We start from the raw sequence: 118,505 nt of genomic DNA, 5'->3' as shown, positions 1-118,505 counted from the left end.
AAGAAATGGTAATTGGGAAAATATCTGGGACCAAGCTGAGGCACTGTTCCTTTTTTTCAGGCTAAAGCGGGCCTGAACCAATTGCTTTTAAATAAAAATTTTAAATGATGCTGTCTTATATAGGAAAAAAAACGTGTTTAAAATCCTGTAATTTAGAACAGTGAAAAGTGTCTTTTGAGATTTAACTGACTTTTTACATTCCCGGAGAAACAAGATTACTCTGTGTTTACAGATTCAGTCCCATGGAAAGGCCATTTTTAAGAGAAAGTGAAAAAAGTGAAGTCGCTCAGTCGTGTCCGACCCTTAGCGATCCCACGGACTGCAGCCTACCAGGCTCCTCCATCCATGGGATTTTCTAGGCAAGAGTACTGGAGTGGCTTGCCAGTGCCTTTTTAAGAGAAGAGTTATTTAATTCAGTGCTCTCTTAGTCCCTGATTTTTAAGTTGTGCTTGATGTCCAGGCCCTTTCCAAAAAAAAAGGGGGGGCACATTTTGTTTCAGGTGGTCTCTTTTCTTAAAATTGACAGTGCTCTCGTTCATGTTGCCTGTTTCTCTTCCGATGGCATTGTTAACACAGGTTAAAAACATTTCATCTATCATTTCTGCCTCATTTCTGGGGGTTCTGAATCAGAGTTCTTTAACACTGGTTCCTGGGAACTAAAGGTCTTTTGAATCTGTCTTCTTATTGTCTTTCTATTCCCAGGGCATTTATTTCCTTTGTCATTAACACTTGGTGTCCCAAGTGGTGAGTTAGATTTTTTTTTTTTTAATAAAATGTTCATTGTATTTTGGGTTTTCTTGTATTTCGTGGGATAACGTGGCAAGGCCTGGTAGACTTCTACTTCAAGGGGGAAATGTTGTGGTTATTTATACACCGAACTTCAAACCATGTGAATAAAAACATAAAACTACAAGGTGGGATCCTAGCAGGAGACTTTAAGCCTCCTTACATCGAGTAGCAGAGGTAAGGCTGGAAGATTTTAGTATTATAATTAAGACATGGGAAACATCTTTAGAAGCTGATCATATATAAAAATGACTGAAAATCAATGCTTTTAAACACACTCCTAGATAATTCTTAAGGGAGTAAAAATCATACCAATACTTGAAATGTTGCCTTAGTAGTAATAATTAAAAATGGCCTAACCAAATTTCTGACTCATTAAAAAGACAGCCTACAGCAATATTAAATGGCTGAAATGAAAAAAGAGGCCTTAAGTACTGATACTGACAGTCCTTTTGAATTATAAGAAAATACTATGAATATAGCAGCTTGAAAGTTTGAGGACTATATATTAATATTTTTCATTTTAGAAAGTTAGCACAGCTCTGATACCAAAATTCCAACACATAAAAGAAAAACATGCCAATATATTATAAAAGACAATCTCATTTTTGAACATAGATTGAAAAAAAAAACTTTAAAATATTGGCGAATGAAATTCAGCAGTGTTTAAAGAACCAGACATTGCAACCAGATAGTATTTATCCAAGAAATCAAAGGTGGTTCAACAACTGAAAATACAAATAGGCAGTTTATCATATTAACCAATCAAATGTGAAAAAACATCTCAAAGGGAGCAGAAAAGCAAACCACAAATCTCAACACTCCTAATAAACACTCTGTAATCCAGGAATAGAAGCAAGCATTCCTTATCAAGTAATGCACAGAGAGTAACTGATAAAAACGTCCTTTCAAGTCAAGAACCAGCTACATTCCACTGCTTGTTAAAACATCATTCTGGAGGTCCTACGCAATGCAAAATGACAAGAAAAAGTAGTATAAAATTCCAAAAAGGAGAGACAAAAGTGTCATTACTTGTAAATGCTATCTTTCTAGAAAAGCGAGAGAATCAATCAACTATTCAAACTAGAGCAGCTGGCGGAAATAAGGATCATTTGGAGAAAATAAAAGATTTATGACCTATTGGCAATGTTTAAGTTTTTACAAGGAGAACATATTTGTATATTATGTAATTAAAATAAAAGCCAGTTTCTTTAAAAAGAAAAACGGTTAGCTGGGAAAAGATCACTTAAGGTTATCTTGTCAGGAATTCCCTCTTCCGCTACTAGAACCCAGAAAGGGTTAAACTCTTCAGTGTCACCTTCACTAGAAAAGGTTAAACATTTCTTTCCCCCCAAGGGCTGAAACCTAAAAATAGCAACAGTAAGGTCTTTAATATGTAGGCTAGGCCCAGGGCCCAGTTTTGTGCAGTGTTTAAGTCCAGTTCAAATGGGACATCCAAATAGCAACCCTGAGCCAGACAAAAAGCCTACATTATGAAATGATTAAACTGCTGTTAATGTAAAGACAATGGAATTCTCTGACATCAGCTATCAGCACCTACCTGGTGGGCACGTGACACTGCTCTGATATTGCTTTTGCCTTGGCAGAAGGCGACGACTGGAATGGAAATAGCACTTGAATAGAAATGACTGTCATGCACAGTGCTTGGCACACTGGACTTGTTTTTAACATCTAATAAAACCTTGATGATGACCTTCCAAGTACTTTTGTTTGCACCAGAAATCCTGAAGTTTTTAAAGCTAAGCAGTATTTAAATCAAAGTAGCCTTGAATGTTTGCCCATAAAACATCACATTAAGGTATTTACATTAAAAATAAAAACTATGATAAAGTGACTGGATTTAAATCAGAGCTCTGCAAAGGCTTCTACTGAAAACCAACTCCCAATTCAACAGCCTGGGCAGAGAATTGATTTGTTACGGACTGTGGGATAAGCAAATATCCAGTTCGCCAGAGAATATGCCATCTAAGCCTTTTTGCCATTTCTGTTCAAATGCTCCTGTTAAATAAACACAACCAACATCACTTCTTGAAATATTCCTTTTAAAACCAGGTATGAAAAACAAAACTAAAACCAAGGCAGCATAAGATCTATATCTAAAAAAACCAACCCCTTCAAATCTCTTTGTTCTACATTGATTAAGAATTCTGCTCCTTTTTGACCCCCAAAGGGACAGTAAGACAGGCACTCAAGAAACACCCCACAATGAACCCTCCTAAGTAAACACTAAGAAGCCTCTCGAAGGGAGTGCTGGTCGGCTTAGGTGGCCCCTCAAGTCCAGGGCTGTTTGCACACTTATCCCCTCCCCCTCAGGCAAAGATCTGGTCAATCAGTCTCCTTCCAGTCTGAGGCCTTTCCAAGTCCCACACAGGGATCCCGTCACCATAACAGGTCACAAATGCCGCTCAAGCCCCTCTTCAAACTAAAGAATGAATCCATCTGGAGCATCTTCGGGGAAAGATGTGTTTAAAACTCCACCCTTCATCCATCTTGAAATGCCATCATTGAGTCAGGGGTCTGTCATCACTGCTTTCTTGTACATAACTGTCCCAGCAATGTCCTGTTTAGCCATCATCATGGCAACATGAGCTTCAAAGAGGCCATCAGAAGTCTCCAGGTTCCTCTGCTGCTCCTCGGGGCAGACGACACCAGCTTCACAGTGCCCAATTAGGTCAGCAAAACTTGTGAAGAGTTCTCAGCGGGGTCGTGAGGGGGGTAACCAGCTGCTACCATGTCCCTGGGCAGCTCTGTCTGCAGCTGAGCCCTCTCTTCTCCCTGGGACAGGACAGTGGGCAGGAGGGTTCAGACAGGGCTGGAGGCAGAGCCCACAAGACAGGGTGCTCTGCTGAGGGTAGGCTCCCTTTCAGGGCCCAGAGGGCCCAGGTCTTCTCGGTAGGCCCAGCCGGGAGGGGCGCAGTGGCTGCCTTCCTGCAGGCTCTCGGCTGGAGCTACGTGCCTTGAGGGCATCTCCTCTCAAGGTCCCTAGAAAAGAAGTGAACTTTGAGGATGTGAGGGTCTGAGTCCTCTTCTTAACCAAACTAGCAACCTTATGGGCCCCGTTGTGCCTTGAGCTTAGGCTAGGCCAAGCAGAAAGTGCCCCTCACAGCCCTCCCTGTATTAGGAAAAACACCTCTGCCAGGGCCTGCAAACGCAGGGCTCCAATGGGAATTGTCCACTGGCTGCTGCTGGCTTTTCTACCTTTAAATTCATGAGCAGCAGCCACAGGGGGCCTAGAAGGCTGCGCAACAATTGTTTTTCTATGTCTGTACTCTAGTCTCCTCCTCTCCTAGATGGTTACTAATTCTCTTCTCTCCTCAAACCTCCAGCACCTCCTCCGTGTCCCCACTCTCTGGTCAACAAATAGAGACACTCAAAAACAACTCCCACCACTCCATCCACCCACCCACTCGAACCTGTGTCCACGTCCCCTGCCTGCGTTCCAGTTACTCTGTGTCCACTGTGCTCCTCCCCAGCGGTCTCCTCGGATTTTCATCAGAGTGTGTGCAGTTCAGTCGCTCAGTCGTGTCTGACTCTCTGCGACCCCATGGACTGCAGCACACGAGGCTTCCCTGTCCATCACCAACTCACTGAGCTTACTCAAAGTCATGTCCATCGAGTCAGCGATGCCATTCGACCATCTCATCCTCTGTCGCCCCCTTCTCCTCCTGTCTTCAATCTTTCCCAGCATCAGGGTCTTTTCCAAGGAGTCAGTTCTTCAAGTTAGGTGGCCAAAGGATTGAAGCTTCAGCTTCAGCCTCAGTCCTTCCAATGAATATCCAGGACTGAGCTCCTTTAGGATGGACTGGTTGGATCTCCTTGCAGTCCAAGGGAGTCTCAAAAGCCTTCTCCAATGCCAAGTTCAAAAGCATCAATTCTTTGGTGCTCAGCACCGTCTCATACACTACATACTGTACTTACTGGTTGTGTCTCCCTCACTAGACTAGAACCCTCAGGAGGGCAGAGATTCTCAATGTCTTGTTTGCTGCTCTGTTCCTCTCACCCAGCATGGCACCTGGGATGGAGGGGGCCCCACTAAATGTTCCGTGTGTGGAAGAACAAATTACGGGCTCCTTCCGTCGATGCCCTCGAACCTGCTTTGGCTACAGTCCTGGGGACCAGGAGGACTGAGGACACCACCCCAGCCCCTCCGTGGGGGCTGGTGCCACACTCACGGTTCTCGCAGTGGGGGCCCTCCCAGCCACCCTGGCACTCGCAGCGGTAGCTCCCACTGTGCAGGACACAGGTGCCCTCATTCACGCATGGGCTGGGTTTGCAGAGGTTAACTGGCCGCTTGGCTTCTGCAAGGGAGGACGTGTCAGCAGACCTAGCCTGGCTCAGCCCTGCAGGCCCTACCCTCACCCAGGACAAAGGTGAGGCCACCAGAGCAGGGTCTTACACGTCACAGTGGCTCTGTGTGCCCTTGAGCCACAGGTGCGCACACGGGTGGGCCCCATACTACATGGCCAATCAAAGACCTAGCCTCCATTCAGCTTGCCTGCAGGCAAACAGCCGCTTTCTTTAAGATGGGCTGAGCACACCGCAGTGCTTACTATTATTATTATTATTACGGCCACAGGCTTTTTAAAAGGTGCAGAGAACGTTCCTGGTAAAAGGAGGCTTGGAGTCAGGCTAGCCTGGCTCTGTTTGTTCCTACCGTCAGTGCCATCCTGGGGTCTTGGTGGATATCCTAACAAATCTCTTCTTTTTAAGTGGGGTGCATACATTAAGTCTGGGGAGAGATGCTTGTCTAAAATTCTCTGCACCTTAAATGGGGACAGTTGTGTGTGCCTCCCGCAGGGTTCCACGTGACTATGGGATTTAGCACAGAGCCCCGCACATGGAAAGTCCCTGGTAGCTGGGAGGAGCTGCTGTCCCCGTAAGGACGTCCATGAAGGCTCTGGCTGAGGCCTGCCCTTCGGAGGCGACCCCGAAGTTGCGGATTCCCCCACTCACCTCTGCATATCCACTCGATGAGTGCATCCTGGTGGTGGCTCAGGTCTGCGTAGGCTGCCACATGGATCAGGGCATCGTGGGGACCCGCAAGCCTCCACAGTGCCTCCCTCAGGACGGGCCCCACAGCCACCACCAAGACCGAGACACCGTTGTCCCTCAGCTTCTGGGCCGGGACAGCCGCGTCCTCCACTCCGCTCCCACCCGTGACCACCACCACCGCCTTGGGGACGCCAGGCCGGGCGCCGCCCTGGGCCGTCATCACCTTGTCATAGATATGCAGCAAGGCCGTGCCTGCCGAGCCCACCCCCCCCAGGTAGGGGGCCTGGCTCAGGGCCCGCAGCACTGCAGCACGGCTGAGGTGGGTGTCCAGCCTGAAGGCTGTCTGGACACGGCCGCCATACACCACCAGGCCGATCTGCGTCACGTCGGGGTTCACGTCAAACCGGAGGGCACAGCTTCTCATGAAGCTCTGCATCTGGGCGAAGTTCTCGGGCCCCACTGAGACCGAGGCGTCCAGCATGAAAACCAGGTCCAGGGACTGGGCCTGGCAGCCTGTAGAACAAGCAAAGCGGCCTTCAGGGGGTAGCCGGCGGGGGGAGGGAGGAGTGCTGCTCTAGGGTGATCAGAGCCCAGGTCGGCCGATCTCCACCGCAGCATCTGGCCTCCACCCTCTCCTGGAAGAAAAGCAGGACACACAAAGGCTCAGCTGGACCATACTCCTAGCCTCACCCCTGGTGGCTGGGTGCGGCCACGTGATAGTTCTATCCGATGGGATGTAATGGAAAGTAACTGCAATTTCCAAGTTATATCCCCGAAAGGAAGCTGCTTGCCTTCCACTTCCCCTCTGCCTTCTTCCTGCTGTCTGAGAAACAGCAGCCCTGGAGTTAGCAGACAGCTGAACCATCCTGCCGGCCCAGGCCGCTCACCTCTGAACTGTGATGGGAAAGGAATAAACCACTACTGTATGTAAGCCATGGCACTCTGGGGCTCAATCTATACCTCCAGGTGCCATGCACTGTATGGTAGTGGTGGTTTAGTCGCTAAGTTGTGTCCAGTTCTTGCGACCCCGTGGACTGTAGCCCACCAAGAGTAAAGTATGTAGTAAGAGGGGTTGACATTGGTTTTTAAAAACCACTCTAGCATAAGAAGAGTCCGAGAAACCGTCATAGCCAAGAGGAGTCTAAAGACAGGAAGACTAAATGTAAAATGTTTCCTGGATGGGATCCTTGGAACAGAAAAAAGACATTAGGTAACAACTAAGGAAGTTGGAATAAAGTGCAGACTGTAATAAATAATGACCAACTATGGACAGAGGTTTGTATCGCTGTACAGGAGGCAGTGACCAAAACCATCCCTAAGAAAAAGAAATGCAAGAAGCCAAAATGGTTGTCTGAGGAGGCTTTACAAATAGCTGAGAAAAGAAAAGAAGCAAAAAGCGAAGGAGAAAGAGAAAGATATACCCAACTGAATGCAGAGTTCCAGAGAATAGCAAAGAGAGATTAAAAGGCCTTCTTAAGTGAACAATGTAAAGAAATAAACAATAGACTGGGAAAGACTAAGAGACCTTTTCAAGAACATTAGAGATACCAAGGGAACATTTCATGCAAAAATGGACACAATAAAGGACAGAAATGGCAAGGAGCTAACAGAAGCAAAGAGATTAAGAAGAGGTGGCAAGAATACACAGAAAAACTATACAAAAAAAGGTCTTAATGACCTGTATAACCACGATGGTGTGGGCACTCACCTAGAGCCATACATCTTGGTGTGTGAAGTAAAATGGGCCTTAGGAAGCATTACTACCAATAAAGCTAGTGGAAGTGATGAAATTCCAGCTGAGCTATTTCAAATCCTAAAAGATGATGCTGTTAAAGTGCTGCACTCAATATAGCAGCAAATTTGGAAAACTCAGTGGCCACAGGACTGGAAAAAGTCAGTTTTCATTCCAATCCCAAAAAAAGGCAATGCAAAGAATGTTCAAACTACTGTACAACTGCACTCATTCTGCATGCCAGCAAGGTAATATTCAAAATCCTTCAGGCTAGTTTTCAGCAGTACATGAACTGAGAACTTCCAGATGTACAAGATGGGTTTAGAAAAGGCAGAGGAACCAGAGATCAAATTGCCAACATTCACTGGATCATAGGGAAAGCTAGGGAATTCCAGAAAAACATCTGTTTCATTGACTACACTAAAGCCTTTGACTATCTGGATCACAACAAACTGTGGAAAATTCTTAGAGATGGGAATACCAGACCACTCTACCTGCCTGCTGAGAAACCTGTATGCAGGTCAAGAAGCAACAGTTAGAATCAGACATGTAACGACTGACTGGTCCCAAATTGGGAAAGGAGTACGTCAAAGCTGTATATTGTCACCCTGCTTATTTAATCTATATGCTCCTAGAGTACATCATGGGAAATGCCAGGCTGGATGAATCTCAAACCGAAATTGCTGGAGAAACAGCAACAACCTCATATATTCTGATACCACTCTAATGGCAGAAAGCAAAGAGAAACTAAAGAGCCTCTTGATGAGGGTGAAAGAGAAAAGTGAAAAAGCTGCCTTAAACTCAACAATCAAAAAACTAAGATCATGGCACTCAGCTCCATCACTTCATGGCAAATAGAAGGGGAAAAGTGGAAACAGTGACAGATTTTATTTTCTTGGGCTCCAGCAGACAAGTGATTGCTGCCATGAAATTAAAAGATGCTCCTTGGAAGGAAAGCTTTGACAAACACAGACATCATATTAAAAAGCAGAGATATCACTTTGCCAACGAAGGTCCAGATAGTCAAAGCTACAGCTTTTCCAGTAGTCATGTACAGATGTGTGAGTTGAACCATAAAGAAGGCTGAGCACCAAAGAATTGATGCTTTTCAATTGTAGTGCTGGAGAAGACTCGAGAGTCCCTTGGACAGCAAGGTGATGAAACTGATCAATCCTAAAGAAAATCAGTCCTGAATAGTCATTGGAAGGACTGATACTGAAGTTGAAGTTCCAATATTTTGGCCACCTGATGGCAGGAGCCAACTCATTAGAAAAGACATGGATGCTGGGAAAGATCGAAGGCAGGAGGAGAAGGGGGCGACAGAGGATGAGATGGTGGATGGTATCACCGACTCAATGGACATGAGACTGAGCAAACTCCAGGAGATGGTGAAGGACAGGGAAGCCTGGCGTGCTGCAGTCCATGAGGTTGCAAAGGGTTGGACACAACTGAGCAACTGAACAACATCAATGTTGGCTCATTAATTGTTATAACAGTACCTGGTTAACATCTTACAAGAGGGACACTGGGTATGGAACACAGGTGAACTCTACCATTGTCACAGTTTTTCTGTGAATCTAAAACTATTTCTAAAAAAATCCTTTGGTTGCCAAGGGAAGATAAGACTGGAGGGGCACAGTGGAGGTGGGCAGGCAGAGCCCTGTCCTTCCCCCAGCAAGAAGGAATGTCTCACCATTGGTGAGAGTGACACCTGGGGCCGAGAAGCTGAAATCCACACGCAGCTTCTTTAGAGAAGTCCGGAGCCCTGTGGAGGGTGTGCTTCACCTACTCCTGTCTCTGACCATGGGCCAGGCCCCCACCCGTGATGGGGATATCGACTCCCAAGTTTTGTTTTCCAGGGCACCCTCTAGTGGCGGGTGATGGAAATCAACATGGTTCATAGAAGAGAATGACGTCAGAACGCATCTCAGGTAGAAATGACAGGTAGCATTTCACAAAAGGCTTGGCTTGTTCTAGACGTTTGTGCTTGTACAGGCACATGTGTGTACTGGGAATGCATTTCTTTCTTGCCAAAAAGAAACTGGGACGCTGCCATTCTAGAGTTACACTTAGTAGATTCAGAGCTCCTTATTAACTATAACAATAAAAGTTAATAAACAGCAATACCTGCAATTCTGAGTGCACACTCTGAGCTTACTCTGTACTAGTGTGCATCTTGCTTGCCCTATGTAATCCTCATAAAAGTCCCTCAGGAGGTGCTACTATTTGTCAGATTGTAGCCACTCCAGTACTCTCGCCTAGAAAATCCCATGGATAGAGGAGCCTGGTAGGCTGCAGTCCGTGGGGTCGCTAAGGGTCGGACACGACTGAGCGACTTCACTTTCACTTTTCACTTTCATACATTGGAGAAGGAAATGGCAACCCACTCCAGTGTTCTTGCCTGGAGAATCCCAGGGACGGGGGAGCCTGGTGGGCTTCCGTCTGTGGGGTCACAGAGTCGGACACGACAGAAGTGACTTAGCAGCAGCAGCAGCAGTGACCAGTAAAATGAGATGGTTAGACAGCATCACAACTCAGGGGACATGAATTTGAGCAAACTCTGGGAGACGGTGGAGGACAGAGGATCCATGGGGTTGCAAAGAGTCAGACATGACTTAGCGACTGAACAAGAACAAAACTGAGAAGTTACTCATCACAAGGCTAGTATATTAAAAAAGAGGGGCTGTGGCTCCAGCCCACATCAGAGGTCCTGGTTCAGTCCCTACCAAAAGGTGGAAGGTTCTACCACTGGCCGGCTGGCCCCCGGGTCAGGTGAGGCCGGCCTGCAGCTGGCACAGGTGCGGGGATGTTCCCTACCTGGGCGCGGCCAGCTGCACAGCTTGCCCTGCAGCTTTGGGATTTGGTCGAATATGTCCTGCGGGCTGGTGTAGGTCAGCACGCGCTCCGGGCGGCCAGTGATCACCTCCAGTTCCGCCCGCACGTCCTCTCTGCCCACGCCCAGCAGGAGCAGCTCCCGGGCCCTCGCGAAGCCCGCTGGGCCGGCCACCTCATCCTGGGAGCGCGCCTCGGTCATCAGGACCACCGCCCGTCGGGGCCGGTCCAGGCCTGCCCCAGGGGCACTCCCGAAGCCGCGCTCCGCCACCTGCCGCAGGGCCCGGCCCGTCAGGGTAGCGCCACCGTCGAAAGGCAGGCCGTCGAGGCTCCGGACCAGGTCCCGCACGTCCTGGTACTCTCCCACGGGCACGGCCACGGTCAGCTCTGCACCGTAGCGGGCCACACCCACGCGTGCCCGGGAGTCTCCCGTCAGCGCCGCCTGCACAAACCGCTTCACGAAGGCCTTGGCCCGCTGGAAGCCCTCCGGGGTGGCGGCCGCTGAGCTGGCCAGCACGAATAGGACATCCACTCTGCACTCCAGGCTCAGATTCAGAGCTGCCGGGGACACAGCCGCCGTCACCCTGGGGAGCACGCAGACCACCGCCCCACCTGGGATGCCCAACCACACGTGGGGCCGAGCCACCCCCTCCTAGGAGAGGGATGGGGCCGTGACACTGAGGCTCCAAAGGCTAGTGGCCAGAGCCCATCACCGAGTTAGACAGGGCTCCCCGGCTCCCACCCAGGGTCTCCCTCTTTCACCTCGTTTTCAAAAGAAAAATAGAATCTATGCTCTTCCCCCACCATGGTTCCTGGGTCCTGTTGGAGAAATCTTTGTCTACCCCCAAATCATGACAATAGGCGCCTATGTTTTCTTCCAGAAGCTTCACAGCTTTGCTCTCTACACTTAAATCGACAATCCATCTGGAACTGATTTTTGTATAACTTGTGAGGTATGGGAATCAAGATATACTTTTTCCCAGATAAGTCTCCGATTGACCTAGCAGGACAGTTTTTAAAAATTTATTTAACAAGTCCCATCCTCTGTGTCAAACATTGTGCTGAGCACTTTACGTACAAAATCTTACTGCAAACTCCCATAACCACAGGGCAGTAAAGTCAATTATAATCTTCAGTTTTAAAATCAAGACAGGTCACGGCTTCTTATTCCTCTTCTGGAAGAGGGGAGATGGGACACTGCCCAGAACCATGAACCTGATGGGCTGGCTCCAGGCTACAGCTGGGCTCCCTGATGCCCACAGGTCAAGCACTGGCCATTCTAAAGCTAAGAAGCTAGGGGCCATGTCCTACTCACCTCCCCCATCCGAGTAATACCCCGGAGCCCTCAGGGTATCATCTGAGACATCAGCTCAGTGGTGTCCTTGAAATGCAAGTGGCACTAACTCCTGGGCCAGTTCCTACCTAGTGGCTAACAGGGTTGCAGATGAAAAGCAGGAGCCCGGACTCCACTGCTCCCCAATAACTGGAGCCTGGGAAGTCCCGGGCACACGTACCGCAGTTGGCTTCCCCTCCAAAGGCCGGCGGGCAGAGGCAGTGGTACCTGTCTGGTCCTTCTGGAACACACATGCCTCCATTCTGGCAGGGCTGTGAGTCACAGGGGCCTACCAGAGAGATGCCTGTTAACAGCCTGAGATGGAAGGGCTTCGGCCACCCTGCCCCTCCAGGGCCTGGCCCCTTCCTTTCCTGGGATACGCTAGGAAATTGGTCTCAACACCTGTAGCAAAGACGGGAAGGACAGCCAATGAGGGGTTAGGGTGTGGGAAGTAACAGATACTCAGTGGTGGGCTCAATTAATGCTCTGTGTGAAGTACAGGCTCACTGTGGATCTGCCAGTGCGATCTGGCTCTGATACTGGGAGCACATGGTACAGACTGAATTATGTCCCCCCCACCACCCATTCATATGTTGTTGCTGTTCGGTTGCTAAGTCGTGTCTGACTGTTGCGAGCCCATGAGCTGCAGCACGCCAGGCTTCCCTGTCCCTCACTATCTCCTAGAGTTTGTTCAAACTCATGTCCATTGAGTCAGTGATGCCATCCAGCCATCTCATCCTCTGTCACCTCCTGCCCTCAATCTTTTCCAGCATCAGGGTCTTTTCCAATGAGTCCACTCTTAGTATCACGTGGCCAAATTATTGGAACTTCAGCTGAAGATGGTGAAGGATGGTGAAGATGGGATGGTAAAGTTGAAGATTTTTTAAAACTATTAAGTTTTAAAACTTTAAAACTATGAAGATTTATTCATTCAGTCCTTCCAATGAATATTCATATGTAGGATTCGACATCCCCCATACGTTAAAAATGTTACTATATTACTTAGTGGTCATATGATTGTAATTAAAGTGTATATTTCTGAAAGGTAGGAATTGAGAGTAACTTTGGGCGCCCAGGCCTGCAGTTCTGTCAGCTGGAGTTTCATGGAAACAAGTGGGGGTTCATTAACAGTGCCAACAGTGGCCTTTAAATGAGCGGCTATTATGGCTCAGGTACTGTGAAATTAAAAGATGCTTGCTCCTTGGAAAAAAAGTTATGACCAACCTAGACAGCATATTAAAAAGCAGAGACATTACTAACAAAGGTCAGTCTAGTCAAAGCTATGGTTTTTCCAGTAGTCATGTATGGATGTGAGAGCTGGACTATAAAGAAAGCTGAGCACTGAAGAATTGATGCTTTTGAACTGTGGTGTTGGAGAATACTCTTCAGAGTCCTTTGGACTGCAAGGAAATCCAACCAGTCCATCCTAAAGGAAATCAGTCCTGATTAGTCATTGGAAGGACTGATGTTGAAGCTGAAACTCCAGTACTTTGGCCACCTGATGTGTAGAACTGACTCACTGGAAAAGACCCTGATGCTGGGAAAGACTGAAGGCGGGAGGAGAAGGGGACGACAGAGGATGAGATGGTTGGATGGCACCACCAATGCAATGGACATGAGTAGGCTCCAGGAGTTGGTGATGGATAGGGGAGCCTGGCGTACTGAAGTCCATGGGGTCGCAAAGAGTCTGACAAGACCGAGTGACTGAACTGAACTAAGCTGAGGGTTACACATGCCTGATCTCATTTCACTGATACAACCAAATGAAGCAAGAACTGTGAACCCCCATATCACAGACAGGAAGCTGAAACTCAACAAACAGAAGTCACATGCTGAAGGTTAGCTACTTGGAAAGCAGAGCTGGGACTCAAACCCAAGTTATTCTCGTTTCAAAACCATAAGTCCCTGACCTTTTATTTCTGAGTGGAAACAACCAGGCTTTCAGTTCCTGCCAACTGTCAGAGGCCAGCCACCTTGGAACTTTAAAGCAAGATGCCTAACGGATCACGTAACCCCAGGTAGGAAGTACCAGCCTGCACACAAGCCTCTGGCTCTTCAGGGGCCGGGCACCTGACCTCATTCAGTTCAGTTCAGTTCAGTTGTTCAGTCGTGTCCGACTCTTTGCGACCCCATGAACCACAGCACACCAGGCCTCCCTGTCCATCACCAACTCCCGGAGTTCACTCAAACTCATGTCCATTGAGTCGGTGATGCCATCCAACCATCTCATTCTCTGTCGTCCCCTTCTCTTCCTACTCCCAATCCCTCCTAGCATCAGACTCTTTTCCAGTGAGTCAACTCGTCGCATGAGGTGGCCAAAGTATTGCAGTTTCAGCTTTAGCATCAGTCCTTCCAATGAACACCCAGGATTGATCTCCTCTAGAATGGACTGGTTGGATCTCCTTGCAGTCCAAGGGGCTCTCAAGAGCCTTCTCCAGCACCACAGTTCAAAAGCATCAATTCTTCGGCGCTCAGCTTTCTTCACAGTCCAACTCTCACATCCATACATGACCACAGGAAAAACCATAGCCTTGACTAGACGGACCTTGGTTGGCAAAGTAATGTCTCTGCTTTTTAATATGCTATCTAGGCTGGTCATAACTTTCCTTCCAAGGAGTAAGCGTCTTTTAATTTCATGGCTGCAATCAGCATCCGTAGTGATTTTGGACCTCATTAGGAGCAGCAAATCCACACAAGCACTGATGCCAAGACAACCAACTGCCATGCTCCTGCATCCGTGAGATGTTTAGACCCCGGAGTGATGAGTAGGGAGGGCCCACTGGGGAGCCAGGCCTGATGATCTTAATGGGCTCGATAAGTCCTCCTGTTTGCTGGGGACTTTGTAACTGATGAAGCACTTGGGTGGACATCATCTACTGAATCTTGTATGGTACCCTATACCATCCGGAGTAGGGAGATGGGGAGTCCAGACATGGGGCAAACACTGCCCTCATTTTACAGAGGAAGAAAGTAAGGCTCAGGTATCTTGCTCTGGGCTTGGTGCTAGATATGAGGTTTTCTGTTTGCAAAGCTAGGGGTCAGTGCATGCCCTGCTCTGCCTCATGTCAATACAGAGTCCCAGTTAAGGAAGTAATTCCAAAGCTTCACTCCATTCTCAGTGAAAAGATACCACTGAATGAGGGAAGCATTGAGTATCACACAACCATGTTGCTCTGCCTCTGAAATCCCCGTGCTTCAGCCCTGGAGCTGGGTCCAACCCTACTCACTGCCCCAGGAGTACAAATGCCCCTTTGGGAGCCAGTCTCGTCCCAGGGCCAGAAAGAACAGCAGAAGCAAAGAGGCAGACTGTACCTGGGCAGGTGGTCCTGTAGCAGGTGGTGGGGTGGGTGAAGAACACTCTCTTCCAGCTACGACCCAAGAAATCAAACAGTACAAATCAGAGGTTTAACAAGAAAGGTTATTTAAAATACTAAAAGCTGACATAAGATGTCAAGGCAGAAGTGACTCAAGAAACCTGTCTTTTTTCCCTGATTCCACCCCAACTTTTGTCTGCACATGGAGTAGGAAATGTTTCAAACTACTCAAAGACAATCAAAAAAATGTTTAAAAAAGATAATTTAAGCTGGCTATCCTGTCAGAAGTTAGAGATGTCTGTGTTCAATACTCTGAGCTACATGAACAGCTTTCTTGGGGATAGCAGAATGAGTCAGGGGGCAAGAAATACTGGGATTAGGCAACTGGATTCTGGCTGTGTGACTTCAGGCAAGTGACTTTCCTTCTCTGGTCCTCAGTCCTCTCTTCTGTATAGTAACTCTACTGGGTAGTTTTCAACTGTGTTCCTTGGAGCCTTGGTGGAGAGGGAATGGGACTGTTCATGGCTCTCCTAGTGCCACAGCCCTGCCCCCAACCCAAATGTACTTTTTCTGGTCTGCAGGACAAGTGTCCATGCAAGCCTCTACTGCAGTTCAGGAGGATGTGCAAACCACTGACTGGTCTCAATGACCCCTGAGGCCTGTTTGGTTGCCAACCTTCTGTGACAACACAAGGGCCACCATTCCTGCGCTGGCTTCCATGCTCCATCCATCCCCATCATTACATCAAGTCCTCAGCTATTTGAAGAGACAATAGCCTCTTTCAGGTGGAGAAGAGGGCTCAGAGGGCTGAATCAAGGGGCCCAAAGTCACACAGTTACCAAAACAGCAGAACCGGGATCTGAACTCTGTCTCGGACTCCAAAGCCCATGATTCTTGCCCTCTGGGCCACCGTGCCCCAGTTCTCCTGGGTCTGCGGGGTCACACGCCAGCCAAGGCAAGAAGTGGTCCTTGTCCCTTGGGCAGGAAGCCCTCCCCTTGCCTGGCAGTAGCTCCACAATGGCCTCATCTCTAAGGAGATTCTCTCGGGGCCTTGGCAATACAGTTCTCTAAAACTTTCCCAAGAAGGCTTCTCCCAGTGGGATCCCACCCCAGTGTTGCCCAGCTGAGGGGCGGCTAATGGGGCTCATTGCTAGGGCAGGAGTTTACCCAAGGCAAAACATCCACTTGGGAGAAAAGCCAAGTTAATTCTGAACTCAAGGGGTTGCTGAAGTCAAAACTCTGCCAAGTCACCAGCTCATTAAAGAGAACTCTTCTTCCCTTCCATGTGACAACCTCATAAAACCACACATCCAAGCCCAGAAAGTTCCATGGGCCCTGCCCTCCCTACCCAGCCCAGCATTGGGAACCCGTGCTACTGAGCAGACACTGTCTACAGGCCTTTGCCTGGACCTGTCCTCAGCTTGCTGCCCCACCCCACCACCTGCCACCTCCCTCAGCTCCAGACTCCACATTCTCTGCCTTCCCTGCCTACTGTAATTAAAAGTGCTACCCTACCCCAACCATCTATTAACCCCACTCTGTCTCTCCCCACCCCTGCATTCTTTCCCCAGTAGGCACTTGGCATCACCTAAGAGTTCCTCCAGATATTTACTTTGTTCTCTGCTGCCTCTTGCTCACGGGGGCAGATATGTATCTGAGATGCTCATGCAGCTTCCCCAGGACATGGGGCAGTGCTGAGAGCTCAGGAGAGCCTCTGTGAAGATTTCTTGAATGAAGGGATTGATGAAAAGCCTACTCTATGCATTATTCTAGAAGCCTTGATGTATTAACTCCTGCATGCTCCAGACAAATCCTCTGGGGCAGGTCCTATCCTCACTCCCTTCCTGAACGTGGGAACAGACAGCGGAGGTTCCCAGCTCATTAATAGTGGTGTCCCCAGAGTCCGAGCACAGAAAGTGTACTCTAGCCACCAGCCTCTCCTGGGCCTCCCAACCTCCGGAAGCCTCAGCCCCACTGCGACCTGGTTCTGACACCATTCAAGATTGTTGAGGGACTTCCCTGGTGGTGCAGCAGTTGAGAATCTGCCTGCCAATGCAGGGGACACAGGTTCGATCCCCGGTCCGGGAAGATTCCACATGCCGCAGGGCAACTAAGCCCGGGCGCCACAGCTACCGAGCCCATGAGCGGCAACCACTGACGCTCATGCACCCTAGAGCCCGTGCTCTGCAACAAGAGAAGCCACCGCAATGAGAAATCCACACAAGCACCCTAGAGCCTGTGCTCTGCAACAAGAGAAGCCACCGCAATGAGAAGTCCACACAAGCTCCAACTAGAGAGGAGCTCCCACTTGCCACACACAGCAACAAAGACCCAGTGCAGCCATAAATAAATAAAATAAAACTATATATAAAGACTTTATAATTATATATATATGAAGACTGTTCAAGCAGTCCCTTCTCCATGATGTGCCAGAAGGAAACAGGCCCCACTCCAGCACTTGGGAAGCTCTCTCTGGACCAAGAGCCACTGGGGGCAGTGACTGTGTCCGCCTCCTTGTCACACACCGTCCGGCTCAGAGGGGCACTTAAACATGTTCACCAGAGAACAAAGAACTACCTCCATTCACTTGAAAGCTCAGGTTCAGAAGAGAGCCTCTAATGGCCTCTGACAGGGCTCCAGGCCCCACTTCCTCTGATCCACGTGGGGGGCATGGCCCTTCCCTGCCAGGGTGGCGTTTGGACTTGGCATCGGCCCAGCATGGCCCTTGCAGCTTCTCGGCTGTTCCATCTCATTGCCGTGTACACGCTCTGATATCATCGCAGAGGCCAGGCCAAGGGGCAAGATGCAGCTGGTTCAAACACTACCCTGGCTCTCTAGAAAGGACGGTGGGTTAGATCACGAATTGCTAACCAGGGGCCATACTGGAGGTGATCCAGATAAAGAGCCGAGGGATGGTCTGGGGAGCCTGCAGGGCAGTGGCCAGCAGCTGGGCAGTGAGAGCTCTCGAATGCCTGAACTCCGGTCCTGAAGAATCCAGCCTCCCACACGACATCTACAGCTGGAGTTCATCCAAGGATCTTATTTAAGCCTCTGGCTTTGCTCAGCCCCCATAAAGGTGGAAACTGGTATTCAGAGGAACCAAGTTACCAGACCACTATCCCATGTCCAAACCGCTGCCCTATCTGACCAGTTTTTGGCTGACCCACCAGCCTTCCAGAATGGCTGTGACCTGCCCCGCTCACCCACCCTGGGTGCCTGGCTGGTGGGTCTACAAGACTCTGACACTGAGTACCTGAGCCCCAGCCTGTGTCCCTGAAACTCTGTCCCTGGCTCCCTCTCCAGTCTCCTCTGATCCCCATCACAGGCTCCACGGGCAAGGCCCCAGAGAGCCGTTCTCCCTGCAGCCTGTGAGCCCCTGGCCAACCCTGCCCAGGCCGAACCCTCGTGCTCTGACCCCAGACCTTGAGGACAAACCTGGAGAAGGGACAGAAGGCAGCCAGCACAGCATCAGTGCCCCGAGATCCTCTCCAGCACGGGGCGAGGCCAGCAAGCTCCCTGATCGTCTCCAGCGTCTTGCGCTCACAGGGGTGAGGCTGGACTTTGCAGTCTGTGTCCACCATGCATGCCCAAGACAGGGAAGACAGAGTTAAGCCTCATCCCCGTGGTCCCACTAACCCCTGCCCTCACTCCCTCTTGGCAGAGCATACAGCGGAGGGCCGGCCAGTCTCCGAGCATCTCCTCTGCACAGGCCCCGCCCTCACAGCTCTTCCGTCCTGTGCACACGTGTACCTTTCATACTACATAGGTCACTCCAGCTCCCGGAGACCCTGACAAAGCTGACTATGCATACAGGGATCTCACCTCCAGAGGAAGCCTCCCTGTGCTGACAGTGTGGGGAGCTGCTCCTTCCTCCTCCCAAGCAGTGGACAGGCACAGGGCCCCCCCGCCACATCTGGGTCCCAAGCCTCTCGATCCCTCAAAGACAATCTCAGGATTCCCAACCAAAACCCCCACAGGGCCTGACACGGGGAGGCTGAACAAAGCCAAGTGTCCCAGGGCTGAAGCTGCTAGGTCCTGTCTCTCTTACCCCACTTCCCTAGGGAGCCTCCTGTGTCCTGCCCTCTGGCCTTGGGGAACCCTCCCTACCCTCGCATCCCACTTCCATATGGACACGGCCACTCCTTCCCAGCTGGGAGGCCCTTACTCACCTGGAGAGGCAGTGGTGCAGATGGCGGAGCCGCTGAGGGTGCTGAAGAGGCCGTTGGCGGCGTCATCCGCCTGCTCAGCCATCAGCACGTGCCGCTCCCTTGGCTCGCTGGCCAGCGAGTGCAGCTCCTCCCACCTGAGTCCCAGCCCCAGCAGAGAAGTCACAATGACTCGTCGCCCACACTCACCCCCCTCCTGCCCACCCATCTCCTAGACCCCGGGCTCTGTGTGGACAGCACCACCACCCACCAAGGTAGGAGCCACCTAGCTGCAACCTCATCCATCTAGGATGCAGGCAAGGTCTAGATGTGAACCACAGAAAGACTGAGGATGCTGAGCTGTGGGTAGTAATGTGTGCATGCTCCAGCAACCCACCAATTTCCTCAAAGGAGAGCCTCCCACTCAAACTGTCAGCTCTTATTTGAGACTCGGTCCTAACAGATCTAGTCATCCGGTTTTATAACTTATGAGAAAAATTTAAGCAGAAAGGAAATGAAGGAAAGTGGTTTGTGGTTCTAGGTGATGCCAAGAGAAACACACACAGGAACAACTAGTAATAGAAAAAAAAAAAAATCCTGATGATTATAAACCATGGCCATAAGAACTCAGAGGCCAGCAATGTGAGGCCATGTAGAGGTGGGAACTGGCATAGTTCAACAACCAGAGGGCACTGTTGTGCCCAGAACAGAAATGATGGGTGGCATGATGACCCTAGGGCATGAAGAAGGGTTAAAGGATGTTGAAAAAAATCTGTCTTTAAGAAGACAATGCAGTCAGTAATCCATTTAAATCTTGCCCATCAAAAAATTCATCAAAATAGACCAAGGCTTGGCAATACAGCAAAACATTCATGGATCCCTAAATCACCTCATGTAAAACTCTGATTCTCCTCTGAAGCCACAGAAACCAGCCATTTTATCCAGTACCTAGGACAGTGCCTGGTACGAAGGAGGGGCTTCTTAGTTTTAGACTCACAGTAGCTTTGAGTGGGCAGCTCTGCCAGGCCCCACCCTTAGCTCTCCCAGCTCCCAAAGAGACCTTCTTAAAAGCTCCCTGGGTAATCCAGATACTCAGCCAGAGTTGAGAATCCTCAGAGAATGGGTTTAAAATACTAACCGGTGGGCGGGGAGGGAAGAGTTTGAGCGCATTAGTCTTTAATCTCACTACAGTGGTTCTCAGACCTTAGTGGTATCTGAATCACTGAGGACCAGAAAAAGCAGAGACTGAGGCCCCATGAAAAAGAAATGCAAAAAAGCAAAATGGCTGTCTGAGGAGGCCTTACAAATAGCTGTGAAAAGAAGAGAGGCGAAAAGCAAAGGAGAAAAGGAAAGATATAAGCATCTGAATGCAGAGTTCCAAAGAATAGCAAGGAGAGATAAGAAAGCCTTCCTCAGCGATCGATGCAAAGAAATAGCAGAAAACAACAGAATAGGAAAAACAAGAGATCTCTTCAAGAAAATTAGAGATTCCAAGGGAACATTTCATGCAAACATGGGCTCGATAAAGGACAGAAATGGTATGGACCTAACAGAAGCAGAAGATATTAAGAAGAGATGGCAAGAATACACAGAAGAAAAAAGATCTTCATGAACAAGATAGTCACAATAACGTGATCACTGACCTAGAGCCAGACATCTTGGAATGTGAAGTCAAGAGGGCCTTAGAAAGCATCACTACGAACAAAGCTAGTGGAGGTGATGGAATTCCAGTTGAGCTATTTCAAATCTTGAAAGATGATGCTGTGAAAGTGCTGCACTCAATACGCCAGCAAATTTGGAAAACTCAGCAGTGGCCACAGGACTGGAAAAAGTCAGTTTTCATTCCAATCCCAAAGAAAGACAATGCCAAAGAATGCTCAAACTACCGCACAATTGCACTCATCTCACACGCTAGTAAAGTCAGGCTCAAAATTCTCCAAGGCAGGCTTCAGCAATATGTGAACCGTGAACTCCCAGATGCTCAAGCAGGTTTTAGAAAGGCAGAAGAACCAGAGATCAAATTGCCAACATCCGCTGGATCATGGAGAAAGCAAGAGAATTCCAGAAAAACATCTATTTCTGCTTCATTGACTATGCCAAAGCCTTTGACTGTGTGGATCACAATAAACTGTGGAAAATTCTGAAAGAGATGGGAATACCAGACCACCTGACCTGCCTCTTGAGAAACCTGTATGCAGGTCAGGAAGCAAAGTGGACATGGAACAAAAGACTGGTTCCAAATAGGAAAAGGAGTACATCAAGGCTGTATATTGTCACCTTGCTTATTTAACTTATATGCAGAGTACATCATGAGGAACGCTGAGCTGGAAGAAGCACAAGCTGGAATCAAGATTGCCAGGAGAAATATCAATAAACTCAGATATGCAGATGACATTACCCTTATGGCAGAAAGTGAAGAGGAACTCAAAAGCCTCTTGATGAAAGTGAAAGAGGAGAGTGAAAAGGTTGGCTTGAAGCTCAACATTCAGAAAACAAAGATCATGGCATCTGGTCCCATCACTTCATGGGAAATAGATGGGAAAACAGTGGAAACAGTGTCAGACTTTATTTTTGGGGGCTCCAAAATCACTGCGGATGCTGATTAAAAGACGCTTACTCCTTGGAAGGAAAGTTATGACCAACCTAGATAGTATATTAAAAAGCAGGGACATTACTTTGCCAACAAAGGTCCGTCTAGTCAAGGCTATGGTTTTTCCCATGGTCATGTATGGATGTGAGAGTTGGACTGTGAAGAAAGCTGATCACCGAAGAATTGATGCTTTTGAACTGTGGTGTTGGAGAAGACTCTTGAGAGTCCCTTGGACTGCAAGGAGATCCAACCAGTCCATTCTAAAGGAGATCAATCCTGGGTGTTCATTGGAAGGACTGATGCTAAGGTTGAAGCTGCAATACTTTGGCCACCTCATGCGACGAGTTGACTCACTGGAAAAGACTCTGAAGCTGGGAAAGTTTGGGAGCGGGAGGAGAAGGTGACGACGGAGAATGAGATGGCTGGATGGCATCACTGACTCTGTGGACATGAGTTTGAGTGAACTCCGGGAGTTGGTGATAGACAGGGAGGTCTGGTGTGCTGTGATTCATGGGGTCGCAGAGAGTCGGACACGACTGGAGCAACTGAACTGAACTGAACTAACTGAGGCTCCTTGCCCCAGAGTTTTGGATTCAATGAGGTGTGGCCCGAGTGCTCTAAATGATGCTGATGCTGCTGGTCCAGGGAACACACCTGGAGAACCACTGGTCAACAGTGCACCGGCCTTCTACTAGGAGTAGGGGGAGGGGTTAGATGGGCCTGGGAGCCCAGCAGGCTTCCTCAGAGGCTTCCTGTGTCTGCAAAACTCCGGCTTTCAAATCTGAGTAATACCCCCTCTCCTGAACAACTGGCTTCTTAATTTCTCTACACCAGGAATGCTCAAAGTGTGGTCTGTGGGCCAGCGCAGGTCCCTAAACTCACCCTGATTCAGAATCTCATAAGCATAGATACCAGGCATTTACAAACTAATTGTATGGCAACTTGACAGAGCCATTTTTATGTCTGTTGGGTCAATGAATAAGAATTTGAGCTTCTATTTTGTCTTTGTTTTTATTTCATTTTTCTGGTAATTCGTTTTTATTGTAATTATTTTTTTTAAGCATCAGGGCATAATCCATTAGGGAAAAAAAAAAAACTAGACCTTCACCACATATAGTTTGAGAAGAGCTCCTCCAGCTAGCAGCTGGAGAAGAAAGCCCCAGAATGGGCCAGTATTTCCACCTTGTGGGGAGTTCCATCCTCAGTGACAGACCTTGGGCAACTATTATTCGTAAGACACTCTATTGGGCAGGAGGGTGGGCAGGGAGCCATAAAGTAACACCCCTTCTCCTCTCTCAAGGGGTTTATGTTCCTTATATCTGAGAACACAAAGAGCCAGCCACAAGGCAGCTTGTGTTTAGTGCCAGCTTACAATGACAGCAACAACAGCGGTGGTGGTGGCTGTCATCATTGCACCAGGACACAGCACAATCAGGACAGCCCCACGGTACCTGCAGCCTCAGCCTCCAACCTTCCTCTTTCTGACCTGCACGTGCTGGTCCTCGGAGGTCCTCTCACTCGACACTCGGGTGATCTTACTCAGGCTTTAAACACTATCTTCAGTTTCCATCTCGATGCCAGTCCCTTCTCCTATGTGCCAGACTCTTCCATCCAACTCTCCACTCAGCCTCTCTACTGCGATGGCCAATAGGAATCTCAGACCTGCCCTGTCTGAAACAGAACTCAATTTCCTTTCCCAGTCTTTCTCATGTCAGTAAGTAGCACCACCACTCACGCTGGGGCTCAAGCCCAGATCTTCTACTCTTCTCTCATATACCCCCATCCAACACACCAGTCACTCCACTGCTCTGCCTTCCAAGCACATCCTAGATCCAGCCATTCCTCTGCAGATCACAGCTGCCGCCCTATGACAAACCACCATTAAATTGCATGTGAGCTGCTCCGCCATCTCCTAGATTCCCCACTGCCCCTGTCATTGCCTCTCTCTCGGTCCCGTCAGTCTATTCTCTTCTTGGCAGTCACCGTGATCTCCTAAAAATGTAAGCCAGTTCACGTAGTTCTCCTGCTCAAAACCCTCCACAGACTTCCCACACTACTCATTACAAACTTCAGTCTCCACAATAACCCACAGTGTCTCTAGCCCAGATTCCCGCCCACGTCTTCTCCTTATTTGTTCTAATTCACCCCTTGCTGGGTGGTCTTCAGCTGCTCTCTGGCTGTCTTGCTGTTTCTATAAGACACTCAGCTAGCTGCTGCCTCAGGGCCTCTGCACTTGCCATCTGCCTGCCTTGCCTGCTCTCTTTTGTTACTTGGAAAGCTTGTTTCTCACTTAAGTTTCTGCTCAAAAATCAACTCCTTGAGGGAGACTTACCAGACTCCCCTTATCTAAAATAGCTATCCTGTTGGGAATTCCCTTACAGTCCAGTGTTAGGACTCAGCCTTCTCACTGCTGGTTCAATCCCTGGTTGGGAAACTAAAATCCCAATAGCTGCATGGCATGCTCTTCCCCTGCCAAAAAATAGCTATCCTCTCTTCTCCCATCATTCTGTAACCTCTTACCTACTTTATTTTCTTCTCTGCATTTTATTTCCACCTGAAATTACTTATTTACTCACTCATCTGTTATCCAGTTCCTTTCCTAGAATGAAGTTCCACGAAGGCAAGGACTTTGTATAATATTATTGTCTCTGTATCCTGAGAACCTAGAATAGCGTCTGGCACGAGGAAGACAACCTATATTTATTGAGAGAATAAGAAAAGTACAGTAGGCCTTCCAGATCCACAGGTTCCACACTCACAAATTCAACTCACTGTGGCTCCTGTGCTATGTTTATGATCTACGGATATGGGAGGGCCAAATAAGGGACTTGAACATCCGTGGACTGTGGTGTCCTGGGGTAGGGAGTTGGTGCTGGAATGACAGTACTAAAATGAACAGAGAGATCTGTATACAGGCACAGTGCCAGGACCAGAGTCACTTCACTTGATATCCACAACAACCAGACGTTCATAGAGGTGCCCTCCATTTTTAGGACTGAGAACACACCCGTCTCCTCTCACCAGCAAGGCAGATTTCAGCACCCAGAGAAACACGGCTGGAGAAGAGGGGAGCCAGACACAGACCCGTCTCAGGCTCATCAGAACACTTTCTTGGATTATTCAACTTGAAACTGGAGAAATGAGTCTTTTGTCTCCAGGATGGAGCTGGGAAGATGGGACCTGGGGTGCTGCCTGCACCCAGAGTCCCAGCTTCCTGAGAAAGTCGGGCTGAGAGAATAGCAGAGACAATTGGATGGGGGACAGAAAGACTCTAAAAGGCAGCGAAAACCTTAAATCCTGCGGACCCCAAGAGACCCCTGGCCCACCGGTGCAGTTATACGAGTCCCTGAATTTCTATTTCCACCCAGATACGTGGGAGTCAAGTTTCTGACACTTGAAACCAAGTGTTCAGACTAAAGACAACGCAAACTCTCAGACTTCCAAAGAGTTGGAGTTCCCTTGTGTGCCAGCAACAACACAGCAAAGTGAGGAAAAGACAGGTCCCCGAAGATCCAGGATGGTTTTCCCAGCTCCCCTCTCTGCCCATGGCTGTAAAGCCCGCCAGGCTGACCCAGAGGGCTGACCCAGCACAGCCAAATCTCTTACCTCGGGAAGTGGATGCCCACGGTGAACACAGTGACGCCCCTCTGCTTGAGCTGTTTGGCAGGCAGGGCCACGTGTCCTTGGGACCTCCCGTCGGTGACGATGATGAGGACCTGGGGCACGGAGGCATTTCTGCCCCCCGGGAACCCTTTGCGCAGAAGGTATTTCAGAGCAAGGCTTGTCTCTGTGCGCCCGCCTCTGAGCTCACCCAGAAGGAAAAAAAAAAAGAAGAGCCAGAGATCCAGGGGTGAGGTTGGCATGAGAACCTGAGACAACAGCCACCTTCTCCCAGCAGAGGCTCAAAGGGACAATTCCCACATGATCTGTGCACTCTCTCACCATCTAAACCGCAGTGATGGAGCTTCCCAGGCGGCATCAGTGGTAAAGAATCCACCCGCCAATGCAAAAGATACGGGTTTGATCCTAGGGTTGGGAAGATCCCCCTGGAGAAGGAAATGGCAACCCAGTCCAGTATTCTTGCTTGGAGAATTCCACAGAGGAGCCTGGTGGGCTACAGTCCATGGGGTCACAAAGAGTCAGACACAACTGAGCAGCTGAGCACACACACAGTGTTAAATGCGTACATTAAGGGGAAAAATGAGAGACAGAGAAAGATCTAAACCACGGTGAGGAAGAAAAATGAGTTTTTCCCCTGGACTTAGCACTCCACCTGCACAGACGTTGTATTATGTAACAATGTTATTCATGTCTGCATTTGCTTTCTCTCCCTGTGGTGGCTCCAGGGCACAATTCTCATCATTTGCCTAACACCCACCTCCTATCTCCCCATCTCTGAACCATTCCCTTCTTGTTACAGCTCAACACATCCTTGGGAAAGCAGGTAACTGAGCTTGGTAAGGATTTCTGAGCATGAGTGGCGGGGCTTTGATGCAAGGGTCATTGTCAAGATCAAGCCTCTGTGCCTCACTTCCAGGTTCAGGGTTGGGCGTTGGGAGGCTGAAGCGTTTGACTGCTTTCACAGCAGGGCAGGTGACTATGGTCCCATCTCGTCAGGAGGCTAAGGCTCTCCATTCCTCACAGTGCAGTTATGGAGACTGTTGGCTGAGCTTGGAATCCCAGCACAGAATCCCTACTAAATCTCACCATAGGAGGCTTGTGCCCATATCCACAGAGGGTGAACTGCCAGCTCTGGGTGTCACTGAGACAGAAAATAATGACTTACTACAGTAGATTTTGGGCAAAGCCTTTCAGTGGATGGTAATAGATGAGGAATCCCCTGCTCAAGAGACCAGTAATACTAACTGCTAATATTTACTGTCCACCTACCATGTGCCAAGCACCACTAAACATGTGTATAAAGGTGCCTGGCTCATGTAATTCTCACCATAGCTCTGAGACAGGAGAGTTCAGAGAAGGGCCTTAGCTAAAGTGACACAGTTCATGGGTGGTGGAGGCAGGATTTGAACCTGGAACTTCCAGAGTCCAAGTTCTTACCATCGCATTATACAACCTGCCTCTCCCCGGCTAATAGAGTTCAGAACTGCAGTTTAAACCCAGTCAGGCTGATTTCCGGAAAGGGCAATGGCACCCCACTCCAGTACTCTTGCCTGGAAAGTCCCATGGATGGAGGAGCCTGGTGGGCTGCAGTCCACGGAGTTGCGAAGAGTCATACACGACTGAGTGACTTCACTTTCATTTTTCACTTTCATGCATTGGAGAAGGAAATGGCAACCCACTCCAGTGTTCTTGCCTGGAGAATCCCAGGGACGGGGGAGCCTGGTGGGCTGCTGTCTATGGGGTCACGCAGAGTCGGACATGACTGAAGTGACTTGGCAGCAGCAGGCTGATTTCAAAGCCAGTGGTCATTCCTTTGAGGGGGTCGGCAAATTAAAGCCTCGGGGCAAATGGGCACAGGAAACGGGTGCCCATTCATTTATGTACTGTCGATACAGACCACGTGGCCAGCAGAGCACTAAAATATTTACTGTATGGCTCTCCGATGAAATGGTTTGTTGACCCTGACTCTGTACGACTGCCCAAACGGTCACAAAACACTTCTCACTGAAAGCCAGGAGCTCCCTGTGGCTTCCCCCAGTGGTGACTGCCACGAGCCTCTGGCTGTGATCCTGTAGCCTTACTTTCTCAGCCAGCCTCAGCTTTCTCTCCTGAAAATATGCCCTTCCTCCATCATCCATCTAACCATCACTTCTTTTCCTATGGGTTTAGTACTTTAGGATCAGAAAAAAAGCACTTGTTCACCAAAAATCCATTCTCATTTCTCATACAGGTCTGCCTTCAGCCCCTCCAGTGTCACACTTTGTTTTTCCTTTTCAACCAGATTTTTAGAGTGGGTCTGGGCCCCCTCTTCAGAGCCACCAGCCTGTGGCCAAAGAGAAATTAAATTTGAAGGACAGGAGGGCCCAGGTCACTACTCCGTTGGCCTCTGTGGTGTCCACCCTCCACATCGCTCAGCACACACAGGTCCGTGCCAGCCACCCTCTCCACCTGACCTGCTGACTGCAGCCGACCAAGCTCAGGTGAGATTCCTAATGGCTTCTGACCCCCAGGGAGTGAGAAGAAATCCTGCTGCCTCCACTCTCCTCCTTTCTTGGAGCGTTCCTCACTGAGTCTGTTCTCAGCTCAGCATCTGGCTCCAGAACTAGAGGCCTGAGTCCAGAATCTAATGTTTTTCTAATTTCTCTCCAATGGGACTGAAGTAGGTAGAAAGTGAAGGTTCACAGATGGACTGCTGTTTATGAGAGCAACGTCCAGACCGACGAAGAACAAGAACACAGATACTAAGTCCTGTGGTATCAGTTCAGTTCAGTTCAGTCGCTGAGTCGTGTCCGACTGTGGTATAGTGACCAGCTAAACTCGGCAAAGTTACTTAACCTGAGATTCCTGTTAAACTTGCTAAAGTAGGGATAGTAACAGTACTGTTTGAGGGTTAAATGCCTCCTGGTACCCAGTAAGCACTCCATCAATGGTCATTATAATGACTACCTAGCAGTCTATTCCAAGAAGTTTATCTTTTGAGTTCATCTCAAATTCTAGTAAGCACGAAAGTCCCTCAGGCGACTTAATAATGTGGATTCTCAGATTCTGTCCTCCCAGAGTCCAAACTGGTGGATGTGCAACCAGGCCTGAGAATCTATATTCTAAACCCGCCTCCCTTCCCCTCCCAGAGTCCAAACTGGTGGATGTGCAACCAGGCCTGAGAATCTATATTTTTAAACCCGCCTCCCTTCCCCTCCCAGAGTCCAAACTGGTGGATGTGCAACCAGGCCTGAGAATCTATATTCTAAACCCGCCTCCCTTCCCCTCCCAGAGTCCAAACTGGTGGATGTGCAACCAGGCCTGAGAATCTATATTTTTAAACCCGCCTCCCTTCCCCCACCCCCCGTGATTCTGATGCAGGTAGTACATGGAACAGACTTCAGAAACTAATTCATAAGAACACCCACTGTAGGCACAGGGATGCTGATCACAGGAGTTTATGTTGTTGTAGGTTTCCGCAGTGGATAAAAATCCTGGAATCAAGCTACATGTGTTCTTTTAGGGCAGTGGTTCCCAACCTCTTTGGCACCAGGGACCAGTTTCACGGAAGACAATTTTTCCAAGAACTGAGACTGGGGGCTGGGGGGATGGTTTCATGATGATTTCCATAAGGAGAATGCAACCTAGAACTCGAATGTGCAGTTCACAGTAGGGTTCACACTCCTGTGAGAATCTCTCGCACCTGATGATCCAACAGGAGGTGGATCTCAGGCGGTAATGTGAGTGATAGGGAGTGTCTGTAATGTAACTACAGATGAAGCTTGACCGTCGCTCACTTCCTGCTGTGTGGTCCAGTTCCTAACAGGCCGTGGACAAGTACTCGTCCATGACCAGGGGTTGGGTAACCCTGTTTTCGCGACTAATTCACTGCATTATAACAGCCAGATTCACTGGTTTATTATATAACCATAAAAGGGCTCAACATGGGAAATAATGCAGTTTTATGAAAAAATACACACCAAATAATATTTTTAAAAGTTTTATAATTTTAACTATTCTAAAAACTATGTTTAAATGTTAATGTAGCTTGAAATAAGCCACAGCTGCTATAAAAGGCTTTGTGCTAAAGTAATGTGGCGAGTGCTATTTCTGTAGAGCTATTTAAACACACTACAACTCTGATAAAGCTACAGATGGGGTCCAAAAAATTCAATCACAGAAAACTCAGAGTTGTGTAATTATGAAATTAATCAGATGATGGAACAGACTTGCACAGTCCCCGTGGCCAGAGTTCTAAGCATTCGGAGGCCAATTTCTGGCTGTGTTTTTTCTGATTTTAGGTTATCACGAGGTACAACATTGGAAGGTTTGCTTGTAATATTTCCCAAAGTGATCACAAAATAGCAATAAGGTGATTGTCATAGTGGTTTCTTAGCCATTTCAAGACACACTTTTAGGGGACTGCCTTGGTCTGGAAAGGCAAGTGTTCTGGGTTTGGGGCATAGCTGTGCTCATCAGTCCAGAATTTCAAACTCCACTGAAGAAAAAGGGTAAAGTGCCCTGGGGAGGTCATCACTCCCAGGCAGCCAGCATTCCTCTGTTCTGAATAATAAGAGTGTCTCAATACTCAGTGTCCTCAGTGACCCTGCAACCTTCGCCAAAATCCAGTTACTGCCTCCTGTCCTGGTTTGCTGTCTTACAGTCGTCCTGGGATACAGAAGTGCTAACTGTTCACACCCCCAAAGAGCTGACCTTGTTCAGACATGTAAAGAGGCATCTTTCTCCTCCCCAGTGTCTTCTTCTGGCACATTCTCAATGTGTCTCTGCATGTCACGGGTCATGAATGACAGCCCTCAGGTATGACTTTCAACATAGCTAACAAGAGGCTCAACTAAGCGTTAGGAGGTAGAGGCTGAGGAGAGGGCAGGGAGAGGTGAGAAGGGACAGTTCCATGGGGCCTATTGGATGAGCAGTGTGACTTTGTGGTCCTGGCCAAGTTGTCTGCTTCTTCTCAACCTCAGTATCCTCCTCCATAAAATAAGGGGCTGGGAGAGGTACAGAGTGACCTCTATAAAGTGCCTTTTGGTACCAGTCACTGCAACTGGCATAACTTTTCACATGAGAGCAGGGCTGAGTCATTTGAGTCCAAGTCCATCAACAACAACAAGAAAAAACTCTGAAACCTACTAAAAAAGATATTCTACATCCAAAGACAAAGAAGAAGCCACAGCGAGATGGTAGGAAAAGTGCAATCATGATAAAATCAAATCCCACTGGATGAGCAACCCACAAACTGAAAAATAATTATACTATAGAGAGTCTCCCACTGGAGTGAAAGTTCTGAGCTGCATGTCAGACTCTCCAGCCTGGGGGTTTGGCATCAGGAGGAGGAGACTCAAGAGTATCTGGCTTTGAAGGCCAGTAGTGTTTAATTGCAGACTGCCACAGAACTGGGGCAAACAGAAACTCCACTCTTGGAGGGTGCATGCAAGGTTTCATACCAGATCCCAAGGACAAAATCTGTGACCTTCTAAGAGCCTGGGCCAGACCTACCTGATGGTATTGGAGGGTTTCCAGCAGAGGCGCGGGTAATTACTTTAAACATAAATAGATTGAATGCTCCAACCATTAGATACAAACAGGCTGAAGGTATACAAAACCAAGGCCTATAGGTATGCTCTCTATAAGAGAACCACTTCAGATCTAGATACATACAGACTGAAAGTCAGGGATGGAAAAAAGTATTTCATGCAAATGGAAATCAAGAGAAAGCTACTGTAGCAATACTCATATCAGACAAAATGGACTTTAAAATAAAGACCACTGTAAGAGACATAGAAGGACACTACATAATAATCAAGGGATCGACCCAAGAAGAAGATATAAGTATTGTAAATATATATGCATCCAACACAGGAACACCTCAATATATAATACTAACACCTATAAAAGGAGAAATTGACAGTGACAAAAATAATGGGGGACTTTAATACCCCACTTTCATCAATGGATACCACATCATCCAGACAGAAAATCAATAAGGAAACACAGGCCTTAAATGACACATTAGGCCAAATGGACTTAATTGATACTTATAGAGCATTACATCCAAAAGCAGCAGAATACACATTATTTTTAACTGCATATGGAATATTCTCCAGGATTGACCACATGCTTGGCCACAAAGTAAGCCTTGGTAATTTTTCTTAAATCATATCAAGCATCTTTTCTATCCACAATGCTATGAGATTAGAAATTAACTACAAGGAAAAAAACTGTAAAAAACATAAACACATGGAGGCTAAATAATATGCTATCAAACAAAAAAATGGATTCCTAAAGAAATAAAAGAGGAAATCAAAAAATACCCAGAGACAAAAGAAAGTATGATGATCCAAAACCTATGGGACACAGCAAAAACAGTTCTAAGAAAGAAGTTTATAGCAATATAATCTTACCTCAGGAAACAAGAAAAATCCCAAATAAACAACCTAACCTTACACCTAAAGCAACTAGAGAGAAAAGAACTGACAAAACCCAAAGTTAGTAGAGGGAAAGAAATCATAAAAATCAGAGCAGAAATAAATGAAACTGAAATAAAGAAAACAATAGAAAAGACCAATGAAACTAAAAGTTGTTTCTTTGAAAAGAAAATTGATAAACCTTTAGCCAGACTCATCAAGAAAAAAAAAGGGAGCGGGCTCAAATCAATAAAATTAGAAATGAAAAAAGGAGAAGTTACAACTGATGCCACAGAAACACAAAGGCTTGTAAGAGACATATACAAGCAGCTACATGCCAAGCAGAGACATTACTTTGCCAACAAAAGTCCGTGTAGTCAAGGCTATCGTTTTTCCAGTGGTCATGTACAGCTGTGAGAGTTGGACTGTGAAGAAAGCTGATCACCGAAGAATTGATGCTTTTGAACTGTGGTGCTGGAGAAGACTCTTGAGAGTCCCTTGGACTGCAAGGAGATCCAACCAGTCCATTCTAAAGGAGATCGGTCCTGGGTGTTCATTGGAAGGACTGATGCTAAAGCTGAAGCTCCAATACTTTGGCCATCTCATGAAAGGAGCTGACTCACTGGAAAAGACTCTGATGCTGGGAGGGATTGGGGGCAGGAGGAGAAGGGGACGACAGAGAATGAGATGGCTGGATGGCCTCACTGACTTGATGGAGGTGAGTTTGAGTGAACTGCGGGAGTTGGTGATGGACAGGGAGGCCTGGCGTGCTGTGATTCATGGGGTCGCAAAGAGTCAGACACAACTGAGTGACTGAACTGAACTGAGAAGAAATGGACACATTCTTAGAAGATCAATCTCCCAAGGCTGAGTCATATAGAAATAGAAAATATTAACAGACAAATAACAAGTAATGAAATTGAAACTGTAGTTTAAAAACTCCCAACACAGGGTTGATGCATGTTACAGGATGCTCGGGGCTGGTATGCAGGGATGACCCACAGGGAGGATAAGGGGAGGAGGGAGGTGGGTTCGGGAGGGGGAACTCATGTACACCCTGGGCGGATTCATGTCGATGTATGGCAAAACCAACCAATATAATATTGTAAAATAATTAGCCTCCAATAAAAAAATAATAAAATAAAAATAAATAAAATCCCTTAAAAAAAAAATAAAAACTCCCAACAAACAAAAGTCCAGGACCAGGCGACTTCACAGGTGAATGCTATCAAACACTTAGAGAAGAGTTAACACCTATCTTTCTGAAACTCGGCCAAAAAAATTTCAGAGGAAGGAACACTCCCAAACTCATTCTATGAGGCCACTATCCCGATGATACCAAAGCCAGACAAAGATACCACAAAAAAAGAAAATTACAGGCCAATATCACTGATGAACATAGGCACCAAAATCCTCCACAAAATACCAGCAAACTGAATCAAGCAATACATTAAAAGGATCATATAGCATGGTCAAGTGGGATCTATTGCAGGGATGCAAGGATTTTCAATATTCTCAAATCAGTCAATGTGATGCACCACTTTAACAAATTGAAAAATAAAAACCATATTATCTCAATAGATGTAGAAAACGTTTTTGACAAAATTTAACACCCATTTATGATGAAAACTCTCCAGAAAGTGGACATAGAGGAGACTTACCTCAACATAATAAAGGCTGTATATGACAAACTTACAGCTAACATCATATTCAACGGTTAAAAACTGAAATCATCTCCTCTAAGGTCAGGGACAAGACAAGGATGTCCACTTTCACCACTTTTATTCAACATAGTTTTGGAAGTTCTAGCCATGGCAATAAGAGAAGAAAAAGAAATAGAAGGAATCCAAATTGGAAAAGAAGAATAAAACTGTCACTGTTTGTAGTAATATATTATACATGTAAAATCCTAAGGATGCTACCAGAAAACTACTAGAACTCAATGAACTTGTAAACTTGCAGAATTAATACACAGAAACCTGTTGCATTTCTGTACACTAACAATGAAAGATGAGAAACAGAAATAAAAGAAACAATCCCATTTACCATCACATCGAAATCAATAAAATACTTAGGGACAAATCCACCTAAGGAGGCAAAAGACTTGGACTCTGTAACTATAAGACACTGATGAAAGAAAAAAAAATTGACACAAATAGATGGAAAGACATAGCATGTCCTTGGATTGGAAGAATCAATAGAATAAATATTAATCAAGAACCAATATAAGCAAAATGACTATATTACCCAAGGCAATCTACATATTCAATGCAATTCAAACTACTTTTGCCATTTTTTACAGAACTAGAACAACAACAAAAAAATTGAATGGAGATACAAAAGACCCCAAATAGCCAAAACAATCTTGAGAAAGAAAAATGACACTAGAGGAGTCAGGCTCCCTGACTTCAGACTATACTACAAAGCTACAGTAATCAAGAGAGTACGGTACTGGCACAAAAACAGAAATATAGATCAATAGAACAGAATAGAAAGCCCAGAAATAAATCTATGGTCAATTTGTCTATGACAAAGGAGGCAAGACTATACAATGGAGAAGAGACAGTCTTTTCAATAAATGGTGCTGAGAAAACTGGACAGCTACATGTAAAAGAAATTACATGTTCATGAAGCTACATGAAAATTTCATGAAAGCTATCTAATTTCATGAAAGCTACATGAAATTAGAACATTCTCTAACACTGTACACAAAAATAAACTCAAATTGGATTGAAGACCTAAATGTCACATTGAATACTATAAAACTCTTAAGAGGAAAACATAGGCAGAACACCCTTTGGTATAAATTGCAGCAATATCTCTTTTGACCCACATAAAACAAATATAAACAAATGGGACCTAATTAAATGCTAAAGCTTTTCCATAGCAAAGGAAACCATAAAGAAAATGAAAAGACAATTCATAGAATGGGAGCAAATATTTGCAAACAATGCAACAAACAAGGCGTTAATTACCAAAATTCATGAAAAGTTCATGCATCTCAAAGTGAAAACACAAACAAACAATCCAATATAAAAAATGGGCAGAAGACCTAAAGGGGCATTTCTCTGAAGAAACTTAAAATATATAATAACAAAGTATTTAAAATATATAATCAACAAAGATCTACTGTATAGCACAGGGAACTCTGCTCAATAGTCTATAATAACCTAAATGAGAACAGAATCTGAAAAAGAATAGATATATGTATAACTGAATCACTTTGCTCTATACCTGAAATTAACATGACATTGAAAATCAACTACAGTCCAATATAAAATAAATTTTAATAAGAGTCTCTGGAGGTCTTTGGGACCTGTAGGATCCCTGGAGGTCTTTCTGTTCCCAGTGTGGGGATTCTGGCTTATTGAGAACACTGGGGACATACAAGCCTGAGACTGATGAATGGACCTCAGAGCTCAGGGCCTTTGCAAGTGGAGGTGACAGATGTACCTGGCTGGGACCATGGACTTGAACAAGATTTCAGTAGACACTAAGGCAAGGGCAGCAGAGACCAAAGAAGATTCAGAGATCAAAGTAGCAAGTGGCCAATAAAGCCATTCTTCTGTGAGGGCTTACGAAGAACATTGAATATGTGTATGCATGTATATGTGTGTGTGTATAACACACGTTTATATCCATATAGCCATATATGTATAATATATACATACATGTAAAATATATACACATATGTATGTACATATACACACATCAGCTGACTTGTAATGTGACTAAAATCATGACCCACCTCATGTGTGTGTGTGCTAAGTCACTTCAGTCATGTCCGACTCTTTGCAACCCTATGGACTGTAGTCCACCAGGCTCCTCTGTCCAGGGCATTCTCCAGGCAAGAATACCGGAGTGGGTTTCCATGCTTTCCTTCAGGGTATCTTCCCAACTCAGGGATCGAACCTGCATCTCATATATCTCCTGCATTAATAGGCGGGTTCTTTACCACTAGCGCCACCTGGGAAGCCCATGACCTACTACATACATATATTTATAGGATGTGTATGAGCACATAAAGAACGAGTCATCATTCTTAAAGTGCTTTCAGTAACAGAGGAGTGCTAACTCTTTTTAGGTCACAAAAATGAGGCTCCAAGAAGTGTGGTGAGTCATCCTATCTCACCAGGGAGAGAACTGGGAGAAGGACCTAGGATCCTTCCCACCACCTCATGCTCTTAATCTGTCCCCACCCTCACTAGACCTTTCCCCCAGCTGACAACCACACACAACAGAAGCAAAACTTCTCTCTTTTTTTTTCTTAACTTGCATTTAAGTTCCCACCTTAGATATTATGTAATAAAGGGACAGCTTTGAAAAGGGAATTCTTATTACCTGCTGTGCACCCCTGGGCTTCTAGAAGCCGGGCCACAGACCTCTCTCTCTCTGTGGGGTCAAGAGCAGATGCAACTCTTCAAGGGCAATTCTGAGAGCAGCTAGCATTGCTCTAATTGTAGCAGTATCTGATTGTACTTACTTGAAAACCATCCTCTTGATTTCTGCCTTCACTTCCTGTTGGGTTGAAAATGCATCCAAGGGGAATTCCAGACGAGGGGTGGAACTGAACTGGATGGCTCCCACCCTGACCTGCAGTGGGAGACAGAGGGCCCAGGGGCTGAGAGCAGGGTCAAGTCACAAATATCCCTGAGAGAAGGGATGAGAAAGGTTAACGACCCTGCCTCCTGCCCACTTGCAAATACCAGTGCTGGTATTTCTGTGATTTCCCTGAAAGAAAGTTCCAAAGACCGGGAGGAGAATTCGGAAGGAGACGGTCAAACGTGCCTGTGCTCTGCACTGACCACCACCAATTCAACCCTCATTTCAACAGCTCTCTGGGTGGAGTTGTGAGCACTTTAAGGTCTCTGCTGACACTTACTATCTCCAGGTGTAGGCACCTGGAGATTTCATTTAATCAACACATTTAATTTAATCCACCGAGGCACTATTCATACCCATAATTACTGTCGGAGAAACTAGAGGATACAGACCTGGCCCAGGGCTAGAAAGAAAAGAACACGGCCATTGGACTTGGTGCCTATGAGCTTCACTAAGCCTGTTATATATAGACTGTCTCCTCAGCAGCCAGCACAGGCTTCCAGCAAAACCCCCAACCAGAAGTTAATCACAGCCACCATCAATGGGTGGCCATCACTAACCACAGCCACCACACACCCATCCTTGGTTGAGGAGGGAGCACCCTTCCAGACCTCCTCCCGCTAAGCTAGGGGAAGGCCAGATCTCTAAGACAGAGTAAGACTGGGGGCCAAGCAACTCCCTAGTGTGAGACAAGCACTGCTGGAGCTGAAGTTCCTCTATAGCAGAGGAAGCGAGAGCCACCGGCGATTCCTGATTCTGCATCCTCATTCAGAAGGCCACAGGAGAAAATCCAACGCCTTGCAAAACAGAAGAAGGGAAACTGTGAGTAAAGTCATTCTCTGGCCTCTTAAGATTAGCGTGTCAAGCAGAGAAGGGTTTAAACATTTAAGTTTCGTCTTGAGGGCCTAACCCGTGCACCTAGTGGCTGGCTCTCTCAAGTCCTGGAGAAACTATATTCTCAGTTACTCATCTCACAATGAATTCTGGCCAAGACTGCAGATGGGCCAAGTGGTTCATAATTAAACAACGATGCTGACCTTTTCTTGCTATGTGAGTTCCTTCACTTCTGATCTCTGAGCAGGCCTGGTGCTTGGGAGCACTTGGATCAAAGCACTTGGCCAGCTGCATCTGCTTGCAGGGAGCACAGCCCAGTGACTTTCCTCCCACTGGAAGTTCTGAGGAGGAGCTGCTGGGCATCTTGCAGGAAGAAATACAAGTCTTGGGTGGGCATGTGGGATGGACACAGGAAAGCAGAGTAGTAGAGAACCTCAGGAAGGCGTTTCTGAGAAGCGACCCTTTTTCTCTTGAAGTTAGCGCGTGATAAAGGGGGCATCTCAAACCATTGGGAAAAGATGGTACAGTCAGTAAGATATATTGGCACAACAGGACAGCCATCTGCAAAAGAACAGAGGAAAGTGTACAGATGGATTCACAAGTGTGAAAAGTGTAACCATAAAAGTTCTAGAAGAAAACTTGGGAGAATTCCCCTGTAATTGCAAAGTAACAAAGACATCACTATGACTTGTAATCCGTAAGTTGTAAAGGAAATAAATGATAAATCCGACTCTCTGAAGAAAACTTCCACTGGGCAAAAAATGTCATAATGCAACCAAAAAGTAAAGACGAATGAAAAGTTATTTGCTACTCACATCAGAGACAAAAGTTACTTTCACCAATACATGAAGAGTATCTAGGAACTGATATGTGAAAGATCAACGATCCAGCAGAAAAACAGGCCAAGAATGAACAGAGATCACAGAAAAGGAATTACAGACAGCAACTCACACACACATACGGGCTCACTGACCTTGGTAAATTCTTATGATGGAACATTAATCAGCTATAAAAATGCGTGCTCATGTATGCTCACTCAGTTGTGTCCAACTCTTTGCAACTCTTATGGACTGTAGTCCGCCAGGCTCCTCTGTCCATGGGATTTCCCAGGCAAGAATACTGGAGTGGGTTGCCATTTCCTCCTCCAGGGGATCTTTCCTACCCAGGGATCAAACCCACGTCTCCTGCATCAGCAGGTGGATTCTTTACCACTGAGCCACCTGGGACACACGTAAAAGTGATATATGCCTATATTAATACCTATATTACCTACCTACCTAGACAGGAAAGACTCTCAAGATAATGTGAAGAGAAAGAGGTGAGAGATAAAACTGTATAAGCACGCCACCCTTTGTGTGAAAAGGGCAAAAAATTAGAATATATATTCATAGTGCTTCTATCTGCATGAAGCAATTCTGTAAGGATGCTCAAGACAGCAGGGTTGGGGGTAGGGAGGACTGGGCAAATAGAAAATATGTGACCGGGAGGGATACTTTTCATTGAATGTCTTTGTTTTGAACCATGTGAATGAATTGGCTTTTTTTTTTTTTTAAAAAAAGACTCCCTTGAGACCAACAGCTGGGTGTATTGACTTCAACAGGAAGGAACCAACTTCAAAACAAGATAGAAACAGCTTGAGTCAGTAGTCAAGGCACTTAATTTAATTGGCGGTTTGGGAGCAAAATAGCTACCTTTTATCTTCAGTTTACGGTACGCTCAGAAGCCAGCCCGCCCGGATTTCTCACCACACTGTAATCACTGCTGCAGTCATTATATTACAGCCAGGAAGTGAACTTAGCGAAAGTGTTGCGAGGAGACTTCAAACACCTTCAGTCCACCTCAAAACAGAGCCTCCACCAAAAGCTTCAATTGATAGCTGCTTGAAAATGTCTTCCCAGAAAGTAAAATGAAGTGCAAGTCAAATTCCTTGTATTCAATACATGGAGATAACAAGACATGCCATGCTGTGCTAAGTTGCTTCAGTTATCCGATTGTGGCCCCATGGACTGTAGCCCACCAGGTTCCTCTGTCCATGGGAGTCTCCAGGCAAGAATACTGGAGTGGGCTGCCATGCCCTCCTCCAGGGGATCTTCCTGACCCCAGGATCAAACCTGTGTCTCTTAAGTCTCCTGCATTGGCAGGCGGGAGAGGCGCTTTACCACTAGTGCCACATGGGAAGCCCAAAAACAAGACGATGACACTTAAAATGCAGCTGCAAACACAATAGACCTGAAGCCGCAGGTCACACTGAAGCATCTGAAGTCACCCTAATGCAAAAATCTTTCTTCAACTAGCAATTCCAGCAAGTCTGAGCAGCTTGGAGGTGGAGGCGCTCATTTGCTTGCAAAACAGACACCAATTCCTTAGCTCAACAAGTCTTGCTATGAGAAAGTTTTCTCATGTCAAACCCAAATACAGCTCCCTCAACACCCAGACTTTGTCCTGTTAATAAAACAGAGCCACTCGGCACCCTCCTTCCAGTGAAAGTGACACTCAGGTTCCCTCATATGAAAATGTCCAGGCCTCTCACTATCCTGTCTCCTTGTTATGGGCACTGTTTAGTTCGACAATATCTAACCTTAAAAATAAAAAAATTAGTTCTTCCCTGGTTGCTCAGTGGTAAAGAATCTGCCTGCAATGCAGGAAACGTGGGTTTGATCCCTGGGTAGGAAAGATCCCCTAGAGGAGGAAATAGCAACCCACTCCAGTATTCTTGCCTGGGAAATCCCATGGACAGAGGAGCCTGGCAGGCTACAATAAATGGGGTCGCAAAGAGTGACGCTACTTAGCGACTTCACTACCACCTTAAAAATTAAATTCCCTGAATTCTGGGCACCTGTGGGTTGGGAGAGTTGCTCCCAGCAGTACCGCCCATACTGCTTTTTTGGTCACAGTTTCCTTACGCTCTCTTTGAGGATGCTGAATTCCATCAGCACCCACCACTTCTATGTACAGAGACACACCCCCCCCACCATGTCACCAGCTGTCCATGGCCTATGTGACTGTGAGAGCAGAATGTGAAGTCCTGGGCTGAGGCTCAAGAGCCCCCAGTTCTTCCTTGCTGAGAGCGCTAAGATTGCTGTGTGACCCTAAGCAGTCACTTAGCCTCGCTGAGCCTGCATCTTCATCTATAAAACATTCTCTAATAATCCATGAAGTTCTTCTCTTCCAACCTGTCATCTACTGGGATCTCCAGACCACCCATTTCAGGACATGCTACATCCATTTCCAGGTCAACAGTGTTTGATCTTTATGGCTCTTCCTCCATGAAAAAATTAGCAAAACTCCCCCAAGGAATCACTTCCTTTAAAAAGCAGGGTCCCTTGGGGAGGAGGGCAGAGATTCAGCAGCCTTTGGCCTTGACCCTCTGAGAGTCCACGATGGGTTGACTTTACAGTTGGAACTTCCCGCTATCTGTATCTAGACAGAATGATGTCAGTTACAACCATGCAAGATGGCCTGAAGTCCAGGATAATGTGCTCACTCCTCACAAATGACATATCATTTCTGGAAGAAATCTGGCTCTCATTAAAAGCTCCCTTTTCTCCTAAGTCCTAGAGGTTTTTCTAGGATTAACCCAGGAATGTCATCTTGGAAAACCACTTCCTTCCTCCACCTGTATGTGACTAGGCTCTCATTCACGTAATTACAGCTTTCCAAACCAAAACGCCCTTCTTAAATATTTACTTGATTTTTGAGTCAGTTCACATGGTTCAAAGGTATAAAGACATTTATACTAATGGGCCTCCCCCGGCCTTGTGCCCCATCTGCCCAATTCCCACTCCCTCCCTCAATGGGAAACCATTGCTCTTTGCCTCTTACAAACGCCCCCAGAGTTTCTTCATTCACATATAAACAAGTACAAACACAGGCTCTTTTCATCTCCATTTTTCATAAAGAGTAACATATCATACATACCATCTGCACCTTACTTTTATACCCCATTTGCATTGGTGTTTTTCCACATCAAAGACTTTTCCCATTCACTTTTGACAGTTGCCCTGTGATTCATTATATGAAGACACCATAAAGGATTTACCCCTGTGAGCGGGCCTTTGGGTTGCCTGAAATCTTTTACAATTACAAACAACACTGCAATGAATAACTTTGAGTGTGAATTATTTTGCACCTGTAGGAGTATCTATAGGATAAATTACTGAGTCAAAGGGTCCCAGCCTTTGTCATTTGGATGGACACTGTTAGGTTCTTCCATAATGAGGCTGCACATTCCCACCAGCAGGAGAACACCAGTTTCCTACAGGCTTGCCAATGAAGCATGAAACCAAACTTTAGATTTTTGGTAATCCAGTTAAATAGAAAATAGTGTATCACTCAGAGATATGCTATTTCATTGAATGAGGTTGGGCATCTTTTCCTATGTCAGAGGGCCATCTGTGTTTCATTTTCTGGGAACTGTCTGTGTTTATTGTCCATTTTTCTGTTGAATGGTTCCCAAATGCCATTTTTTAGCAACAAACAGCACAGCTAGCACAGTCTGCTGACATTTAAGACTTGCTATCTGGAATCAGGAAGAACAAGAGATGGAGATACTGGCTGGATTCACCAGGCAGGAGCTGCTCCCTTCAAGCGAACACAGAGGGCAGGAGCTGATTTGTATTCAGACCCTAGTCTTCAGAAATAGTTGGAGTTTTTGTCTGCAGCTTGCTTTCCCTTTCCTGCAGTTCTGCAAGCACAGCCTCCCTTCTAGCAGGAAGTCCACGTGTTCATCCCCACCCCAAGAAGGAGGATAAGCAGGTGACTCAGGAACGGCCAGACAAGCTCTTCCCTCTGGCTTCTGTGATTGGTAAAGGGATCGTCTTGTGACCTACATCTGCCCAATCAGAGCCCTCCTGAGGACTTCTGCCAGCTCTACAGGGAAAGAAGTCCACTTTCTTTTTCTGGGGATGACTAGCTTCAAGGACTGTGTAGGGCAACTCTGCCGAGTAAGGAGAAACTGCCTGGGGAGGAAGCCAAATGAGGAAAGCAAAATGGAAAGGAGGAGAAAAAGAGCGATTGAGGCCTGGGATTCCATCGTGCCTGGAACCGGGATTCATCCCCTTGGTCGCCCTGGTTCCACAAGCCAGTAAATGCCCTCTTCCACTTAAAATGGGCTTTCTGTCACTTGCAGCCAGACACCCTAATACAAAGACAATGAGACTTAAACTCACCTTCCTAGGGTTGATGTCCAGAGCATCACAGACCGTGATGGCGAAGTGCTTGGACCTTTCAAAGCTCCCTTTCCCAACACTATGAGAGCCATCCATCAGAAACAGGACGTCCACTGCAGCCGAACACCACATCACTAGGGTAAGGGAGGGCAACATTAGTGACAAACAGCTTCTCTGTGGTCTGGTCCCGAGAGGATCTTCCTCCCAGAGCAGAGTGGAGGTGGAAACAATCTTGCAGTGGGTCAAGCTCCTCTTAGTACAGTGGGGGAAATAACACTGGAGACAATTCTGGGCCACAGGCAATGCTCCCCTGCAGCGGGGAGCATGGACCTACCATGGGCACAACACCGATGAAAGTCTGTGTGATAAAGAGAGAATCTAATTCAACAACACTAACTAAGCCATCTGAGAGGAGGGGCTCCTGGAGCCATGGAGAGATACCCAAGAGCCTTGGATCCTGCCCTCAGGGTTCACAGTCTAGCCTGGGACACAGTCAGGCACCCTGGTACATAAGGATGCATTACCCAAGAGCCTAAGTGACCACAAGCACTGACCAAATCTTTCCTATAGGCTGGGTACTCTGCTTTAAACACTTTAAATGGACTAATTTATTTAATTCTCATAACCACCTTGAGATAGATTATATATATTTTTTCAGTTATCTTGAGATGTCATTCACATACACGTCAATATTTGAAGTATACATTTCAGTGGCATTTTTTCATAGCTCAGTTGCTCAATTTTGTCTGACTCTTTGTGACTCCCATGGACTGCAGCATGCCAGGCTTCCCTGTCCTTCACTATCTCCCAGAGTTTGCTCAAACTCAGGTCCATTGAGTTGATGATGCCATCCAACAATCTCATCAATGGCTTTCGGTATATTCAAAGAGATATTCTACCATCACAGTCAATTTTAAAACATCTTTCATCTGCTCAAAAGGAAACTCTGTACCCTTTCGCTATCAGCTTCCTAGCCCCCTCACCCCCACCCCTAAATAGATTTACAATTTGTATTCCCATTGGCAAGATAAAGGGAGCAGGGTACAGGGCAATTCAGGGAACTTTCCTGAGGTCAAAGTACCAGGAAGTGGTATAGCCAGGAGTCCAACCCAGGGTGTCAGAGTCCACACCCTGTCAACTCACCATGAAGATGGGAGAGTGGAAGTCAGAGAAGCACCAGTGAGAAGGTGCCACCCAGTAGCAACAAGCTAGGGGGATTTCACCAGAGAGGGAGGGAAGGTGATCGGAGAGTCCCTGCAAGCAGGAGGGCAGGGCTTGAGCATGTGGAGGGAATGCCAAGCAGAGAGAAAGAGGAAGAAATATAGCAGCCGATGAGTCTGGTTGGGGAGGCGGTGGTCACGCAACAGAAGAAACTTGAAGCAAGAGCCAAGAAATTCAGCAATAGGGATCTCCCTAGGTTTTTACCTCCCAGGTCAGGACTCTGCTTGGGGAAAATGACTCTGGCCACAGTGTGAAAGAAGACAGGGCTGGGAAAGAAAGTGTCTGAAGCCAAAAGATTTCCCTTGGGTCCATCACATAGAGGCCGAAGTGGGAGGGTTTGGAGGGTCAAGGAAAACATGGGCTTACTTTTGCTGGTGACTGAAATCTTCCCAATAATCTCCTTGCTCACGTGGACGTCCTGAAGAGGGAGGGATGGAGGCACTAGGAAAGAAAACAGAAGCACACATTACAAGGCAGGAAGGGGAGGAGTCTCAGTCTTCATGTTACGTGACCAGAATGAACAGGGGACAATAGAGAAATCAGGAACGTGGAAGAGTTTAATGATACTGTATCTTAAAAATTACCAGATGGATAACATAAATAATGCCCTCCCCAATTACTCCAACTTTATCAAGTACCTCTGCATTCAAAGTCGGGTATTTTGAAGAGTAAAATTGAAAATATCTACCCAGGAGATATAGAGAGACTTGATTCTGGGTTTTGCCCCTGGTTAGGCATAAGAACTGGGTGCCCCTCTGGGATGAAGCATCTTGCCATAAAAATTAACCTTGAACATGAACAGACAATTCACAGAAGGAAGAGAATTCCTAGAAAAGCACAGGTGATAAAATGCTTTAACTCAAACCACGGGGTACCTTTTTAAATGTGAAATTTAGATGATTAAGGTTTAAATTTAAATGTAACTGGAGAGAGTACATCAGGAAAACCTGTTCCAATAATAGCACAGTAAATTGGTGCAACCTTTTTGGAAAACAATTTAGCCAAATGAATTAGGAGTCATATAAGGGGTTAGGCTACACAGCATCACACCTGGAATTGATCCAAAGGAAAAACAATTTTAGGGAAGGGAAAATGTGCCACCAAGACATCTCCTTCAATGTTACTTGTTTCAGAGGAATGACGGCGATGACAAACACCCACAGAGGCAGGACTCAGAGAAACACTGAAACAATCATTCAGTGCAATTAACATGAACAAGGGCTACAAAGTTTTGGGTAGGAAGTTTGTGGATACACCTTTTTCTTCTATGTGATACCCAGTGAAATTGTAGTAATGGCATATGAGCAGTCAATAATAATTTACAAAATAAACTCTGAGGGCAGGTAACATGCCAGGTGCTGAACAGCAAGCCAACCACGATGAAAGTCCTGAAGACAATGAGGTGCCCCTTGGAGGGGTTATTTGAAAAGCCAAACAAGCGTGGTCACTGTCAGACAAGGCAGACATGCTGCTGCTTATAAATGTCCACGTTCTGTGGATAAACGCAGAAGGCACAAAGTGAGGGCGTGCAGAACCTAGGAAGAGGCCCGGCCAGGCCAGGGGCAGATGGAGGAACATGAGGTGGGCGGAGGCTGCTGGGGAGGGAGGTAAAGGAGATGGAATCACATAACACAGGGGAGTTGGGCTCAGGAGGATTTGCCACTGCCAGGATGGTGACGGGGAAGAAGACACCAAAAGATGAGGTCAGGTTCCGGAGGGAAGGGGGCCTCTAGCTGGCAGCACCCGCTGGAGTTCATCAGTCAACCACCCCAAGGCTGGTCCCAGTTCCACCTTCTGCAGCTCCTCTCCACCCACTGGTCCCCAAATATCAGAGTGAACCAGTGTCTACGGCTCCCCAGCCCTATCTTTTGAGTTTCTGCTCACCTGATACGCCTGCTCCCCTCAATCTCCACTCACAGAGAAGATGGTTATGGGGCAAGACGCTGAACCAAAATTAGCTCCACAGTCAACAGTTGTCAGACAAATACTTATCTGTCACGGGTCTAAGAGAGTCCACCACTGCCATTTTCCCAGAGGCAGAAACAAGATACAGACTACAACATCGACAGTACAAACCCTAAAAGAATACAAAAATCACTCAGTAATTAAGCACACTGGTCTCCCAGAAAACAGAGGCTTTCTGCATCACTGCGTTCAGACATCCTCAAGATCTTGCCAACTTGGGGGACCCTGCTGCAACCTAACCTACAGTGAGGTGCTGCTCCCATGAGCCCTGTGCCCCCTGAAGTTCCCCGGAGGCAGAAACACCTTCACCTGTCTCCACAGAGCCCAACCCAGCCTTCTGCACACAGTTTGGCCAAATGAATTAAAAATGCTCACCTCCTCTGACCCTGAAGTCAAAGCAGGAAAACTGAAATTCATGTCGGCCCATGAATCACTGACAAAAAGTCCAGGAGTTGAGGAATTCTTAAAGTGAAAGTGTCAGTAGCTCAATCATGTCCAACTCTTTATGACCCCACAGACTAGCCCACCAGGCTCCTCTGTCCATGGAATTCTCCAGGCAAGAATACCGGACTGAGTTGCCATTCCCTTCTCCTGGGAATCTTCCCAATCCAGGGATTGAACCAGGGTCTCCCACGTTACAGGCAGATTCTTTACTGTCTGGGCCACCAGGAGGTCCCTGAGGAATCCCTAAGGTCTTTTTAAATGTTTTACTGACACAATCTCCAGCTGGAGACTGACCAGCCATCACGCCTGGATGGGAGATGGGAGGAGGAGCTCCATGACCAGGGACCACTCACTACAGATGTGACTCAGCTTATATAACCATATCATGGGCTCAGCTGTCCTGGCAGGTGCCAGGCTTCAGGTGAGACCTCCTTCCAGGGAGCGGGTACCCAGTGACATCCCATGGTGCCCCTGTGAAGCTACCTCAGGACTCTGCAGACGTTCCCCCTGGAACAGAGAGGCAGTGAACACGTGACTGCGGCTTCCTCTCCCAACCAAGTCAGCCTTCACCTCTGAGGACCGCCTGCCTGCATAGGGTGGGAAGACTTGGGTTTGGGTTTTCATCCCAGTCCTGCTCCTGAAAGCTGTGCAGCCCCAGGCAAATCACTTAGCCTCTCTGAGCCTTCCCTGTCTCATCGGTACAACTGAGGGGTGTCAGATCCAGTGCTCTGTAAACTGGACAGGCTACAGAGGGTGAGCTTCCACAGTGAGTTAAAACAGAAGCTTTATTGTGCCTGGGCCCCCAGGGACCGCATGTCCCCAAACATGTCTCATTTCATCCCAGTCCGTTGGTCATGAAGTTACTGTGTGACATTGATCACACACATGGCTTCAAGAGAGGGGATAGGCGGACGGGGAAACCACGTCCTTCTTCCAGCCTCTATCTCCCTGAGGTTCCAGAAAACAAGTAGACGGAGACAGCAGCCAACGAATAGTGAGGATACCCCTACTCACAGAAACACAGACCAGGGAGGAACTGCAAGCGAGCTTCCGAGACTGCAAGAGGACCCTGGGCTAGCCTCAGGCAGCCAGCCACCCAGCCCGCTCATTCTTCCTCATCAGCCAACCCACAAAACACACCTATTCCTTTCTACCATCTCATATTTCAAAGAGTCTAGAATGTGGGAGGGCCAACGTGGGAAGTAAACAGAAAACTGATTTGCTCCATTATCCATTCACTAATCTACTTCTTAGCACAGATTATGTGCCAAGTCCAGCTAAGTGCCAAGACTACACAGCCTATGCCCAGTGGAGAAGACGAACACTCATTTTTTAAAATTCACACAGAAATAAACTCATATCTGTATTAAGTGCAACACAACAGAGAGACCCAATGGGACACGAGGTTTTAGTAGGGGGATCCGACCTGACCTGGGGATCCAGAAGAAACTGAGCTGGGTGCTGGAGGATGAGGAGGAGTTGACCAGGGTAGAGGTGCTGGGTGAGTCAGTGATCGAGGCAGACGGGCCACCATAATTGAGAACCCCAGGGTGGGAGGGAGGGAGCGTGCTGGGCCGGCCTGGAAGGAGTGCAGGCTGCAGCAGAGAGGAGGGGGGAGGGTCTCCAGAGGGGACACCACGTGGCACAAGGTCAGATCAGGCAGGCCCTCTTAAGAGCAGTGGAATATCACTTAAAAGTTTCAGGCAGGCAATGGGAATGGAGAGGGGTCCAGATATGACCAGATGTGCATTTTGAAATGTGTGACGAAGAGGATGGAGGGGGACCGGGTGAATCCAGGGAGACAAGTCAGGAGGCTGCTGCAGATGGGGCTTAGACGAGGCAGCTGGCTAGGAGTGGAGAAACATGGATGCACTCAAGAGACCTTTAGAAGTCAAAATCCACCAGATGTGGGGCGCATCAAACCCCTCAACACCTCACCCACCTCTCCCCACATCAAGAACACTCACCTCCAGCAATCAGGACAATGCAGATGACTTCCAGCAACAGGAAAGAGAGCATGTTGATATGACTAGAGGGTCAGGACAAGGAAAATAAAAAAAAAAAAGGATCAGCAATCAATTCTGTGAGCTCCCCCAAGTCATACCCCCAAACAAGACGACGAGGGCTCAGCCTTTCCCAAGTCACAGATATGACCCTAGAGGCTGCTGCTCACATGATAACTACAGTAGTCTGGAGAAGACTCAGATCCCAAAAAGCCATGAAAGACTTTACTCCACTGACTCCGATTTTAAAGGACAGCCTTAACATCTTCCCCTTCCCTCGTAGCTCAGTTAGTAAAGAACCTGCCTGCAGTGCAGAAGACCCGGGCTCAATCCCTGGGTCAGGAAGATCCCCTGGAGAAAGGAATGGCAACCACTCCAGTATTCTTGCCTGGAGAATTCCATGGACAGAAAAAACTCACTTCAACCTGACGCTCTTGAAAGTTCCTTTAACATCCTCAAATGAGGGCCATGCTCCTGCACTTAAGAACATGGATAGGGACTTCCCTGTGGTCCAGTGGTTAAGAATCCGTCTGCCAATGCAGGGGACTAGGATTCCATCCCTGGTCCATGAAGATTCCACATGCCTCAGGGTAACTAAGCCACAGCTACTGAGCCCATGTGCTGCAACTACTGAACCCACGCACCCTCGAGTCTGTCTTGAAAACAAGAGGAGCCACAGCAGTGAAGAATAGCCCCTGCTCACTGCAACTAGAGAAAGCCCACACAAAGCAACAAAGATCCATCAAAGCCAAATATATATATATATATATATATATATATATATACACACACACACACACACAAGCATGGATAGCAAGGCAGAGGGCCCAAGATTCCATTCATGGATCTTGGCCCTTGGGGCCGCCCCTCCCTGCACTCCATTAGGGGCACCACTTCTCCAGAACACCTGGCAGGAGTATCCTGGCCATCTTTGGTGACTCAGCCACAGGCCTCTAACCTAATCTGCGCTAAAATGAATTGTGTTACTTTTCTGATGCACCCCAACCACCTCTGTCCCGGCACTGAAAACACACTGGCTGGTGCAGGAACAAAACACAGCTGGATTCTGAATTCAGAGGATTTGCCAACCAGGCTGAGAGCAAGGGCTGCCTTGAACATTGAAGTCACCCAGGGAATGCAGATTCGCGTGATTTACAGAAAAGTTAAAAATGACCCAGCTCGTGTGCATGAAGACCACACTGGAACTGCAGGAAATAGGAATAACCGGGGGTGGGGGGTGGGGTGGGGGTGGGGAGGGTGGTGCTTTCTTGGACAGTGCTGACCTTGCCCCCCACGCCCTGGACCTGCACTCCTACCCTCAGGGGGCATCAAACTAAAGACGAGACACGTGAATAAGCGTACACACCCCAGAAGTGAATGGAAAGGCGTCCCTGAGGCTCAGAAGGGGAGGAGTTCTGAGTCTCCGGTCCCTGTACAACAGGCTTTCTTCTAACCGTGTTACTCCTAGAGCCGAGGCCAGCTCCATGTGCCTGGGCCACCCCCCTGAACTCCAGCACGCTGAGCTGGCACACCATGACACAGGGGCTCCCTCTGCCCCCGGTGACAGAGGGTGTATACCCTGGATCCAGGGGTCCCACTTCTCATCTGATGCTGTGCGGCCCTGACAGCAGCCACAGCTCCTCACCTGAAAATGAGGAGAGTGGACCAGAGGCTGCTAAGATGTCTTCCGGTTAAAAAAAAAAAAAAGAAAATCCCCGTTTGATCTCCTCTCCACCACGGACCTACGAAGGTCAGACCTTACTCCACTGTTTATTCAGCTCTCTGGATTTCAAAACTTTCCTGAAGCAAACTAAATGGAATTGCCTAACCAACTGAGAGTCTTCGTGCTTCAAGCAACTGAGAGGCTTCCCAGCCTCACTTCATCTAAGTGACAGCCCGAGACGAGGTACTCAGGGAGGAGGAGGGCAGGAGCTTCCCAGGCACGGTCAGAGGGAGAGAGGCGGCCGGAGAGGATGCTGGCCGGTGGGGGCGCGTACGCGCCTCCTGTTCTCTTTCCTCTTCCTCCATGCAACAGCTCCGGGACGAGTCCATACCTGCCACCTGGGAGCCAGGCAGGGGCGAGGCCTGGGGACAAGGGCCAGCTCTGAGAAGGAAAGGGCATCCCTGTGCCATCCAGTCCTGAGGCTCAAGATTTTCTGGGATCACAGCTTCTGACCTTGGGTACACGCAGGACTCTGAGGCTCAGGCCTGTTAATTTTTTTTACAAAACTAGGATTCTAGCGGCCTCCCGTGAAGACAAGGCTAAAGGGAGCACAGAAGTTTCCTGCTGCAGAGAACGGTGTTGGTGAACACAGGGCCCCTCCCTGTGCTAGGGGACAAACCTAGGCAGGTCCATCCGGCTCCACCGTGTGCCTCTGCTTGCCCAGGTGAATGTTTTTCCAGAGCCTCTGAAGGTTCAGCTCATTAAAACAAAATTTAGGTTGGCAAAACAAAATTTAGGAAATCAGTGTAAGAAATCAAGGGCCTCCTTGTGAGTGCCAGGCTCAGGTGGTACTGACCCTGAGCCCTCAGCAGCACCTGCCCCCCGACCCCATGCCCCCACCCCCACTGCAATCCTCATTTGTGGGTCACACGGCCCACACTGAACCTGCCTGCCGCGTGGCAAACGGCTCGGGGACTAGGGACTGTGTCTCAGTCTCTGCATGTGCCTGGCATGTGGCAGGTGAGACATGCGCTTGCTGGAAATCAGCATCATAACGCCTCAGGCAGGTGGGCTGGAGGATACTTCCTGATGAATCTGTGCTCACCGCACTCACGGTGTCGTTTTTTATACCAAGATAAATGAACCTAACGTTGTTTCAATGATGATACAGAATTAATAGTACTCTACACTATCTATTCCCACCCAATCATCTCAAATATTCAGCTCAATCCCCCCTCCTCACACAGCAAAACTTTCTTTCAATACTAATTCAACATTCTAAATACAACCCTGAAACTAAGACTTCAAAGGATGAATTCCACTGTTAAAACAACAACAATCCAGCTGTTCCCATCTAGTGAGCATTGTTTACTCACTAAAGCACCCAGTACCAGGCTCCGTGGGCTTCCCTGGTGACTCAGACAGTAAAGAATCTACCTGTAATGCAGGAGACCCGGGTTCGATCCCTGGGTTGGGAAGATCCCCTGAAGAAGGGAATGGCAACCCACTCCAGTATTCTTGCCTACAGAATTCCATGGACAGAGGAACGTGGTGGGCTACAATCCATGGGGTCACGAAGAGTTGGACATGACACACACACCAGGCTTCATACTTAACGTATCTTTTCTCTCTCCTAATCCTCACAGTCAGCCCCCATTTGACAGATGGGAAAACTGAGACAGGGAGAAGCTAAGTATTCTGCCCCAGGTAAGACAGTTAATACACATATCGGACTCCTTTCTGGCCTCCCTGTGTTCTGTTCCATCTGTCACCTTCCTGACTCTGGGGGATCAGGACAGAGGAACAGAGCCTAATTAAACATCTGCCACTCTGAATCTCAACTGTTGGCAGTCTTCCATCAGCTGCCAGCAACTCCCACACTGAGCACATAACTTGAGAAGATGTCCAGAACTTTCTGCATTCTTGTACTAAGCAGATGGGAGTGGTCTGCAACCCAGGGGCAGAAACAGGACCTCCATTCCCAGGTACACCTCGTCAAGCCTCTTCCATTACAAAACACCTGGCTAATCACATTTGCTCCTTTCTATTCCATTACTCATGCTAATCCCACACATCATTCCTGGCTTCTGGGGTTCTCACACATGGACCTGGATCCCTCCCCGACTCTCTAGTCTTCTTATCTGATTGTTGTTTTCAAATCCTGATTCCTTGCAGCACCAGCAGCACGTGGAACAGCAGATGTGTGAGGTTTGCTGCAGAGCACCGCAAAACATCACACTCTGTGTTGCCCAGAGATTGCATTTCCCAAGAGACAGGAAGAAAGTAAAAGCCAAACAAGGCTACTTTTGAAAACGAAGGGCCAGACTGAGCAATAGCTAAAGGCGGTTTTGCAGGACAATGCCCACCTTCTCCTCTATGATCGGAAATGAAACGAGGGCAGGGTGAAAAAGGAGAGTGCTTCCACCTCCTTACAAAATGCAATTCCAACCCCAAATATTAGATTAGCCCTTGGCAGCCTCCTCTCCATCAGCAGAATGGAAATCTGAACCCTTTAGAAAAACAGTCCACACCAGAAAAGAAAGACTTTCAAATTGCAGGTAAGTCAGCCAGGAAGCCTGTGGTCTTTTGCTGTAACAAACATCTTCCTTGTTCACTTGGCAAAATACTTGGCTCAGACCCAGATAGTCAGGGGAAGTGGTTGACATGTTTCTAGTCCGATAAGGCATGAAGAGCATTTTACAAGTTGTTCTGGGCACGCTATGCTTTCTCTAACAAAAATCACAAATTTTCAGACCCCAACAGTCTGGCAACCAGAAATCAGCCACAAGGGACAAACTGTGCCCTTTAGGTCCCTGGATGGCTGGGGAGAAGAGGCAGATTGGGTGTAAACCACAGGCTTCCCACACACTGTACCTGACAAGAGATTTTGATGCTTGTTTTGATAGTATTTGAAAATCTTTATTGAAACTGTCAGTATGTGTATTAGTCACTCAGTTATGTCCAACTCTTTGAGACCCCATAGACTGTAGCCCGCCAGGCTCCTCTGTCCATGGAATTCTCCAGACAAGAATACTGGAGTGGGCAGCCATTTCTTTCTTCAGAGAATCGTCCTGATCCAGGGATAGAATGGGTCTCCTGAATTGCAGGTAGATTCTTTCCCATCTGAGCCACCAAATTCACTGTCATGGGATTCTGGAAAGTGCGCCCACAGGACTGGAACTCCAAAGATGGAATCCCAGACTAGCTCTGCTTCTAACCAGGTGGGTAACTCTGCAAACACCAACTTCCCATCTCATTCATCTGTTTCATAACTGACAGTGTTTTAAAGATCCAGTGAAACAGTATGAGAGTCCCCCATAATGGTAAAAGACTTTTTGAACATATGGTGTTAAAAGATTATCACTGCATTTTACATATTAACATCATATAACTATGTTCATATACCCTATAGGGTAGACACGAGCAATTCCACTTTCACACTTGTGAAAATGGTCTTGGAGAAGTTGGGGCCCAAGGTCAAAGAGCTGGTATATCACAAGTTTGGTGTCGGGCCCAGTTTTTTGGATGCAGGCAGCCCAGACATGACAAGAAGCACGCAGCACACAGTTGGTGTGCAAAGGGCACCAATCTGACGTCAGGAGACCTGAGCACCAACCTCCCAAGTACGTTCTTTCACTTTAGTCACTCAATTTTCTTCTTTCAAAAATGGGGGTGACATTATGCACCCGATTTACCTGGAAAGGTTATTGCCAGGATCCCAGGAGCTAACAGTGCTAAAGTCCTCTGGGCAAGGGCAGAGGTGCCCAAGTGGAGATCAGGAAATCTAGTTAAGAGAAGGGATCCAGGATCAGGAATTGGAGGATCACAATCAGGGAAACCCAGCAGGTGGTTTTGCGGTGGAAGAGTAAGCTGCTGGAGCTGTTTAGATGAAAGGGTGAACTAAAAGAAGGGCCTTTGAGTGTGTTCAGCTGTTTGGGGTTGGACTGAAGCAGGGGTGTCTCGCATGGCCTAGACCCTCTCTTATGCAGGGCCCCCAAGAGACCTCCAATAGCTTTGAAGATGATGTGAGGGGTTTATTGCATTTTTAAAAAAATATCCTTGTGGGATAAAATTAAAAATGAGCAATTCTGTTACAGTCCTCTCAATTAAAACTGTTTTTTTTTTTTCTTACTGCTTCAAGTGTGGGAATCACTGTTCTAACACACTCACCGTGTTGACCCTTCCACTGATACGATGATGTGAAATTTAACTTATTCAATAACAACTATTAAGCATCTGCCCTGCACCCAGCGCTCTCCCAGGTGTTGGGGATGCGGTGGAAAAAACTCCGTAAGATGCGCACCTGGTGGGCACATTCTTAACAAAGGGCTTTCACATTCTCACCAGTGGCTTATCCTCAATGCCATCACTTGCCAATTAGTGACTGTGCTCATTACAGACCCAGGGGCCAGGGTTCCTGGCAGGCTCTCCCGTTCTCCCTTGGGCAGTCTTCCACCCTTCCTAGGCCTCAGTCTCTTCATCTGTAAAAACATGGGCATCTGACTGTAATTCATTTCAAGAGCCTGAGCCTAGTGCAGGGGAAGGGAAACAGCTACTCTAAGTTCTGGGTGGTGGACCAAAAAACCAGATTTAAAGAAAAATGTCATTGATGGTTTTCAAAGAGACAGGTATGATGCAGGAAGGATGGAATCCCTGTGGACCTCTGGGATTTGCTTGGGGATCCCCACTGGGAAATTCTTAATACATCAAGAGATGGTTCTGAGCTGGATTTCTACAAAGAAGAGTAAGGGCCATATCCCACGCAAAGAACAATCCAGTAAAGCTTTGTATCCCATCAATCGAAGGAAAAGAATGGCTACAAGCTACTGAAAGCCAGCAGCATTTACAAATGAACTCTCAGAGGCTTTGCCAACTGCAGTGCTGAGTTTTTGGTTTCCTTCTCTTTTTCTCACTCAATAACTGCACATTTCTTAATATAATGTCACAGAGAAAGCAAAAAAGACCTTGAATTTTTAGACTTCAATTTATAAAACACTTAGGTTCTAGAGGGGTTGTTTTTAAAGGACCACCTAAATTGAAAATTGTACACGTTTTATTTATTTAGTTTCAAGATACTAAACACACTTCATAGCGTCCCCACGAAAAGGCCCTTCTCAGCAGGTCAGCCACTGATTCCACAGTGAAAGGGAGGCAGGGTGCCCTCCTTTCCTCTCTTCTGCCTGAGTGTCCACCAGACTTTTAAATTCATGCCCCCTGGCAAGCTTTTAAGGTGCAATTCTGAGACCCTCCCCTTGCCCCTCCCAGAAGGTGGCCACAGAGCTGGGCTCTGACCTGGAGAAGTGCAGGAAGCCGGGCTGGACCAGCTGGCCAGAGTGGGGTTGGGGGGAGGGGGGTGTCCAAGCAGCTGAATCACCGCAGAAGATAAGTCCCTTAGACTTCCCAAAGGCCAAGGACGAGTCTCTCGGGGCCGCGGGCCTCTCAGGGTCTGCAGGCAGAGACCTCGCTGGGGTCACTGGGCTGCTTGGGAAAAGCACGCAGGAGTGACTTTCACACCTGCATCTGTTCTGTAAAACAGGGGTGGGTGGGTGGGAAGGAGGGGTCGGCTTGTCCCCAAAGCCTTTATTCAAAAGGTGAGCCGGGTTAGGGGTTCCACGACTCTGTAAGCCGGCCAGGTGTAATACGAGGTTCCCTCCACTCAGAGTCACCGAGCGCCCATCCCCTTTACCTGCGGTCCGAGCCGCTCTGCTTGGCGTTCCCGGGGGGACCCACCGGAGGGGCTGCTGCCGGGCCTGCAGCGTGCTGGCTCCCAAGACCCCCGCCGGCTCGCCCCGGGACCGAAGGAGGGGTACCCCGAGAAGGGGCGCGCCCGGTGCTTTCTGCCCGGGACGCCGACTTCCCGCAGGGGCGCGCGGGCCCCGCCGCCGTGCTCGGGGGGAGCGCAGACAATGCCGCACCAAACCCGCCGCGCCGACGCCGCATCCAAGCGGGACGCCCCGTCTCTGCACGCGGGGCAGCGGCCCCCGGGGGCCGGGCGTCTCCTCCGGTGCGAGCACCGCGAAGGAAGGGGGCTCCAGCGACGCGGAGAGCGCGCCGGCTGGACTCGCGGCGAGGAGCGCGCGGCGGGACCCGCTCGGGCCAGGGGGCGCTGCAGGCGCGGGGAGCGGCGCCGGGCGGCAGCCACGTGGGGCACCTGCGTTGTGCACCGAGGGGAGGCGGGCAGCGCGGCGCCGGCGACCCCGCCAGGGCGGCTCTCCCGAGGGCGCTGCATCGCTTTGCTGGGAAGCCAGCCCGCAGCCGCCCCTCGCGATTTTAAGCAACGCGTTGACCCAGGTCGGGAGACAAACAAAGGTACTTACTTCTGCTCTGGTCTCCCAGCCCCCAAGCGGTGCAGCAGGGAGCACTGTGCCATCCGCCTTGGACTCCGCAGGATTTATTGCTTCGACCCTTGCGAAAATGTTGACTTTGGCATCGTTACTATTTGTCATGGCAGTTGCCCTTTGTTTACCTGTGTGTTTTGTTACTGCCGTTGGGCGGTAATAATTGGGCCTTTTGGCCAGCATCGTCGTTGAAATCTGGAAGGTGCCTTGATTTTTTAAAAATCAAATACGATAAGGCAAAAATAGCTCAGTCTGGCACAACGCCTTGTGCACAGTTGCTGCTGCTGCTGCTAAGTCACTTCAGTCGTGTCCGACTCTGTGTGACCCCATAGACGGAAGCCCACCAGGCTCCCCTGTCCCTGGGATTCTCCAGGCAAGAACACTGGAGTGGGTTGCCATTTCCTTCTCCAGTAAGCACTCAAAAAAAACGTCTCGTTGCATAATCTATAGTTTCCATACTTCATAAAAAAAAAAAGTGTCATTGCATAACGTGTGCTCGTTACAAAAAACAACAACAACAACATTCGGTTAAGCAAACCACACCTCCTCCACCACCCAGAGATAATCCCTGTTAACCTTATGGTGTTTCTTCTTCCATCATCAGTCTACTCAAAATTGAATTGTTAGCTCATTCCATGCATGGGCTTCCCCAGTGGCTCAGTGGTAAAGAACCTGCCAGCCAATGAAGGAGAAGTAAGAGACTGGGGTTCGATTCCTGGGTCAGGAATATCCCCTGGCAAAGGAAATGGGAACCCATTCCACCATTCTTGCCTGGGAAATCCAATGGACAGAGTAGCCTGGCAGGTTACCGTCCTTGAGGTCGCAAGAGTCCAACATGACTTCATGACTAAATAGCAGTAGCATTCCATGTATAGTGTATCATAGCCAGCTTTTCTTTGTCCCTTTTGACATCTTTCTGTGGCTTTTCCGTTCCGTTCCGTCGCTCAGTCGTGTCCGACTGGTTACGACCCCATGGACTGTAGCCTACTAGGCTTCTCCGTCCATGGGATTCTCCAGGCATGAATACTGGAGTGGGTTACCGTTTCCTTCTGTGGCTTTTATCCACTTATAATGTTCTAGTGTGCTTAACCTGTCTACTATCAACTTTTAATTTTATCTTTAGACATTTGTGTTTTTGCCCAGTAACTCCCTGGAGGAAACTGCAAGAATAATGTACAATTCTTAGATATATATGTATATAAATACATACACACACTCGAGGGTATATAGACAAGTTAAGGATTTTTTTTTTGATTTATCATTGGCAGTTTTTTAATTAAAATCACACAGCAATATCACAGAAAGAAAATTGGGGATTAAAAATGTCCAGTTACAACATCGATATGATATAAGAAAGGAGATGAGGTGCAGAAAGAGTTCTTTGGCTTAAAATAACAAACAGCTTCTGGGGCTGATCTTGATGTGTATTATCAAGTTGCCGTCCAGGAAGACTGGCCTGTTTCTTCTTTTTCAAGCTCCTCCCCCATTATTCTTATAAATGTCAATCTGGTGGACTAATAACAATTTTGCTTCTACACTTTCCTTCTTCAGAAAATTCTAAATATATTTCATTTGCCCCTGTGGTTCTCAGAAGGTTTCCAACCATTTCAATATTGACATTTCCAGTGAAGGTGGCCCAGAGTAATGTTAAGTCCAGTTCAATCACTCAGTCATGTCCGATTCTTTGAGACCCCATGAATCACAGCACACCAGGCCTCCCTGTCCATCACCAACTCCCGGAGTTCTATCAAACTCACGTCCATTGAGTCGCTGATGCCATCCAGCCATCTCATTCTCCGTCGTCCCCTTCTCCTCCTGCTCCCAATCCTTCCCAGCATCAGAGTCTTTTCCAGTGAGTCAACTCTTCCCATGAGGTAGCCAAAGCATTGGAGTTTCAGCTTCAGCATCAGTTCAGTTCAGTTCAGTTCAGTCGCTCAGTCGTGTCCGACTCTCCGCGACCCCATGAATCACAGCACACCAGGCCTCCCTGTCCATCACCAACTCCCAGAGTTCACTCAAACTCATGACCACAGAGTCGGTGATGCCATCCAGCCATCTCATTCTCTGTCGTCCCCTTTTCCTCCTGCCCCCAACCTTTCCTAGCATCAGACTCTTTTCCAGTGAGTCAACTCGTCGCATGAGGTGACCAAAGTATTGGAGTTTCAGCTTTAGCATCAGTCCTTCCAATGAACATCCAGGATTGATCTCCTTTAGAATGGACTGGTTGGATCTCCTTGCAGTCCAAGGGACTCTCAAGAGTCTTCTCCAACACCACAGTTCAAAAGCATCAATTCTTCGGCTATCAGCTTTCTTCACAGTCCAACTCTCACATCCATACATGACCACGGGAAAAACCATAGCCTTGACTAGACGGACCTTGGTTGGCAAAGTAATGTCTCTGCTTTTTAATATACTATCAAGGTTGGTCATAACTTTCCTTCCAAGGAGTAAGCGTCTTTTAATTTCATGGCTGCAATCAGCATCTGCAGTGATTTTGGAGCCCCAAAAAATAAAGTCTGACACTGTTTCCACTGTTTTCCCATCTATTTCCCATGAAGTGATGGGACCAGATGCCATGATCTTTGTTTTCTGAATGTTGAGCTTTAAGCCAACTTTTTCACTCTCCTCTCTCACTTTCATCAAGAGGCTTTTTAGTTCCTCTTCACTTTCTGCCATAAGGGTGGTGTCATCTGCATATCTGAGGTTATTGATATTTCTCCCGGCAATCTTGATTCCAGCTTGTGCTTCTTCCAGCCCAGCGTTCCTCATGATGTACTCTGCATAGAAGTTAAATAAGCAGGGTGACAATATACAGCCTTGACGTACTCCTTTTCCTATTTGGAACCAGTCTGTTGTTCCATGTCCAGTTCTATTGCTTCCTGACCTGCATACAGGTTTCTCAAGAGGCAAGTCAGGTGGTCTGGTATTCCCATCTCTTTCAGAATGTTCCACAGTTTATTGTGATCCACACAGTCAAAGGCTTTGGCATAGTCAATAAAGCAGAAATAGATGTTTTTCTGGAACTCTCTTGCTTTCTCCATGATCCAGCGGATATTGGCAATTTGATCTCTGGTGCCTCTGCCTTTTCTAAAACCTGCTTGAACATCTGGGAGTTCACGGTTCACATATTGCTGAAGCCTGGCTTGGAGAATTTTGAGCAAGACTTTACTAGCGTGTGAGATGAGTGCAATTGTGCGGTAGTTGGAGCATTCTTTGGCATTGCCTTTCTTTGGGATTGGAATGAAGACTGACCTTTTCCAGTCCTGTGGCCACTGCTGAGTTTTCCAAATTTGCTGGCATATTGAGTGCAGCACTTTCACAGCATCATCTATAAAAATTTGAAATAGCTCAACTGGAATTCCATCACCTCCACTAGCTTTGTTCGTAGTGATGCTTTCTAAGGCCCACTTGACTTCACATTCCAAGATGTCTGGCTCTAGGTCAGTGATCACATCATCGTGACTATCTTGCTATAAAGAGCAATATTGCATAGGAACCTGGAATGTTAGGTCCATGAATCAAGGCAAATTGGAAGTGGTCAAACAGGAGATGGCAAGAGTGAACATAGACATTCTAGGAATCAGTGAATTAAAATGGACTGGAATGGGTGAATTTAACTCAGATGACCATTATATCTACTACTGTGGGCAGGAATCCCTTAGAAGAAATGGAGTAGCCATCATGGTCAACAAAAGAGTCCGAAATGCAGTACTTGGATGCAATCTTAAAAATGACAGAATGATTTCTGTTCGTTTCCAAGGCAAACCATTCAATATTACAGTAATCCAGGCCTATGCCCCAACCAGTAATGCTGAAGAAGCTGAAGTTGAAAGTTCTATGAAGACCTACAAGATCTTTTAGAACTAACACCCAAAAAAGATGTCCTTTTCATTATAGGGGACTGGAATGCAAAAGTAGGAAGTCAAGAAACACCTGGAGTAACAGGCAAATTTGGCCTTGGAGCACGGAATGAAGCAGGGCAAAGGCTAATAGAGTTTTGTCAAGAGAACACACTGGTCATAGCAAACACCCTCTTCCAACAGCACAAGAGAAGACTCTACACATGGACATCACCAGATGGTCAACACCGAAATCAGATTGATTATATTCTTTGCAGCCAAAGATGGAGAAATTGTATACAGTTAGCAAGAACAAGAACAGGCGCTGACTGTGGCTCAGATCATGAACTCCTTATTGCCAAATTCAGACTTAAATTGAAGAAAGTAGGGAAAACCACTCGACCATTCAGATAAGACCTAAATCAAATCCCTTATGATTATACAGTGGAAGTGAGAAATAGATTTAAGGGACTAGATCTGATAGATAGAGTGCCTGATGAACTCTGAACGGAGGTTCGTGACATTGTACAGGAGACAGGGACCAGTACCATCCCTATGGAAAAGAAATGCAAAAAAGCAAAATGGCTGTCTGAGGAGGCCTTACAAATAGCTGTGAAAAGAGGAGAAGCTTAAAGCAAAGGAGAAAAGGAAAGATATAAGCATCTGAATGCAGAGTTCCAGAGAATAGCAAGGAGAGATAAGAAAGCCTTCCTCAGTGATCAATGCAAAGAAATAGAGGAAAACAACAGAATAGGAAAAACAAGAGATCTCTTCAAGAAAATTAGAGATTCCAAGGGAATATTTCATGCAAAGATGGACTCAATAAAGGACAGCAATGGTATGGACCTAACAGAAGCAGAAGATATTAAGAAGAGGTGGCAAGAATACACAGAAGAACTGTACAAAAAAGATCTTCATGACCAAGATAGTCACAATAATGTGATCACTGACCTAGCGCTTCAGCATCAGTCCTTCCAATGAACACCCAGGACTGATCTCCTTTAGAATGGACTGATTGGATCTCCTTGCAGTCCAAGGGACTCTCAAGAGTCTTCTCCAACACCACAGTTCAAAAGGATCAATTCTTCAGCGATCAGCTTTCTTCACAGTCCAACTCTCACATCCATACATGACCACTGAAAAAACCATAGCCTTGACTAGACAGACCTTTGTTGGCAAAGTAATGTCTCTGCTTTTTAATATGCTTTCTAGGTTGGTCATAACTTTCTTTATAAGGAGTAAGCATCTTTTAATTTCATGGCTGCAATCACCATCTGCAGTGATTTTGGAGCCCAAAAAAATAAAGTCTGACACTGTTTCCACTGTTTCCCCATCTATTTCCCATGAAGTGATGGGACCAGATGCCATGATCTTTGTTTTCTGAATGTTGAGTTTTAAGCCAACTTTTTCACTCTCCTCTTTCACTTTCATCAAGAGGCTTTTGAGTTCCTCTTCACTTTCTGCCATAAGGGTGGTATCATCTGCATATCTGAGCTTATTGATATTTCTCCCAGCAATCTTGATTCCAGCTTGTGCTTCTTCCAGTCCAGCGTTCCTCATGATGTACTCTGAATATAAGGTAAATAAGCAGGGTGACAATATACAACCTTGACATACTCCTTTTCCTTTTTGGAACTAGTCTGTTTTTCCATGTCCAGTTCTAACTGTAGCTTCCTGACCTGCATACAGGTTTCTCAAGAGGCAGGTCAGGTGGTCTGGGATTCCCATCTCTTTCAGAATTTTCCACAGTTTACTGTGATCCACATAGTCAAAGGCTTTGGCATAGTCAATAAAGCAGAAATAGATGTTTTTCTGGAACTCTCTTGCTTTTTCCATGATCCAGCAGATGTTGGCAATTTGATCTCTGATTCCTCTGCCTTTTCTAAAACCAGATTGAACATCTGGAAGTTCACAGTTAACATATTCCTGAAGTCTGGCTTGGAGAATTTTGAGCATGACTTTACTAGCATGTGAGATGAGTGCTATTGTGTGGTAGTTTGAGCATTCTTTGGCATTGCCTTTCTTTGGGATTGGAATGAAAACTGACCTTTTTTTTTTATTGGAGGCTAATTACTTTACAATATTATATTGGTTGGTTTTTCCATACATTGACATGAATCCGCCCCGGGTGTACATGTGTTCCCCTTCTTGAACCCCCCTCCCACCTCCCTCCTCCCCATAACCTCCCTCTGGGTCATCCCCATGCACCAGCCCCGAGCATCCTGTATCATGCGTCAAACCTGGAGTGGTGATTCATTTCACATATGATAATATACATGTTTCAATGCCATTCTCCCAAATCATCCCACCCTCACCCTCTCCCACAGAGTCCCAAAGACTATTCTATCCACCTGTGTCTCTTTTGCTGTCTCGTATACAGGGTTATGGAGAAGGAAATGGCAACCCACTCTGGTATTCTTGCCTGGAGAATCCCAGCGATGGGGGAGCCTGGTGGGCTGCCGTCTATGGGGTCGCAGAGTCAGACACGACTGAAGCGACTTAGCAGCAGCAGCAGCATACAGGGTTAAGGTTACCATCTTTCTAAATTCCATATATATGCGTTAGTATACTGTATTCGGAGAAGGCAATGGCAAGCCACTCCAGTACTATTGCCTAGAAAATCCCATGGATGGAGGAGCCTGGTGGGCTGCAGTCCGTGGGGTCGCTAAGGGTCAGACACGACTGAGCGACTTCACTTTCACTTTTCACTTTCCACTTTCACACATTGGAGAAGGAAATGGCAACCCACTCCAGTGTTCTTGCCTGGAGAATCCCAGGGACGGGGGAGCCTGGTGGGCTTCCATCTATGGGGTCACACAGAGTCGGACACGACTGAAGTGACTTAGCAGCAGCAGCAGCAGCATACTGTATTGGTGTTTTTCTTTCTGGCTTACTTCACTCTGTATAATAGGCCCCAGTTTCATCCACCTCATTAGAACTGATTCAAATGTATTCTTTTTAATGGCTGAGTAATACTCCATTGTGTATATGTACCAAAGCTTTCTTATCCCTTCATCTGCAGATGGACATCTAGGTTGCTTCCATGTCCTGGCTATTATAAACAGTGCTGAGATGAACATTGGAGTACATGTGTCTCTTTCAATTCTGGTTTCCTCAGTGTGTATGCCCAGGAGTGCGATTTCTGGATCATATGGCAGTTCTATTTCGTTTTTTAAGGAATCTCCACACTGTTCTCCATAGTGGCTGTACTAGTTTGCATTCCCACCAACAGCGTAAGAGGGTTCCCTTTTCTCCACACCCTCTCCAGCATTTATTGCATGTAGACTTTTGGATAGCAGCCATTCTGACTGGTGTGAAATGGTATCTCATTGTGGTTTTGATTTGCATTTCTCTGATTATGAGGGATGTTGAGCATTTTTTCATGTGTTTGTTAGCCATCTGTATGTCTTCTTTGGAGAAATGTCTGAAAACTGACCTTTTCCAGTCCTGTGGCCACTGCCGAGTTTTCCAAATTTGCTGGCATATTGAGTGCAGCACTTTCACAGCATCATCTTTCAGGATTGACATAGCTCAGCTGAATTCCATCACCTCCCCTAGCTTTGTTCGTGGTGATGCTGGCGTTGCAAATTTCGGTAAAGAGGGGGAAAGGTCTTCATTTGTTCACTCATTTATCCCTCCCAATAATATTCGCTGGGCACCCAGATGATGAAACAATCAACCAGAGCAGCATAAGTAATGCATGAGCATCTGTGCAGGGGACTCATCTTCAGGTCTGCATGTTCAGTAGGGAGGTATGGTTTCTCCTCTAGATGGGCACTGTCCCACAGAAATGGGCTGCGAGCCACACAGGTAATAGTAAATGCTCTAGTTCAGTTCAGTTCAGTTCAGTCGCTCAGTCGTGTCCGACTCTCCGCGACCCCATGAATCACAGCACGCCAGGCCTCCCTGTCCATCACCAACTCCCGGAGTACACTCAAACTCATGTCCACAGAGTCAGTGATGCCATCCAGCCATCTCATTCTCCGTCGTCCCCTTCTCCTCCCGCCCCCAACCTTTCCCAGCATCAGAGTCTTTTCCAGTGAGTCAACTCGTCTCATGAGGTGGCCAAAGTATTGGAGTTTCAGCTTTAGCATCAGTCCCTCCAATGAACAGCCAGGATTGATCTCCTTTAGAATGGACTGGTTGGATCTCCTTGCAGTATAAGGGACTCTCAAGAGTCTTCTCCAACACCACAGTTCAAAAGCATCGATTCTTCGGCGATCAGCTTTCTTCACAGTCCAACTCTCACATCCATACATGACCACGGGAAAAACCATTGCCTTGACTCTAGTAGCTGTATTAAAGTGAACTTAATAACCCAGTAGATCCCAAACATCTCCACGGGTAATCAAGGCGAGATATTTTAAGCTGTGCATGCATGCTCAGTCGCTTTAGTCATATCCCACTCTTTGAGACCCTGTGGACTGTAGTCCGCCAGGCTCCCTGGGATTCTCCAGGCAAGAATATTAGAGTGGGTTGCCAAGCCCTCCTCCAGGAGATCTTCCAGACCCAGGGATTGGACCTGGGTCTCCCTCATTGCAGGCAGATTCTTTACTGTCTGAGCCACTAGGGAAGTCCGATTTTAAGCCAAGTCTTTGAAATTCTGCTGTATCTTACATTTACAGCAGATCTCCTTTGCACTAGTCAGATTATAAGTATTAAAGAGCCACAAGTGGTGGGTGGCCCATGCCACTCTAGATAAGAGCAGGGGTTTGAGGCGAGCAGACCAAGTCTTGGCCAAAGTGGGGATTTCATGGCCCTCTCAGCTACTTGTTCTGACTGGTTGTTAACAAGTTACCAGCACACCTTTGCCTGAGCAAGTTTACTTTAGAGAAGCTACATTTTTCATTCTGGATAGCCTGACAGCTTATATCTGTGGTTTTCATTCCATGATTAAGAAGTAAAAAAGCTGAAACTATAAATACTGGTGGAGACACTGAAACAGAGCTGGACCCTTGGTCCTGGGGGACTATGACCCCAGTCAGTCTTTCGTCTGTAAGAAAACTTCAGCCATTCCATGAGTAACCACATCCTCTTTCTCCGTTCTTCTATCAATGGACACTGGTTGCTTCCTTATCTTGGCCAGTAAAATGATGCTGCAATGAACACAGAGCTAAATATATCTTTTCAAATTATTTTTTTGTTTGTTTTCTTCAGAATACCCAGGATGGAACTGGTGGATTGTATTGTAGTTCTATATTTTTTTTTAATTAATTTATTTTTTATTGGAGGCTAATCATTTTACAATATTATATTGGTTGGTTTTGCCATACATTGACATGAATCCGCCCCGGGTGTACATGAGTTCCCCCTCCTGAACCCCCCTCCCATATTTTTAATTTTTTTGAGAAAACTTCATACTTGATATATTACTTAAGATATTGCCTAATAATGCAGCCTACTATACTTCATCTCATCCTGTAGCTCTTAATGAATATTCCATTTTTTTCTTCACTATTAGATTCTTTAAAAGTAGAAAAAATTTTAGGACATATTTTTTAACCTGATTCATACACTTAATTTGCCAAAATTAGGAATGAGTTCATTTTTTTTGAAGTTCTGATGTTTCTTTACATTCCTATACCTAAAGTTGGTATTTTTTTATAAATATGATTTATTGAGAGTGACACTGAATGTACACATATACAAACTCTAAAACCAACTTTAATAAAAAAAATTTTGATTGCAAAAAAAAAACTTCAGCCAAAGAATAAATGTAATCAGAGAAGTGAGAAGAGGCAGAAACAAAGGAAAACAGTCAAACAAGATTAAGTAATAATAGTTTAGCCATTAAGCATGATCAAGGATTTTTTATTCAAGGGCTATAGATAATATTCTGAGCCATATCCTCTGAACTATCTTCTGGAGACTAAAATCCCAAGCAGGTGGAAGACGTTAACCACATGAAGACATGCAGCCATGACATAAGCTGCTATAATTCTGAGAGCTGGTCTTAAAGAAATCGAAACAAACTGACCCTGGAACTAAAGACTAATTATACTTAAATCAAGATGACACTGATCAAACCACCACATGACCAATTTCAAAATGACTGTCAGAGCTGTTTCTGCACGTAGTCCCTTCCCTTTACCTATAAAGGCTCTTGCCCACTGATTGTCAGTGTGGGGGAAATCAGCCTTTGGATAGGAGTCTGCCCTCCTCTCAGGCTGTCGGCATTGAAAATAAAGCAAATTTCTTTTCCAGCAACTTTGCCTCTTTATTGGCTTCAGAGTGGCGAGCATCTGGACCCCCACTTTGGGGAACAATATTAGTTGCTTCAAACTCCTTCAATCAAAGTTTAATCACCTCTGGCTTTTCACCAGGTATGTGTGGGAAGGAGGCAGAAAAGCCAGTGGCCCAAGCTATGGAGTGTGCTGAGTGGTTGACTAACAGGGGTAGAAGCTTTTAATAGAGAGAGAAGCTGGGCAACTACTTTTGTCATCCATGGCAATCCCTGCTTTGTGAAGCTTTGTGGAAATTTAAAAAATAGTCACCATGGAAGATCTTCATCCCAAAGGGCTTGTGAGCCCCTTGTTTCCAAGGACTTGGCAGATTCATCTTTGTGGCCCCAGTGCCCAGAAATTATAGTGGAAGTTGCTCAGTCATGTCTGACTCTTTGTGACCCCATGGCTTATACAGTCCATGGAATTCTCCAGGCCAGAATACTGGAGTGGGTAGCCTTTCCCTTCTATAGGGGATCTTCCTGACCCAGGGAACTAACCCAGGTCTCCCACATTACTGGCAGATTCTTTACCAGCTGAGCCACCAGGGAAGCCCAAGAAATAAAAGTGTGAATTAATTTGTGATCTGCCCTGTAGGGCATATCTCAGTTGTAAACACACAAGGCATTAAGACAACTTTGAATTCCATGAAGAGATAAAGGCAGACTTCAGCAATGTGCAGAGGGAGACGTCTCTTTGGAGTTGAGGAGGTATGGGATTCTCCGTCTAGCTCTCTTCCCTACTGGCTTTCTGATAGAGATAAGATGCTTCATTTTTGACTGTTAAGGTTCCTGGGCTACAAAATTAAAATTTGATGGGCATGGTAGTTCCCAAACTTACAGAAGCCCAATTAAAATTCTTCGCATGCCGTCCCCCAAATGATGAAGCAAGGTGAAGCACAGTTAAAAACCCTGAGGAGGATTTGTAACAGGGTCACAAAACTCGTATCTTTTCCAGAACTCTCTTGTTAAAAAATGAAAGAATAGGAAACAATGCATATTAAATGGCAAGGAAACCATCTCAGAGGAAATGAAAGACTTGGTTCTCAAGTAGTCCATAGGCAACAAATGAAGCCAGAGCAAAGTGTGGAGCTCATGGCAGTGACAGGAAACAAAGGCGTGGCCAGGGGGCATAAGGAAAAGAAATATTGCCATCTCACAGCTGAAGACCCTTAGGTTTGGGGCAAGCACCAACTGTTGTTCTTAGGGTGAAAGTATCTCAAGTCCTTAAGACAGTGAGAAAAATTATGCAGAAAATATAGCTGGATTTGCTTTTAGAAAATGTGATGCCTTCTGGCTACAAGTAAGCATGGTATGTCTACAAAGGCAAAGGCTTGGGTAACATTTAGTCATCCAATCTACATCCAACACCACAGAAGCACTAAGTCAATGCCATGAAATTAAAAGATGCGTGCTGCTTGGAAGAAAAGCAGTGATCAACCTAGGCAGCATATTAAAAACCAGAGATGTTACTTTGCTGACAAAGGTCCATCTAGTCAAAGTTATGGTTTTTTCCAGTAGTCAAGTATGGATGTGAGAGTTGGACCATAAAGAAAGCTGAGCGCCGAAAATGCTTTTGAACTGTGGTGTTGGAGAAGACCCTTGAGAGTCCCTTGGACTGCAAGGAGATCAAACCAGTTAATCCTATAGGAAATCAGTCCTGAATATTCACTGGAAGGACTTACGCTGAAGCTCCAATACTTTGGCCATGTGATGCGAAGAACTGACACCTTGGAAAAGACCCTGATGCTGGGAAAGATCGAAGGCAGGAGGAGAAGGGGACGACAGAGGGTGAGATGGTTGGATGGCATCACCAACTTGATGGACAGGAGTTTGAGCAAGCTCTGGGAGTTGGTGATGGACAGGGAAGCCTGGCGTGCTGCAGTCCACGGGGTTGCAAAGAGTCAGACACAACTGATTGAACTGAATGCTTCCAAATTCTGTATCTTAGTTTTCACATACATGTGCATGCCCTAACATAAGTATTCATTGAACGTTTTCAGAGGAATCCGGGTACATCGCTGGAGGTGGCGAAGCAGGCCCTGCCTGACCTATAATCGACCTCACAGACCATCCCATTTCCTCAGCTCAGTTCAGTCAGTAGCTCAGTCGTGTCAGACTCTTTGCAAACCCATGGACTGCAGGACGCCAGACTTCCTGTCCATCACCAACTCCCGAAGCTTGCTCAATCTCATGTCCATTAAAGTTGGTGATGCCATCCAACCATCTCATCCTCAGGACATGAGTCTGAGCAAGCTCCAGGAGAGGGTAAAGAACAGGGAAGCCTGGTGGGCTGCAGTCCATGGGGTCGCAAAGAGTCTGACACGACTGAGCAACTGAACTGAAGGATTAGCCCGTGAGCGAGCCCTGGGACCCTCACCAGTGTGGGTGGTTCTGTAGGCAAGACTTACAGCCAAGCAGAGCTGACTCATTAAACACAAGATCCTCAAGACTGCTGTCTGTTGGTTTTGTTTTTCCAAATAAGAGGAATTGGAGGGCAGCCTGTGGTTCCAATCGTGCAGTTAGGAGTTGCAGAATGGTTTTTGCTTGCTGGAATTAAAGGAAGATTCCGATTCGGCAAGACTTCTGCCCATTTGCACAGGATGAGAGTGGTAGAAATCCCACCCAGAGAAGTGCTTACACTTTTTCTATGCCTGAACATTGTTCAAGCTACCCTGTAGGCAAGCGGTCTAACTTCCCTAGGAAGGCTCTCAAATCTTGGCAGTAGCTTTCACATAACCTAGAATTGGTTTCATTTAAGGCTTTAGTGGCCCAGCCTCAGTCACTTTCGTATGCTTTCACCTTGAGGTGCTGAGGTCAGTTCGGTTCAGTCACTCAGTTTTGTCCCACTCTTTGGGACCCCATTGACTGCGGCACACCAGGTTTCCCTGTCCATCACCAACTCCCAGAGCTTGCTCAAACTCCTGTTCATCGAGTCAGTGATGCCATCCAACCATCTCATCCTCTGTCGTCCCCTTCTCCTGTCTTCAATCTTCCCCAGCATCAGTGTCTTTTCCAAGGAGTCAGTTCTTTGGAGTTATTGGGCTAATCCTAGAAGAGCTCAATTCGCCAAAGCTGGGCAGCTGCAGCTATGCTGGCGATAAGCCCACCAGTTACACACTCAGTCTATAGCCCTGGGCTGGCAGCCTCAGAGTGGCAGGCCTCACAGTGACTTTATTCCTCCCCTACAATTTGGCAGTTTAGGGCTCTGCTGAGAACGACCCTCAGGTTCTCTGGAGCAAGAGAGCTCGAGTTTAGACTATCCCTCAACCTCGCTCACAATCTTGAAACTTTCACATTTCCAGCAGCCCTAGAAAAAAACACATTCCACCAAAAGAAAAGTCATACCAAGTATGTCTTCTTCCCCTAATCCCCCCACTATCCTTAATCCATGCATGGTTAAGAATCTCTTCTCTTGAAAAACGGATCTGATTTGTCTCAACATACAAGGCCTCCACCAAGGAATAAACCATTTATTTGATTATCTGATCTCAGCTCTAGAGTACTTACCTATGAGCGAACTAGGTATTCTGAGGATACCCTAAGACTGGGATTCGCGCATGTGATGGACCACACATGGCCCTACTGGGCGATAAAGACATCACTAACCTCAGTGCCAGGCACACGGCTGGAGCTCAATAATATGTGAATGTGAAAGATGGAAAACAAGATCTGGTGGTCCAGTATGAAAGCATGTTGAATCAAACCAGGAGATATTCAATCCATCTCATGCGAGACTAGCTGAACCATCAAGTAATTTTAAACCGTTTCTATCCCACTTTCCAGTCTGTACCATAGGATAAAACCTTGGGATCTGATGAACTTTGACTTAAGCTTTCCTTAGTGTGTTCTGTGACATTTCCCTAACTTCCCTTAATAAAAAAAGGACAGTTCTGTGATTCCACAGATTTCATTTGCATTTGTACTGCGGATGGAACTGAACAGAGTATGAACAAACTAAGCACCCAGTGCTCCTAGTATGTGCCAGTAAGAAAAGGAAATTAGCAAAATGCTGCTGGTGATAAGAACACAAGGGAAATCTGGCTGTGAAGTAAAAGGATTTTATTGGGCACAGCAGCTTAAATTTTTATCTAATAGAAGCATATCAATGTTTGAACAACTTTTTACATGAGGTAAAACTCCATTTAATCTAGCTGACACACATGACCAGCAAAGGTACATTTTCAAAGAGCAAACAAACAAAAACAAAGTCAAGTTTCTTCTTTGAGTTGGTGACATCTTCTTCTTAGGCTTTCACAGTCTGATACTTAAATCATGGAAAAATTCCCAAACAGAAACTTATGGGCTAGCAGGAAGGCTGGCTGGCCCATAATTCCACACATGTGAGTATACAGAGTTTAAGATGTCTTTATGTGCTTCAAGAAAAATATATACTCTAACTTGGCTTTTTACATTAAGCTTGTTAACTGTTCTCCAGGAAAGTGTGCTTCAGAAAATGTAAATTCCGCTACACTAAAAATCCAAGTGGCCTCAGATTTGGAAAGGTACCTACGGATGGCAGGAGCAGAAAGTGCCTTCCTGGTCAGAGTGGGTGAGAGCCCAAGGGCAGACTGTGCCCACTGGCTGAAAGAAGAGTGATCTCAGTGAGGATGGAGAGAGAGAGACTGATGACCTCAGAGTGGACAGGAAAAGAAGGGCAGAGACCCCAGCAACAACAAACCAAAGAACTTTTATTATGTGGAAGAGACAGGTTGTGACAGGGAGAGCAGGGTGTACTTTATTATGAAACACATAAAACATACAGAGAAAAGTCCAAAAAAATAAAACTTGTGTGTCTAACCACTAAACTGACCCAGTATTAATTTTCTTCAGCACCTTTAAGTAAAAAAAAGCTCTATGTAGACTAGACAGCCCCTACCCTTCCCGATGCTCCCATGTACCTAGTGTATCCTTAATGGGAGACTTACTGAGAGGATGCATTTAGAGAGAAAACAAAAACAAAAAACCTACCCAACCTAGACAGAAGAATGGTAAGCAAACCAAAATGCAGACATAAAAGGTCATTAAAGGAAAAGTTTCCAATAAACAAAAACACAAGATGCAGTACTTTCTCTCCTAAATCTAGCCTTCGCTGCTTCCAGTCTCATAAGTGTTCATCTTCAAGAGAGGCTGTTTCTGCAAGACAAAAATAGATTTTCAGTATGACTTATATAAAAGCCCCATCACTGTGGTTCTTAACTTCTATCTTAAGTACAAGAAAACTAAATACTCACTTTTAATCTGAAATTCCACATTACTTTAAGTCAGATCTGCCAGTTAAAAGAAATTCACCACTGCAATAACAGGGCTTTATGTTCAGTACAGCTGTTTGTACTGCCCTTCACAGATATGCTCCCCTCCAAATATAAAAAATATTTTATACTAACCTGTATGCTGAAATACTTATCTCTCTGATGAAGAGATTACAGTTTTATGTTCTCATAACCTCACCATTCCTAGTTCAGCAATTTTGCAATTATATATATATGACATACGCACGCATGTTCAGTCGTGTTTGATTCTTTGTGACCCCATGGGCTATAGCACGCCAGGCTCCTCTGTCCATGGGATTTTCCCGGCAAGAATACTGGAGTGGGTTGCCATTCTCCTCCAGGAGAGTCTTCTCAACTGAGGACCAGAGTTTTATGTTCTTGTAAGTGTATCACTCTTAGTTCAGCAATTTTACAATTAAACTACTAACAAATTTTTGCAATCAGCAGTTCATGATCTGAGCCACAGTCAGTTCCTTGTTTTTGCTGACTGTATACAGCTTCTCCATCTTAGACTGCAAAGAATATAATCAATCTGATTTGGGTATTGACCATCTGGTGATGTCCATGTGTAGAGTCATCTCTTGTGTTGTTGGAAGAGGGTGTTTGCCATTACGAGTGCATTTTCTTGGCAAAACTCTGTTAGCTTTTGCCCTGCTTCATTTTGTATTCCAAGGCCAAACTTGCCTGTTACTCCAGGTACCTCTTGACTTTGTACTTTTACATTCTAGTACTCTATGATGAAAAGGACATCTTTTTCTGGTATTAGTTCTAGAAGGTCTTGTAGGTCATCTTAGAACTGTTCAACTTCAGCTTCTTCAGCATTAGTGGTTGGGGCATAGACTTGGATTACTGTGATATTGAATGCTTTGCCTTGGAAATGAACAGAGATTATTCTGTCATGTTTGAGACTGTACCCAAGTACTGCATTTCAGACTCTCTTGTTGACTATGAGGGCTACTCCAATTCTTCTAAGGGATTCTTGCCCACAGTAGTAGATGTAATGGTCATCTGAATTAAATTCACCCATTCCAGTCTATTTTATTTCACTGATTCCTAAAATGTCAATGTTCACTCTTGCCATCTCCTGTTTGACCACTTCTAATTTATCCTGATTCATGGACCTAACGTTCCAGGTTCCTATGCAACACTGTTCTTTACAGCATTGGACTTTACTTTCATCACCAGTCACACCCACAACTGGGCGCTGTTTTCATTTTGGCTCCATCTCTTCATTCTTTCTGGAGTAATTTCTCCACTCTTCTCCAGTATGATATTGGGCACCTACAGACTCGGGGAGTTCATCGTTCAATGACATATCTTTCTGCCTTTTCATACTGTTCATGGGATTCTCAAGGCAAGGATACTGAAGTGCCATTCCCTTCTCCTTTTTCCTTACTGCAAAATTCAGACTTAAATTGAAGTAGGAAAACACTAGACAAACCATTCAGGTATGATCTAAATCAAATCCCTTACGATTATACAGTCGAAGTGATGAATAAGTTCAAGGGATTAGATCTGATAGACAGAGTGCCTGAAGAACTATGGATAGAGGTTCATGACACTGTATAGGAGGCAGTGATCAGGACCATCTCCAAGAAAAAGAAATGCAAAAAGGCAAATGGTTGTCTCAGAAGGTCTTACAAATAGCTGAGAAAAGAAGAGAAGCTAAAGGCAAAGGAGAAAAGGAAGGATATACCCATCTGAGTGCAGAGTTCTAAAGAATAGCAAGGAGAGATAAGAAAGTCTTCTTCAGTGATCAATGCAAAGAAATAGTGGAAAACAATAGAATGGGAAAGACCAGACATCTCTTCAAGATAATTAAGAGATACCAAGGGAACATTTCATGCAAAGATGGGCACAATAAAGGACAGAAATGGCATGAACCTAACAGAAGCAGAAGATACTAAGAAGAGGTGGCAAGAATACACAGAAGAACTATACAGAAAAGATCATGACCCAGATAACCATGATGGTGTGATCACTCACCTAGAGCCAGACATCCTGGAATGTAAAGTCAAGTGGGCCTTAGGAAGTATCACTACGAACAAAGCTAGTGGAGGTGATGGAATTACAATTGAGCTATTTCAAATCCTAAAAGATGATGCTGTGAAAGTGCTGCACTCAATATGCAAGCAAATTTGGAAAACTCAGCAGTGGCCACAGGACTGGAAAAGGTCAGTTTTCATTCCCATCCCAAAGAAAGGCAATGCCAAAGAATGTTCAAACTACCTCACAATTGCACTCATCTCACATGCTAGTAAAGTAATGCTCAAAATTCTTCAAGACAGGCTTCAACAGTACATGAACTGTGAAGTTCCAAATGTTCAAGCTGGATTTAGAAAAGGCAGAGGAACCAGAGATCAAACTGTCAATATCCGCTGGATCATCAAAAAAGAAAGGGAGTTCTAGTAAAACATCTACTACTGCTTTATTGACTACACCAAAGCCTTTGACTGTGTGGATCACAACAAACCGTGGAAAATTCTTCAAGAGATGGGAATGCCAGACCACTTTACCTGTCTCCTGAGAAATCTGTATGCAGGTCAAGAAGCAATAGTTAGAACCAGACATGGAACAATGGCCTGGTTCCAAATCGGGAAAGGAGTACGTCAAGGTTGTATAATGTCACCCTGTTTATTTAACTTATATGTAGGTTACATCATGCAAAACACTGGCTGGATAAAGCACAAGATGGGAATCAAGATTGCCAGGAGAAACATCAATAATATCAGATATGCAGAGACCCCTGTGGCAGAAAGCAAAGAGGAACTAAAGAGCCTCTAGATGAAAGTGAAAGAGGAGAGTGAAAAAGTTGGCTTAAAACTCAACATTCAGAAAACTAAGATCATGGCATCTGGTCCTATCACTTCATGGCAAATAGATGGGGAAACAGTGAGAGACTTTATTTTTGGAGGCTCCAAAATCACTGCAGATGGTGACTGCAGCCATGAAATTAAAAGACGCTTGCTCCTTGGAAGAAAAGCTATGAGCAACCTAGACAGCATATTAAAAAGCAGAGACATTACTTTGCCAACAAAGGTCCATCTAGTCAAAGCTATGGTTTTTCCAGTAGTCATGTATGGATGTGAGAGTTGGACCATAAAGAAAGCTGAGCACTGAAGAATTGATGCTTTTGAACTGTGGTGCTGGAGAAGACTCTTTTTTATTTTTATTGGAGGCAAATTACTTTACATTAATATATTGGTTGGTTTTGCCATACATTGACACGAATCTGCCCTGGGTGTACATGTGTTTCCCCTCTTGAACCCCCCTCCCACCTCCTTCTTCCCCATATCCTCCCTCCAGGTCATCCCCATGCACCAGCCCCAAGCATCCTGTATCATGCGTTGAACCTGGACTGGTGATTCATTTCATATATGATAATATACATGCTACAATGCTGTTCTCCCAAATCATCCCACCTTCACCCTCTCCCACAGAGTCCCAAAGACTGTTCTATACACCTATGTCTCTTTTGCTGTCTCGTATACAGGGTTAAGGTTACCATCCTTCTAAATTCCATATATATGCGTTAGTAAGCTGCATTGATGTTTTTCTTTCAGGCTGACTTCACTCTGTATAATAGGCTCCAGTTTCATCCACCTCATTAGAACTGATTCAAATGCATTCTTTTTGATGGCTGAGTAATACTCAATTGTGTATATGTACCAAAGCTTTCTTATCCATTTGTCTGCAGATGGACATCTAGGTTGCTTCCGTGTCCTCACTATTATAAACAGTGCTGAGATGAACACTGGAGTACATGTGTTTCTTTCAGTTCTGGTTTCCTCGGTGTGTACACCCAGGAGTGCGATTGCTGGCTCATATGGCAGTTCTATTTCCAGTTTTTTGAGGAATCTCCACACTGTTCTCCATAGTGGCTGTACTAGTTTGCATTCCCACCAACAGTGTAAGAGGGTTCCCTTTTCTTCACACCCTCTCCAGCATTTATTGCATGTAGACTTTTGGATAGCAGCCATTCTGACTGGTGTGAAATGGTATCTCATTGTGGTTTTGATTTTCATTTCTCTGATTATGAGGGATGTTGAGCATTGTTTCATGTGTTTGTTAGCCATCTTTATGTCTTCTTTGGAGAAATGTCTATTTAGTTCTTTGGCCCATTTTTTGATTGGGTTGTTTATTTTTCTGGAATTGAGCTGCAGGAGCTGCTTGTATATTTTGGAGATTAATTCTTTGTCAGTTGTTTCATTTGCTATTAATTTCTCCCATTCTGAAGGCTGCCTTTTCACCTTGCTTACAGTTTCCTTTGCTGTGCAGAAGCTTTTGATTTTAATTAGGTCCCATTTGTTTAGTTTTGTTTTTATTTCCAATATTCTGGGAGGTGGGTCATGGAGGATTCTGCTGTGATTTATGTCGGAGAGTGTTTTGCCTATGTTCTCCTCTAGGAGTTTTATAGTTTCTGGTCTTACATTTAGATCTTTAATCCATTTTGAGTTTATTTTTGTGTATGGTGTTAGGAAGTGATCTAGTTTCATTCTTTTACAAGTGGCTGACCAGTTTTCCCAGCACCACTTGTAGAAGATTCTTGAATGTCCCTTGGATAGCAAGGAGATCCAACCAGTTCATCCTAAAGGAGATCAGTCCTGGGTGTTCATTGCAAGGACTGATGTTGAAGCTGAAACTCCAATACTTTGGCCAACTTATGCAAAGAGCGACTCATTTGAAAAAGACCCTGATGCTGGGAAAGATTGAGGGCAGGAGGAGAAGGGGACAACGGAGGATGAGATGGTTGGATGGCATCACCAACACAATGGACATGGGTTTGAGTGGACTCCAGGAGTTGATGATGGACAGGGAGGCCTGGCGTGCTGTGATTCATGGGGTCGCAAAGAGTCGGAAATGACTGAGTGACAGAACTGAGTTGAACTTCAATATATTTAGAAACAGAAAACACTGGTTTCATCCGAACTTGTATATGCAACACTCAATAGTCCTATGGTGGGAAAAAAACTTATTTCACAGATAAAAAGATAAAAGCACATACAAGTTAATCAACTTGATTAAAAATATGATGACTTGGCGCTAGGACTAAATGCCAAAAGTTCATGTCATTGCATGTTCCCCAATCTATGAAATTTAAAGTATCATCAAATTTCAGATTTTAAACTCAAGTACACAAAACAGCTGTCACTATGAAAACAATGTATTAGAAAGGATTGAAAGTTGGAATTGCAAATTAGCATTTATTAAAAAAAGTAACCCAAAACTTGTGAAGTAAATAAATCATCTCAAAATAAATCATGAGAATCAAAACTGACGATCCTGCATGAATGACAGTTAGCTTAGAACTCAGTCATACTTTCTCAGAAACAGAAACAAAACAACTGTGCGTTAACACATGGAGAATACATATGACCCCAGCAGGTACCTCTTTAAAAACTGCTACACTCACAGAGCCCCAGAGAGCAGGAGGACCTTGGGAGCTACTTGCAATGGTCAGATACAAACTGTACTTTAGGCTGCCAGAGTGCGGGAATTAAGTCAAAGTTTGCGTCTGCCTCCAATGCGGGAGACCCGGGTTCAATCAGGAAATGGCAACCCACTCCAGTACTCTTGCCTGGAGAATCCCACGGACGGAGGAGCCTGGTAGGCTACAGTCCATGGGGTCACAAAGAGTCAGATATGACTGAGCGACTTCACACACACACTACTTCTTGCTTTTAGTTGAAATTCTATCAATTCAAAGTGCCGAGAAGGACAACTTCAATTTGACCAGAAGTCCTAACTGGTTACTGATCACAAAACACTTTGCAAGGGTCATCTTAGATCACAGCATCCCAGGCAGAAAAAAAAAAAAAAGCAGCAGCAGCATGGGAACCACTATTTAAAACCCACTATGGGTTTACCTATGACTGATGGCAGATTCGTGTTGATGTATGGTACAAACCAACACAACCCTGTAAATTGATTATTCTTCAATTAAAAAGAAAAAATAAATAAAACCCACTGATAGCATCTTTAACCACTAGAGTCACTGTAGTTAAAGAAGGAAGAATATGCTTTGTTCTGGATTGAAATCTATCAGTGCAGCCCATTTTCTTGACTCCTCAGAACTTCTTCACAAAAAGCATTAACCATCTTCATAGAATTGTGAACAAGGAAGTGTTAATTTCACCCTAAACACAAAGAATTTCAGGCTAAGCTTGACCTCACGACAATTTTTACATATCCCTGCACATACCGTCATGAGCTTTCTCTATGTCAAGCAATAGTAAGGACAGGATGGCCCTGGACTCAGTTCCATAAGCAGTGTCAAAGGGAGGCTACCAAACAAAACCTGGGAAGATGGCAGAATCATTACAGTCAGCCCTCCGATCCTCAGACCACAGAGTAAAGCATAGCCTCCAAACTCATGCTCTACCCTGAGAAAACGACTGGCGACGTCCTGTTGGGGGTTGCCTAAGAGAAAAAACATCAAATTTAACTTACTTTTTAACAATTTTTTCATTTCAATAAATTTATTTTGATTGGTTGGATTGTTTAAAAGAAAGAGAAGAATTTGCTCATGCTTTTCAACCTGAGGGTGAAAAAGAAAATAGTGTTATTTCATTCCTTAAAATGTTGGGAGTATAATTTCACTTTAGGGAAATTTACCCACTTGTTTCTGTAGCTTCATGCAGCAGCAGTCCATCCTGTTTGCTGTTTCTAAAAGCAAATGCAAAGAGCTGTTAGACCTCTTAGCTATAAATAACAGGAAAAAAAAAAACAAACCTGGAGTTTGAACATACACAAGCCTGCCCCGCGGGCAGATCCTTTCCAACCACAAAGGAGTAGATGGATTAAACTTTTCATCGGCGCTTTAATGTTACCTACTACTGTGTCCTGGGTTCTACCAAACGAGTGCCCTCACCCGCCCAAGGTTTCGGGTCTTGCCTATCCTGCACAGTGTATCTCTTTTTGGTGGAGATCAGGCCTGCCTAGACATCTTATGAAATAACCAGTAAGACCCAGTCTCAAGTATATGAGTTCTCATTTTGATCAGGATCAAAAGGAAGTGGGAAGTAACTCTGAATGCTTGACCTTTTTAAAGCTCACAGCATTAATGCTATGGACAAGGTTGCTGAGCCTGACATAAGCAAACTCTGGACTGGGAGGCCGGCTTCCCTGCAGGCTGCTCTGAGGTGGCAACAGGAGTCAGTGCCCCCCTGCCGGAATCGCAGCAGAGGACGACAAAGGCATAAACGCAGCCGTGAGAATACAGGCAGATCACACCTGCTAAACTGATTACACCTGTTCCTGGTTACACTTACATCTGTATTAACTGAACCTGCAAAAACAATACCTTTATTTAGAGCACTTGCGTTTTCAGACGTGGTGTGTTTTGCCAGACCGTACATCACCAGCTTGTCGGCTATATTGACAGTACCATTCTCGGAACACTTCTCAACCGACACCGTGTGGACATTCTCGGTAACTCCTTTTACGGAAATCATTACATTCTGGTTCAACATGAAATTCTTCAGGAGCTCTACTGTTAGGTTAGAACATCTTCCATTCAATTCCATTAGTCCTGGAAAAAAACTGAGTATTAATCAATAAGTTCCTAAAAGATAATATTTAACTTAATTGTCTAAGGATAATAAAAGGCTCACTGATTTTAGCTAGCTTTAGTTACGGATGCTGTAACGTACAACTGAATAAATCAAACTTGACAAATATTCCTCAATCCCTATTATGTGTCAAGCATTAGTGAAGCGGAAGTCGCTCAGTCGTTTCCTACTTTTTGCGACCCCATGGACTATAAAGTCCATTAGAAATTCTCCAGGCCAGAGTACTGGAGCGGGTAGCCTTTCCCTTCTCCAGGGGATCTTCCCAACTCAAGGATCGAACCCACGTCTCCTGCATTGCAGGTGTATTCTTTATCAGCCAAGCCACAAGAGAAGCCCAAGAATACTAGAATGGGTAGCCTATCCCTTCTCCAGGGGATCTTCCCGACCCAGGGATCGAACCAGGGTCTCCTGCACTGCAGGCGGATTCTTTACCAACTGATCCATCAAGGCCCTGTCAAGCACTTAATTTAGGTCTAAAAGCCAGAACACTGACAAATGTCTGCCAGGATGGACTTCTGTTCTAATGGGAGAAGCAAACAATGATACAGAGAATTTTCTAATTCTCTGAGTCAAACCAAAGTAGACTGTGAGGCAGTCTGTTATTATCTGGTGGAACCTCCAGGTAAAGAATATAGGAGTAAGAATAAAAAGCTACTTTAGCATTTTGGTTCCTTTTGTTCAAATTCCAACTGAAGGGTTGAATAAATATGCAGATATACATGAGAGTATGAATAGTAAGGGAGCCCAAAACCGTGTCATGTGAGCGTCTCCAGTCTGCAACAAAGCAGAAAGAGCCCCACAAGAGAGGTCAGAGGAGTGAGCCCAGTTGGTCCTGGCTCTGCCACTTACTAGCTTTGCAACCTGAGGCCAACCAGAATCTCTGAGCCTTGACTCTTTGACACTAATCTGTGAAACCCAAGATGGAATGACTGAATATAACTTTTGTGAGAATGAGAGAAAGAATAAAAGACATGAGTTGTTTTTTTATTTTTTCATAAACTCTGCTTGATATTTAGAAATCTGGGCAGTTACTTAAAATACCCATTTGTTTCAGACTTAATGCTATAGAAGAAAAAAAAAAAAAAACCCGCAGACACCCGTACTGGAAAGTGACTTAATTGTCTACCGTCAAGGGAACATTTGATAATTTGGAAAGGAAGCTCCAGGTGGCTGGCAGAGATGGGCTGCACTCTGCAGAGAGGCAGAGTTTCAATGTTTCCATAGTCCGCATAGAGCACTTTCACATCGGCATCTGATATCCCCAGCACAATGGCACGGTACCAGCAATCATCACCTAAAAAGGGAATGGAGTCTCAGGTGAGAAGTTACCGTCAATGAGGCCCTCCTCCCTTAAGATGGTTATTCACAGTTACATTGACATCACTTGCAAATTCACACCAAGATTTCTGATTTCATGCCAAGGAGTCTAGATTAAATACAAGCATCACCTCTACTCCTTGCAGATTCTACAGAAAAGACAGTTACAGGATTGAACAGAAAAAAGGCTAAAACCATAAGGATAGAGAACGAGAGAGAAGACAATGTAATGCTGGGAAGCTGGAAAGCAGATACATGAATGGAAATGACTTAGCAGAGCTCAACTGAAGCTGCTGTAAGGAAGCCAAGAAGCGTCCCAGTTTGCACTTCAAATCCCTAAGCAAGCAAGGCTCAAAATTGGTGCTACTCATTCAAAAGTAGAAGTAAAGATGGAACTGAGATGGTGACTGAATAGTGGAAGCAGAGGTCCTTCCCCAAGACATGTGCATAAACTTTAGTTTATAAACACATTTAAACATAACGACTATTTTTAAAGGTGCTGAAGCTTTATGATCAGCTTTGTGTTTACACGTTTTAATAACACTTAGAAAAGTCCCCGCTTTTAGGTAACGATGCCTACGCATGGGCAGAAGACTAGTTTCTTCTCCAGAGAGGATGAACCAGAAAGACTATGGACTGGGGAACATGAGGCAGAGCGGAGATGGAGTTTACAAGATCCCTGACAGGCAAGTCACGCACTTCAGGCAGGAGACAACCGTCTCAAGCAAAAGCACTTCAAGACACCAGCGTGAAGACTTCCCAGTGAAACAGCAGAGCCAGCCCACAGGGAAGCCCACCAAGCAGACAAGCTCGGCCCCTCCTCAAAGGAACTTCCAATTAGCTTCTTAGTGCCTCAACTTATAAAGACAAACAGCAAAGCATGACCAGATAGTAGAAGAAAGAGAAGACCAGACTAAACAAACAGGATGTCAAGGAAACAGAGGCCAAGGACAGAAGAAAATTAAAAGAATAGGACCATCCTCGGAGCAATGACCTTCCATCCTTAGAACAAGTACAAGGAAGTGTTAAAATCACACACTTGAGAAACATAAAAACTACTGAAACAAAAAAATGTGACATTAAAAATGAGATAAGAAAGGCTGGAAGAAAAAAACTGAGGAAACGTCTTGAAACAGAACGAAAAAGATAAAAACAGCTGAGGAAATTCAGCAGAAGAGTTTAAGCCCAACATTAGAAAACTTGGGAGTTCATAAAAGAACAGAAAATGAAAGAAAGGAATAAAAAAAAATTCAGGAAAAAAATTTCAAAACTAAAGCTCATAAATTTCAAGACTGAAGTGCCCACCCACTGAGTGCTCACTCAGTACAATGGTGAAAAGAAAACCAGTGCTGGGGGAAGTCTCTGGTTAGGACTCCACACTTTCACTGACAGGGTTCTATCCCTGGTTGACGAACTAAGATTCCACAAGCTGTGTGGAACAGCCAAAAAAGAAAGAAAGAAAACCAATGCTAAGTCACATCATAAAATTCAAAACTTGAGATGAAGAGATTACCACAAGTTCCAGAAAGAAGGAAAAAAATATGTACAAAGTTTGGAGAACCTCAATGGCATCCACCTCTCCACCAGCAACACCTATAGTTAAAAGACAATATAAAAGTAATGCCTTCAAAAATTTAAGAGGAAGATGATTTCCAACCTGGAATTCTATCTATAGGTAAGTTATCAAGACACTATTAGGGTAGAATACTTTTTCAAACATGAAAGATAACAGAAAACGTACTTTACACATACCTTTTCTCAACTTCCAGAGGATGAGATATACCCAAATATTAAGAGTAAATCAAAAGTAAGGGATCCAGAAAGCAAGTTGAGATGAAGGAGGGAGACAATCTAGCAACAAGGGGGAGGAACGGGAGAGAAATCCAAGCAACAGAGGGTTGGCATGAAAGTGACGTGAAACTCCCAGGAGGACAGCTCAGGTCCCGAAGACAAGCAGTCTAGATATGAGCTGGTAAAAAGGCCAGGGCTGCCTACAATTACGACAAAAGTTGATAAAGTACATAAAGTACTCTTGGAGAGAATTTATACCAGTGCAGAGGACTGGAGATCATTACTGAAAGTATGCAGAACATGAGCAACAAAAAAAAGGCTGCAAAACTATTCATAGTGACTACGTGGCTAGGCTATGAATCGCTTTTATGCAACCCTAGTAATGTAACACAGAACACTTATCTAACCAAAAATTATGACACATTTCTACCAGGAAGAAAAGAGAGGGAAACTGAAGATCCAATTGTCATATAAAATAAATAGAAAATTAAATACTTTTTAAAACTGTAAGTTTAATGTTTTAAAAGCACACTGTTCTGGGTCACAGAAAGAATCTTACTTGTGTATTTGGCACAACACGCATCTCCAATTTTCGGTGTATAGGGCGATCGGCTTTTCTGAGCATTGCAATATTCTAACAATTCGGCCGTCAATATGCTCAGCTTTTCCTGATCTTCTAAAATATATATTAAAAAAATAATGTTCTGTGAAGAAACTTTCAGTCCCAATATTTATAAAAGTATATAAAAAGGAAGATCAAATCTAAACTCCAAAGATCCTGTATATTTTTAATTTTTTAATATTTTTAATATTTAAAACATTTAATATTTTTAATATTAATATTTAAAACATTTAATATTTTTAATATTAATATTTAAAACATTTTAATTTTTAATACTTAAAACCATTTCTGTTTTAAAAATAGATAAAACCACTAGTGGGTACATTGTGGGGAAGGGACACAGTACTGAAGGAGGCAAGAAGGCAGCCACCAGTGGGCTAATCTGTTAATCAGGGTGGCTAGTCCAGTGTGCTCATTCTACAAAAGCTTATGATATCAGGCTACAGCTTTACAATTGTTCCGTATACTTGTCAGTGTGTTATAGGTAAGAAAACAAAACAAAGTACTTCCAATTCATCACACCGCATGTAGCTGCCAGGATGGAATAACCCTGAGCCCATGCTTCCTACTATACAGTTTAAAGATGATTGTTCCTAATACGGAGAATAAATTAAAGAGCAGTTATTGGTATCACCACAATTCTTGGTTTGATCACTTCAAAAAAAAAAAACCAACTTCATTTTTAAGTATCTGCAAATTATTCTGAATAGCCAACCTGTACTAACTCAGCTTCTGAACTACAAGGATAAACTCAAATACACTGACAAAATGACTGAATTGTAATCTTTCATGAAACAAAAAAGGAAAATTAAAGTCAACATTTATATGCTACTCTTCTTCACAATTAGAGGTACTGTAAAAGAGTTCTGTAAGTTCCTATGACTCAGTAACACTGTGATTAAAGAGTGATTTCAACATATCTAAAACAGAATTCAGTTCAAATTCTCTTAATGCTCATAGGTTAGGTTAGTAAGTATAATTCCATACAGACAGTACCTACTTTTAAACAAGAAATCATACAGTAATCAAGGACACTGCCTTGTTATAAAAAGCTGCAGATGATCAAGACCAGGCAGAGTACAGCCTGAATGCAGGGCACGTTCACATCTGTTTTTAAAATCAAATTTTCCTTGCATGTTACTATGATCAATTAACACACTGAGTGGGAAAGAAATCATCGCTTCTCCCCATCGCTTCCTAAGGAGTTCAGGTAAGTTCATTCTACAATTAAAAGACTAGCATACATATGTCTCAAAGTTTCTTACCTGCCATTTCATTTGGTAGAGCATAAAACAAGTTTGGATTTGTGATTTCTAAAATGCATGCTTGCACAGTTTTATTAACTGGAAATTCTATTGTACTCCACTGATTAGCTGAAGAGATGGCTGAAAATACACAAAATACAGTCCTCTCATGAAACAGATAAACTTTAGTATTCAACACTCCCAAAGTCCCAAAATGAAAATCTATATTTAATATGAGGGACTTTGGTGTGCATTACAAAAAAGCTCAACATATATAACAAGAATCCTTAAACTATGACACTCATATAGTCTATTTTTATTTCTATAGTACATTAAATTCTCAAAATTTACTCAAACTTTAAGGGATACATAGCTGTATGATGCACTTTTGTTTACCTGAAAGGTAACAAATTAAAAATGAGTATAGTGTTCAATAAAACCCTGTTTCAATAAACACTCATTTCAGTTCAGTTGCTTCCAACTCTTTGTGACACAATACACTGCAGCACGCCAGGCTGCCCTGTCCATCAGGAACTCCCAGAGTTTACTAGTGTCCATTGCGTTGGTGATGCCATCTAACCATCTCATCCTCTGTCATCACTTCTCCTCCCGCCTTCAATCTTTCCCAGCATCAGGCTCTTTTCAAATGTGTCAGTTCTTCCCATCAGGTAGCCAAAGTATTGGAGTTTCAGGTTCAAAATCAGTCCTTCCAATGAAATTCAGGACTGCTTTTCTTTAGGTTGGATCTTGTTGCAATCCAAGGGACTCTCAAGAGTCTTTTCCAACACCACAGTTCAAAAGCATCAATTCTTCAGCGCTCAGCTTTCTTTAAGTCTGACTCTCACATCCATACATGACCACTGGAAAAACCAGAGCATTGACTAGATGGACCTTGAATGGCAAAGTAATATCTTTGCTTTTTAATATGCTGTCTAGGTTGGTCATAACTTTTCCTTCAAGAAGCAAGTGTCTTTTAATTTCATGGCTGCAATCACCATCTGCAGTGATTTTGGAGCCCCCAAAAATAAAGTCAGCCACGGTTTCCATTGTCTCCCCATCCATTTGCCATTGAGTGATAGGATCAGATGCCATGATCTTAGTTTTCTCAATGTTGAGCTTTAAGCCAACTTTTTCACTCTCCTCTTTCACTTTCATCAAGAGGCTTTTTAGTTCTTCTTCACTTTCTGCCATAAGAGTGGCGTCATCTGCATATCTGAGGTTATTGATATTTCTCCCAGCAATCTTGATTCCAGCTTGTCGTTCCTCCAGCCCAGTGTTTCTCATGATGTACTCTGCATATAAGTTAAATATGCAGGGTGACATAAATAATACAGCCTTGACATACTCCTTTCCCTATGTGGAACCAGTTTGTTGTTCCATGTCCAGTTCTAACTGTTGCTTCCTGACTTGCATACAGGTTTCTCAAGAGGCAAGTCAGGTGGTCTGGTATTCCCATCTCTTTCAGAATTTTCTACAGTTTGTGGTGATCCACACAGTCAAAGGCTTTGGCATAGTCAATAAAGCAGAAATAGATGTTTTTCTGGAACTCTCTTGCTTTTTTTGATAATCCAACAGATGTTGGCAATTTGATCTCTGGTTCCTCTGCCTCTTCTAAAACCAGCTTGTACTTCTGGAATTTCACGGTTCACATATTGTTGAAGCCTCGCTTGGAGAATTTTGAGCATTACTTTGCTAGTATGTGAGATGAGTGCAATTGTGAGGTAGTTTGAGCATTCTTTGCCATCGCCTTTCTTTGGGATTGGCACGAAAACAGTCCTGTGGCCACTGCTGAGTTTTCCAAATTTGCTGGCATATTGAGTGCAGCTATTTGTAAGGCCTCCTCAGATAGCCATTTTGCTCTTTTGCATTTCTTTTTTTGGGGATGGTCTTGACTCCTGTCTCCTGTACAATGTCACGAACCTCCATCCATAGTTCATCAGGCACTCTGTCAGATCTAGTCCCTTAAATCTATTTCTCACTTCCATTGTATAGTCATAAGGGATTTGATTTAGGTCATATGTGAATGGTCTAGTGGTTTTCTCCACTTTCTTCAATTTCAGTCTGAATTTGGCAATAAGGAGTTCATGATCCGAGCCACAGTCAGCTCCCGGTCAAGGAGAGATAAGAAAGCCTTCCTCAGCAATCAATGCAAAGAAATAGAGGAAAATAATAGATTGGAAAAGACTAGAGATCTCTTCAAGAAAATAAGAGATACCAAGGAAACATTTCATGCAAAGATGGGCTCAAAAAAAGGACAGAAATTGTGTGGACTTAACAGAAGCGGAAGATATTAAGAAGAGGTGGCAAGAATACACAGAAGAACTGTATAAAAAAGATCTTCACGACCCAGATAATCATGAAGGTGTGATCACTCACCTAGAGACAGACACCCTGGAATGTGAAGTCAAATGGGCCTTTGGAAGCATCATTACGAACAAAGCTAGTGGAGGAGATGGAATTCCAGTTGAGCTATTTCAAATCCTGAAAGATGACGCTGTGAAAGTGCTGCACTCAATATGCCAGTAATTCTGGAAAACTCAGCAGTGGCCACAGGACTGGAAAAGGTCAGTTTTCATTCTCATCCCCAAAAAAGGCAATGCCAAAGAATGCTCAAACTACCGCACAACTGCACTCATTGTACACGCCTAGTAAAGTCATGCTCAAAATTCTCCAAACCTGGTTTCAGCAATACGTGAACCGTGAACTTCCAGATGTTCAAGCGGGTTTTAGAAAAGGCAGAGGAACCAGAGATCAAATTGCCAATATCTGCTGGATCATGGAGAAAGCAAGAGAGTTCCAGAAAAACATCTATTTCTACTTTATTGACTATGCCAAAGCCTTTGACTGTGTGGATCTCAATAAACTGTGGAAAATTCTGAAAGAGATGGGAATACCAGACCACCTGACCTGCCTCTTGAGAAAACTGTATGCAAGTCAGGAAGCAACAGTTAGAACTGGACATGGAACAACAAACTGGTTCTAAATAGGAAAAGGAGTACGTCAAGGCTGTATATTGTCACCCTGCGTATTTAACTTATTTGCAGAGTATATCATGAGAAATACTGGGCTGGAGGAGCCACAAGCTGGAATCAAGATTGCTGGGAGAAATCTCAATAACCTCAGATATGCAGATGACACCATCCTTAGGGCAGAAAGTGAAGAGGAACTAAAGAGCCTCTTGATGAAAGTGAAAGAGGAGAGTGAAAAAGTTGGCTTAAAGTTCAATATTCAGAAAACTAAGATCATGGCATCTGGTCCCATCATTTCATTGCAAATAGATGGGGAAACAATGAAAACAGTGTCAGACTTTATTTTGGGGGGCTCCAAAATCACTGCAGATGGTGACTGCAGCCATGAAATTAAAAGACGCTTACTCCTTGGAAGGAAAGTTATGACCAAACTAGATAGCATATTAAAAAGCAGAGACATTACTTTGCCAACAAAGGTCTGTCTAGTCAAGGCTATGGTTTTTTCCAGTGGTCATGTAAATACGTGAGAGTTGAACTGTGAAGAAAGCTGACTGCCGAAGAATTGATGCTTTTGAACTGTGGTGTTGGAGAAGACTCTTGAAAGTCCCTCGGATTGCAAGGCGATCCAACCAGTCCATCCTAAAGGAGATCAATCCTGGGTGTTCATTGGAAGGACTGAAGTTGAAGCTGAAACTCCAATACTTTGGTCAATTGATGCATAGAGCTGACTCATTTGAAAAGACCCTGATGCTGGGAAAGACTGAGGGCAGGAGAAGAAGGGGATGACGGAGGATGAGATGGTTGGATGGCATCACCGACTCAATAGACATGGGTTTGCGTGGACTCCGGGAGTTGGTGATGGACAGGGAGGCCTGGTGTCTGTGATTCATGGGGTCGCAAAGAGTCGGACACAACTGAGCGACTGAACTGAACTGAGTGCAGCACTTTCACAGCATCATCTTTTAGAATTTGAAATAGCTCAACTGGAATTCAATCACCTCCACTAGCTTTGTTTGTAGTGATGCTTCCTAAGGTCCACTTGACTTCACATTCCAGGATGTCTGGCTCTAGGTGAGCGATCACAGCATTGTGGTTATCTAGGTCGTGAACATCTTTTCTGTATAGCTCATCTGTATATTCTTGCCACCTCTTCTTAATATCTTCTGCTTCTGTTAGGTCCATGCCATTTCTGTCCTTTATTGAGCCAATCTTTGCATGAAATGTTCCCTTCAGTTCAGTTCAGTTGCTCAGTCGTGTCCGACTCTTTGCGACCCCATGAATCACAGCACGCCAGGCCTCCCTATCTATCACCAACTCCCGGAGTTCATTCAAACTCACCTCCATTAAGTTGGTGATGCCATCCAGCCATCTCATTCTCTATCATCCCCTTCTCCTCCTGCCCCCAATCCTTCCCAGGATCAGAGTCTTTTCCAGAGTCAACTCTTCACATGAGGTGGCCAAAGTATTGCAGTTTCAGCTTTAGCATCAGTCCTGCCAGTGAACACCCAGGACTGATCTCCTTTAGAATGGACTGGTTGGATCTCCTTGCAGTCCAAGGGACTCTCAAAAGTCTTCTCCAGCACCACAGTTCAAAAGCATCAATTCTTTGGCGATCAGCTTTCTTCATAGTTCAACTCTCACATCCATACATGACCACGGGAAAAACCATAGCCTTGACTAGACGGACCTTGGCTGGCAAAGTAATGTCTTTGCTTTTTAATATGCTATCTAGGTTGGTCATAACTTTCCTTCCAAGGAGTAAGCATCTTTTAATTTCATGGCTGCAACCATCATCTGCAGTGATTTTGGAGCCTAAAAAAATAAAAATAAAGTCCAACACTGTTTCCACTGTTTCCCCATCTATTTCCCATGAAGTGATGGGACCAGACGCCATGACCTTAGTTTTCTGAATGTTGAGCTTCAAGCCAACTTTTTCACTCTCCTCTCTCACTTTCATCAAGAGGCTTTTTAGTTCCTCTTCACTTTCTGCCATAAGGGTGGTGTCATCTGCATATCTGAGGTTATTGAGATTTCTCCCAGCAATCTTGATTCAAGCTTGTGCTTCTTCCAGCCCAGCGTTCCTCATGATGTACTCTGCATATAAGTTAAATAAGCAGGGTGACAATATACAGCCTTGACGTACTCCTTTTCCTATTTGGAACCAGTCTGTTGTTCCATGTCCAGTTCTAACTATTGCTTCCTGACCTGCATACAGGTTTCTCAAGAGGCAGGTCAGGTGGTCTGGTATTCCCAACTCTTTCAGAATTTTCCACAGTTTATTGTGATCCACACAGTCAAAGGCTTTGGCATAGTCAATAAAGTAGAAATAGATGTTTTTCTGGAACTCTCTTGCTTTTTCCATGATCCAGCAGATGTTGTCATTTTGATCTCTGGCTCCTCTGCCTATTCTAAAACCAACTTAAACATCTGGAATTTCACGGTTCACGTATTGCTGAAGCCTGGCTTGGAGAATTTTGAGCATGATTTTACTAGCGTGTGAGATGAGTAAAATGTTCCCTTGGTATCTCTTAATTTTCTTGAAGAGATCTCTAGTCTTTCCCATTCTTTTGTTTTCCTCTATTTCTTTGCATTGATCACAGAGAAAGGCTTTCTTATCTCTCCTTTCTATTCTTTGGAACTCTGAATTCAGATGGGTGTTTCTTTCCTCATTTGCTTTTCGCTTCTCTTCTTTTCACGGCTATTTGTAAGGCCTCCTGAGATAGCCATTTTGGCTTTTTGCATTTCTTTTTCTTGGGGATGGTCTTGATCCCTGTCTCCTATACAATGTCATGAACCTCCGTCCATAGTTCATTAGGTACTTGATCTATCAAATCTAATCCCTTGAATCTATTTCTCACATCCACTGTATAATCATAAGGGATTTGATTTAGGTCATATCTGAATGGTCTAGTGGTTTTCCCTACTTTCTTCAACTTAAGTCTGAATTTGGCCATAAGGAGTTCATGATCTGAGCCACAGTCAGCTCCTGGTCTTGTTTTTGCTGACTGTATAGAGCGTCTCCATCTTTGTCTGCAAAGATATAATCAACCTGATTTCGGTGTTGACCATCTGGTTATATCCATGTGTAGAGTCTTCTCTTGTGTTGCTGGAAGAGGGGGTTTGCTATGACCAGTGCATTCTCTTGGCAAAACTCTGTTAGCCTTTGTCCTGATTCATTCCGTGCTCCAAGGCCAAATTTGCCTGTTACTCCAGGTGTTTCTTGACTTCCTACTTTTGCATTCCAGTCCTCTATAATGAAAAGGACATCTTTTTTGGGTGTTAGTTCTAGAAGCTCTTGTAGGTCCTCATAGAACCGTTCAACTTCGGCTTCTTCAGTCATTACTCGTCGGGGCATAGAGTTGGATTACCATGATACTGAATGAATAAACATTAAACTGATTACCATGATATTGAATTCAATAAACATTAAACTGATTTTAATTACCTATTACTAATCTATTTCCAGAAATGGTATTTCTACAGGAAAATTCTGTCACTTGAAATAGCACAATTTTCACAGCCTATAAAAGCAAATTTAAATCGCAGTTTAAAAATGTTACCTTGAAGCCCCGGGGTATCAATCTGAAGGTCATGCTTATCAACAGGTCTGGTTTTCACGAAGTCTGTATGTGGTGAACCAGCTTTTAAAACCAGATGTTCATCAATCAGAATATCACTAATGATTCTGGGATAAGAAGTGGAAAGATCAGTGAGTTCAATCCCCACTCCGTTTTCAGTGATTTCAACCACTTGGGCTTGGAGTTTTATCCTGGTAACACATGTCTGAAATCTTGCTATGGCTTCTTTACTCCAGTGTTTGCTTCTAGGCTGTATACCTGACAAATAAGAACAGCATTAACAAGAATTCTGTGCCCCAGAGCTGCATTTTTCGCCCCAACAACATCCAGGACTGCCCTTGCCAAGTCTGCCATTCAGGTCAGTGACTCTGAGTGTCTTCTCCCAACAGTCAATCCTGCGTCCACATGCTCTGTGCCTGTGTTCCAGACAATGCGTCTGCAAATACACCGCTGTGGCTCTAGGAGACCCAGGGTCTGTCATGACTTTCCTCACTAACGTATCTTCACCTGACATTTTCCCCAACAGGCAAAACCAGAACTACTGTTTCTAGAAGCCATCATTCTTATATACACAATCATGAGGATCAATTATTCTGATTTAAAAGAAACAGACCTTCACATAATTTTCCAATGATAATTTTCAAGTGTCATCTTAAATTTGAAACCCAAAATTATTTTTGTAGGATAACTTTGACTTACACCCTAATTTTCATAACAGTGATGCTCAAATGTGGCTGTGCATCTAAATTACCTAGTGGGCTGGTGAACACAGATTTGGGAGCCCTGCCCTAGAGTTTCCATTTAAGTAGCAGGTCTTAGGTGGGGACTGAGAGTCTGCGTTTTCAACAAGTTCTCATACTGGTACTACTCACTGGTTGTAGGGTGGGAGGGGATCACACTTTAAGAAGCATTGACATAAAACATGGTAATGGAAAATAATAATCCAAATCATACTCAGTGTAAAATAAGTAAAAAGAAACCAGATAGGCGAAAGGAAAAATAAAAAGCATGTAATGCTTCCATACATGACTACTATTAACATTTTTATATGCAATCTTCCATAATCTTTACTTGCAAATGAAAATACTCACATGCATATACACTCATAATTCTTTCATAAAGAAATTTTATAATACTAAAAACTTGTAAAAATAATATAAAATTATAAAATTTTTATAATATAAAAAATTACTATGTTAGGCACTATTCAGTGCTTTATACTTTATATCTCTTTTATTCTTAATGTCTTTTTGAGGAAGGTACAATAATTGTCCAGATGAGCGAAAGGAAGCACATAGTTTAACCAGTTTACCTAAGATCTCACAGCAAGCAGGCAGCAGAGGTGGTTCTAATCTGTTCTCTTAATTACAATACTACCCTGGATCTCTTTCATAACTGGCTTCCTTCACTTAATTCATGAACTGCTCTTCATGTCAACAACACATATTTAACATTTTAATGACTGTGTAATAAGAGCAAACATTTAATGGAACTTTCTCGGTGCCAGACCCTGGTCTAAACATTCACTCAATAATCCTCACAACATCCTTATGAAACAGGCACCACCACTACCCACTATCGGCTCCCCTGGAGGCTCAGATGGTAAAGGATCTGCCTGCAATGCAGGAAACCTGGGCTCGATCCCTGGGTTGGGAAGATCCCCTGGAGAAGGGAATGGCAACCTACTCCTGTATTCTTGCCTGGAGAATTCCATGGACAGGAGCCTGGCGGGCTTCGGTTCACGGGGTGACAAAGAATCGGACACGACTGAGCAACTAACACTTTCACCACCCACTATATGGATCCTCATTTAACCGAGGCTGTATTCCTGGCTATTTAAGTTGTTCTGCCACTATTAACAGTAGAGTAATGCATTTCCACGTAGGTGAACTTGGTTAACTCATAAGACTGTTTTGGGGGGATGAATTATTAGAAGCAAAATTGCTAAGACAAAAGGCTGAAATACTTGAGGCTCTTTAAAACAAAACAGCTTACACAAAATATTAAAATTAGAGCTATATTAACACTGAGAAGTTTATATAATCTAAGTATTAGAAGACAACTGAGAATTTCTCATTTTGCATCATACCTACTAACCAGCACTGTATCCCTTGAAATGGAAGTTTTAGAAACTTGGATGGGATCATTTGAAGTTCATCTGCAGTAACTTCTTCAATGTTTCCATAATCCACAAAATGTACTTTAAAGTTTCCATTTGGTAAGATTTCCTTGACCAAAGCACGATACCAATTACTGTCACCTACATTTAACACAAAGTTTGCAACATGGTGTATTTCCCTTCTTTTGAGATTTGAAATTTTTATTTTGAAAAAGACCATCCTTTGTCTAAAGTAGCTAATAAATTTGTTCTTTTTCCAGATGTTACCTTTAGCTTTTAATTCAGAAATCTCACAATTCATTCTTAGAATTATCTTCAAAGTTTTTAAAGCATCACACTTCTACATCTACTATAAAGATTTCATTCATAACCTAACCAGTAAGCAGAATATTAAGACAAGACTTAATAAATTTGAACATATTTGTCAAACTGGAGGACATAATTCTCTTATTGCTAATGAGACTGTTTTACCTGTTCCTTGGTAACTAATATAAAAAAAAAACAGAAAAACATGCAATAAAATTAAGGGATTTCATCAAATATATTTTCAAGATAAACATGCAAAGGGTAACCAGAAGAAACAATAAATCTGCAGTGAACAGGTCTCCCTTTCATTACTATCAGAAATTCTGCAAAGAAACGCATTTGACAAAGTAAGAAAAATATCATTTGGAGCTTCCTGTTGCAAAGAAAGAAGGGAGAAAACAGAAGATCTTAACCATTCATTTAATTTTGATTATGAAAAATATATGCTTAAACAACAGAAAGAAAATACACACTAAAAATGAGGTTTGAATGTCAAGAAAAAAAAGATTCTAATATAGTCAAGATTGTGTCAACTGCAACTTACCTCCAAAGAAAGCACAACAAGGTTGCCCTATTTCTGCCTTAAAATCATTAGGCAACTTCTGCTGGCAATATTCTGCTAGTAAGTTGTTCAAATCATTGAGTTCCTTCAGGGCTGAAAGCACAACACACATACGGCATTTAACATTTTTAAAACATGCTGAGTAGCAGACTTTCCTTTAAAGCTGTATAGTGTTTTGATCATAAAAATCCAGGTACATCTCCAGACAATTATAAAGTATACCACATGCCTTTCCCTCTTCCTTATTAAGAACTTGGGCGAGTCGGTCATTATTTAGTTAATAGTTAATATTTTCAGTAAACCCCATACCAACAATTCACTGGGCACAGAGCCACAATGATGGCATCACTGTCAGTATGCTAGAGCACGGGCTTTTGCATGTATACCAGGCAACAGCAGACAAGCCTGCACAGAAAGGAAGTTACATAAGCGCTGTCCCCAAGGAGCATACATGAACCACTATCCTGAAGGAGCATACATGAACCACCACTACATGGGTGGTGCAGACAGTGTCTGCTAAGGAAATTCAGAGAGGTGGGCTCTCCCGAAAGGAGAGGGCATTCCAGAAAAAGAAATGGCTCTGAGGCAAAGGGCCAATTTAAGCAGCCAAAAACACTTGGTAGGAGCAGTTTGGCAGAGAAGAATGGAAAGGTAAGCCACTGAAGAAAAGCACCAGAGATGTGCTTAGAAAGACATAGGCCATGGAGAACTTTAAAAAGCCATCTTAATACTACACAAAGTAAAAAAGGAAAATATCTTTTAAACATGTGGCAAAGGCCCATTCACAGAAATGGAAATTAAACTGCATCAAGTTAGAACTGTCACCTTTCAGATTAGTCGAAATAAGAAAATTTAAGGACACACTGTTGAAAATGGTGTGGGAGAGGGCCCTTTCATACACTGCGGAGGGAAGTGGCCTGTCTGACCTCAAGGGCACCCTCTCCAGAACCCAAGCACACACATCACTGTTACTTGTGCACTTCTCTATGTGTACGTTATACTTAAATGAAGTCAACAATTCAGTTTTTTCAAAAATAAATTTAGGAAACATTCTGTGAAACCTAAATTGGTTTAAAAAGAGACACTACTGAAAACAGAAATCATGGCTTACAACAGAATAAAAGGCAACCAAGTAAAACCAGGGGGCTTCCCTGGTAGTTCAGATGGTAAAGAATCTGCCTGCAATGCAGAAGATCCAGGTTCAATCCCTGGGTTGGGAAGATCCCCTGGAGAAGGAAATGGCAACTCACTCCAGGATTCCTGTACATCTTTCTTGGAAATACAAATACCCACTTGGCCCTTACTGAAGAGGGAACAGTATCATTACCCAATCACAAACTTTTCTTGATTTATTATCTATGACAATGTAACATAAATAGGTAAGAGTCAACTTACCATCATCCCCTTTAAGCACATGGCAATAAAATTCTCCAGGACTATCAATCACACAGACCACAACATCTACTGTTTGATCAACAGCAAGTTCAACCCATGTCCACTCCAGTGGATTGACTTTTGCTTCTATACCCAAGGGAACTGTGAAAATAAATGAACATCTTGTTAAACAAATGGCCAGAGTGGTAGGTCAAAGGCAGGAAGAACCTGCTCTCGAGGAACAGAACTTCCAATGACTTTCTTAGTGACTTTACAGGAAAGTCAGTTAATCTCACAATTAACCGTTACTATCTCACTGAATTTCAAATTCACATTTCTGATCAATTTTCAGCTGCCAGTGACCCAAACACACACACTGGATGAATGGCTGATTTGAAAAGACAAGAGGTACTCAACGTCCATTCTTTTTAAAAATATGAGAACCCATACATTCACAGAGCCATCTGAACTCCAACATGGATGTTCTCTGGTGGACAATTTACTTACCACTGGCTTCTTTCACGTCACTGGGCGTATCTGTCACTAGCCCCTTGTCCTCCACGGCAAAGCCTGCATTGAGGAGTGCTTTGGTGACACTGATGTGGGGTGTCACAGACCGATCTATAAGTTCCACCAGGGAACTGTTTTCCAACTTGTCCACCACGTTCACTGTGATCATTTTGTTCTGTACAATTTTCTTCATCAGACAAACAGCTTCTGGAGTCCAAATTCCTAACGATGGCTTTACTCCTAACAAAGAATTTTTGAAAGAATGTTCAAATACTTCTTATCACAACCATCTAGAAATTTAGCTCCTAATTTCCACAAAGTTAACCGTAAGGAATCTATGACAAACACTGGAACCAGAAAGTCCATTGGAGAAGATTTTCTAGACATGAAAATGAAAGCAAAATTACAAAGTCTGTAAAAAGCTTCTATATTTCTATGTAAACAAACCATCATAAATCCATTGATATGAAATGTCCAAAGAAGCAATCCTAGAAGACAGAAAGTAGATTAGTGGTTGCCTGGGAAGCTAGGATTAACTACAAATGGGCACAGGAGATCTCAGTGGGGAGATGGAAATGTTCCAAAACTGGCTTATGGAAATGATGGTGCAACTCGATAAGTTTACTAAATATCACTGAATTACACACCTAAAACAGTGACTTTTATGGTATATAAATTACAGCTCAATAAAGTTAAGAAAATCATAAACAAAAATATAAAACAATCCAGGAAGAAACCCGGTCACTAACACTGATGGATGAAACAGCTGTAGTATTTACTGAAAGGGCACTTACAGAATCAACAACCCTAACGTTATGCGTAGGCATTTCACAAAACTAAGAGCCAAGTAACTTACGAGAAAACCTCCGATCTCACTTGTAATGAAACAGACTAAAATGTTTTAGTTTATCAAAACTGGCCAAGATGAAATAACACAGAAGTATCTATTTGGCGCAATGATGAGTGAAGGAACTGGCTCCCTCCTACGTTTCTGGCAGGTGTGTAAAGCAGGTCCACCTTTTCCAGAGAACTATCAAAACAGGTACACAGACACGAAAGCAGCAGACCTCCGACACCCCCATTCCACCGAAGGAGGCATTTTTCAATATAACTATATTTTACAACCTATCCCAAGGAAATGATCTTTCTAAAAAATTAATTTTTAAATTGAGGTACACTTGATTTCCAACCAGTCCATTCTAAAGGAGATCAATCCTGGGTGTTCATTGGAAGGACTGATGCTAAAGCTGAAACTCCAACACTTTGGCCACCTCATGAGGCGAGTTGACTCACTGGAAAAGACTCTGATGCTGGGAGGGATTGGGGGTAGGAGGAGAAGGGGACGACAGAGAATGAGATGGCTGGATGGCATCACCGACTCTGTGGACATGAGTTTGAGTGAACTCCGGGAGTTGGTGATGGACAGGGAGGCCTGGCGTGCTGTGATTCATGGGGTCGCGGAGAGTCAGACACGACTGAGCGACTGAACTGAACTGAACACTTGATTTACAGTACTGTATTAGTTTCAGGTGTACAACACAGTACTTCAGTATTGTTATACTCCACTCAAAGTTATTATAAAATATTGGCTATATTCTCTGTCCTGTACTATATATCCATACAGCTTATTTCACTTATACACAGCAGCCTGTATCTCTTCCTAACAAAATGATCTTGGATAGGTTGTGAAATGCACTTAAGAGAACACTACTAGTAGCAAAAACTCGGAAATATCCTTCTAATAAGCAGATACTAGTTAAATTATGGTACTTTGAATCAAAGTTGTAGAAGCCAATCTTTTAAGTTGGAAAGAAGCTCTAGCTCCTGCTAGAGGGACACATTACACGTACAGTAATTTCTAAGCATACGATCATTCATGTTCTTACTGTTTTTACAAGCAGTGAAAGTAAAAGTCGCTCAGTCATGTCCAACTCTTTATCATCCTACAGACTAGCCCACCAGGCTCCTCTGTCCTTGGAATTCTTCAGGCAAGAACAGTGGAGTGGCTTGCCATTTCCTTCTCCAGAGAAATCTTCCTGACCCAGGGATCGAACCCAAGTTTCCCACATTACAGGCAGATTCTTTACCATCTGAGATCCCTGGGTCAAGAAGATCCCCAGAGAGGAAATAGCAGCCCACGTCAGTATTCTTACCCGAAAACTTCCATGAATAGTAGAATTTAAAAGCAGATTTCCCCCAATACACGCAACTGACAGACTGCTGTGGTTATATTAAAATGCAAGCTCTATAAATAAGGAAAGAATAATCAATTTCATAAACACAGGTATATTCAATTTTATTTTATTATAGATAGCAAAGGCTTCCCTGGTGGCTCAGATGATAAAGAATCCACCTGCAATGTGGGAGACCTGGGTTCAGTCCCTGGGTTGGGAAGATCCCTTGGAGGAGGGCATGGCAACCCTCTGCAATATTCTTGCCTAGAGAATCCCCATGGACAGAGGAGCCTGGTGGCCTAGAGTCCATCAGGTCCCAAAGAGTCAGACACAAATGAGCTACTAAGCACAGCACAGATAGCAAAAGAGTCACCTGTATTTCCCAATTGTTTTATTAAGGATTATTTTTGCATTAAGGTTAGTTGTATCTAAACATATTCCTTGATCACTAGTTTAATTTCCATTCCAATGCTCTTACTTTTAGGTTTTAGTATTTTAAGAATATGAGAACCATAAAAATTACATACCTGCCAGCACACACTTTATAGCTTGCATTGGCAATTCCAGCAACTTGGGAGTTATGGGGCAAAGTCTTGTCAAGCTAACGATCTCAAAGTTTCCATAGTCTACATATCCGACCAATACAGATTCCTCAGAAGCATAAGCCAGAACAGAGGCACGGTACCACTGGTCATCTTCTGCAAACAGGAGAGACTCATTGGAAATGTTTTTCTAATGTAGATATAAGTAAAAACCTTCCCTCCTCAATTTAGATGGTCATTTAAAGTAGACTCTCTTTTCATGTAACATCAAGCTTTACTGAACAGTGTATGCTTATTCAACACTGCTTCTTTTGCCTATCAGAAGCTTTCAACTCCTAAAATACCACTTTTATTCAGCCCTTACTGGGCCACTCATGTTGCATGCTGCTGGCGTTATTTACTTCCATGCTTTGTCTCCCTAGTAGATAGTTAACTCCGTTAGGGCTGGGAAGATGTCCTGGTCATGTGAATGAATCCATGAAGTCTTGATCAACTGCAGAACACCTGACAGTATGAGTCAACCAGACTCCATCAACCAAGCCACAGACTTACTGCAGGCCTACTTGTATCTCCCCTTTCGGGAGATACAAGTAGGGCCACTGGACTGCCCTTCAGCAGATGACTGAACCCGGTCATCACAGGGTCATCATCTGAGGAGCTACAAAGGCTGTGCCTCCAGACCCTCTTCCTGGTCCACAGAAGACTGGCCAAGACATGACCCTAGGCGGTTCCGCATTCCCAAATGACACAAACAAGTACCTGTATCAGTCTCCAAAAGAGTTGATAAGATAAAAACCTCCTGCACCACCACACCCTCAAAGCCTGTTCACTGGCTTCCTCCCTCATGCACTTTGATTCTGCTTAATTGGATATATTTTAAAACATAATTGGTACAGGACAAACTTCAAATGCAGCCATCTAATGCAAACTCAAGATTCTGTTTCATTTGTTGGTTCAGTTCAGTTTCGTTGCTCTAGTCATGTCTGACTCTTTGTGATCCTGTGGACTGAAGCATGCCAGGCTTCCCTGTCCATCACCAACTCGTGGAGCTTGCTCAAACTCATCGAGTCGGTGATGCCATCCAACCATCTCATCCTCTGTCGTCCCTTTCTCCTCTTGCCCTCAATCTTTCATTTGTTGGTACCTAACTGTAAGTAGAAAATTTAACACCGCTCCCTTCTCCTTACCGGAGAACTGAGCACAGCAGATGTCACCAATGGTAGGATAGAAATCCAAGCGTGGAGGTACCTGGCTGCAGTACTCGCCAAGAGACCTCTGAAGCTCAGCAAGCTTACCTGGAGACAAAGACCACATCTTAAACCACAGAAATGCAAGTCTACATGTTACCTGCACATCTGCAGGTGGAGTCTCTTGACAGATGGAGTCTCTTGACAGAGTATGTTATTTTGACAGATGGAGTATGTTATATTGACAGCACTGATCAAGATTTACTTACGCCCACTTTGTAGCTGTTGACAAAAGAAGTCTTCTGGAGTCTGAACATGGGCGACCACGCCACAAAACTCATCACCAACATTCAGAGTCAACACTTTGGGGATGAGGTCACTTCTGTCCACGACAATTTTGTTTTCAGCCATCATTTTTCTGACATCTTCAAGATCACCTTATTAGAAAACAGAGAGGTAAGCCATTCTGGTTTCCTTAATCCCATTTCCTGGTTTTTCAGACCTTCTTGTGCTCTTTCACACGTCGAGGCCTCACTACATGCTGGTCCTTTTTCCAAAACATACTCCCATATCTCCCAACAACTTGAGTCTTTCCTGCTCAGTATGATGTCACTGCAAAAGACTTCCCTCCATATCTGGGTCAGATGCCCTTCCCAGGGCCCCCAGTACACACCTGTGCTTCTGCTACCAGTCATTTAACAACTTCTTCCCTCTGGGCCTTCCCATTTTAAGCATCTTGCTTACAATGCAGAAGACCTGGGTTCAATCCCTGGGTCGGTAAGATACTCTGGTGAAGGGAATGGCAACCCACTGTAGTACTCTTGCCTGGAAAATCCCATGGACAGAGGAGTCTGGTAGGCTACAGTCCTTGGGGTTGCAAAGAGTCAGACACGACTGAGCGACTTCACTTCCACTTCCTTCCCTCTGGGCCTGCAATGCCCATAGGTATTCTGCTGGGCGGCTTTTGTTCCTTCCCCTGGACCCCTTGGTAGCATCTGTTACTGCCGATGACTCCTGTTCAGAAGACTGACTCTTCTGTTATTCTGGCAACATTCTCCACGTTCTCTTTCCACCTCTTGCATCACAGCTTCTCCCTTGGTAGTGTAAGCCCAGGTTCATCTCCCTCACTTTACCCTCTCCCTAAGACACCAACATCATTTATGGTTTCAACCGTGACTAGTTTTAGACCAGGAAGTATTGGATTTTCGCCTCCAGATGGCAAAAAACCACTGACAGCTTTTTAGCAAGCCTTTCACACCAATATTTATGTTTTAGGGATTTCATATAGGCAGTACTATAAGAATACAGACAGGAGACAAGAGATAAACTGGAAGGCTGTTGCAATGATCCATGAATGACAAAGACTCCTGAACCAGAAAAATGGTAGGGAAAAAAAATGATTTTTAAAAAAGAAAGGGAAAATAAAGAAATACACAAATGCTATTCAGGAAGAAGAACTAATAAAGATCTCCGTTCCGTTCAGTCGCTCAGTCGTGTCCGACTCTTTGCGACCCCGTGGACTGTAGCCTACCAGGCTCCTCCGTCCGTGGGATTCTCCAGGCAAGAATACTGGAGTGGGTTACCATTTCCTTCTCCAGGGGATCTTCCTGACCCAGGGATCGAACCCGGGTCTCCCACATTGGAGGCAGACACTTTAACCTCTGAGCCACCAGGGAAGCCCAATAAAGATCTAGCAACCAATTATACAGGATAAGAGATGGGAGCTGAGAGATCAAGCAGATTTAAGGACTAAGTTTCTCTGTGACAGGATATGTCCCATCACAGCATCATTAATCTGGCAATCATCTCTGAAAGAATGAGAAACAGAAAATAAAGTGCATCTTCATCTAAAGTAAATGGAAAAAGAGCAAAAAAAAAAAGGAGAAAGCAGACTACAAAAAGCAACACATAAGGCTAGAAAAAGAGAAAATAAAATGTTAACAGCAAAACTTATTGGATTAAATGAAAACTACATAATTAAATAAATGGAAAATTTAAGGAGAAATACCACCCTACCAGAAGAGAATGTTATAGCCTTATTTATTATTGCCAGAATGAGAAGGAAGGAGGAAAAACAAATCAAACTATGGAAATGTTAGCTAAAAATCTCTCAACTCAAAGTGCTGTGATGTTTAGTACTTTGTAATCTCTGGTTAATTATAAAATGGAGAATCAGCTGATAGGAGAGGGAAGGAAAACAAGCAGGGAAAACTGATTAGAAATAAGGAAATAATATACTGCTAAATTCAAAAGTATCCTTTTTCTTCTATAAAGTTTACAGAATGGTTACCATTTCCATTAAATCTGAGTGTGATATGTGCCTTTTTCATTTAGTAGAAAATATATTCTTCAATAACTAAAATCACTATACTGCTCAGTAGTAATCTGTATACTCACTTGAATCTGTACTTTGCTTCTTAGAATTCTGCCCCTTAGGTTTCAAACCGTATCCCATTTCTATGAGCACATGGTCTAAGAATTTTCCTAAAAGTGATTCAGAAAACATTTCCATTGAAATGCACCAAGTATCAGAGGAAGAGAATAAACACAAAACAAATGCATCATAATCATATGATTTAGAGATGATCGGTATTCACACACTGGCCTACTTTTTTCAGTAGTTCAGCTTCTATGTGAAAAACATAGTTTATTAATGCTCAGCTTTAAAAAACTGAAGCCAAAACCCCATCATTACTTGACAAAAAACTTAATAAAAATATTTCACTTAAAAATTATGACTAACATGAAAGATTTAGCTACCATCTCACTGGCATGCTTAGAATAATCACCATTTATAAGAAAAAATCAATTTAAGACACAAGACTACTTCATCTCAGATTTAAAGTGTGGTTGAGAAATATCAACAGTTTCCAAAAGCTCAGGTCATAACATGAAACATACACAGCAAAGAAACAAAACATACAGATTTTATACTTAATTTCACAAAAGGGTGAACTGAATTTTCTACGAAGTAATCAACCAACGATGGGTCTCAAACAGTAGAAGAGTAATAATACCTTGGAAATCAAGAGGCAATTAAAAGCTCATAAAGGGAATATAAGAAGTCAGAACAGGATCTCAAACTGCTTCCATTTCTACAACTCAAATTCTTGTTGTTGTTGTTTAGTTGCTAAGTCATGGTGGACTCTTTGTGACCCTATGGACTACAGCCCACCAGGTTCCTCTGTCCATGGGATTTTCCAGGCAAGAATACTGGAGTGGGTTGCCATTTCCTTCTCTAGGACATCTTCCCTGACCCAGCAGAGAAGGCTGGTGCTACTACCGTCCATGGGGTTGCAGAAGAGTCAGATATGACTTAGCAATTAAACAACAATGCTATCCAAATCCAGTTCCATGAAGTTCTGTGAAAAAGCACTGACGGTGAGGATGGACAAATTCAGAGAGAAATTCCTGAATTTTCCCAGTAAATGAGCAGAAATTAGGGATAAATATTATAGTAGCTGTATAAAAAAGATAATACAGTTTTTCCAATACTGTCTAGATCTAGCTCTTAATATACTCAATTCTATGAACTCAGGCTTTGTCTCTGACAAACTGCCAATTGCAGTAGCAGAGCCAAGGCCGTATTTTCCATAACAATCTAAATGACTCCGGACTAGAGCTTACTTGGTCTCACTTTATGTTTCTATTTCTTTTCTGTGTAACATTAAATGCTCCACTTAAAAAGAAAGAGTCAGAACTTACCTGAACTTGTCATCATAACATCCACAGCAAAGGTAACCCCTTCCTCTTTTAAGATGTCCACTATCTTTAAAGAGCAGTACTGCTCCATTAACAGCAATTTAATAGTTTTGATACAATCATTGCTCCAATTCCCCTCTGCCGGGATAACACTGGCCACAAAGCATCTTATGGCCTGAAAGATTTTATACAAGGTACTAGAGATTAATATTTGAAAATGACTTTTTTCTAATTATGTAAAAAATTTTTTAAGAATGATGTATTTCATGCTGAAGATTCATCAAAAATCTTCAAGTACAAACCTGATAAACAATTTTATGAATAACTATTTGTCCCTCTTGATATTCTATCCACAACATTTTACCTTTTGGGACTTGAAGCTTGAAAAATCCATGAAAAGATAGTAATTATCCCTCAATTACACATAAATTCTAGTCGCTTTCAAATAATGTAATAAATATAGAAATGATTGCTTCTAAACAGCAGACTGATAAAGTGTCCCTAAAAATGCCAAGTTTCTCACCTGTGGCAGTACTTTAAGTAAAGCCTAATAAAGTGGAGCCAAGAAAGTCCTTTAGTATTTCTCTACATAGTAAAAGATATACCAATTGGTACTTTTTCATAATAACCATGGCAAAAGAACATGCAAATACTGTGTCCATCAAAACATTAAAAACAGCTTCTTTGGGACACTAGTAGGAATTTAGAAAGTAAAAGAGACTCACACAAGGAGGAAACAAATCAATTTTCCTGTTTAGTTGGTGAATTCTGTTTACTGGGATTATTTCTTCATTTCCATAATCAATATATAAGACTTGTGCCACCTTCTGTAGCAGATCAACATCTTGAATTATTACTCTGTTCCAGGTCTGAAAGTGAGATATGACAGCATTCTGCTTCAAAACAGCATTTCACAACATTAGGTTTAAAAACTCTCAATCAATCTACAGAACTTGCTAAGGAAAGGTTACTGTTCTGTACTGAGATGCTCCATTAACAAGTTAACTTCCTAAGAATCTGGCTCAGAATTCCCCAAAATTGTCCATTTTAGATGCTTTAGTATGCACAATCCCCAGGCTATTCTAGCCCAGCAGACTTGGCTATACAAATAAACACAAGCTCTAGGACTCTTACCCACCCAGCAATTGAGGAGCCTACTAGAGTTGGAGAGGCCTGGGGCATGAAGGAAGTAAGTGAACAGACCTGAACTCCTGACTGAGGAAGAAAAACGGCAGTGTGACCAGAATCTCACCTCAAGCCATCTAACACATCATTAAGAGCTCTGGTGACAAGCTGATAGAAGCAAAGTAAATTAAAACATCTTATTTAATAATTCATTTCATTTGGGGTTACCTGATCAACAGTGTACTTGGCAACACAAATTTCCCCCTTCACAGGAACATAATCTTCTTCATGTGCCTTATTTGCATAAGTTTCCTTTAAGCTCGCAGAGAGTTGGTTCATGTATTCTAAAACTTCTTTAGAATATAACTGCACATAGAAGTCACCTGGGTGTTTGAATTCGGTAACTGTACCCTTTCAAAGACAAAAAAGTTGTAGTAATTTGCCGAGAAATACAGCAAATGTTAATCCTAGAAAGCTTTGTAACAAGATACAAAAAATGTTATAAGTAGTTTCTACAATTTGTATCAATTTCAACACTATTTTGGAGCTATCTTATAAATTCAAATTAAACACGGGAAACAAGGAAAAAAATCTGTAGTGCTTTGGAGCTCTGTCTGTGGAAATTAAACAGCAAATACCTTTACTTCCATGGTCTTCCTGAGTTGCAGGCTTCTCAAATCAGAAAACATTATTTTATCAGCACAAATAGCTCTTTCTTTAGTAACTCTGAGAGGACAGTCACTCTGGTTTGAAAAAAAAAAACAACCCAACACATAAGTGAGTTACTTTACAAGCACTCTTTTAAATACCATGGCCAGTATTTGCTAGAATCAAGGTCAAAACAGCTCAGGTTTGAATAAAAGCATAGAGAAATAACACATCTTCAAGAGTCATTAAAACAAACTGTCTACAGGCAGAGTACACAGCATTGTGATCACCCAAGAATCAGGCCATGATGGTGATAACAATGTTGAGCTTATTTTTAAAAGGGGAGGGGGGAAGGGGAGGAGGGGAAAAGGGGAGGAGACAGTATTTTAAGTTTTCCTTTGCTAATATTTTTATAGGGATGTGTTTTCTTTTTGAAAGTAGAAGCCAGGACCAGCTAGAAAAGACTAAAATTTATCTATAAAACATGAGTTGGATTAGTGATACTTTCCAGATTACAAATGATTTACTTCATATAGTTACCTAAATGGAAGAAAGGTATCAACAGGGAAAAAATGTTCCTTTATATAACAGGGCCCTATCAGAATCCAGTACACAAAACTAGAGAGCCGTGCACACAGGGACAAAAAAAGAAAGGACTCTCAGTCATCCACCTACAGCCAGACATAGCATCTTAAGTCCTTTTTAGAAAAAACAAAAACAAAAACAGCTGGTCATAAACAATTCTTGTAGACCCCTGAAGATCACTAGGGTATACAGATTTATTTAACAGAAAAAAAAAAAAAAACAGAACACTGCTGAAATGGAGAAATAAGTCATAAATTTTTTATTTAGCTTCAGTCCTCTTATTTTGAAATAATGGGCATCATTAAAATTTTGCTCTTAGGGCAAAGAAAGAGTATAAATATATCATACCTCATCTTTCACTTCCATGTTCTTTGTTTCAAAAGGTGATTTATAATCTTCAAGTTTGTGGAAACTGAAATAAAGCAACCAATTATAAAATATATGGTGAAGTAAAAAAATAAATAAAAATAAAACATATGGTGCAGAACCAATTAATGGTAGCATAATTGTGGTAGGGGCCACAGCTATGTTAAATTCTCCACAAAACCCAGAAGAGCAAGACGGCTTCTTCCAGAGAGAATCACAGCAGTAACAAGGTAGTACAACCCGCGCTGGCTATGCAATGGTCTGCTCTGTGCACAGGTGTGCTTCTGCCAAAAGCCGCCTAATGAAAGGGAGACAGTCCCATTCTCCAAGCCTCAGTGTTCCTAACTGCAAAATGGAAATAATCCCTACATTACCTAAAACAGAGTTCTGAGGATCAAAAATCATACAGCTGTTCACTTCGGATTTGTACATTTTATGTTAAACTTCAGTAAAAAGGAGCAACATTTACATACTTATGCCTGTTTACTTGATCCTATACTACCAAAAAAAAAACCCATATTCTAAAATATCCTCTAATGACATTTTTAAAACTCACACTTACTTTTGCTGGACAGGTTTGCACACAATTTTGTGGGCTGCCCAGTCCCTTCTCTGGCATATGTTGGAGCAGTAGTACGTCTGCTTGCACTGTGAGCACCTCAGCGACCCTATAGAAGACAGCCCGTGACACCGCCAGTGTGTTATTACAAATATCTGTCACCAAGAGCAAGACAGATTCAAAGACCAGACATATCAAATGCCACTCTATTAATCACATCAAGGAGACTAGGTGAAGGGGATCATGTGTTTATGATTCTGGGTTAAGGCTGAACTTTTAAAGCTCTCTTGAACTGCAGAAAAAGGGGAGTGCCGAGATGAAAACCAGGAGGGGGACAGACTGGAAACACCACTGACTTTCCTAAAGTAGAACCCAGAACATGTACTGGAAAAGGAACAATCAAAGGGGACAGAAAATCTGGGGTGGTGGAATCAGACAGTGCACAAACAGTCTGATGAGGTCCACCTTGTGCTGTTAAGAAGGCACAGAACAAAAACCAATGGACAACCACACCTAGAAAAACCCAGGAAGTTTCTGAAATGAAGTTGAAAGAAAAAATGCTACCGGTATCCAGACAGAGGAAAACACGTTATCTAAAAAACAAAACAAAAAACACAAGAAACAAACCCACAAAATTAGGCTGACCTCGAATGCTTCCACTCTAAAAGAAATAGGAAAAAAGGGCTAATATCCAAACAGACTGTAAGCACAGGAAAACTGCTTGAGATCACTGATCATGAGGGGAAACGAAAATTAAAACCACAGAGAGATACTGCCATACATACCCACGAGAAGAGCTAAAATTAAAAGGACTGGAAACTCCAAATGTTGACAAAAGATGTGGTGCAATCAGAACTCAACAACAGAGGGAATGCAAAATGGGACAACTCTTTGGAAAATGGCTTGACTTTTTCTTATAAAGTGAAGCATATATTTACCTTTGACTCAGCAATCCCACTCCCTAGGTCTGTACCCAAAAGAAGTGAGACCCTATGTCCACACAAAGATTTATGCAAAAATGCGGAAAGCTCTATTCATAATAGCCAAAAGCTGGACACAAGCAAAATGTTCAACAGAACAGATACACAAACTGCGGTATCACCCAGTGAAAAGCTACTCAGCAAAAAACAAAAAAATCAATTGTACATGCAACAACATGGATTAAACGCAGGAATATTTTTTAAACAGAAAAAGCTTCACACACACAGAGTCCATACTGTATGACTCCATTTACGAGAAATTCTGTAACTGGAAAAATTAAATTATGGTCAAAACACCACAGTGGTTGCCTCAGGTGGGGCGGATGTATGACTGAGAAGGGACAGGAGAGAACTTTCTGAGGAGATGGAAATCTTCATTTTGACAGGGCTATGAGTTCGTGCACTTCAGAGATATTATATTTTATTGAATATATCAAAAAAGGTATAAAAATAATCAAGCAAAGCAGCAGTAAGGGTGGGAAGATATGGATGAACAAGAATGGTAGGATGTTGGCAGCTGCTGAAACGGGCATGTGATGTATATATGCATATACACTCACCTGTTTATGTTTTATATAAAAGTATTTTCCAAATGTGAAAAGGAATAATTCAAAAGGCAATCCTGGAGTGAGCAGCCTTTCCCTTCTCCAAGGGGTCTTTCCAATCCAGGGATCAAACCCAGGTCTCCCGCATTGCAGGCGGATTCTTTACCAGCTGAGCCACAAGGGAAGCCTAAGAATACTGGAATAGGTAGCCTATCCCTTTCTCCAGGGGATCTTCCTGACCCAGAGAATCAAACCAGGGACTCCTGCATTGCAGGTGGATTCTTTACCAACTGAGCTATCAGGGAAGCCCAATTCAACAGGCATCTGAGAACAGTATGTTTACCGAACAGGCCGCAGCGATGGCAAGTTGTCGATCGAAGAGGAGGTCCTAAGGAGCTGAAGAGTGCTGGATTATTTACAGACAAGGAACTCTCAACCAACTTGTGTACCTTCTTTGACTTTGCAGTAGGCACATGATTGCTAGGCTTCTATGAAGAAAAGAGAAGAGCAGTATTAAAACTTGGTAAGAATATTCTGTTTCTTTTATTTGTTAAATATAGATTTGGGATTTCGCTTCTGAAAAGATTAAGTAGATGTACTTTTCCTTACTCCTACCATTAATTGTAACTGAACACCTTGGACATACATGAAAAAACACACAGCAACTCTGCAGGAAGGTAGAAGACAGACGAGGTACTCTGGGGCCCAAAGAAAGACACAAATGGGGTACTGGAGAAGCCAGAAACACCCAAAGGCACAGATGATAAAAGCCCCGGCAAAAAGCCTGCTCGCTCACTCTCTGGCCAAAAGACCAAGAAAGGGGCAGCCCAGCAAGACAGAAAACCTTAATCAGTAACTGCTCCAGACAATCACTGCAGAAAAAAACTGTGGTCCTCCTCCCACCAGCAAAGGTAGACTGGGGAGCCTACACTTCCACCCTTGCCAGGGCACAGGGAGGTATCCCTCTCTCCCATCCGGGGAGATGGGAGAAGGCCAACAGAGCAGGGAGCCAGTACTTCATCCCTGTGGGGTCTCCCTGTAGAGGCCATGTGGAGGGCGGCCTGGAACCTTCTCCTGGCAGTAATGAGTGTCCCTCTTACCCCCATCACCACTACCACTGGGGTGGTTAAGAGGAAGCCTGGTGGACAGTCAGGATTTTCCACCACCATTCAATAGGAATGAGTGGAGTCTCTCCAGATCCTCCCATCTCCAGTCCTCTCTCCACCCCACAGAAGTAGAGAGGACATGGTGGGGGGCACAGGGAGGGTGGGAAGGACAGTAGGGAGCTGAACGCCCATCCTTGTCCAGCTGAGCACATTCTGGGCCATAAATCACACAGACAATGGTGTTCTCTGACTACAGTGGACTTGCGTTAGAAATCAGGAACAGAATGAGAACAGATAAGCTCCACACATTTGGAAACCAGACAATACACCTCTAAATAATGCATGCATCGCTAAGACAGAAATTTATACCACTGAAGTCACACATTAGAAACGAGGAAAGTCATACTAATACTGTAAGCTCTCATCTCAAGAACCTAAACAATAAGAATAAAACATGCCCACAGCAAGCAGAAGGAAGGAAACGATAAAGATAAAAGTCGAAATCAATGAAATTAAAAATAAAACTGGGAGAAAAAAATCAATCAAACAAGACCTGGTTCATTGGAAAGATTAACAAAATTGATAAATCTCTAGCAAGACTAACAATGGAGAAAACAAAGGCAGAAATGATCAATATCAGGAATGAAATAGGTATATATTACTACAGACCATGAAGATACAAAGATGATAACGGAATACTTCAAACAACTCTACATAAATTTCACAATGTGGTAAAATGGACCAATTCCTGAAAAATCACAAATTATCATAATATAAAATAGATAATTGGAATAACCCTATAAATGTTAAGGAAAATGAATAATTTTAAAACTCCCCAAAAAGAAATCTTCAAGCCCAAATGGCTTATACTATTGGAGAATACTACCAAATGTATTTTACACTGGTATTTTACATAAAGAATTTACACTGATTCTATACAATCTCTATCCCAAAAAACTAGTATTATCTTGACACTCAAACTATACAAAGACAATAAAAAAGAGAAAATTACAGACAAAACTCATGAAAATGGATACAAAAATCGTTATTCAAAGCAACACTAGATATAATTCAGTAATATATAAAAAACAATTATACATCATGACCAAGTGGTGTTTATTCCAGAGATACAAGACTAGTTAAATTAAAAAATCAATGTAATCTATCAAATTAACAAGCTAAAGGGGAAAAGAATCACAACAGTATCAATGAACGAAGAAAAAACATTTAAAAATTCAATACCTATTCATGATAAAAAAGAAAGCTCTCAGCAAAGTAGGAAGAGAGAAAACTTCATCAACTTGATAAAGATTATCTACAAAAATCCTATAGATAACATTCTCAACAGTGCAAAGACAATGCTTTCCCTGTAAGCTTGGAACCAAAGATATCTACTCTCATCACTATTAACACAGTGCTAGAGTTTTAGCTCACACAATAAGGCAAGAAAAGGAAGTTAAAAGCATATATTTTACAAAGGAAGAAATAAAACTGTCTTTTATTTGCAGATGATATAATTATCTATGTAGGAAATCCCAAGCAATCTACAAAATAATTCCTAGAATAAGTGACTCCTGGAGGGTCACAGGATACAAGATAAACATGCAAAATCAACCGTATTTTTTACATATTAGCAATGAAAATGAAGACACATGGAAATAAAATGTATAACAGCATTTACTCAAAAAAAAAAAAAAACCACTTAGGTGTAAATCTAACAAAACATGCACTGCTTATAAACTGAAAACCACAGTGAAAGAAATCAAAGAACATTTAAATGAATTGGAAGGCAGATTGTGTTAATTAGAAGATTCAACCCAGCAAGCTCAGTTCAGTTCAGTTGCTCAGTCGTGTCCAACTCTTTGTGACCCCATGGACTGTAGCACGCCAGGCATCCCTGTCCATCACCAACTCCCGGAGTTTACTCAAACTCATGTCCATTGACTTGGTGATGCCATCCAACCATCTCATCCCCCGTCTCCTCCCTCTTTCAATCTTTCCTTGCATCAGGGTCTTTTCAAATGAGTCAGTTCTTCAGATCAGGTGGCCAAAGGATTGGAGTTTCAGCTTCACCATCAGTCCTTCCAATGAATATTCAAGACTGATATCCTTTAGGACAGACTGATTGGATCTCCTTGCTGTCCAAGGGACTCTGAAGAGTCTTTTCCAACACCACAGTTCAAAAGCATCAATTCTTCGGTGCTCAGTTTTCTTTATAGTCCAACTGTCACATCCATACATGTGGATGTGGAAAAACCATAGCTTTGACTAGATGGACCTTTGTTGGCAAAGTAATGTCTCTACTTTTAAATATGCTGTCTAGATTGCAGGCAGATTCTTTATGAGCTGAGCCACAAGGGAAGCCCCAACCCAGCAAAAGTGGCAATAATTCTCAAATTGATATACAGGCTTAATGCAATTCTATCAAAATTCCAGCAAGATTTTTTCTAGTTACAAACAAGAGTACTCCAAAATGTAGACTGGAAAGAAAAAAGACTGAATAAAACTATTTTGAAAGATGAAAGAGAAAATGGGAGGAATCACTGCACCCAACTTCATGACTATCTATCACAGCTCTAGTACTGTGTGGTACTGAAGCAGGGATAAGACCCAGAGATCAGCAGAAAAGAACAGCGAATCCAGAACAGACCCACACAAATTAGTCTAGCTAACTTGTGACAAAAGGGCAAAAGCAATTCAGCGGAGGAAAGACAACATTTTCAACAAATGGTGCTGGAGCAACTGGACATCCCCAGCCAAAAAAATTTACCCTCAACCTAAGTCTCATGAGTTGGAATTAACTCAAAATGGACCACACATTAAAATACAAAACTATAAACTTTTTTGGGCAAAAAAAAAATCCCAAAGTTTCTGGAGCTAAACCAGCAAAGAGTTCTTAGACATGACACCAAAATACTCCATAAAATGAAAAACTGACCAGGATTTAGTTAAAAACTTTTGCTCTGCTAAATACCTTGTTAAGAGAATGAAAAGACAAGTTAGGAACTGGGAGAAAAGATTTGGAAATCATGTATTTGACAAAGGACTAGAATCTGGAATACATAAAGAACTTTCAAAACTCAGTAGGAAAAAATAACTAAATAAACAATTCAATTTAGAAAATGGACAAAAGACATGAAGAACATTTCACCAAAAAAGACACATGGATGGCAAATAAGCACATGAAAAGATGTTTATCCTTAGCTATCAGGGAAACAAATTAAGATCACAATGAGCCATCAGTAGATAAATGTGAAAACTGGGAAACTAAAAATACTAACACTAGCAAACACTGGAGAGGATGCTGGATGGAGAGATTCTGGGTCACTTATATATTCTCGATGGGAATGTAAAATGGTAGAGCCACTCTGCAGAACACCTTGGCAGCTTCTTAAAAACCTAAATATGCAACTACTATATGACCCAGAAACTGCACTCCTGGGCACTTATTCTAAAGCAAAAACAAAAAACTCATGTTCACATAAAACTCTACACAGGAACGTTTATAGTAGTAGCAGCTATAATTGGCAGAAACTGGGAACAGCCCAGATGTATTTCAATGGGCCACAGAATTAGATAGGCCTCAGCAATAAAAAGCAACACACTACTGATACCAACAGTTGCAGAATGACACTGAGTGAAAAAAACTCAATCCCAAAAGGTACAAAGTGTACAGTACTGTTTGTATAGCACCCCATCCTTGAAATGACATTTTGGAAATATGGATTAGATTAATAGCTGCCAGGGGTTAAGAAGGGGGTATAGGGGCTGGAATCAAGATTGCTGGGAAAAATATCAATAACCTCAGATATGCAGATGACACTACCCTTATGGCAGAAAGTGAAGAGGAAATAAAAAGCCTCTTGATGAAAGTGAAAGAGGAGAGTGAAAAGGTTGGCTTGAAGCTCAACATTCAGAAAACAAAGATCATGGCATCTGGTCCCATCACTTCATGGGAAATAGATGGAAAAACAGTGCAAACAATGTCAGACTTTATTTTTTTGGGCTCCAAAATCACTGCAGATGCTGACTGCAGCCATGAAATTAAAAGACGCTTACTCCTTGGAAGGAAAGTTATGACCAACCTTGATAGTATATTAAAAAGCAGAGACATTACTTTGCCAACAAAGGTCCGTCTAGTCAAGGCTATGGTTTTTCCCATGGTCATGTATGGATGTGAGAGTTGGACTGTGAAGAAAGCTGATCGCCGAAGAATCGATGCTTTTGAACTGTGGTGCTGGAGAAGACTCTTGAGAGTCCCTGGGACTGCAAGGAGATCCAACCAGCCCATTCTAAAGGAGATCAATCCTGGGTGTTCATTGGAAGGACTGATGCTAAAGCTGAAACTGCAATACTTTGGCCACCTCATGTGACGAGTTGCCTCACTGGAAAAGTCTCTGATGCTAGGAAAGGTTGGGGGCGGGAAAAGAAGGGGACGACAGAAAATGAGATGGCTGGATGGCATCACCGACTCTGTGGACATGAGTGTGAGTGAACTCCGGGAGTTGGTGATGGACAGGGATGCCTGGCGTGCTGTGATTCATGGGGTCGCGGAGAGTCGGACACGACTGAGCGACTGAACTGAAGTGAACTGATAGGGGGCAGGAGGGAAGTGGATGTGACCTCAAAAAGGTGCAGAAGGGATCCTTGGAGCAATGGAAACATTCTGTATCTTGACTGCATTGTTTCATTATCCTGGTTGTAATATTATACTGCAGCTCTGTAGTGTGTGACCACAGGGAGCACTGGGTAAAGGCTACAAAGGATCTCTATTATTTCTTACAACTGCACGTCAATCTGTAATTACCTAAATAGAAAAAGGTTATTTTTTTAAAAGATACCAGGCTAAAGATAAAACAGTGTGACCCTGAATATGACCTGCAAATTGAGTAATTCTTTACTAACATAATACAAAAGCATGTTTAGAATCTTTTATCCAGAAACACAAAAGAGAAGAAAATCCACATTTACTTACACTATTAACTTCTTTGAGTGGTGAATTATTTCCACCATTTAATGGTGACACAGAGTTACCTGGGGATATAAAACATAATGCCGAATAAAAGTCAAATATTACTTTATTCCTGATAACTTACAATACCATAATTAAGTAATATTCAAATAGAGCTATACCATAATAGCCTTAAAGCCACACTATAAATAAGCAACATCCTACTCTTCCTAATGTAAAATACGGATTCGCCTGAAATTTCCTCTGCTAGTACACCCTGCCCACTGTGAACTTTTCTCCATTCACAAAGGAAACAGTTACCAGCCTTTCTGAACTGCAGACTCATTTACCCTCATAAATTACTGAGGACCTCAAAGAGCTTTTGTCTACATGGTTTTTTATCTATCAATATTTAGCATTATTAGAAATTAAAACTGGGAATTCCCTGGCAGCCCAGGGGTTAGGACTCCATGTTCTCACTGCTCAGGGCCTGAGTTCAATCCCTGGTAAGTCCTACAAGCCACATGGCACGGCCAAAAAAACAGAAATTAAAACTAAGAAGTAGAAATTAACACTAAACATTCAAAATATTTATTAAAAATGACAAATGTATTACATGTTACCATGATTTTTTTTAAAAACTGCATTTTCCAAAGCAAAAAAAAACACAATTGTTTGAAGAGTAGCATTATTTTACATTTTTTCACATCTGTTTAATGTGTGGCTTCACCAAAGATAGCTGGATTCTCATATCTGCTTTTGAATCCAATCTGTTGTTATATGTTGCTTTAATGGACGTCTCTGAAGAAAATCTGGCCTCACACACATATACGGTTACAAACAGGAATAGTATTTCATGGCCTTCTCAGATAACTGTGGATATTTTCCTTTAATTCACACCAAAACTCAAGTGGTAGTTTAAGGGTTAGTTGCAATATGGAATCTAAAGCTATATCAATAAACTTTCCATCTGTTACATTAGAATCCATTGATTTATCTTGCACTTTAAATGGATTTTTATCCATGCATGACTACAAAACACTACACATTGGTTTTTTGGAAAAGACTAAGAAACTCTTGAGTTATGCAGATCTTACAAATGTTGACATATTTCATCAGACAATATAAAAAAATCTTAAGAATATCACTGTGCACCTCAGCAGAAAAATCTTCTAAGTACTGGGAAGCTCTCTAGCTCACAGTGGCAGATACACATTTCCTTAAATTGTATTTTATCATTAGCAACAAAATACTGTCAGCTGTTTCCTTTGAAGTGACATGCCCACTTTGCCCATTTTTGAGAAAATGACTGCCAGATATCTAAGTCTGAATGACCACAGTTTGTCATTCTTTTCAAGCAAAAATGAAAAATTCCAAAAAAAATTCCAAAAAATTTCCATTCAGCTACAATTCAAACAATTGCACACACGCTTTTCATACTTCAGTCAGCAGCAAAAGTTAGGGGTAATTCTCATTTTGTTACACAGAATACTAAAAATACCTGTACACAAGGGTCAAGACTTATTAATAAATTTGTACTGCCTTATCAAGGGCATTCTTACATAAAATTGACATTTCTGGCTTGCGTTTGTCTTAAATGCAAGTGCATGACAATGAAAAACAATGACCCCTCACCCAGGCTGGTACCCTTGCTAAAGATGAGCTAATGAGGTGTTAGAGGCTACCCACCTCTGCTTCTGCACCACCTGCATAAAGTCAGCACGGTGAAGAAGAGCAAATAATGTTTTAATATTATTAGGAAAATACTTGTGATCCCAGAGGCCCATGGGCTTCCCTGGTGCCTCTGATGGTAAAGAATCCGCCTGCAATGCAGGAGGCTTGGTTTCAATCCCTGGGTCAGGAAGATCCCCAGAAGGGAACAGCCACCTGCTCCAGTATTCTTGACTGGAGAATTCCACGGACAGAGGAGCCTGGAGGGCTACAGTTCATGGGATTGCCAAGAGTGGGACACAACTGAGCAACTAACACTTTCACTTTTTCAGAGGCCCAAGGGCCAAAATTTTGAGAACTACATCACCATATTATAAGGTCATAGCTTACATACATTCACAGAGGCTAAATTCCACCAGGTCCCAGCCTCCTTAAAAAGCAGATTTTTAGAATTAAGACTAAAGTAATGATTTTTTAAAAAATCAAATGAAACAAACTATTGTCTTAGATACATCTTTGTGAACTATTACATGCACAAAATTTGCACAGTATTTCTAGCCTAAGGCCAATCTTTATAACATTCATAAAAGGCCAGTGTTTTGTTTCTACATTTCTAGTGTATCTCTGGATTGGGTGGAGGGTTGGGGAGAGAAGTTCATTTGTAGACATTTTCTCACGAATCCTTCTGTGATTAATGCAACCGAAGTAGTACTTGGCATCTGGCTTTCCTTTCTAAATTAATATTTACATGCAAATACTGTAAGTTAGTCATTTGGTTGTTCTGTTAATCGGCCCCTGGTGTGTAGCTACAGATACTTTCAGTAAGTCTAAGAAACCATCAGAATCAAGTGACTATTAAATATTAAACCTGCAGTTTGTACTCACCTGTTGGCAATGTCTTCCTGTCTTCCTTGGATCCAGCCATTTCTCCAATGACACCGTTAGGGTGTGAAGATAGTGAACTGTCTTCCTGACTAGCCAAAAACTGTTTGGTTTGCTCACAAAGCAAAAAATTGTTCTTTTTATTTCCATTCTCTGGGCTTTTCAACCTGAAATTAGGATGGTTAGGATGTCCTCCAGGACTTCTTAAAGACTCGTGTGATGGAAGCTTGCTTTCATTTTTCTCAAAATTAAATGGCTCTGTCATTTTACAGGTAGATGCGGCCAAAATATTTCTTGACATCATATTAAGCGGCAGTTTAACATTCACAGAAGTCTAAGGGAAAAAATGTATTTAAAAGGCAACTTTTAATTTCAAAAGTAGAAGCACTGCAGGCCCAAGTGGTTTCTTTCTTATGCAACAGCTCCTTCTCATAAATGACTCCAAAGCAGATGTAACTATATCAGGAGGGAAAGGGGCAGGGCACAACTTTTGAAAGAATGACATAGCCCAAGGACACAACACTGACGGATTAGAATCAAAAGGGACCAAGCTGGTGGACAAGACTAGACCCTGATCCTCAATCAGCAAGTGAAATGACACCCAGAAGTGCCATGACAGTTCCACTGCTACTGCTGCTGCTAAGTCGCTCAGTCGTGTCCGACTCTGTGTGACCCCATAGACGGAAGCCCACCAGGCTCCCCCGTCCCTGGGATTCTCCAGGCAAGAACACTGGAGTGGGTTGCCATTTCCTTCTCCAATGTGTGAAAGTGAAAAGTGAAAGTGAAGTCGCTCAGTCGTGTCTGACCCCTAGCGACCCCACGGACTGCAGCCCACCAGGCTCCCCCGTCCCTGGGATTTTCCAGGCAAGAACACTGGAGTGGGTTGCCATTTCCTTCTCCGATGTGTGAAAGTGAAAAGTGAAAGTGAAGTCGCTCAGTCGTGTCTGACCCCTAGCGACCCCACGGACTGCAGCCCACCAGGCTCCCCCGTCCCTGGGATTTTCCAGGCAAGAACACTGGAGTGGCGTGCCATTGCCTTCTCCGATGACAGTTCCAAGGCACTGTTAAAAGACCAAGGAGTGGGTGGTGGCCCAATCCTGGAAATCTTTGCCCCTTCCCAAAAATAGATGGAATAATCCTCCCTCTCATTAGCATATGAAATTACCCAGCCTATAAACACTATCCACGCCAATTTTCAGCCGCTCGTCCTCTGCAATGGACCATACTCTGTGGAGTGTGCTTCTCTCTGTATCCAAATAAATCCACTTCTTACCTATCACTTTATCTATCTCTCACTGAATTCTTTCTGCGATGAGACATTAAGAACCCGAGCTTCATTAGGTCTTGAAACCAGGTACTGTGGGTTTTGGCTGGGTTTGAGTCCCAGCCATGTGGGTTCAAGTCCCAGGCCAGGTTTTGACTGGGTTTGAGTCCCAGCCACATGGGTTCAAGTCCCAGTCGGAGGTAAACGGTTTCAATACCAAAGCCTGTTCTACAGGCACAAGAAAAGAATGATTCTTTATCCTTTAAGTACAAACTCCAAGTTGAACAAAATTCAACAGTGGACAATTCAAGAGACATTAAGCATTACACCTCTGAGTTCTGCGTCATTCCTTACTTTAAGAAACTTCTGGAAACAAGAGGGATAGAAAAGGACTATTAGCTCACTCGGTAAAGAATCTGCCTGTAGTGCAGGAGATCCGGGTTCGATCCCTGGGTCTGGATGATCCCCTGGAGAAGGAAATGGCAACCCACTCCAGTATCCTTGCCTGGAAAATCTCTTGGAGAGAAGAGCCTGGTGGGCTGCAGTCCATGGGGTCGCAAAGAGTCGGACACGACTGGGCAACTAACACGTAAACTTACTTTTTTTTAATGTATTTCTGACCTAGAACCTACAATTCAATGGTGAAGTATAACAGAGGGTAGTGTTTAAATCGGGTCATCATCTGCCTGTTGAGCCTTTCAGAACCCCTCTACCCTCTCCTGCTTGTTGCTCCGCTATAACCTTGAACCTGGTCCCCAGAATGGCCTTGCTCTCATCCCCCTGGTCAATTCTTTGCTTCCTATTTGCCTCAGCTGATTTCTGTTTGTCTGTTTTTTTTCCCCTCAAGTCCTCCATAATCTCCATTTGGGCTTTATAAATTGTAACTTGCATCTGTTGCTTTTAAAGATTTATCTGTGT

At 44.0% G+C, this 118,505-nt stretch overlaps 2 protein-coding genes across 6 annotated transcripts; both read right to left on the bottom strand.

Moving 5' to 3' along the window:
• Positions 1-1,987: 1,987 nt before the first annotated feature.
• VWA2 (von Willebrand factor A domain containing 2) lies at positions 1,988-55,743 on the bottom strand. Of its 4 annotated transcripts, none has more exons than XM_055424599.2 (14): positions 55,354-55,743; positions 47,969-48,030; positions 43,959-44,033; positions 42,372-42,505; positions 36,251-36,360; positions 25,352-25,546; positions 19,180-19,313; positions 18,446-18,578; positions 15,009-15,064; positions 11,878-11,985; positions 10,349-10,921; positions 5,761-6,312; positions 4,980-5,105; positions 1,988-3,789 (listed from the first exon to the last, which is right to left on the bottom strand). In XM_055424599.2, exons 1-14 carry the CDS (start codon positions 55,605-55,607, stop codon positions 3,671-3,673), a joined length of 2,631 nt encoding a protein of 876 aa, XP_055280574.2. In that variant the 5' UTR covers positions 55,608-55,743; the 3' UTR covers positions 1,988-3,670. The 4 variants fall into 4 exon arrangements, with proteins under 4 accessions (XP_055280574.2, XP_088698473.1, XP_088698471.1 ...); XM_088842347.1 differs by lacking the exon at positions 55,354-55,743 and adding an exon at positions 53,363-53,403; XM_088842345.1 differs by lacking the exon at positions 4,980-5,105.
• A 15,403-nt stretch (positions 55,744-71,146) lies between these two features.
• Positions 71,147-116,645, bottom strand: TDRD1 (tudor domain containing 1). Of its 2 annotated transcripts, XM_088842533.1 has the most exons (24): positions 116,327-116,645; positions 113,795-113,853; positions 108,057-108,201; positions 106,192-106,297; positions 105,612-105,675; positions 104,669-104,773; positions 104,259-104,441; positions 103,631-103,774; positions 102,909-103,080; positions 101,601-101,687; positions 99,473-99,640; positions 99,204-99,311; positions 98,002-98,172; positions 95,298-95,540; positions 94,812-94,952; positions 93,399-93,509; positions 92,519-92,689; positions 90,412-90,687; positions 83,904-84,023; positions 82,576-82,692; positions 80,035-80,202; positions 78,641-78,868; positions 77,957-78,003; positions 71,147-71,200 (listed from the first exon to the last, which is right to left on the bottom strand). In XM_088842533.1, exons 1-24 carry the CDS (start codon positions 116,625-116,627, stop codon positions 71,147-71,149), a joined length of 3,489 nt encoding a protein of 1,162 aa, XP_088698659.1. In that variant the 5' UTR covers positions 116,628-116,645. The 2 variants fall into 2 exon arrangements, with proteins under 2 accessions (XP_088698659.1, XP_088698660.1); XM_088842534.1 differs by lacking the exon at positions 78,641-78,868.
• Positions 116,646-118,505: the final 1,860 nt, after the last annotated feature.

This window comes from Moschus berezovskii, chromosome 12 (assembly GCF_049115385.1).
Source record: "Moschus berezovskii isolate FMDL1 chromosome 12, NW_MosBer_1.0, whole genome shotgun sequence".
NCBI lineage: Eukaryota > Metazoa > Chordata > Mammalia > Artiodactyla > Moschidae > Moschus > Moschus berezovskii.
This window is presented reverse-complemented; position numbering and strand designations above follow the sequence as displayed.

Bases quoted from the DNA above. Each gene is read 5' to 3' on its own strand.
- VWA2 (XM_055424599.2), bottom strand. From the start codon at position 55,607: ATGCGGCGTCGGCGCGGCGGGTTTGGTGCGGCATTGTCTGCGCTCCCC. The intron at 48,031-55,353 runs GTAAAGGGGATG...CTGACCCTCTAG, and splicing joins CAGAGCGGCTCGGACCGCAG to TCATATCAACATGCTCTCTT. The intron at 3,790-4,979 runs GTGAGTGTGGCA...CTTCTTTTCTAG, and splicing joins GGGCCCCCACTGCGAGAACC to GGACCTTGAGAGGAGATGCC.
- TDRD1 (XM_088842533.1), bottom strand. From the start codon at position 116,627: ATGATGTCAAGAAATATTTTGGCCGCATCTACCTGTAAAATGACAGAG. The intron at 93,510-94,811 runs GTAAGTTGACTC...TTGTGCTTTCAG, and splicing joins TGTGCTTAAAGGGGATGATG to CCCTGAAGGAACTCAATGAT. The intron at 90,688-92,518 runs GTATGATGCAAA...CTTATTTGTCAG, and splicing joins GATACAGTGCTGGTTAGTAG to GTATACAGCCTAGAAGCAAA.